Source organism: Neopsephotus bourkii, unplaced genomic scaffold (assembly GCF_033783945.1).
Source record: "Neopsephotus bourkii isolate Nb327-2 ecotype Australia unplaced genomic scaffold, CSIRO-AGI_Nbou_v1 NB_1768, whole genome shotgun sequence".
Lineage (NCBI taxonomy): Eukaryota > Metazoa > Chordata > Aves > Psittaciformes > Psittacidae > Neopsephotus > Neopsephotus bourkii.
The window spans coordinates 5,232,088-5,376,266 of NW_026902242.1; the positions used below are offsets into that span (position 1 = coordinate 5,232,088).

Below are 144,179 nucleotides of genomic sequence, written 5' to 3' on the forward strand. Positions count from 1 at the left end.
GTGCAGTGGAAAACCCTGTGGTTCCAGTTGCAATCCCAGCTGGGGTCATTATCTAATACATGTATTTGGTGTATAAGCTGAGAAGTTTGGAGAAATCTGTAATAACAAGGGAGGAACTTAAAGCTTTTTGATAATTGTGTTAAACTGTGATCTGCAGAATTTGTTGTAAGATTTTTAATTTAAAGCTATGCCTAAAGCTAAATAGTGTTCAGCTAAATTAGCAATGGAATGGCTGATGGAATAAATAAGGAAACTGGTTAAGATTAGAGATGAGGGGAGTCTGGGTGAATGGCAGTTCAGAGATGGGTGTGATGAAGTAGATTGGTAACTTAATGTCTCTAAAGCACTATAGAGTTTGACTGGAGAGCTATTTACATTTTTGGTTCCAGATGAATACTGGAGTAGTTTAATTCTCCTTGAGACTTGGATCACTGTGTATGTGAAGCTTGCAGGGATGGTAGCTCTTCCTAGACTGGACATTTCCAGATGCTTTCTGTCCCAGCAGCCTCTTTAAGCCACTGCTTCTCTGACTGTAGAGGACCAGAGCCAGTGGCATTAGTTTCTGTGCTCCACTGAACTGCTCTCAGCTAATGCAGAGTGTTTTGAATCCAACCTTTATTTGCTCTGGTTTCAAGAAATGGTGATGTGTGTGTTCTGTGTACTTGCAAGGTATAGCATACTTAGGAGTTCGAGTCCAGCAAACCTTGTAAATGTGCCTGTTTGAGTGGGATGGTTTGTACATTGATTATATGTATTTGTAAGGTCTTTTCTGGATGGAATTAAATGTTTTGAAGCGATAATCATTTGGGACAAAAAGTGGATGCGAGCGTGTTATCGTAGCCCACTGTGGCAATGCTGCCAAATGCTGTTTCCATCTAGGTGGTGATTACTGCAGTTGTTTGTCATCCTGTCAATTCTGCAGCAAATATCAGTGTGACAAATATGCTAAATACACTTTGTAAAACCACAGAGTAGGACTGTGAACAATGGTGACAATTATGTCCATCCTTACATGTGTATCAGCAGGGATCAGGTGCTGTGCTGGGAGGAAGAGAGACTTAGACTGGGGAGATGGGAAGGGACAGATTGCATTAGGTTTTGGTTCACAACGAGAGTGTGCTTTCAGCAACAGTAAGGCACTCTGGGACAGTGTGTTCACCTGGTGCCATGGTTCCTACTTAAATCATTAAAAGCAGGAATACTCTGCTGCTGTGGTTTGTCTCCTGTCTGAACTCACGAGGTAGGCAGTTCCAGGATGCGTTTCCTCTTCTCCATCCTTTGTGACAAGTGATGAGGAAAAAGAATTAACTGAAAACATTCTCCATCTCCCCTCTGCTCAGACTTTCTTTAGGGGTGTAGCTGGGAGGGAAGCTGCTGTTCTGAGCCCCAGGCTCCAGTAACACAAGGTAGCAGGGGGCTGTCTGTTGTCTCCTTTGCTATCTTGCCTCTTGGGCTCTACTTAGACATGACAGCAGATTTATTTCAGACTAATTGCATTGGGCCTTAACAATGACCAACTTAAGGAAGCCCACACAAATCCAGAAGACTGTATTTCCTTCAGCTGCTTCAGATATATAATACTATGTTTTTTAGTTTGATGGACCCTTCTTTGTCACACTTCACAAATTTCTACGTCCATTTACTTAGTGTGGCCAAAGCACCCTTTGCAAAGACAGTTTTGTGCTTTTTCTAACATTCCTTACATGCTGCAAGAACCAGGGAATTCTGTTCCTTGCAATGCACTCTTGAAACTCCTGTCAGATTTGAGCCCATTTGCCTGGGTGGGATGTAAGAGAAGGTCTAATGCAGCTCTAAGAATCCAGCTTTCATGCTAGGCCAGTGGGTTTAATTTCATTTCTTTTGGGGCGGAGGCAGAAGGTCTCATCTCCCTGGCTGAAAACTCAGGGTCAAAGAGAAGTTACATTTCTCAGTAGGAGCCCAGGTTTCTGAACCCATGCTTTTTGTGTGCGCACTCTTCATTAAGGTGGCAGGCTGTTCTTGTTCTATGTGATGGACAATAAAACAAAGAGTTGAATAATTACTTTCCTTCCATGATTTTAATGTCTACCTGAAAGGTTCCCTTAGCTCTGAGACAACTTTTTGCCTGCTACAGTAGTTCTGCTCTGGTTCGCATTGGAGGAATCTGTGACTAAGCAGGTACACTGGAAACCTTTCCAAGTGGGCTGTATACTGTGTTTCAAATTCATCTACATAGCTACATACAAAATGGAATGTACAACATTTTTTGTTCTTTTTTTTTTTTAAAGCATTGATCCTCTCCCCTACCAGCTGAGTGGCCTTTTTTACCTTCTAAAATGACAGGAGGAGAGATGGACACTTGATGTTGCAAATCAGCCATGCATGCTTGCTGCTTTTATTCTTCCTTCCATTAACTCTCACAAGATTTGGCACAACAAGAGCATTATATAAGACTAAATAATTCTTACATAAATCTGAATGAATGCCTTTCATCAAGTACTGGGTGCTTATCATGGCTATAAAGTAAAAATGAATCACTTCCTTTTGGAATGGGAGCTTTAAACCTTATATTTTGTGTAGTTAATTTCCACAAGCCAAAATAACCTTTTGAGCTGGATGAATTTTCACAGCTGCAGACAGGAGGGGGAAAAAAACCACACTGATAAACAGAGACTTGGGAATTTCTAAAAGAAATGATTCCCCAACCACCTCTTTTAGCACAAAGCCCAGCTCACTGCCAATTCCACATACTCATCTTGCCTTGTAAGACAAATAGTTATTCCCTTATCTTAAAGGGTACATCCCTGATTTCCCTATATAATACATCAATTGACTGGTCTTCCACAACTCTATGTCTGAGCTGCTAAGCCCAGAACCTACTTGGTCTGTGAGCCTGTATGAAAAGCTAAATTATCTCTGCTTGACCTACTGCCTCTTCTTAAAGTGTCAAATTCACAGTGCCCTTGCATTGTTCTTTCTTATTCTATCCCTTAGATAACACTGAGGTTCTTGGCTCTGTAGACACGTGCTAGGAACATTTAACTATCACGTTAATGAGGAGGAAGGAAATTGAGAGAAGCAGAAACACTTGGTAAATATCAAATGAAGCAAACAATCTCCATTGGGTGGTAATGAGGACCTAAGGCTGGAGAGAAGGATGAGGTGAAAATATTCTGCTAAAGCAGCATGATAAATCATCAACACAGAAACTGAAATCCCCTGTGGGCAAACACAGCAATGAAAAGTATGGGACAGAGTCAGTATATTAAAAGACCAGTGGATGGCAGCATATTTTTACAACCAAAATGCGGGGTTGTATTTTGTGTCACTTGTTTTGGTTGTAGCTCATCTACTGACCAATACATCACATGTCCCAAGAACAAATCCATGTTTCTCTGATAAGTTAGCACAGGCTGTGAAGATTTGTGCATCTTGTGTACTGTTCATATGTCTCTTCAGACAGTGGTGACCACTGTGGTAGCTGTCCCACACTGAGTCAGGAGGGACAGGTGCAGCATGTGTTAAGAGTAGGAGTGAAAGGCACAGAGTAATGAGGAGGCCAACATCCTATGAGTTGTATGCACCTTCTAAAAGTATTTCAGGAGTAACAGCTCCAAAGGCTATGCCTAAAGAATCACCTTAGTGTATCACTTCTGATAACTGAGTGTGGTCCCGTTCCCAACTTTACTGTTATGCTGTGAAGCTGATGATTTCTTCTCAAAAGTTGGGAATAAAATCTGTAAATTGTAGAAAACATTTTTGAGGTATAAAATTATACATAAAGAGAAAAACTGAGCATAAATTCAGGTCATAGTGTAACACACATCCAGCCCAAAACTGGGATGCATGAAGTAGTTAAAGGGAAGACTCGTAATTCAACTTCACAAAACAAACTCCACATTCTTGCTTATCATATTTATTCACCCTATGTAGATAAAACCCAGACAAGTCATAATGGATTTGACTCATTGCTGTATAGAACTGTTTATATTCCATGTTCACCTAAATTTCAACTGAGAAAGAAAAATACACATTTTTAAAAGACAGTTTATAAATTCATTTGATAAACAGACTTCCAATAAACTTGTAGAAGTTAGAAGAAAAGGTATTTAAGACACCTCATGTTTTCTGAAGCAAAACACTTCATGTAAAGCACACCTGACATCAGACTTCCATACACCTCAGAGGTTTTCTATGTAGTCTTCACTAAAGTGTACTTACTAAGTGTTTCACAGTATGAGAGCATGAGTTCCTCCATAAGCTACAAACTCTCTGAACTAGATACTCGCTGTAAACAGTGCTTCTAGAGAAAGGACAGTTCAAAGAAGAAGAGGGGATTAGCAGTCAAGTTTCTTTGGAAGATAGTACATGGCATTTGGTTCTGACTTTCTTACAAACAGCAGCAGACAAAAAACATGGTAATCATTTCAGTTATTTGAGGCTCTTCAGTTTTAAAAAGCATTTGGAAGAACAGGTCCAATTATAACAAACTGATAATTGCATAATTAACTTTGAAACAAAGCATTTTGCTCGTGATAAAAATGCATTCAGAGCTGAAATACATGAAGACAAGCTATTATGTTTGTCAACTTGTCAGATGGGTGCTGAAGCCTCCCCTCTTAATTACAAGATGTTTAGCACAGCTCAACAGATATTTTAAAGTGAATCTAAAGCTGGAATGTGTTTTCAGTGGTAGCACATTTCATCTGAGACAATTACCATGACAAGGCAGGAAAAGGGAAGGGGGCTGAAAGCAGTGATTTATAGACGCTCTAATTTTTCACTTAGAAATTCTTCCACGCTATCTGTATTCCACTTGAGGATGCTTAGTTCTTCTGCGATGTTCCCGCTGTCATCGAGCAGCTTCAGTACAGGGTCAGAACCACGCACATACTCCAAGGGAAGAAACGAGAGTCTGTTACCTTGGGCTGAATTAACATTCTCCCCCCCCCCCGACTGATTTAGATTAAGTAAAAATAGCTCAAAGCAAGAATAGCAACAAGTCGAAAGAGTGACATCATGAACACTTTAGAACAGAGCACTGAATTACATCAGAGTATTCTGGGTAAACGTTGGCAATACACTTTGTGCTAAGAAACCAACCTCAGCTTTGGCTTTTTAAAGTTTAGACTTCTTCAATAAACCCGAACAGACAAGCTTAGTTGCTCCTGACAAAAAAATACAAGTATTCCAGTGCCCCCTCTTTTGTTCTGATTTTATGCATTTCCTTCCTAGGGTTTAACAACAATGGATTCTACTTTTCTGGAGGAAAACAGATCTGTAAGAATCAAATTAAGAAATTAAGCTTAGGAGATGAGTCTTTTAGCTTGTTTTCTCCTCTCCTCCAGTATTTTTTCACCTACTGTGCAGATTCAAAGGAGAAGGTAGATGTTCAAAGCTAGAGCTGGTGTGCATGTGTATATGCAAAGGAAAAACCAGTAAAAGAGGAGACACCAGACAGAAGCTTTAAAGATGGAAAGATGCTGAAGTCTACACTCCACTAGTAGCAGTTGGCCAGTGTTTACAGCTATGGCTTTCTTGCCTAGTCCCAAGGAATGAGGGTGGGAGAAAAGAAGGAACCATTAGAGACAAAGAGGCCTCACTTCACAAGCAATTAAAACACATAAAAGGCAGTAAATGTCTGAGATCCAGAACAGAGTTTTTTGCCTTATGTAAAACAGGCAGAAAACAGCTTCAGTTTAGACTTTTCACTTGCATTTAATGTCAGAGAGAGGAAAGTGGAATAGTAAGTCAAACGAAGGGGTGAGAGGATGTCAAGGGGGTGTGTGTGTGTGTGTATGTTTGTTTGAGTAACACCTACTTCTTGTCCTTGGCCCACTGCACAAGCTAGGGGGGCAATGCTGTAAGCCCAGCTTTGAAAGATGGTTTTCTACTTCAGCTGGTTTAAGTTACTGAAGCTGGATTTCTGAATCAAGCACCTGAATTACTTTTCTCATATAATCAGTGGCCTTTTTAGAAATTTCTGGTCATGTTCACAGCTCTAAGTTACTTCTATCAGTTTCTAATGTAATCCCATTCTTTCCTGCTGCGTTGTATCTGCGCCTACAAGGCTTTGCTGGGAACATAATACTTTAATGCTTCTGAAGACTCACTAAGTCACAAACTCTGTGATGCAAATAAAAACTTCACAGGATCAGAAAGCTCTAACCATTTAAGTTTATGGAAAACTTTCCCCAGGAGTATTGTACCTTTCCCTGCTGAGCTAACCTAGAACCTAGTTGATTTTACTGGGCCAAGCTGGTGGCATCTTTAATCCATTTTCCAAAAGTCTTGTACAATAAACACAGATCCATTTGCACTCATTTTTTTTCTGGCAGTGCTCTACACCAACTGCACTCGAGACTGCTTTGGTGTTCAATACTAAGCTACAAAGCTTAAAATAAAAGTGAAACAGTCAGACATGCAGAAGGAGAGAAAAAAACTGGAGGACACAGAGACATGAACACATGAGACAGAGGGAATCTGTTTGAGATGGAATCTGCTGCTCAGAAGACAAATCACTTATTGCAGCCATGCACAGCTATGAAGTGATTCCAGATGGTGCCATTTGGTGAATGGAGATTGGAGCGCAAGAGGTGAGAATCAAGCTGTGTATGTGTGAAGTATGCAGGAAGTTCACACAGGATTTTAAGAGGAAGGTGAAGTTTTACACCAGATCTTGAAACCAAAGGGCTGTTTCAGTTTAAGGCAGTGCATCTTATGCGGCTTTGTATATATTCAGGTTATAATAAACACCATTCAGCATATGAATTTCTATAAAGCTGTATGTTTGAAGACTATAAAGCAAAACATCATCATAAGAACACAGCAAGGAAATTCTGAGAGGGAGGAGAGAAATCTAAGAATCACTCAATGTATGGAAATGGCAGCTCCAGCTCCACCAGAAAATGAGGGGAAAACAGAATGGGAAGGAAGGAAACTATGGCAGAATAAGCTTGAATAAATCCAAAATATCTGGAGAGTAAGGACAGAATGCAGCTGCTCCTCACATTCTTTTGCCAGTGGGTACCATTTTTTTTTCCCTTGGATTAAAACGAAACAAACACCACCACCACAGACTGGTACCAAGCAGTTACTGAACAATAAACTGGTTAGTATCATCAGCAGGAACTTGTAAAGATTTATACTGGCAATGCCCATGTATGTCCTCTGCTGAGGGACTGCTTGATCAGCAAATAAGGGACAATCCATAGCAGGACTGTCTCCATCAAACTTAATTCTTCCTTACAACCCAAATGAAAAAGCTGGGTTACTACTCACCTTGATTTGCAGTCCCCTAAAGAGTTTTGGCTTGTCACTCCTGACAAAAGCTATGGTTGGAAGAAAAGAAAGAAAGATGATCAAGCTCTTTTCCACTTGCATAAAGTAGAATTACATTCAAGGCAATATTCTCTGAATCATTTCTTTTGGAATGATGTTTTAGAAGATACTTTAATGTTAAAATTCTTAAAATCCTCACAAAATAAGATTCAACCTATCACACCGAAGGCATGCCCTGGTTTTGCTAATATTCCAAACGCATTTTGTATTTGCTAATGTAACTGTGTACCACTGCCAGACTGCAGCAGACTGACCTGTATGCTGCTGTGATATGCAAATGTGATGAAAAGTGTTTGTTAGAGTGACCAAAATCAGGCTGAAGAGAAGCTTTGTGAGGGAGGCTGAAGATGACACACATCCCATCAGCACACTCACACAAGCTGCAGCACTGCAGGTGAAAGGAGCACAGAGGGAACCGGGGGTAGAGGTGTCATTCTTGCGAACCAGAGAGTCTTATCCTGCAGAGATCTCTGAGGTTACATGTTGAAAACAGCAAGAAAACAAGAAGCTGCTATCTCCTCTTGCTTCTCCTAAAGGCAATCAGCTTTAAGATGGACTCTGTTATGTAGCTACATGGAGAGTTAAGGTCTGAGGTGGGCTGCTGCTGAATAATCCCTTCACAGCACAACCCAGGCCTTGTTTTAGTGTTAACTTGGATGATATGAATTATTCCAGGACAAAGTGTAAGCATAATCCCCTACTTCCAGACATTTTAGCCTGATGAATGTCTGAATTCCACAAGTATTTATAATTTGTGTAGAAAATTACAGCCTTCATTCCTCGTTTCTGTACTGACATTAAGCAGACTCGGGTTGTTCCTGTCACACCCCCATGGATGGGGGATATGGCATCCTTAGTATAGACTGACTCTTCCAGAGGTGCCGCCTGCATATTAAAATTGCTTATTCAAGGTTAGACAACGACTCTCACAAACTGCAGTGTATCCAGCTGGTGTGCATGCAGATGAGTGGAACTCAGGACTAATGTTTCATAGTCTCACAACGTGTAGTGCTTTCCTCAGTAATGATCAGGCTGTCCCCTGGCACCTTTATACCTACCTTTATATCACTGTAGAGTTACCTAACACTTTCTTATTATGTATATACCAAGTGGCATTTATTTTCTCCTCTCTCCCACTGTGGTCCCAGGACAGATCAAAATCATATCCTCTGCTGGCTGCACCAACCACTAGAAAGTATAAACCAGTCAAAAAATATCAATGGCCCATGAGCTGCCAGATATACCTGATCCCTGAAGAAAATAGGGTGTTTCCATTCCTTCTATAGATCTATACATTAATGTCATCCTGTAAGCTGCATTTGGCTAACAATTTCAAATAGCACTAAATAACCAGTTCTTGCTCACATAATGCAGTTCGATTCAGATTCAGAGACATAATTCTCAGTGTTTCCCATGTCCTTGTGACCTGTTAGCTGTCTTGGCTGTCACCAACAGTGGAAAAGTGCACAAAAATGGCAGATATTCCTTATTTTTTTTAAATCCACAGAATGTTGAACTGTTTCATGGCGAATTTTCCCACATTTTCCTTTTCAATTTCAATCTAAAGCTGCACTCAGCCTCTAGGGCTCTGTATGAAAAGGAAGTTGTAAAAAGTAGTCAGTACAGTGGCTAACTTGAATTGCAGAACTTAAATGGCAAGAGAGCATAGTGAAATGGGTAAAGTTTCAGAGGCAAATCTGAACTGTGGAATTTAATTGTATTAAAGAATAGCCTTTGGGGGTTACCTCGAGTTACAGCTTGTAAGTGGTGTGAGGATTTGTTACTTGAGTGACAGCTGAAGGCTCATGTGGACGTGCGTGGCTGTTCTCTGGCTTCAGTGTTGGACTTGAACAAGCTCACATGAAATGGGGACAGAATGAGGTGGAAGGCAGCAGTATTGCATTTTGTCACTTTAAAAGTAGCTATTACATACTTTTATCAATATCAGACGTCCAAATTTTCCAAAAGCTGAAGCATTACACAACATTTTCCCTGCAGTTTTAGACAGCTGGAATAAAATCCATCTCTGTTAATGGCATATTTATTTCTAATGCTGATCATAGCCACTTTCTGTATTAGTCACCTGAATTTGCAATGCAACAAAGAGAAACTCTCACTGTGCAAATAACTTCATTTGTATATCCTGACCTTTGGCAGCTGAAGTGAGAAACTAACATGCTGACATGCTTTAAAAGTACAGATTAGCCCATCAAACACTATGGGTTTTCTTTGCAGAAAATCACGTCCTAAGATGAATGAAACTGATGGGGTTAGGAAGTCAGATGTAGCTACAGTGTGCATTTTGGGATATGAGGCTGGTTGCTTACCACGGGATGGGGTGAACATGCTTCAGCTTTAGCACTGCCCCAACGATTTCCCTTCTGTACCCTTTAGTGAACAGTTTGATGTTTAACGCTAAAATCTGAGCTATCTCCTCATTTTCCTCTCCCTGTAGAAGCTGTAGGAATTACACACAGCACAGAAACAAGCATTTCTCTAACTCCTGGGTTACTCATAGCATTTATCTAGCTCATGGGTGAGCAGGGAAGGCATTTTCCACTTTGACTTCTGTAAGATGAAGTCTGAGCTTGGTGCCATGCCACTGTGTTCCAGTGAATTAAACACCAGACTAGAAGTCAGAGCTGTTCTACTGCCAGCTCTGCAACTGTCCTTTCACATAATGTTAAAGAAATCACTTCCCCCTGTACTCTTACATAGCATGTACAATACCAAAGCATATGCCTTCTGTTTGAAGGCCATCCTGAGGTGAGCGTAGAGAGTACACTTGATTGCCATGCAATCAACTGCAACTAAAAGGTCAGAGAAAAGGATGAGGTGTACACGGGCATTTTAAAGCCTGACCAGCACCAAAACTGTTTTGCAAAGAAAGGTAGTACCAAACAGTGCTTTTGAAGACCCAAGAGCATCCTCTGCCCTTTAACAGAGCAGAACGGAGAAACTCATTGCTATTCTTATAATGTCCCTTTGATTTGATATATATGACATCTCTGTTTTGGAAAAGTCTGTGAAAACAGGTTTGTTGTAATTAAAGCCTGGAGTCCTTAGTGCAGATGACTAAGGAATGTAAGCATCACTTGGGCCCAAACACAGGGCAAGCCTGTGCACGTGCACACATTGCACTGTTCTGAGGCACAGTAGGATGCACCAGGAAGAAAACTTCCTGACTCCAAATGGACATGATACCACATCTCTCCATGCACAGCTGCAGATCTATAAGCTAGGCCTAACTTCCTTGTAAACAGAGGTGACTACCTACTGTTATAGATTAAGAGCATGATCCAGCCTTCCAGGGATACCTACATTCAGGAATATTCACATTGTTTAGATTCCTGTTTCAGAAGCAAAGATCTCCTGCTTAATCTGTAACTAAAAATATACAAAGCTACGTTGAGAAAAAAATTAATCTCTTAATACTTGAGAGCCAATATACAATGGCAGTAAAATCTCACATTAGTTTTTCAACAACTATGCACACAGGTAAGTGTTCTTAAGCTTGTCTGTCTCTACATGCATCAGAAGGATTATAATGGCCTCAAATCAGAAAGGCCTGGAGGAGATTAACAAAACCCTGTCTCTATTTTATTAGTTTCAGATTTTAATGGCAGAAAAACAAGTCTGAACTGGTCATATCTTCAGCACAAGGTCCACAATAAATCTTTACTGCACAATTTTTCCTCCTGGTAAGCTACAGCATGTCTTCAAATAAGAATCTAATGTGATTAAGCATCTGCCAGTAATGGAAAAGTCCACTTAATCAAACTTCTGATCTTTCTGGTGTTTAAAAACCTGTGCTTTTAGTTCAGATTTATTCCATTGCTGTAACACTTACAAGGTCTGTGTATCACAGAATCACAGAATAGTTAGGGTTGGAAAGGACCTTAAGATCATCTAGCTCCAACCCCCCTGCCATGGGCAGGGACACCTCACACTAAACCATATCACCCAAGGCCTCGTCCAACCTGGCCTTGAACACTGCCAGGGATGGAGCATTCACAACCTCCCTGGGCAACCCATTCCAGTGCCTCACCACCTTAACAGGAAAGAATTTCCTCCTTATATCCAATCTAAACTTCCCCTGTTTAAGTTTTAACCCATTACCCCTTGTCCTATCACTACAGTCCCTAATGAAGAGTCTATCTCCAGCATCCCTATAGGCCCCCTTCAGATACTGGAAGGCTGCTATGAGGTCTCCACACAGCCTTCTCTTCTCCAGGCTGAACAGCCCCAACTTTCTCAGCCTGTCTTCATATGGGAGGTGCTCCGGTCCCCTGATCATCCTCATGGCCCTCCTCTGGACTTGTTCCAACAGATCCATGTCCTTTTTATGTTGAGGACACCAGAACTGCCCATGGGGATTCATCCTTTTTACACTGGACATACCCTTCTCCAGTTTATGCTATTTTTTTGAGTAAACGGAACCCTTTACCTTCTTCTAACCTCTTGATGCTGTGAACAGATACACAGCTTCATATTACAGGTGAGTCACATTCAAAATGCTGATTATGCACTGGAAAGCAGCACGGCACTTGTCTGATGAAGGTGACTGTCCCTCAGCATTACACTAAAATTGCCCATTATGTGATCAGGGCAAAGAATTGTTAGTGTTTCAAGAGCAACAGTAGAAATGAGTAAGTCAGGAGGAATGGTTCAAAACTGGTATAAAGGATGATCTATATTGAGAGATCTATGCTGAGAGTCTTTTTGTGATGCCCTGAAGTGTTTCACACATGGAATTAACAACAGAAAGCATGTGAGTTATTACGAGCTTTCAAAAGACATCTGATCAAATAATAGCACGGTACTTTGTGCAACTCAATGCAGCATAAACAACTGATTTTTAGAACTCACAAATAAGAAAGACTACATGTATATAAAGTAACTGCAGTGATCTAACAGCAATACAGAAAAGGAAGAGTAAAGTACATCTAAGATTATCTATACATAATTGTTCTGAGTTATTTTCAATGAACAGAAAGCAAATAAAAGAGTACTTTGTTTAATTTGGCCCTGAACTATTAGACACAAACAGCTGGAAAGTAAAAAAAAAAAAAAAAAAAAACATGAAAAATAAATTTGTGCATAATGTCACAATTTCTACATAAAAAACCACAAAGGATTGACCATACGACAAAGTAGACCATTTTGCACCCAAAATGAACTCAAATAAAACAATAGTGTTATTGAGGCATTACTGATTATCATGTGGACTCCTGTGCTAGCAAAGTTAATCTCCTCATGCCCTTGAACTGGGAAAGAGAAAAAAGCTTTGCCCTGGCCTTGCAGTCAAATAACTAAACTGTGTGTGGGTAGAGGTGGCAGGAGAGGGCCTAGTGGGAGGGGGGCTGGAACTAGATGATCTTAAGGTCCTTTCCAACCCAAACCATTCTATGATCTGTGAACTTCCCTGAGTTGTAATCTGCCTTAAAGTCCTTCTTTTACTTGTTTGTCAGTTGGCCTTCAAGCAGGGAGGTATTAATACTGGCTGTGGTAGATGGAGATAATGCTGTTTGTGCAATTTTATGTCTAAAGCTAGGTTAGTCTTTCTTCTCTATGGATGGCCAAAGTACAGCATTAGGATCTTCATTAAAGAAGCCAAAGTACTGCTATCATCTAAGCTCTTCCCTCCATTTGTAAGAAAACTGCATTTTAAACTTCTCACAGATGTTTTTTTCCCCTGCAGCTTCCTCCCACCACACACTGATGGTTCTGATTTTCCTTTCACTACTGTCTTCCATTCACTTCAATTGACTGTCATTATCCACTGACAAAACAATTATACTGCAGGAGCTGTGAAAAGAAGGTAATTCCATACTGCACAATATGATTTCATCTATCAATTACTTGAGACCAGTTCCATGAGTCTCAGGTCAATGCAACTTTCCTGATATATGAAATTTATGACTACTTGTAGTAGTACTTAAAAGCACATTTTGTCATTCAGCTGTGACAGTATTTCACATTTGAAAGAACATTAGTGGCTTTACTTACCCTGGACTTGGGGGAACCTTCCCAGTTTTCATCCACATACCTCTAGGACAGCTCCTGCATAAAGCTGTAATAAGAAATAAGAAGCTGTTAAGGACAGAAAAAAATAATCTAAATTACTTGTGATATGTTTTATCTGTTGTGTTTCTTTGAAGAGACAATACACTATTGTGTTGATGGTAACAAGCAGGATCCTAAATTGAATTCTCTCTGACTTATGCAACAAGCCACTGTTCGTTCAAGATATGTGATAGTTTTCTTTTGTTGTGTTAAATACATAAAACCAGGAAAAAGAATATCATTTGAGATATGCAGTTGCTGGAAACAAACCTTCACATTAAAAAAAAAAAAAAAGCAATCAGAGATGTTACAATGGGAATTATGGACTAGTAAAAGGAAAACTTTATTTTTTCCTCCCCAAAGATGCTAAGAAAATCTCATTAAGTGAAACTTCAGTCTCCATTTTAAACCTACCTTGGACAGTGAAATACTGTTTATAATAAAGATAAGGTGGTGACTTTAGGCTTCTCATTTGGGCTAACTGTTAGTAGTTTATTGTAGTTAACTGTGATTGCAGAAAGAGATCACATTACTAGGCCTTAGCTGGGCTAACTTTGATGCCTGCACATAGATGTCAGTCACTTCTGTCAGCTGTGCAAGATACTGTGAAGTTAGGCATCATAATCTTACACCTAGTTGTCAATACTGCATACCAAGTCACATCCTTCTAACCCTGAAAACGCACTGTTTGTAGCGTAGCTGACAGAAGAAGCTTCAGGTAAAAATTTATAATTCAACTCATTACCTTCTATAAGCACTGAAAACCTCTGCTTTCATTGTCAGTGTTTGTGTACCAAATGTACAAGCTGGGACATAGAAAAAATACAAGCTGACTGCAATGAAGTAAATTCACGTTTCACTTAAAATATGAATTGTGAATATATGTAATGAAAAAGCTTTCGCTGTGAAATTTAATGCGTACTAACCCTCATGAAACAGGAGAGGTGAGTCATGAAAGCAAACCACAGACAATACCAAAGCAATCTCAAAGACAAATTAACTCTATGTAGGCATTATGGGCAGCCAGGAATACCCCTTCACTTCAGAATACGAATCTTCTGAATACCGGTACAACTCAATATTTGCCTAAATACTATGAATCAGAACATAAAATATCACTAGTAATTTGCAGTTATTTGAAAAGTAACTTATTCCCTGACATGAACTCATCAGAAATCATTGCTTCCACAGGAAACAGGACAAAAAACATTGCAATGCATTGCATTGCCTGTCCAGAACAGCATCTCAGCAATTTGCTTCATTGCATTTACATTTTCAGCTAAATGATAGATTTAAGTCAAAAATAGGATTGGACTGTTCAACCCCAGGACTGCTATGATGAAACAATTACACAAAAGATCAAGAACACAGAATTTCTTTAAAGCTTTTTTACATCACCCAAAGAAAGATTTTAATTAAAAAAAAGGCACTAATAAGCAGCTCAGATACTTGCTTGCATAATTAAAGTGCCTCTGGAATTAAAACATGAGAAAAATGACAGAGATAGGGGAAACATGGAATAGGGAGATTACAAATTTCAATTACCTTGTCTCTATTCATTACTCTTTAACAAACATTCATCAACGATTATATCAGCAATCCGGGATAGATTTAGATAATAGCTCACACACTGAACATTTATACTGGTTCTCCGACACTGACAGTTACCTGCATTTTTCCATCCAGTTAGTATAAAGAATTAAACAACTAAAGAACTAAGTACACCCCAATCTAGGACAGGGTAAAACGAGCATTTGTTTCAATTCTCATTACTGCAAATAGTTCTTTATAGTTTATTTCTTCCTTTCAAACAAGGATTTCTATGGAACAAGATCACTCTGGTAATCTAAAACACACCAAGACATCTTGTAATTACAAACTACGTCCAGTTTGTAACTCCCAGCCAATATCTGATAGAAGTGAAGTTTATCAAAGAAAACAGCTCATTTCTTGATGTCTGTATTTTGAGCTTATGACTCTGCCATAATTGAAGCCCAACTGTGCTGGTACAAAGAAGTTCAGATTCATGCTGGCACAAACAGCTGCTCTCTAGATGGCCAGACAAGAAAAAACCAACCCCAAAGCCCCCACAAAAATCAATTGGCTTCATTTATAACTCTAAACAAAGGTGTCTTTTGCAAGAAACACAGGTTTATTTGCATCAGTTAGGTCACAACAAAAGCAGACTTGTTAATATCTAGTGCTACTACCATCTCATCATGTCCAGAGCAGATGTCCTCTGAAGTTCCTTGTGAAGGCATTTACTGTGTTTCAAGTGTTCCTAAGGATGACATGTATCACTCAGTGTGGAGACACACAGACGTCTGGTCAGTCATTACAGAATGCTTAACTCTGAAGTTCATTTTAAGATAATGCTTCATTTGTTGTAGTGCTGATGGAAGCGAGTTTAGTACTACAAGCAATGAAATAAAGACTCTAAACTATTACTAGTGTCCATTCTAAGGTGCCAAACAAGTGCTATTATGAAGGGCAGGCTGATTCATGTCTACATCTATAAAAATAACTTTGTTTATAACATTCTGATGATATGTTTTCTAAGGCTGTGGTGACAAAATCCCTCATCTTTTACAAAGCATCAACTCAAAAAGTTCAATCCAAAGCTTGCTGTAAGCACCTGAACATCTTGCAGGAGTTCATACTGATGTAATGAAGATGTCTCTTCACAGCTGAGAGGAGGAAAACCATACTATCAGTCATGGCTACTTTAGTGATGAAGTGGTAATGATAACAGAATAAACCACCATTTACCTAAGAGCAGTGTTAGATAAAGATGTGTATTGGAAAAATAATTGTTCCAGCAATTGAAAACAATGAACCTGAACTTAGGTGAAAGAATTTAACCTGGTATTAGGAAAGGAAAGGAAGTAATTTATGCAAGACAAAGTTCATTTCTAAATAGACACAGTATTGTTATCACAGTTACTCATGGTGAAAACTCCAGAAGGAAGGTTATGTTCCTGCTATGTAACTGTTAGTATTTACAACCAAACAGGAATTCAGATCAAACTGAACTGAAAAAAACAAAATTGGTCCTGAGCAGAGATTGTTTCTTGATCATAATAAAATGATGTTAGGTCAAGGTGACCAAAAAGGTTTTGTAAAATACAATGAATTATACCTCATTTTACATCTACAGCACCTATACTTTGCATACCGGTTTCTTAAATACTAAGCCAGACCCTGCACAGGTTACAAAGTGTCATTCAAACTGGATTTGTACCCCCGTTTGCAATTAGCTGAGTGAAATTCTAGCACCATCATGTCTTGAAACATGCAATGGAAGAGGCTATTAAGGTGAAGCCATGCAATGGTAAATAGCTATCTTGTGGTATCTGGATTCTCTCTGATACTGCGTATTTTCCTCTCCTACTATCCAACCATTTAAAAACTAAAGTTAGGCTCTGAGAACATGCAGTACAAAGCAATTTATGATTGTTGATAAAACTGGAACTGACTCTTGCCTCAGGTACAGGACAATCCTCCACTAAATATTTACCAACAGCTAATCTCTTCCCAATGCAAACAATATTTGGTTTTACGAAATTCATCACAATTTTGATTTCATACTCCTATACAAGCAGATCTCCCAAAGAGGTCTCATCCCCTATCAACTCATGCTGTTATTTTATTTAAAAGGAAAGTCAGGAAAAATACAGATGATATTATTCTTCTCAGCCAAAGTACCCTGGTATGTGCAAACTGGTATTGTTTTCCAATAGGGTGCCTGATCCCTTGCCTGAAAGTCATGCAATCTCATTTTTAATGTGTTCCACCCAACCATGAAGCAAAGCAAGTTAATAGAATTTGTATTGTTCTTCTGAGAAATGAAGTCACAAGGTAAAGAGATTTTGGTGCAAATTTCTTCTGCTCGTTCCTAAACTCCTATGACTATCAGTTTGTTTGTTACTTTTAATTGAAAGCTGGATTAGGTACAATAAAGGAATACACACATAGATGCAAGGAGAGAATGCAGGGTGTTTGTATGGCCAGCTACAAGTCTTCAGAATCACTCTGGTCTTCCCCTTCCCTGGAAACAGAAAATGAGCAAGAATCTGTGGGTTAACACAGAGCAGTCAGAAAGCCTCACTGCCAGGAACATTATGAATTACCGCTCTGTCATGCGGAAAGCCAGTAAATCATTGCTACACACATACATACCATTCACAACTGATGTCATCAGTAAATTTAGCAACAAAGAACCTACTCCCATTCACAGCTCATTATCCTGTGAAGGGAGATGCCTAACTCTAAATAAGGGTTTGGAAACAGAGAGTCAAACAGTCAAAAAACAGTTAAGTGAATTACTGCTATTCCTGTGGTTAGTGCTAGTATTACAAGCAAATTCCTGTGAACAAAGCTGAAGCAGAATCAGAGCTCTCATCTGTTTGCAGGGAAGAAAATTCCAACTGAATATAAGGGCGGGGGGAAAGTCACAATAAGGGTGTTTAAAAACTGAAATCATTTACTAAGAAAGGTTGTGGAATCTGTGTCCTTGGAGATCCTCAGATCTTTGAGCTCTGCTTTGAGGAGATTCAACTTCTTTATTGTGTATGTCATAGTAGTGCACAACTAGGTTATGTACAATCTTCAGCATACAGAAAATGTGTCATCCATCTAAGTGTTTTATTTTTTATCTCAAACATTATCTCCTCCTTGCAGTATTATATAAACATCTTTGCTCTTTAAATCCAACAACTTCCCCCCCTGGCAAACTGGTTTTTGTTAACTTTGCTCTCTGAAATCATTTGGTGTAGGCTCATGTGAGCAAGAGACCTGCACAAGGGCAAGAGAGAAAAATGCAGAAGCTGAGCAACCAACTTCAAATCTTTGGAGTTGCAGCAGGGATTAGGTGCTGTGAATGCCCAGTTTGAGTGGAAGTGGAGGCCAGAGCAGAATAGAGAAGGGTGGCAGAAAAAGGGCTCCTATGTAGAGGCTCTCACTTGGACTTCATAAACAGAATTACATAAGCTAAAAAGTACAGGCAATGTAAATTCCCATTCTGGAACATATTGTCCAAATTAACTGCTATCTAATCATCTTCTTACCTCTACATTTAGAAACCCTGAGTCTCTTACTCTCAAGAGTATGTGCTTTTATTAAAGAAGAAAACATCTTAGAAGAGTTGCAAAGAAAATGGTAAGAAAAGAAGTCATCAACTATTTGTTTGACCTTGGATAGTTAAGTAATGTGGAGACTTTATACTTTTGGAAGTTGTTTCAACAAGCGTAGGGTCAAATGCCAGTGTTTTATCCAAACGAAGGAGGTCAGACTTAAACAGCTAAACCTGTTCCACTCCCCAGCACAGATGCACATCAACACCTTTAACTCACATTTAGCAAATTCACATTTATAATTTCCCTAGCCTTTTCTTTTTCACAGATAAGACTAGAAAGAAGTCTTCCGTAAGTAAGGCTTACCCTACTACAGGGCAGATAATGTATTTTATCTTAAGTTTATCTGACAGAGATGAACCATTGGTGAATCTGATCCAAACAAAAGATGGTAAATCTCTGTCTTAAGCAATGACTAGCAAGCTGCACCTTCCTTATCTAAGACTACTGTTTGTCAACATTCAATTTAATTGCTGATAACAGCATGTAAGAAGGAAGGGAAATAGTGTACCTGATAAAGTTCTTGAGAAGGAAATGCACTTTAGCACATTTTTATATTAATATTTATATATTTATACTTAATAGTCCCCATAACGTCATTCCACTGTGAACTTTTTCAGACACTTTTTAGTTAAAAGCAAACTTGAAGTATGATCATTTGACATATTAGCCTTAGAGAGTTCTGATTCTTAAAATATACTGTCATTGAATTATGCTATTTTTAAAAGTCACACTTGGTTAAAACAACAAACATGAACCACTTTATGTAGCACGTTAGAAATAAGGAGTACAGCTGGGCAAAAGCACAATTTGATTTTTACAGAGCAGACAAAGGATTTTATAGAACACATCAAAAGGCAGAAAAAGATGGTTTTACGTTTTTTGAGAAATAGCTACAATAATTCTAATTAATTTATTCAAGTCTTGCTATGACTTACACTGACGTTACACCACTGAGATGTCAATGAATTCTAAGCAGTCATCTATTTTTATCCATTGAATTTAAAACTCAAGATATGAGACTGCTTCATTGGCTCTATTCATATGAAGAGCCTCTGGCAGAACAAGCAAGCAGCCAACAGGAATTTCTGAGTGTAGCACTTTAATTAGTGAAATGGAAAGATAAAAAAAAACCCCACAACTGAAAAATGAAACTAAATTGGGTCACACAAGAGCAGCCTAAAGCATAAAAAGCATTTCAAAGTTATTCTGGTTGCAGGAACTGCTGTGAGTTTTGTCAACTATTTAGAGTTTTAAAAAGCCTGAACAAGAATGTCACCTTATTCCTCCTTGCAGTTCCTAAGAGTACACTGAAAAGTTCTGTAGGGTTTTAAGAGAGCTTGCCATATTTTATTATTAAAAGTAGCACACAGGCATAATTGCAGTGACACGTTTATTAGTAATACTACACTAAATATTCAGTTCATTTCCAGGAGGGGTCTAACACTAATTCCACACAAATTACTGCATTTAAGTTATGGTAAAACTACATCATAGAAAATATAAGTATTATCCATTAGGGTTAAAACTCATTCTGAGGAACAGCTTCTGCATACATGCTCATCTCCTACCCTACGATGTTTTAAGGCCTGAGTGACTGTCCTGCTGTGAGTAACAAATACGGTACTCTACAGAAAACTGAATTTGTATATTTTTTACCTTTCAGCGAACTTGAGCCATCTTCAGAATAGGCCAAGCTGAACATTAGCAACTACTTTTACATGGGCTAGGTAGGTATAATTCTCTTTCCTTTTGTGTATCATCCTTCACCTCTGTATTTTTCACCCACAAAACACTCTGGTAAGTTGTGTGATACTATGCAGAAACAGGTAGCTGGTGTGGAAGAAAGGGTCATAGCCCAGGCTTCATTTTCAACAGACTAGAAGGTCTATGGTTTTGCAGCGCAGAAACAGGCTGCATTGTTCATGTCCTGAAGTGACTTTCTGCAATTTCAAATACTGACAACTTGCAAAGATAAGGATCTTAGGTTGATGCAGTGAAAACAGGGTCTGATCTTTCTGCAGATAAGGCAAAGTACCTGGTTAAGCATAGCACCAGTTCCAATGTAACAACTAGGGAATAAACCTGCAACCTATGCCCAGCTGCCATGTGTCTATTAATGAAGACATGCTTACCCACAGTGGAAATCCATTGTAAAACTAGGAGAAGCTCTTCTGCTGTGGTTTGACCTTTTCCCCCATTTTCCAAAGTGTTTTAGGATGTATTCTCAGGATTTTCTTGCCAGTTTGTTCTCCGTTTCCAGCATTTTTCAATGTTGAGAACATGTAACACTTAAAGGTCACTAAATACCAGTTTTCTATATCTCATCCATTCTGTTTGTCTACAGCTAATGGGGTTATGTCCATAGACTTGCATTAACTTTCAAACAGCAGCCAATTACTGACAATCATTGTAGGTTTGGGTAAGATGTAGAATTGGGATCTGAATGTAAAGCAGTGATAGCCAAAGTTGAAGCTGCCCACATTTATTTCAAGTGAGTATTTCACAATACTTTCGTACTGAAATGAAAGGAAGCTTTTATATTTACTGCTGCAGGAAGAACATTAAGTTGGAAGCCTCTCCTCTTGTAGCACAAGAATCCATTTCAGGTTTCTGAAATATTCCAGTTATTTATATTCTCACATCTAGTACAAGTTTGCTGAAAGGTAATCCTAAAGTTCTCATTATCTGAGCAGTGCAGAGCCCAGGTATTCCAATACATTATTAAACCATGCTTTGACAGCTTCCAGATTTTGACAACCCTGAATGTGTGCACAAGAAAGTTGCTAAAAATGTCAGGACCTTAAATTTGTACAGTGCAGCACTTACTGCCCATCTCTATGGAACTTTAAAAGTATGCATAGAGACTTCTGTATCATCATGTTAGTTTATGACTAGTGTAAAACAAAGCCATTTAGAAACAGTGTACGATAGACACATATGATGTTACCCATGACAATGTGTCATCTAAATCATCCATTTTTATGGCTCAAATTTCCTAGCCATCTTTTGCTTACACCTAATGTCCCATTATCTAGTTCACCAAAGACCCCAACATTAGAACATGACAAATACTTGACAACAGAAATTTAAAATGCTGAAGTTTAAAGCATCTTAGTGAGCAAAACGTATTTCGAAGCTCCATTTAGAAATACTGATGACCTTTAAGGGTTGTAGCAATTCTGCACACTGCAACTGTGCCACTTAATGTTTTGCAAATTTCACCACAGAGTTCATTCTTAAAATCAATTTGCATTTTGACACATGTGTATTGTTGCGATAAATCTAAGATTACAATATACAATTAATGGAATATGCTTATAGCAGTGTCTGAAATGATCACGCAGCACAAGTGAAGCTGCAGATGGGGTGCAGCTATTTTCAGCTACTGCAAAATATGGACAATCTCTCCTGCTACTACAATTTCATGCACAGTTAGCTTCACCTCTATTTCATCCTTCTACATTTTACACACCAGCAGTACTCTGCATCTGACAGACTGAGGCTTAAAACTTGCAGCTGTCTGAAGCAATACTGTTTAAGCCAGCTTCCGAATTAGTCTGAAAGTGAATACAAAATCTCTAGAAGAGGAGCAAATAACCAAACTTATTCTTCCATTCTGCCCACACTACAATTCTGAAGCAATTGAAATGTTCACTGGCCTGGTGTCAGCAGAAGTTTAGAGCAAGACAAATTCTGGGTAAAAAGAGCACCTCACAGCTATTTTCCACAATATCAATTCACAGAACACTGAACCAATAACAAGATGAAGATTAATAGACATCTATCAAGGGTGTGAAAACAGTTTAAATCTGTAAACATCTCATTTGAGGTTGCACTGATGCTATGGCACAAGGTATTTTTAGGACTGGGCGTATTTCACAGTTCATCTGTGAAAAGTAGAAATGATCTTTAAATTCTCATTTCAAACTCATAGCTTATAGCAAGTCATGCTATAAACTAACTCTTGCTTTTTCTATTTCTAACACTTTCCACATACAATGAGAATTAACCTACAATCCTGAAGACTGTCCTGGAATTCTAATAATTAGCAAGTCTGCCTGTAGCACAGACTACAAACATGCTGTGTCACATGATGGGAACAAATAGCTACGCACATAAGGAACAAGCTAGGTCCACTGGAATTGTGGTTCAGAAAGGCAGAAAAAAGACCCCTGTACTTTGAGGATGTTCCAGCACGTAGTTACAGCACTAGCAAAACCCACAGCACCACTGCTCTGGATCTCAGCAACATCTAAGGTTTATGATCTGCAAGTCAGGCATCTTACAACTAAATACAGGTTTTAAAAGGAAGACTAAAAAAATTCCTCAAGCAAGAAGGCAGGAAAACACCCAACCCCTAACTACCAACTTTTAAGATATTTAACATCCGTTCATTCTCAACTATCACATTTTCATTAGCAATAAGATTTCTATGGTAACCTTAAAAAAAAAAAAACACAACAAAAGCTAGGGAAAGGGAAAAATATAGCAAAAGACAGTATTCAGAAGCTACTATAAATTATATTGGTAATTTTTATGCAAGAGTAAAATTTTAAGCTCAACTGCAGACAACCTACAACCAGCATGATGTTAAAACACAAGTCAATCCCAAATGTGAGGATTCTGAATACAATCTGGTAAGATAATATTTGCAGTAATCTCTCCCAACACCAGTTTTCTACTGGGTAGTCTTCAAGGGGAGTTACTCAGTACAAGTTCAAATAACCAAAACCAACCCCAATCAGCAAATCCCTTCCGAAGCAGCATTCAAAAAAAAGCTAGAAATGATGCTATAATTTAGCACTCAACCTTATAACCGTCATGTTAGAACAGTCCACTATTTCTACTCACACACACAGTATGGAAAGCTGGCATTCAAGCCAAGATGTGAAAGTGCATGAAAACAGTACCACAATCACTCCTAGAACTCAAGCTAATACTTAACGTGCTGGCTTCTAATCTCAAGTATCATTTGTCTTAAATGTCTTCAAAAAAGTCACAGAAATAAGAGCAGATAAAGTAACGATCAAGATGTACATGGAACTGTGCTATAGCAGCAGATTGCTCATATTTACTGAAAAGCACAAGCAGAAAATGAAACTGGGTAGGCCAACACAAAGGGACTAAAAATCCCAAAACTTATACAATCTCTTGGTTCCTATGAACATACAACAAATTCTGGTTCATTGTGAAGGGATTTATCAAACAATCTTGTGACCCCATCCAGCCCTATAATATTTGTTCTACTGCATTCAGCATGACTAAAACAGAAAAGTTCTGAGACTAAAAATATGCCACAAAATGGCATTTGATTAGTCTTACACAAAAAGTGTGATTACCCACACAATGAAACCTTGTTCTGATTGAGGCACATCAGTGTCAGTATCTTTTGATTTAGATTCTGTTGTTTGATCCAACTTTCATGAATGTAATGTTTACAACACAGTTATACCCTTGAGTGAATTACTGATAAATTCAAAAAGATTTTCTTTTTCCCTTCAGGTTATGTGACAGAAACGCAACACAACTCCTCTAGTTTATTTTCCCACCAAATGACAACAGAAATTATCCTGCTGCACAAAGTCTTGTGCTACATCTTATGCACATTGAGGTAAAACTAAGAATATCACCTGAACAAATAAAAGCATCCACTCCTCACACGAGGTCAAGAAGCCTTGCTGCTGCCACCAAACTGTCACAAGTTGTCATGCACAGCCACAGCACAGCTGGAGACCCTTCCTTGTTTTTTAATTCCCTTTTAGTACATTCCATTAGATTTTATTCTGAAACTTTTCAGCTTTTGTGTGTATGTATATGTATACATATGTACATACATACACACACATATACTGGGGCATTTTCCAGAGACCAACTTTCCTTTCCAAAATTCATGTATCTAGCAAAGGAAAAGTCATAGATACCAAATCCCATAAAGACTGTACTGAAATATTACTGCAAGTATTCTTTTGTCAATATATGAAACAGCACAGTTTACAGTCTTGCCTCTTACCTTAATAGTCTCTTAATATTAATGCACTGATTATTTATTCTCTGCAAGCCTCAAACACTTGCTTCTTGATATTTATTTCATCTAACACTAATCAGTGATTATGTTCAAAATTATAGGCAGACTTTATTAAATATTATGTTGAATTAATTGATGGGAGAAACCTGTTAGATTTCCTCATTCATTTCATGTTGTCAATTATTTAACTACCTCTTAGCCATTACAAATTTCAGCATCTCTTGTTCCTGAAATCCCTACTTTCCTGGTAACTGACTGGTCTTCAGTGTATTCTGGAATAATCTTAAATTACAATATATTTGAAAGCACGTATTCTTTTCAAGAGTTCTGTAAAACTTCTTCCTTCTTGATCTACCTTAAGCTGGGTAGATATTTATTTACTACAGATAAAGGAAAGGTTTTCCATTAGCCTGACTGAAACACAGCATGGGCTCAGCGCAAGATCATTCCCAATATTTTCAGACGTTAGAGCCTAGCTGTTCTCACCACTGCAGAATAGAGTTGAGCACTCCTCCTTCTGTCAAGCTTGTGTCACTTCAGAAGATGACATACAGCTTTGCTCCTTGGGACTGAACTGAATATCCTGGCCATTACACTAGGGTCAATGACCAAGCAATAGCCATGATCAAGAACACCAGTCTATGGTATTTTTTTTTTTTTTTTCACCTCTTCAAATCCCATATATCTTTCAATCTAAAGAAGCTGGACATAGCTCCTATGAGCCACTTCACACTAGAGAGGGGCTGTCACAGAACCAAAGACTTCCCTACTCATACAGTCATGTTATAGCAAGTCTGCACATCTAGACTCCTCTTGAGATTATAATCCAGACTGTCATATATTTTTAAAATGAAAAGCTTCATAGATGTAACAAAATGTGTTAAATTATTTCACAAAGGATTTGTTCCAAAACTTACCTTTCTAGTTTCCAACTGAGCTTCTTCTTGGCAGCACTGCCTGCAGAATGGGTCCAACTGATTCAGATTGAACTGCCCAAGAAGGCTGCAAGAACTGCAGAGCAAGTTACTGGAGAAGCCCAGCTCTCTGCAAGCTTCTGATGACAACTGTGCTCCATAGGTGCTTATCTGAAAATCAATACAATGTTATACTTTAGTATTAATTTAGCTGTTTAGAAAAGGAAGGTTTAAAATGCTTCAATAATTAGGAAGAACAAAGTTCTTCTGTGACTCTTCTACAACAACACCTAATGGCCTGCTCATCAGTGCAAAACAACTTACTTTGAAGAATGGCCTTTAACTAATAGTGAATTCTAGAAACTCATTATATGTATATTTCAAGGTTTCAAACCTGCCAGAATTCATTTACATACATTTCTGACAACTCTATTCTTTTCCTACTGCTAGCTACAAATTAAGAAAAACCCAAATATAATGAAACAGCTGAAATGCACATGGCTACGTGTCTCTAAAGTCTGCTCTTTCAAAGCAATTACAGCAAATTTCATATCACCAAAAACACGCTTGGAAAATAAGTAGAAAAAGCACAACTAGGGAGTCATGAAATGGAACAAACTGCTCAACAAGGCATCCAAGTAGGATTTTCATTTCATGTTTGCATTAATGTTACAGGAAAATTGTGTACTAAAAATGGAAGTATAGATAAAACCCTGCAATTCTGATTTACCAGTAACACATTAAAATAGGTAACTCAATTACATGTAAAACACTGGTTCCTTTTCTGAGCAGCAAAAACAATTTTACCAACTATCCCAGCACTTAAGTGATATTTGGGTTTTGTTTTCCCATTCCCCTACAAAAGGGCTTTGCTTAAACTCTTTCCTTCCATCTGTATGCTTGGGTGGAGTTGGGAGAGGTGAGAGAAGAAATTAATAAAGGGGGAAAAAGAGACAGTTTCCCCTGAGAAGCTTCTCAGTCTGGTTGAAAGACCTTGGACAAAACCCACATCTAAACTGGTAACAAAACAATCAGCAGGCAAATCTGTGCTCGGAAAAGAGTAAGACAATACAAGCAAACAGGACTGGATGTTACCAGACCAACAGAAGAGCTGTGCTGGACCAAACAGAAAAAACACAGAAGAAAAACTAAATTAGTTCTTCAGCAAATCAGACTTCTCTTCACATTCACCCATCATTTAATCTTTATAGCATACTCGAGACAAGCCCCATTTCCTCCCCTGAAGCAGCCAACACACTGCCAAAGGAAAAACATCTGATGTGACAGATAGGAAACGTAATAATTAGGAATTGGCATAAAATATATCAGACGCCTCAGTTAAAGCAGGAGCAGAGAATATACAGAAAATACTATTTTTCTTCTTCCTATAGGACATTGCTAAAGTAATTTCTGTAATTCTGCAAGCATAGAATTCTTTGTTTCTATAAACAAAAATGGGACCCTATCTTACTGGAATAATCTATTATTTAGCCTTTCTGAGGGATACCGGCCATAAGGAATTTAACACCACCACAGCAGTATAGAAAAATCTAATGAGAATGCCAAACACTGCCAAAGCTGCACCTTAGTTTTTATTCACTGGTGTCTTGTATAACCTCGTGTCTCTGGAGCTGAGGTGGGTCAGAACTTTAAGGGCATCGGGTGCCCTAAAATAGAGCTGATCTGTCAGGGAAACACCAAGGTACAGCCTGCACAGGAAAACCTTCAGACAGAAACCAAACCCCACCTACTTTCACTTTCCAAACCTATTCTTATCTTTACTGCTAAGAAAAACCCGGTTCATGGAATTTATGCCAACACACAAATCCCATCAAAAACGGGCGAGGGAGACTGTAGATTAATGCTGCGAGTCGCTGCATCACCCACATCCCTCGCTGTTTCCCAAGCTAACGGAGTAAATCGGAGCCGAAGCGAGGGTTCAGGCTTCAAAATGGGGCTTTCGCTGTCTGGAGGAGGGCTAAGCAGCGAGAGCAGAAGGGAAGAAGCAGCAGCAGAGCACAACTGCTGCCAAACAGAACACAAGGAGCGGCCACGGAGGCAGGAGGCAGACGAAGCACAAACTGATGCCTCAGGGATGGGATGGGCAGGTCAAGGCCCGCTGCCTCCGCCTTCCGCTACAGGACACGTCTCACTCCCGCGCTACCCCCCTGTTACACCCTGTCTCTGCCTGGAAGCCACAGGTGCACTCAGGCCCCGAGCACGAATAGAGCGGAACGGCCTCTCACCGCCTGCAGCCCCACCAGCAGCCAGAACCAGCACCGCCCCAGGGCCGTTTTCTCCGCGGCCGCCGCCATCTTGGTGCCAGATCGCTCCTACCAGCGTCGCCGGGAGGCCGCAGAAGGACCTCACCCACTGGGGATGCCCGACACGCTGCCTGATACGGGAGACCGCAGCCTGCGCCTGGCACCACAGCAGAGGCAGCTAAACCAGAACACCAGTGGAAAGCCTAGAGCAGAACCGATTTAGTCTATCAGAGCAGCGCTTCACAGCGAGCCTAGAGGCGAGGCCGGCCCCCAGCCTTAGTCAGACATTGCAGAAACACCCCTAAACCAGACCTTTTCCCATTCCGGAGAGGTGTTGCCTACCGGCACATAAGCCCCTAACCCCGGAGACTGACAGGCGGCGTGACCAATAGTGTTGTGCCTTTGCGAGTGTCGCCGTGCCTCTGCCCAATGAGCGTGAGGTGATGGGCGGGACTTCAAGAAGTGCCTCCCAATCACGAAGGGTCGCATGTAGGCGGGACATCGCCTCAACCCGGCAGCTCAGGGCTGAGGTGGGGACGCTGAGGAATTAGCGCGTTGTGGGCGGGGCGTCGCCTGAGTGCTGCCAGTGCCGTTTCTGGAGAGGGCGGGGTGGTGATAGCACCGCCCAATGGCGGAGGGCGTGGGGGCGGGTGCCGGCGGCGGGAAGCGGCGGCGGCGAGCGTGTGGTGGGGCGTTCGGTTGCTGAGCAGCGCACGCAGGCGGGGGAGGGCCGCTAGTGGCTGCTGGCGACGGGCGCGGGGACCGGAGAGGCAGGCAGGCAGTCGGTCGGTCCTTCAGTCGTTTGTCTGTCCGCCTGCCTGCGGGGCGATGTGAAGGCGGTGGCTGGCCCCCTTCCTCTCAGCCGCGCTCTCTTCGCTTCCCCTCTCTCGCGCCGTCCCTGTGGTAGCGGCTCCCGCCGGCCTCCGCGGCCGGGTCCCGCGTTATGTCGTGATCCCGGTCGGGCGGCGCTGCGGCGGCGGCTGCTGCTGCTCATGGGGCTGCTCAGGATTATGCTGCCGCCCAAGTTGCAGCTTCTGGCGGTGCTGGTGTTCGGGGTGGCCGTGCTCTTCCTGGAGAACCAGATCCAGAAGCTGGAGGAGTCCCGCGGCAAGCTGGGTGGGTGAGCGAGCTGCGGCCTGGGGCGGGCCGGGGGCCGGGGCAGGGCGCGGGGAAAGCGCGGAGGGCGGCTCATCCTGCTCATACCCCTCTTCATCATCTCATGGCTGTCACCCCCCGCGGTGTGCCGCCGGCCACCGGTCCTGACCACTTCTGTGTGGCTCCTTGTGCTGCCTGCACGCCCGGAATGATAAAGGAGCTGATCGATACGCTCTGGGGAGTCTGCAGAAGGGGCTGCCCGCGGCAGCCTTGGCCTTTGAGTTTGTGTGTGTGTTTTGCGAGATCATGGGACCTGGGAGAGGTCAGCGTAGGGAAGGTAAATATTTCTGTAGTGTGTCTAAACGCGTTTTCCTGAAAGAGCTGGGGTGCTCAGAGCGATCAGGAGCAGTGGCTGGCCTGCGAGTGCCCTCTGACAGGCGCCTGGGAAGAGGGAAGAGCAGCGGTAGTGGTGCCCATAGTGAGTAGCTCTGCTGCAGCGAATTAGCATCTTCTTCACGTTTAATTTCTGCTTCAAACGTTTTACCAACACCCGGCATTCGAAAAGAAACCACAGGGTAAAGTGGAAAAAAAAGTTAAAGGCAGTTCTTAATGGCAAATGGGTAATTTGTTTTACTCAGTTTGAATGTGAGATGCTATGTCCTGAGTGTAATTAGTGATCTCGTAGGCTGTCACTGAGCTGTAGTTAAACAATAACGGTGGACTTGAAAACTCTTGTTTTAGGTTTCTGTGGCTTTTCCTGCAGTAAGAAGGCCTTTTTAGAGTAACATCTGCCTGGCAAGATGTTACTACACCTTACTACTTTGTCTGGTATGCATAAGGCCACAGAACTTGTATAATTTGATTTTACTTAGTAAAGGGTCTCAAGGATGTGAAAAAATGCCATTCTGAACCTAACCTGTGGTGCATAGGAGTTGTAAAAACAGAGCACTGAGACTTCTGGTATATGCAAGTGCAGAGGCTGGTTTACAAACGTTCTTGATTGGTTTTCTAATATTATTTGACTTTACTAAGATATTCAGACTACGAACATTTCGAGTTTGTTGAAGGGAGAGTGCACATATTGTGTTCCTGCTGGTGTTAAAACTGGAAGTGGTCTTTGAGTGACATGGAAAGTTTTAACCGTGAGCTTCTAACAGCCGTGTCAGCATAACTTAATGTTGAGCTGTATTTTACTTCTCAGCATTTCTTTTCCAGTTTGCTGTCTCTGAACTGGATATTAGAGATTAGGACCCTGCAAATGGCAGTGGTTGACTGCGTGAGTTATGAGATGCTCTCACTCTGTGTATTCTTCAACTGAAAGTTTGTATTGCTTATAATCAAGGCATAATTTTTGGGTCTCACTAACTATAAACAAAAATTTAAAGAAGAAAATGAGTGAAATTGGAAGATAATTCAAGCAGATGTTAACATAGCACTCAGGGTTCAGTGGAATTTTGTATCCATCTGTTTTAAACTGGTTGGTACCTGTGGCTTCAGTGCCTCTGTTGCTGACAGCGTTACCTTAGGGAAATCTGCCTCCTGGCATGAAAAGATTAACGTAATGCCTGTGAGAATAAAGGATTTTGCTGGTAAAACTTCCTCTTCCTCCTTAATATATATGCAATGGGCATGATTAAGTTACATATTTAGAGGATTAAAATACACAGCTCATACTGCTTTGGGACGAGAATCTAATTACTGTGTTCTGCTGATTTTATTTGTTAAGGACAAGGGAAAACTACTGTAAAGTTTATTAAAAGGTTTGCTGAGTGGGCAACTTACCAGTGATTCCCTAAAACCCATGTAAGGAGAGGAAAAAGGGCTTTCTGCAAGATTTGAACTCGGGTTCTGTTTTTTTAATGTGAAAGTATTCATTGTTAAAAGCCTCTTGCTGTCTGAATACCTCGCTTTTTACGTGTTTGGTCTATATTTTATAACAGAAAAATCATCACAGGAAATTTTTTTACCATCAATGGTTGGTGACATTTCTGCTGAAGTGTAATTTGGAGAATGTTGTTCTCTGAATCAAAGTAATTAGTTGGCCTAATGCAGTTGAATTCCAATCTTTCTCCTTGCCCCCCAGAAGAATGGGGAAGGGGGATGACTGTGTGTGTGAAGAGGCAGAGATACTGTGATTTGATAACAACACAGTCGTTCTTTTGGTCATTCAGTTGTGTTTCAGTGGGTGCTTTATGTTAGTAGACACATTGCATGTTGTTTGGGTTTTGAACTATGCTATGTGTTTGCACTGATATATATCCCGTGATAAACTGTCATCTTGGAAAGTAATTGTAAGAATTAAGCACTAACTAGGAATGCTAAATGTCTTCAGATTTAATAGTAAATAAATCTGCAGTCTTATCGGCAGTTCTCATAATATTCAGCCATACTTTCTGATAGAAAGGGGTTTATTCAATCTCTTATTGAACATATGAACAACTTTTGATGCTATTGGATGGGGTTAATTTTAGTTTCAGCATCTTGAAATATGTTGCCTGTAACATGAAATCGGGTCATATTTCTGAGTGAAAGAAAGAATGGGAACCTCTTTGTTCCTCAAAGACTTTTTATAAGTAAAACTCAGTCATCCTGACAAACCTTTTATCTTTTTTTAAGTAGAGAGTTGCAGGAGACAGAAGCAAATGACCATCACAAATAGTGATGCTGCTTTTTTTTTCTTGGTGATGAGATTATTGTGATCCTAATATAATTTTAACAGGTATTTGTAAACCTTTGAGTGTCTCCATCATATGAAACGTAACTTCCTAATTAAAAAAAATATATATTCTTTGTAACTTCTTTCCCACTTTTGGACTTCTTAAGCTCTTTACAGATAGTTTGAGTGGTCAGATCACAAGCAGAGCCTAATTGGAACCCAGTTCCAAGTACTTTTTCGTGATATTTGTACATACAGCTATTAATCTTTCATATTATTTTCAAGTTTGCATGTAAGGGCAGCTAAATTAGCATTCTTTCTAGGCTAAGCTGTCCCTAGCTGCTAGTGAAAACTTTAATGTTTTTATTTACGCCTACTGTACTTGCTCATTACCTCCAGGAATGCACAACTGTAATAGAGAAAGGCAAATGTTGAGGTTTGTACTGTCATTCCTGGAACACGTTATATTCCTGAAATATAATGTCTGACCATCCCCTTCGGTTTTTGGAAGCTTAGTAGATGCAGCTCTGCTTCTGTTTTAAGTTGACCATCTCTGCCTCTGGTTTGAATGGGTCTAGCATTAAACTTGTACCATGCCATCTCCTGCATTGCCATTAGTGGTGAGCTGGCTGAAAACACTGATCCAGCTGGAAGTAATCCATCCCTCTCTTCCCTCCCCAAAATTTTGTTGGTGCGGAGAAAGAAGAGAAGAGGGAAGTTTGCATGCGTTCTAGCTTTGATGTTAAATTGATTTGATTCTACAATAGCAAGTGCTGGAGACACTTAAAATTTGAGCAGAGAGGTGGGGGGAAGACTGACTCTTTCAAGGAAGAGTCTGCAGGACTGATCAGAGAAGGTGAGGTTAGTAGATGGAGAAGGATTGCTCTTTGGTGGGGTGGAAGTGAAGCAATACTGCTACTTTCTAGCTTTTTAGTGATACTTAGATGCTGGATTTTGAAAATAGTCCATGCCTGAATAACATAATATACTATAACTGGGAGAGCAAGGATTGAACAACTTTATTACTGTTTCAGGTGATTGCTTCAGAAACACTGGTTAGATGTACTGAGGGAGCATTTCTTCTGCTAAGTGACAAATTTACAGCTCATGTCTGTTAATCCAGCACCTTGAATCCTGCATTTCTTTTTTGGGTGGTTTCCTAGCATGTGTGGCCCTTGTTGGGGTAGTATTCTCCTAAGCATTGTGCAGGTACCTAACAAACCACTGTTCCTTTAAAGTTAAATGATTCAATTTTCCAGTGATTAAATCTTATGCTTTCTAGACATACAAGAGTTTGTACTGTTTTGAAATGTTGAAATAATAGGCATCTTATGTTTCTTTCATTTAGAAAAGGAATAAAAATCTCCTGCCAGTTGCATGTGTTTGGCAAACTCCTCAGAAAACTTCTTAAAATTGTCCCTGTAATATGACATGCATGGTTCCTTAGTATATTATTTATACTGGAACTTCATGTATAAAGATTAGTGCGTGATCATTGCAGTTCTCTCTGCACACAGCTATGCAAATAATTTACTAGCATTTCTTTTAAAATTAGCTCTGTTGCCCAGTAGTTATTATTTTCTGCTGAGTAGCCTGAGGCATTCTTTCAGAAGCTGTTTTCTTGTGTACCGGCTTTCCTGAAATGAGCTTTAATGCTGCTTCCTCAGTGTATCTCCAGCCACTTAAATGTTCTTCCACTTTGCCGTGTTGGTTCTATCATACTTTTTCATTTAGTTCCCCCTTCCCATTCCCCTTCACCATGCCCCAGTCATGCCAGACACTTTCAGAATATATTTGAAATTACTTCCATACTACACTTGTACTTCCCATTGAAAAGTGTGACATAGAGGAAGTGTATGAATTTTATCTTGTGTATTTATTATGTTGATTTTTGTATTTATTTATAACTTTTTTTGGAATAAGTGTTGCAGCTGCTGCTGTTGCATTTTCCATGAAATTGCTAATGTTGGAATTTTGACTAATACAGAACTGTGTATGTTCCCAAGCACATACCAAGCAGTTCAGACTTGCTAATGCATTCTGAGGCTTGATCTCACTCCTTTCCACTAGCACTCCAACATTGGTTTCTAACAGTGGAATTAAAAGGCACAACTTGTTAGAATTTCTTTTCTCTTCTGAAAGGCTACATAGAAATAATATTAGTGTTGTACCTAGTTTGCAGGTCTCATGCTTTTAGTGAAATAGGGTTGAGAATTAGTGATGTGGTGAGAGCTGTTCCTTTGTTTCTAATCACAGATGCTGTTCTTAACAGTTAGCTGGCAAGGGTCCAGTTTTTGTTAGAGGTGTTTCGAGGGCACTTCTGAGATATGAAGTAGGGTTGAGAAATCAGATAAAATGTAGGTCTTCAGTGCCTGCAGCCATGGGCAGCCGTGGATGAGGTAGTTGCCAGGTAAGGCACTGCATCTGTCTAGATTCTCCATAGCAAAAGGTCAGGTTTGGGCCAGTACATATGTATATGTGTTTGTTTTTAACGCAGAGATTTAGGCTGTAACAAAGACTTAAGATACTATCCTTCAAGGAAATCCTGGAAAAAAGCCACAGTTACAATCAGCTGTTTAGGATAGAAAAGTGTTGTTAGACAGCCAAAGAAATGCAAGTGCCTTGTTCTTCTTTGTGAATTAATGCAACATTTCAGATTTGGTAATGGTGGTTGCGAGGCAGGGAATTAATTCAAAGCTGAGAACCTCAGGAGAAAGTGTTTAAAGGTGTCCTAGGGCCTGTTCTTCCATGCTGTTGTTTTTCTATATAGGATTGGAGATTACGTTATTTCAATAATGAAATACCTGGCAGATTTCAGTAATGTGCTTGGCACTGTAAAACAAAAAGTGGTAGCACTTCTGGGAATCAGGAAAAGCTACTTTTAATGCCTTTATTTACTGTGATAAAGCAACTAAACCAGTGACATGATGGCATAATGCCGTGCCAATGCTCCCTGTTTTTCTTGTCTTTTTTTCTACTTCTAAGCATGGTGAAAGTAAAACCTAACAAAACTAGAGATCCCTAGAGATCCCAGATACTGCACTAAATTAAAATTGACTGGTTGTGCATTTTATACATGTACATGTATGTATATCAATACATATAAAATGTATATATATTAAAAAAAAACCCAAACCAAACCCCAAACAGCCCTTCCTAAACTACTTAAACTTTGGAGTTAGCATAACAAGTTAAACCATTGCTTTCCAGTTTATCATGTACATCTGAAGTGAAATATACCATAGGATTTTTTTACCTTCCTCATTTCAGAAAACTGACATGTTTGCAGCTGGGTTCTGGGTTTTTTTTGCACACCTTTGTATTGCCCCAGGCTATTAAAGTTAGGGACATTTGAACGGTTCATGAAGAAGTAATTTCCATATCTACTGACTGCCAACCTTGAGTCACTGTTAGCCTTATTCTGGCCAGACTTGTCTTCTAATAACAAATGCCTTCCCTTAAATTCTTGCTCCTCTTTAGGAAATAGATGGCTTCTGTATATGGAGTCCGCCATGTATTATCACTTAATTGGGTCAAAATACAGCCTTTTTGTGTAACTGTGTGCAATCTGTAGTTTTTGTCACTTGTCTCAAGTGTATTTAGACGTTGTCAAAGCAGTACTGAGATAGTGGTAAGTGCTTTGCTTGAAATGTGGTGCTGTTTATCTGTTTATGTATCTGAAATAGTAGCCTAGCAAGCATAGTGAAAGTGCCATGCTATAGAAAAATTGCTGAACTATTATGTGTATTTGCATTTTTTTTTCAACCAGAAATGAAAGATGGCAGGGGGGTTGGGACTAGATGATCTTAAGGCCCTTTCCAACCCTAACAATTGTATGGTTCTATGAAAGACTAAGTGAAAGAAGTCCAGCGTTGAGAGAGGCATCTGAAATTTGGCCAGCTGGCTGCAGGCTTTCATAAGTATGTACAGGCTCTTAACTGAAATCTGTACTACTTGCTATATAGACAGGGGGCAGGCAGTATCTTAGTAAAACCATAGCTTTGTGTGATGCTCAAACCCATCAGTTCTGTTGGATTTGCTCACTCCCCTAAAAACTTGTGGCCCCATGAAGCTGTTGTGTTCAAAGCTCAGTAGCATCTGTAAAAAGGCAGTATTCAGGTAAGTGTTTGCTTAGAAGAGAAAAGCCAACCTCTTTACTTACTGGAATTGGGACAGTGGTTCTTTATTCATACCCCAACTGCTCTCTACTTGATCTTTTAAGTTTTGGAGAACTAAAGTCCTTCCATTTGGCATTCCTATCAGTAATTGCCTGTATTAAAATTACTGCTAGTGCTGGTTATAGTTGCTATGCCCAGGCCCTTCACTAAAGGTATAAATTCTCAGTACTCGTGGATGCATTTATGTTGCACATATATGTAAGGTTTTGTGTCAGGAATATGCTGACTTTCTGGACATCAGTGTTAACTGCAGGATGTGCCCTTGAGCGTCAGGGTCTGGATTCATACTGAGTGTCTGTATGTTCCCAAGTAATTAATTCATTGCTGTAGTTTAGCTTTTATGGATATAAATTAAGAGCCCATTTTTACTTTAAATGTATTGTTTGCAAGTGTGTCTATATGAAGTCCAGCTACATCTGCATGTCTTTTTATTGTCTCTAGTATTCAGTGTACTATTATTGTCCTTACTTTGCAGTATCTTCGTGACGTCATGTTTCCAATGGCATTACTGCTATAACAATTATGATTCAAGCTTTCTGTTAGTGATAGCAAGGAGCAGCAAGGAGAGTCTAAGGCAGTGAAAGACTTAATAAGATAATTAAATTACAAAAAGTATTTGAAAAGAATCTATCTATCACTTTGGCCCAGTCTTTTTCTGCCTGCCTTTACGTCCGTTCTCTTTCTCTATCCAGTTAGTTTAAAATGACAGCTGACATCCTTATACTTTTTTAATCAACTTGCTGTTTAATTCTGAATACTAATTTGTGTTGAAACATATGTAAAACTTAAGTGCTGTTTTGATAAAACAGCTTTTGATGATTTTGAAGTGTTTATGCAAACCTTGTGCGTAATTGCTATAAAACTGTAAAGAGTGTGGGGATGGGATCTAGGTTCCATAAATTAAAATGCATATCTTCCCCATTTACTTCTTCTCTCCAAAGATCTTATTTACTCTTCAGGGTTTTTTTTTAATATATATACATATATCTAAAAATACATAGGGAGAGTGAGCAGTATGTAAATTTATAATGTATATTGTAATAAATATAAACCTTATATATGTATTTGTTACACTAATTTGCTGTGTGTTCCACTGTTGTAGTATAGGACTGATCTTTCCTGGACAACAGATTGAAAGGCAGTAGCATTTCATTTCACTTCACTTGGAAAAAGGTGCAAAAAGGCTGTTGTTAACATGAAGGAACTTGGAGATATAAGAGCAACTGAAGAGAGATTATGCTTGTTCCTCTTACTTACTGCAAAATGGAGAGGGAAATCCACCTTCATTTTCTTCTCTCCTGAATTTTTCCCCTGCATATCTTGCCATTTTCAGTATTTCTAGTACCTTCTGTTCTGGATATATTGTTGAGCATATTGAGAGCAGTTGCATAAATTGCATAGCTGTATTTGGAATACTTGCATTTCTTTACATTGAATCTTTACATTGAGGGGTTTTGACGACAGTTTTGGAGTAGTAGAAGTCTCTTTTTGCAAAACATGGCATTTGCAATGGGTTTTAATATACAAAACATTAATCAGCAGTTGATTGTGTTATCTTGGATTTGATTTTGATCATTCATTCTGAGCAAAGGTTTTCTGTAATTCTGAGAAGGATTTACATATTTAGAGTAAAAGGGAATGAAATAAAAAAGTAGGATGTGAAAGTGATAGAATCTTATTCTGACACATAAAAGAGACCAAAAAGTGTCTCCAGAACAAAACAAAGCAGTCCTAAGATTTTGACTTCCTTAGCATTTGAATGACAGATGTATATTGAGGAGAAAATAACTTCTTGGAGGATCTAATTTGAACTTTTTGATTACTTCAGAAAATGGGGAATGATTTTTGCAAAAGCTGATATCCTTCCATTGTCTGTGGGAACACTAGGCTCTAACAAGGTTTTATTCCCATGCTGAAGGACAAAAGCAGTCCACCTTGTCTCTTGACAAAAACTCAGTCACAAGTTTATGATCACTTTCTGAAGATGTGGCTTTGTACATGGTACGCAACATGTCCTGTAGGAGCATCCATGGCTTTTGCAGCAAAGTCATAGTGTCAGGTTTTTCGTATCCTGGTGCAGAATGAAGTGTTTCGTTGGTAGAGTCTTATTTCAGTTGCACTCCCGTTGACAGCTTCGGAGCCAAGATTTTTCATTGTTTCATTTGTCATTAAGCCTTCAGCAGTGTGTGCTCTTACAAGTGAGAAAAGATGTTTTCCTAGCAAAATACCTATACTTGTATACTATTATTGGTACATTATCCTATGTGCTGAGATGACCATAGCACTTAAATGCTTTCCCTTAAGCAAGCTACTGCCTTTGGGAATATTGAATGTCTTTATGATGCCTTATAATTTGCCCCTTTTTATTTATTGAAAAAATAAAAATAAGCCAAACAAAAGAAGCTTACAAAGCCCTCCTGCTTATCTGAGAATGATTTAGTGTATTTTAATAGGTTTTTAGGCAATAATTTGTATTAACTTTGGTGATGCTGCCAATAAGGCATGCTTTTGAAGATAAGTACCTAACAAATAGCTTGCTGTCTCATGATGAAGCAGTTAGATCTTGCTGTCCAATTTGATGATTTCAAAGTATGTAAAGTGGGATTGGACTGAGTATGTTTCTGGACTCCATTTTACTTACAAAGGTAGCATTTCAAGAGTATATATATATTTGCTTTTTTGAGAATGTTTTTGCCGACAAAATGACCTTTAGGAGTATGGTAATTCAGTAGGAATTGGAATGTTCTATATTTGTACTGTCTTCCTACTTTTATTAAAAGGAATTTTATGTTTTTAAGTACTTCTGGACTTCCTTCCCTTTGCTCTCTAAGTTATTAATCCTAACGTGCTGCTTGTGCAGCTGCTGTTGGTTTGAGTGAAGACAAAACCTGTAGTAGCTTCTGTGTTTTAGGATGACCTGTTTAAGGTTTAAAGTTATCTTCAGCTGGAGTGTACTTTGTGTTCTTACTTGATCAAGCTGTAAAAAAACAAAAACAACCTAAGACCAACCAACCAAAGAACCCACAAGAAAAATCCTAGCATACTCTTTGATTTATACTTGTAGGTTAAGGTTTAGTCTATTCAATGTGTATGTAGTGTCTAGGCATTTTCTGCTATGAGGAGTACCAGAATGCCTTACTTTCTAATAGGCTAGTAGTATTTATTCTAGTCCTTGAGGTGCCTCACAAGCATGGTTTATGAGCCAAAAGCAAAGGCTGAGTGACCAGAAATACCTGTCTAAGCTTACATTTAAACACAGCAGTGTTCATAACCTGTCATGTCTGGTACAGACTTGAATTTTATCTTTGAAAGTATTCAATGGCCAAAGCAGTTGGGGTTATGTAAAAACTTTTCCATGGAATTCAGTTGGAGCAATGCTTATTCCAAAGTTTTGAAATTTGAGAAGAGATTTTGGAGAGGTTAATGAAGTAAAATTGCTGTCAGTCGTGGAGGTGCATAACAGGGCTTGAGAAGACACAAGACCTGATGGATGAGCTGTCAAAGTTACCAGTGGGAGCATAAAATGCTCCTCTGCCAGCAGAGATCAGAGCATGGAGCATGAAGTTAAAGCACTCTTAATTTCAGTTTAGTTTAATGCTTTGGGCTTTGAGCTGCAGAGGTGGCATGTGTTTGTTTCTGGACAGGAAAGGACAGCCACCCCTTCAACTAACCCAGAAAAAATTGGTTGAGGATATTTGTCTGGCTTCTTAGTTATTCATGAGACATGTTAAATGCATTTGGCCTAAAGGCAAATTTATCTTGTAAACGCATGGTCAGGCTTAGAGGAGACTATTAAAGATGAACTTTTGAAGAGGGGAAATGAGGAGTAGAAAGGATGTGTGTGTGAGGATCGGTGCGACTTTCACATGTGAGCTATCCGCAGTCTCTGATCCCAGCAGAAAGGCAGAGAGTGTTGGGGAATACTCTTATTTTCAAAGCTTGCTTCACTCTTTTCTAAGAGTCTGAAAAGGCACTTGCTTCTGTTCCTCTTGCTTTATTATTTGTCCTCTGTAATGCAGTTATACAATCCTCTCCTTTCAATGTGAAAGACTGATGTAAAGCTGAGGTGATGGTTTAGCAGAAAGAAAGGGTAAATCAAAGAGCAAAACATTTAAATGTATCCTCTTTTGGTTTTCCTGTCTGTGCTTTCCAAACCATACTCTGTAAAACATGGTCTTGCTAACATGTTTGTGGGAGCAGTTTTCTAAATGTTTGTGGTCACTGAGCAACCCAGAGCATTGTTTCTGGTGATTTTTATGTGCCTACTTATGTGTGATTGTGCCTACTTACTTACAGTGCAGATGACAAGGCAGTCTTAATACGAGAATTAGGAAAGAGAAATAGATGCTAAATTATTCACATATCAAGTTTAAAGAAAAAACAATACATGTGAAGGAGGAATGAAGATACTGAAAGTATTTTCTTTATTTTTTAGTTGTTCTAAGCCATAGAAAAAAGTCCTTAGAAACTGCATAACCATTTTTATATTTTCCAGGAGCATTAATGGTGATGATTTGGGAGTTTTAAATGCGTAAACTCTGACTGAAAACTTGTGTCAAGGATGCAGTTAAAAGCACGTATTGTTTTGTGATAAGCAACAGGGTGTAATAAACTTAAATTTCTTAAACTGGTGCTATAAAATTTCCATACGAAATATTTGTTTTGTTGGAGATGAGCAGAAAATGTTTTAAATGTTAAACAGATTGAAACACCAGTTTTCAAGAATTCAGATTGGAAAACAGGGTACTCTTTTGGATTTGCTTCCTCTCATTCTTATGTCATCTTAAACCAATATGTAAATAAAAATAGCGCTTACATAATGGGCTTTTTAAGTCTGAAAAATAACCCCTAAATGTCTCACAACATGACACAAGCAACAAAATCTGTCCAGTGTTCATATAGCAGCAGGAATGTGAAGCAATAGCTGTTCCTGTATCTCTTTTACTTAATATATATTAAGTATGTGCATGTAAATGTAAACATGATATGGAACTCTAGAGATAACTAGTATGCAGGAGACACCTATAAGAAAATCCTCTCAGATATCCAGGAATTTATTTGGATGAGTTTCCTACCCTTGATGGAATTGGGTATCTATAAACATTCTGCAAATTCTGTTAATCCTTAAACCTTTGCTGTATCAGGTTCCACAATTAAATAGTGATATCAATTGGCAATATTTGGCTTCTCATTGGAAAAACGTCTAGACCTCACAACATATGTATCAGGCAGAACTAGCAGGTAGTTTAAAGCTTCACCAACTGATAAACCTTAACCAAGCACACTCATAAAATGGTACAAAGGGATTGTTCTTTTTCAGTTGTTCAGAACCTTTGTTACAAAGAATTTGAGGAGCTAAAACCCCTGTGGTTTTAAGGATTGGAAATGCACTGATTTTGAACCTGACTAAAATTGTTGTCTTGTGTAATTTAGTGGCACCCTTCATAATTTTCCTGTGGTATTTAATATACGTCTTTTTATGTTGACAAGACTTTAAGCCACTGCATACTGTGCAAGATGGGGACATAATGTGTATACCAGTTGGTTGTATATGTCTTGGTTTTGTCCCAGGAAGACCCAGGAAGACAGGCTTGGAGTATTTGGTTTGGTTTCAGAGCAAGAATCCTTGGAAGTGGTTTGTAGACAGAAAGAACTTAAGGATTGAAGGATAATTATTTCCTTCAGTTTATTGCTGCTTCCTGTTTGACCTAAGTGCGAGGTCAAAATTAGCTAAAAATATTCCAACGTTCCATGGAAATTATGGCACTTTCGTTATTTCCAACTGCAGAGGTTTTAGGAGATGTCTCATTCAAGAAGTGTTGGCTTATGTCAAACAACATAGGGATTAGTTGCCAAAAGTATTCTTGGATATCGGTGGCTGTTTTTCCTCAATAAGTTCTTTAGAAAACAAGAAACATTTGGCACTTTTCCAAACTATGACTGAGTTTACTGCAATAATTACACGTTAGTGCTATTGTTTCATTGTACTCTGCTGCCTTGACAGCAGTACTGCTCTTATAAATGTAAAAATTACTTAGGCTTTGATCCCTTTATTTTAACTAAGAGATAGTGTGATCTAAAGCAGACTTCCTCAACTGCACTTTAGTACTTATTAATCACTCTGTGGTTGTACCTTCCAGTAGGCATCACCAAGTAGTCATGTTTCTAAACTGGAATCAGACACAATTATGTGTAGACTAGTAGTTAAAGCCTTAAGTAGATGCTTAGCATTCTAGGTTTGATTTTGGGGTTGTGTGTTTGTTTTAACTGCAGGCTTATTTCAGGTGGATTTAGAGTACTTTAGATTTATTTTCTTTAATACAGGGATCGTTTTGACCAGAAAATTTCAGTGCAACTTGTACTTGAGAATTTGTTTTGCTGGATGCACGCACACATTAACAGCTCTGGTGGCAGTCTTGTGACTAGGATTTTTTGTTTTAGAATACTTGGAATAAAACTATGCAGTGACACTGTCTTTCACAACTGGTTGTTAAAGAGCTGGTGTTTGTTTTGGTGTAGAAGTGACTATTGGGACTGGTGGTGTTCTTGGGGGGGGTGTGGCAGTGGTGCTGTTTTGTTGGTTTTTTTTTAAAGTGAACATCCAAAAAGAACATTTATTAATGCCAGCTTCTGGAGGGGTATTTTCTAATGAACATTTCAGAACTTTTTGCCTTGAGTGCTCTAAGAACCTCTGGGTCAACAAAATGCATGTGGCTTTCCTTGTTTGCAAGGTTTGTGGAAATTCTCCCTTTTATGCTCTGTGAGCTTTGGCTATGATGTTAGAATGAAGGCTATTTCTTATGGAGAGTTTGCCATTTTATGGGTTAATTTGTGAACCACTGACTGAACAGAACAACTTTTGCAGACTATAAAGTGCAGCCTTGTAACATGGAGTAACAATCAAATAAAACAGAGTCTGCTGGGCAAAGTCGTTTTTCCACATCTTTTAAGGAGTCTGTACTTGAAACAGTGGGAAGGTTTGAGCTGTAGAGTCTTGTGATGATTCATATCAATACAAGAGACAGTGGGATGAGAGAAGGTTAGTACTAATGGTGTAGGCCATTATAGGCCATCAAGCATGGAAACATTCATAAGGCTTCTGCCTCTGCTCCCTCTGTCTGTGGAGTCCCAAAGATATAACTGATAGGTTTATGTGAGGGGGGAAATAAATGACAAAGTCTTCATGTGTCAAATAGAAAGTAATTTAAAAAAAATCCACAGAGAGCACCTAGTACAGGAATTATACAGCCTGTCTGTTTGATCCATGTCCTTCAAAGGTATATTGCAGGTATGTGACATTACAAATTTGTATATATACAAAAAGCCACTGTTTATCTTTATAATCATGTTTAAAGTGGGTATTTCTCCATACTAATTGGAGAAATACTGCTATGGGTAGAAAATCTCTGTCAGGTGACACAAGGATACCAATAGGAACTGCTTAGTCTCTCTTATCCTGTTTAAAGCTGCATGAATTAGGTTTGAACGAGCCAGTACATTTACTCAGGCTACATTGGTCTCTTTTGAAGGTACAAACTCAGCTTCTCTAAGCATATTTCTTCTGCCCCACACCTTACTTGCGTGTTTCTGAAGTGCTGCATTTATGATGAGATTTAAGCATCAGTCTGTTCATGAACTATGTTCAGTAGGCGTTGAAATAAAAGCTTTATCAGGTTAGTGACTTTTTAGATTAATTGGAATTAAGCTCATTAAACTAATGTTTCAGAGGAGAGAGTGTATGTTTAGAAGATTGATGATGGTTTCAGGGGCAGTATAATTTCTGTGCAGTACCTCACAATAAAATCATGCTCTTGAAGACTTTCCTATATTTTATATATATATGAACAAATGTATTATGCTTATGATTCTGTTCCTTAAACAAGCAGGAGTCTGTCAGCCTTGGGAACTCACTGGCTATTTCAAGAATTTAACGTGCTTTGACATTTCCATGGTTTCTTCCTGTGAGCAGCTCGAGTACCACTTACTCAGCAGTAAGTTAAATAAAATCAGCTAAGGAGAACAGCATACTGTAAATGATGCTGGTAACAAAAAAGACGTGTAAAATTGCTTGTAAGATTATAACGTTTCATAACATTCTGGAAAACAACCTCTTAGGTATTGATTTCTTTTCTTTTCCCCTTATTTTTTTCCTCTTGTCTGCAAAGATGAAATGTAGTCTTTCAAGGAGTCTTATTCCTTCCTTGAAGACTTGGCTATATTGATCTGAAGCAGAACTGAACTTGGTCATATTTTAGCAGTTCTCTAATGACAATATATGGCCCTACTGTTTCAGTGGAACACTTGCTTCAGTATTTCTGTTACTGTAATTTGTGGAACAGTCAGAGAGGGACTTCTCTAAAACTCCCTTATGAGGTACTGCAAATGGAATAGTTCACTGACATCTGTTTGAATGGATATCAGACCTCTGCATATGTGATTTCCTAGTCATGCTTCGTGGAAGCATACCACCAGCTTGCTCCAGAATAAAGTCATGGGAGAAAAGAGGTGTTGAGTAACCCCTGCATGAATACCAATTTCTGTTTGTTCTTTTTGGCCTGATGCTCCGTTTATTGCAGGCCAGCTAATGTGTAAATTTAGCTTTCTCAGTAATAGATACGAGAAAACTTACATTCTCCCTAGGAACAAAGGACAAGACAATTCCTTCTTCTCTCTGACCCCCTTTGCCAGATGATGAATTTCAAGGCTGCTGCATATGAATTATTCCCCATGACAGCTATGTTAGCTGTTCATGCAACACCTTGCTGTTACTCTAATAATGTGCTAAGTTTAAAGAAGTATAGGACTTACCATTAATGAGAGAGATTTTTCTTCTGTCTGGAAAAAAAAAAAAAGAGGTGAAAATTCATAAGCAAACATACATGAAGGCTTGTGGTGTTGTTTTTTGATGTCTGGTTCTAGAAACAAAGGAAGTACAGAAGGTTAGAAGAGCAATGTAGAATTTTGGTGCTTTCCAGCCTCACATGGTCTCTTACCTCCACTGTCATAAGCCTGATGCTTTAGAACATGGGAATATGTTTGTAACCTCTCAGTGGAACGAAAGAGGAATTAGTAAATTTGAGAGTAACAAATAATATCTTAAGCTTATGGCAGTGTATAAGCAATAACAGCATTACTGTATTTTTAGACATAACAATCTGCAGGGTGAGGATAGACAACTGAATGATGTCAATGTGCAATCTTGGATTTGGGGAAGTAAACCCAGCAGGGCGAAGTAACTGAAACTGCGCCTGTTCAATTTACAGTCTCTGAACAGATTTTTCTATTTTTGGAAACCATGCAATATAAATTTAACATTAAATCAACAGATAATTTTAACTGTAGACATGTCTACAGTTAAACATGAACCATGTTTTTAAATCCTACTGTAGTGAAATTTATGGCAGGGAAATGGGCCTCAATTGAAACAAACAAACAAGCCCATTATAAAACATACAGTCTGAAGTTTTGAAAACTTTCAATATCCAAAGTGTTTGTTCTTCTTCAATGCACAGGAAAACAGTTGGCTAATAGTGTCACTACTGGTTGGGAACAAAATGAATTCAGGATGATGTACTCTTCTGTAATAGAAACTCTTGCAGAAAGTGGTGTTACCAAGAGAACATAAACCACTAAGCAGATGTATTGTTGCATAGAAATTATAAAAGCATGTTAGGCACACAGAGTTACTGAAATGAAATAAGAGCTAGACAGTGAATTTGATATTCCTCCCCTTCGCTATTGCCGTTGAGCTGTTCTCATGTTCATCATACGAGAAAATGTTATTGTATGGTTTCACAGCATTTTAACTGAAGGAGGAGAGTGTTACCTTGACACTGTCTGGAACTGTATGATCTCCTTGCGTTGCATATTAAATAGTAAAAGGTTTTGAAGCTAAAGTTTCAACAGTAAAAAAACCCTATTGCCTTGACAGTCTTTAATAAAGCCACATGGTAAGGCTAGTATCAATAGTAAAATTGATTAATCTGTGGTGTCCTCCTGCAATTAGATTTCTTAAGCTTCTAATATAGTCACATGGATGCAGTAGCACCCAGGGAGTTCTCTTGCAAGTGTGTATGCATATGTATGTATAAACTTAAATGCTGAACAAGTCTGTTTTTTAAATAAATAAATAAAAGCTTTATTGCTTGGAAACTGCTTTAATGTGTTTTGTAATAGTGCAGTTTAAATCCTGGAGTGATGGGGCCTGTGTGGGCTTTTAAAAAACAACCACATGGTGTGACCTCTGCAGGTATCTCCTCCTTTCCATCTGATTCCTGCTCTGTCTAATGGTTTAGAGGGCTGAATAGTAGCTGAAAGAGGTTTGTAATGTTTTCTAAAGCCTTTCTGTGCTCTCAATTAGCTGAAAAAAAAACTCAATCTTTTGAGGATTATGATGAGAATTGTTGTAATTTTTACTGAGCATTAACTCATGGTTTGAACTTGCGGTGCATGCTTTTGTGTTTTAGGGGCTGTGGTGCATTGTGCAATGACAGTTTGATAACAGTGGGCTTTTTAGGGGGAAAAAATCTCTCCGTAACAGCTGACTGGGTAATGGCAAGTGAAACTCAGTATTGTCATATCCAAATGTGTTTGGAGAAGAACAATCCCACATTTACAGATTCTGAATCATCTGTCCTTAATGAGGAAGGAGTTCTTGGAGTTACAGAGTTAGAGATGTTAGCTCTATGAAAAGTTCAGATCAGTACTCAACAGTGGTCAGAAATAGATGGGTCATGCTGAAAGCTGTTAAGGACAAGTTAAGAACCACGTGAGGATTCTTTTTTCCCTTGGATACAGTAGTTCTACTGTGTTGCCTTTTGTTGCCCTTTATCTTGGAAAAGATTATAGAAGAGTTGGAAAAGTTATATGAACGGTGACGATAATGAAAGGAACAAAACATCTCCCACGTAGGGAAAGAATAAGTAGACCAAGGCTCATCTGACTTGGGAAAATATGTTAGGAAATGTAGGAGCCTGTAAAATCATCAGTAGCATGGAAATAGTGAGCAAGGAATGCTTATTGTGGAAGTGTAGGAAATGATCAAAAGTAAACTATTGGTTGATAGCTTCAAAAATACTGAAACAAGCTGTTAAACTGTAGAACACAGTGGCACAGCATACTGTGATTCTGGAAATGCTCAGACAAACTAGGGGTGGAAAAATCACTGATCTGAAAATTTGTTATTCTACTAACTTGCAAGCAGGTGGACAATGATAAATATATCAGGTAGATATGACCATATGCTTGACCTGGTTTTATGTCTTCTCCAGACATCCACTGGCCTTTATCAGAAACAGGACATTGGAGCTTTGGTCTTAAAACAGTCAAGCCTGTTAGGTAATGTATGCACCAGGCCACTTTCCTTAAATGCCTCCTATTTATCCTTTTCATGCAAGGGCTTGCCTGACAGTTCTTCAGTATTGTGTAGATTTGTAGCTGTTGCCTCTCCAGAAGGCAATTGAAGACTTACTTTCCGTTGTCACTAGTCACATTTCAAGTGGTACATAGCAAAATTTCTTCTGGGACGGGATCTAATCTTGCTTTGAAACTAGCATCAAGAAATGGAGCATTTTCTTTGCTCATTTATGAATAACCTTTGGAACCTTTCACTATTTTGAAATAAGGCCTTAATTTCTTAAAATCTGGACATTGTTGGTATCGGGTTACGGCTACTGGCTCTTGCTATAATGTTCTCTATATTCGCTCCTCACCACCCTGCAGTACTTTTTCCTGTGAAAGTACTTCCATCCTGTAATCATCTCACTTCTCAATCTCTTAAAAACTAACCACACTGAACTCCCTAAGCCTGTCATTCTAAGGTAGCTTTCTGGTCCTTGAGTCATTTTTTATGGCACTTCTGCACCCTTTCTAGCTTTCCACCAGGCACTTTAAAATGTGGACAAAAATACTCTGCAGTGTTTCAGTCACAGCCTCCTCCCTGCCATGCAGTCTTGGTTTTCCTCTCTTCTGTCCTCCTGGCCTATCTGAGGATGCTGTTTGTGCGTGTGGTTGAATGGCAGCATTCCAAAACTGCAGATTATGGTAGAAGTGGCTGGTTGTGTTAACCAGATGCCATGCTCTGACATCCCTCAATTTTTACTGAATTGAAATAGTAGATAGACATCAGATAACAGTAGCATTCTATGAAATTGAAAGCAGAGAATTTATTGTATTATCTCCAAACTAAAACCACCAATGAATAGTCAGTTTCCATTTATTTGCTAGATATTAGTGACTTACTTTGTAAATCAAAATAGAGAGCTTTTATAGGATGGAGATGAAAGTGTAGCTAAAACTTCCCCAACAGCTTTAAAGAGTTGTTCCTTGCAGTATTTACTGACTTACTTTAATGATAGGAAAAACCTATCATCTACCATCTATCAAATACTGTGAATATTTTTAATGTGGGATTTCTAGTTCCAGTCCAATACCATGATAGTTGAGCTTGTATGCATATTTGTGTGCATCTTTTATTTCTGAGCTGGTTTCGGTTTTGGCCACATGACACTTAAGGATTCAATAGGACTTCTTTATAGAAGAAAGCAAACCAGACAACCAGATCTTAATTTTAAAGGTCTGAATAGCATTTGGAGAGTATTTAAATGTGTGTGAGTTGAGTATTTATTTGAAACACTGCATAATTTTCAGTGTTATAGCAGTATGAAACATGGTAGGACACGTTTAAGGATGAGTGATGGATAATGTTGAGTAGTGTGTTGGTGGAATAAATAACAGATCTTAAGATAACTTGTTTCTTCTTTATTACTTGTCATAGTACAGTGAAAGAAGCTCACCCTTTTATCTCTCAGGTAGTTTTTTGATTGTATTTCCTTAAGGAAAACAGTTTCCCCAATTTTTCCTTTAAAAGTAGTTAGGCTTTTTGGATTTCATAATTGACAAGTGGTACTTCTGCTGTTTGACTACCTTAAACATTGGAAATGTAATTTCTTCTGCTTGAGAGGAGGGCAACAGTTAACTTTCCTGCCTCAGTGTTCTCATTTCTGTTTGTGATGTGCTTGAGCTGCAGGTAGCTTGTATTTCTGTTCCATAGCTGATACTGTAGCTTGTATTTCTGTTCCATAGCTGATATTGTAGCTTGTATTTCTGTTCCATAGCTGATATTGTAGCTTGTATTTCTGTTCCATAGCTGATATTGTCACACATCAGAGGCTGGAAACCCTTGTGGTAGTAGCTCTACGTTGAGAACAAGTCATTCATTGTAGTATCTGCTTTACACTGCATTTATATTTAAATAGCAAAAAGTGATTTATTTTGAGTTTTAAGAGTAGTTCCCATGGCAAAGCAACTGCTGTCTTGTCTTTTCCTTGCCATTGATTGATCCATTTGCTTACTTATTCCCAGGAGTGGGGAGGAAGAAATCCAGAGTGAAAAAGCCTTCATTTAGGAATATGCTGAATGCTTCCTAATAGCATTTGAGTTCAAAAGACCAGAGTCCTTTGGGTCTGGTTTATTTATACAGTTTTAATTAGAACTGAGCCTCATTAATGAAAATGTGCAAAATAAAACAAGGGCATCCCTTTAAAGTTCATATATACATATTGAGATAGTGGGATTTGTGTTTCATGTAGCTAGTTATGAGTTAGCTGCACTTGTGCTCTTTGCTCAGGCTGAGGTTGGGACTCTGCGTTGAGCACCCTGAGTGATAGAAGAGTGGGCAGTCTTTGTCTCTGTGGTTGCTTATCCAGATTTTTTGGATAATGAAAGAATAGAGCAGCTATAATAGTTCTGTTCATTTTTTTTAAGCTGAAAATATGAAAACACAGGCAATCATGGTTGTAATGACAAGTGTGTGAACAGTTGCATTGCTTTATTTAACTGTTTTTAAAAGCTAAGCAGTATTTTGCTATCTTTGGGTTTTGTGTTTCTGGAATCAAGACCATACCTCAATCTTTGATGTCACTGGATATTGGGGGTATTTTTGTAGAGGAGCATACATATGCTATATATGATGTTTACTGTAGCAGCAGCGTGCCATCAGACTTACTACTGTGCCTCCTAAGGTGCTGTAAAGTACTGTGCTGGTCCCGCTTTGGGGATACAGACAAACCAATCAGGATATTGGAGAGCTTTTCTCCCCAGCAGCACCTCTTGTGTGACTGGTATTGGAACCTCTCTCGGACATTGTTACTGCAGGAGTACTGTGCAACAAGCAGTTTGCTGTGTTAAGATGCAAGATTAAGCCCATCTCATGACTTTATTGGAAAAATAGAGACTTCATTTTTCAAGTGCAGTCTTGTCACAAATGGACCTGTTTGGTACAGAGGAAAAAAAACACTGATCAAGTATGCTCATCGTAGCTTAAATTCGTGATTATTCTGGATTGCAAGCATGTTCTCCATATTGAGAAGTACCTTGTATGCATTTACTTTACTGCTGGAATCATTCAGTTTCTCTTACTTCCCTTAATTTTAAAGGGGACAAATATGTAGAGAACTTAAATGCACGCAACATATGGCTGAAATATCACGTATACTAAAGATCTAAAAATCAAAGTTGCTGTTTCCATGACAACTGTATCTGAGCCAGAGAGTTCCTTTCATAAAGACAGCAGCCATGCACAGCTAAAGTTCAGAGTCTGGGAACCTGATTCCTAGGATGCTTTAGGGTCCACATATAGATCTCCAGGGAGGTGCTATTTATGTTTGTATCCACTTGTAACTTAGAGTGTCACTTGTTCCCAGCTACTGCCTACAAAGCGCACTGGTGGGAGTAGTGTTTTTATGATATCTTATTGATATGTCTGACATGTTGCAGATGGCAATAGCAAACTAAGAAGTAATACCACCTTGGCCAAGAGGGGTTTGAAATAGACGATAGGAGCAATTCTATCTTTACTTTTCAGGGTGGGGAATGATGATGAAGGCTCTGATCTGCATTTTTTGCTAATCTGAATTGTTTATATGAATACCTGTAACTAGATTCTTTCTGTGCGGAGACATTCTGATTTAGATTAGAGGAAAAATCAGGCTATTCGACTTTTCTGCCACAGTCCCACTGTATTTCAGTCATGTCAGTTGGAAATGTAGTTACTCTTCCCTCTGATGCTAATTGTTCATGTCTTCACAAAATAGGAAAATTGAATCTTGGCCACCCACAGTTAGTCAAGATAGTGAAGTGAATGAATCAATACCCTAAGTATTGCCAGTCTTGTGTAACTGTAGGATTGCATTGCTGTATTTATTATGCTTAACTTGAATTTAATTCGGACCTTATATTGATAATGGAACAGAAATTTTATGATATTAGTTACTATTTACCCTTTTTTTGGGTGTCCAGACATACAGATAAATCAAGGGTGGATTAACCAAATCTGTTTGTAAGTCATTTTCCTTCATCTAGGCTACCCAGCAGAGAAGCTTTGTTTTATTCAACTGAAGCAACTATTTCAGGTAATTTTTTTGGCTAGTCTTCAATTCCATCTAAACATCTTTAGTTTAAAATGATAAAATGGGTAATGTAGATGTTTTAATTCTAGTAAACAAACGCACTACTACTTAAAAAGTGATGAAATAATAAATAATAAAAGTTTCTTTCCCAGTTAAGAAGTAACCACTTTAATTCATGAGAACTCTTAAAAATGCAGTTGACCTTTCAGTAACCCCCTTACTGTAACTGGTTGACATTACTTTGATTTGAAGAATTCAAACCTTTTCTACTGGGACAGCCTGTATAATAAATTTTTCTATTTTTTCTGCTCTGGCTCCTCTATATTAACGTATCTCAGTGGCAGTAATCGAGTTAATAATCGTATTTCTGGAATACTAATTGAAGAAAATGTAATCCCCTGATGATAGGAGTTAGCCTTTCCAAATGTGATATTATAAATCCCTGTGAGAAGTGAGCTGGTGATGGTTGGCAGTCAGTGTTAGCACAGTAAATGGAAGCTAAGTGTTTAGAAATCCGGTGCCCCTCCTTCATAAAAGAGCTCTGATTCATATTCCCAGATGGGTTTTACTGTCTTGCTTTAAGTGAGTCTCTGCCTCATGGGCCTGACTTTCCCATCTGCCAGAAGTAGTGCTCCTTGGCAGAGATGGTAGAAGGGGCTTTGCGCCAGCTCATGGTCCCTTTTACGTTGATAGTCCTCAACGCTTGACGTGACCTCTGGGCTAGACCAGAAGCAGAGTCTCTTGGCCGAAGGAACAGCACAGTACGTGCTCATTGTGCTTTGGATTGGCTGCTCAGCTACATTCAGGCAATTTTACTGCTAACTACTTATTTGAGGGGATTGGGGTGAGGGTAGAGAAAAGCTTCACAGTCAGGGTGTGGGCATGTGAAATGTCTGACTAGAGTCACTGGTCAGAAGTTTCCAAATACAATACGAATCGATGAATAAAGGTCTGTTAATAAATAACGGAAAAATCACTTGAAGTATTGGCAAATGTCCAGCAACAGATTCTCTCCTGCTTTCTGCATTTGGAAAGGGTTTGTGGATAATGCTGGATACTCCCATTCTCCTTTATGTTACAAAGGGCCCCTTCTTGATTGACCGTATTACAAATACAGATTGCAGTCAAAGTTTTAAGTTGGCTTTTTACATGACATGGATTTTGGGGGACATACCTAGAAACATAGCTGTATTTATTGACCAATGGTCTTACTGTTAATTTTTGTGTTATTACTTGAAAAACCTCAGCATGCTTTAACTTCCGCCCTTGAAGTCTTGGCTCATGCATGAGGTTTGGAAATGGAGTTTGTAGATGGCATTTGTGGAAAAAGTGCCACCCAAATGAAACGTTTTTTATTCTAGTTCCTGGAGTGTTACAGATGGGTCACACAGACTGAACAGGGTTGTCACTGAACCAAAACTCCTCAACGCTCTTATCAGAACCAGTACACTGGTATATATGACCTTTCCTTTCTGTTTTTCTTTACCTCCAAGCCCAGGTGTTATTCCACTTTTTCTATGAAGTGTGTGAGACAACATCACAGCGAAGTTGCAGATTTCCTGAGCAACATGGCAGGCTCCTTCATCTGTCACAATTCTGCAGATACTCGTATAGAAGAGCGTAACTTCTTTCTGTTCTTTGTTTTCATTTAATGTCAAAAACTCATTTTGCCACATTTCAAAATGGGCCATTTGTGACTGATTTCCCAAGCTTCATTTTGTAGATCAGAAGTCTTTTGGGAATAGCTTCTGATCTTTTGTTTTAGCAGGTATATATAATTGATAAACTTCCCTTGAAAGTAATCTTTAAACACAGAATTCAAGTGTCTCTGTTAAAGTGGTTAAACATTGATTAGCAAGAGACAAATCCTGTCTTACCCAGCCTAATTCACAAGTGAGAAGTGTTGATGAGGGAGAAGTAATTGCCATTGACAGACTGTTACATTATATTTGAGTACTGAAAGTGTAGATGGGTTTCAGTCCCTGTATTGGATTGAGCCTTCTATCCCCGAATTTCTGTACATGCAGCATTTTCCCTTTACTGAGGTCTTTCTTAACAAACTGCTTCTTTGGCATATCAGGTTTTCTTCATGTATCCCCTGCTCTTTGTACCGTTAAGGCTTCTATATGTTCCTGTTATTTTGTTTTGGTTTTTAATTATGGAAATGCAACTGTTTAACAAGCCCAGTGTTCAATTACATTTGCTTTCAGGCATTTCCTGAAGAGCAAGTTTTGCCTGCAGGAGAATGTAAATGAGAATGGCTCTTAAACCTCTCACATCCTCATTTAGGGTGTTACTAAACACAGGAGGAATCATTTTACAATTCAGAATCTGTATCTTTCTAATCAGCATTAGTGAAGTCTGGCCAAAATATTTAAAATCAAGCTGTATTTTTACTCATTAGTGGTTTAAAAGTGCATGATGTCTGCATTCCAAACTTGTCTTATGCATTATAAACTGAAAGATAAGTAGAATACAAAAGCTTCCTCTTCTATAATTTTGAACTATAATACACACAGATTTGTTGGTTAGCTGAGTAGTAGCAACTTAAAGCTTTATTTAGAACTGATACTTACACAGCACATTTTTAGTATTGTCATAGTTCTGCTGACCAGCACATTGTACAGTGGGATCACAATGTTCAGTAGTTTACTACTAGGAACAGAAACTTTTTTTTTGTGGTGTAGGACTTTATATTTACAAGAGTTCCTCCAGTGAAGTCCATCAAGCTTCAGTCCTGAGCAGAAATCTGGTGATAGTGTGATTCATCACTTGGAAAGCAAGTCAAGGTTAGATGAATCATTGAAAAATAAACTACTAAAACACAGACTTAAACAAGTGAATGCTATGTGTTGAGGCAAGCTGGTGGAAAAAATATATGGATGTAATCTTTGTTTTTTGCTAAATGGAATTCTTAGTACAGACGTGTGTGAACTGCTGCATTGTTGTCTGGTGTAATTGGTATAAATTTGCCAGTTGTATTGTGGAATCTGGAAGTCTACGTGGGACAGATGCTTTGAAATATCTTGTAATACCTTTATGGGCTAATGCTGGTTTTTAATAGCAATTTGATCTTGGCAAGATTAACACAGGGCGTCCTCTAGCTAAACTTGAATAATTAAATATTTAATGCAGTGACAAGTTGTGAGGTTTCTAATAATGGTCTGTGTCGATCAAGGTCAACTTTATGCTTTGTGGGTTTTTTTTTAATGGTGATCACCATGTAGATAATGCACTAACTTGACTGTGTACCCTTAGCCCATGTGAGCTTATATTCTACTGGAGGGCATTGAATGAAACTTCCAACTTTCTGGGCAAAGCCTGAGACTCCTAGTTAAACCATTGTAACTAATTGCTCTGTGTGTTACCTTAGGATCGCTTCAGAACACACTGTGCTGTGACTTGAGCTCCTTTATAAAGAAGTTAATGCTTCATAGCTCTGCTATTATGTTGTGTCAGTTCAAATAAGGATTGTCCAAGGGTGAAACAGGAGAAGGGTGTGAAAATGGTCACAGTTCAGCTGAAGAGTGTTTAAGTGTTCCCCAATTGGTCCAGAAAGCTGTTTTAATTAGTACAGTAAAGAAAGATTTGTGAGCTAAGAGCAAATATTTATTAATGGCATTTGGAAAGGGAGATAGTGCAGACCCGTTATCCTGAAAAATCACTGCCAGGTTATTTTCCCCTTTCTTTTAAGAACAGAGGTTGAAAATGTGAAGTGTGCTTTTCAGATCTTTGAAAGGAATATATTTCATACAGTTCCATGGTGAGTGACTTTGTGTCATAGATCTCTCTGATTTCTGTTTTAGAATGTTACAAATACATGCTTTTAGAAAGAAAGAGATGAGGAGAATAGGTGTTTAAGTCTGACTGCAGACTAGATAGACTTGTTAAGTAAACCAATTTTGTGTATTATTAGTAAAAAAGCAAATCAAAATAAAACAAAAAAAAAGCAAAAACAGAAAACCACAAACACACACACAAGCTTTCAGCAAACTTGTGAATTTTGTCTTTTTAAAATATGTACTGTACACATAAGTTAAAACAAACATGACTTTACTAAGATGTAATGATAGGATCCTAGAACAGTTTGGGTTGGAAAGGACCTTGAAGCTCATCCAGTTCCAACTCCCTGCCATGGGCAGGGACACCTTCTACTAGAGCAGGTTGCTCCAAGCCCCATCCAACCTGGCCTTGAACACTGCCAGGGATGGGGCAGCCACAGCTTCTCTAGGCACCCTGTGCCAGCGCCTCAGCACCCTCACAGGGAATAACTTCTGCAGTAGATCCAACCTGAACTTGTCCTGTTTAAGTTTGAATCCATCATCCCTTGTCGTATCGCTACAGTCCCTGATGAAGAGTGCCTCCCCAGCAGTTTCTAGCCCCCTTCAGAGACTGGAAGCTGCTCTGAGGTCTCCATGCAGCTTCTCCAGGCTGAACAGCTCCAACTTGCTCAGCCTGTGTTCATTCATGACTCTTGTTTTTTTGGTGATACTTCCACTAAAGATATTAAAAACTTGCATCACCTGTGGAATACTGCTTAACATTTGCATAAACATACATTTACCAAATTGTACAGAGAGGGAAAATGCAATATAATCATATCATAATTGCATAATCAATTCACTGTGATTATATTTTCTCCCTTGATGCAATTTAGTAAATAGGAGCTCAGGTGAATATGAAAGAGTTTTTTGCTTCCTGTGGCTTGTTCAGTTAGTTTTGGGTGGCTTTTTTACTTTACAAATAGTAAGAAATGTCTTTTTAACTTAATCGAGTTCAGGAGGTATTTCCTTAATGACCATTTTGGATTCTGCAGGTGTTTTCATGGAGGTCAGATATGTTTCTCATGGTTTAAGAGTCTAGATTCCATATAGTTCATATTTAAACAAGAATAATATGGAAAACAATTTCTTAGTTTAGAACTTTTTTCCATTAGTATTAGTTTCATTATTCAACATTTGTAGCAAACATTCCCTTGCAGTAGCTAGGGATGTAGCTAGTCTTTGTAAGCAAAAAAGGTGAGAAGAGAAAGGGAGCTTGAGATCTGGAAATTACTTTTAGAGTGTGAAAGAAGAAACAATTTCCTATTTAATACAGAGTAAATACAAGAAAACAGTTTAAATATTGGGAGTATTGTCAGGTAGGTTTTGTAAGTCTAGTTTAAAGCTTGTAAGTTTCTTAACTTCATGTCATGACTCAATGGTAAGCAGCATGACTGTAATGTTTCATACACACATACTATATTTAGGAGTTCATGGTGTGTTTGCATAGGATAGACCATATATTGTTGCAGTTACTGAAATGGACAGATGTTCTGAAGTGGGCAACAAGTCAAAAGAGCTAAAACCCTGCTGTTAGTGGTTTTTCTATTTCAGTGGGTTGTAATGATGTGGAGGTGGAGGAGAGGAAGCGATAGGAGGTGTATATAGGTATGTGGTCCTCCAAGGGCTTTATGCATATAAATTAACCAGATGCTACTTACTTTAAATTGTATTGCTCTTTTAAATGTCCAGTGTTTTCACACAGGGTAAGAGTTCAGGGCTTTGTATATGTCTGTAGGTATCACTGAGAAGCTCTACCATTGAAAGTAAAATAAAAAGGCTGCTGGAATATATAGTAAATCACAAAGCAGATATAGCTTTATAGCTCTGATTTAGAAAAAGGGGAATGAATGTGAGCTCTTCCCTGGGAAAGGTAGTGGCTAAACACTCATGATCAATAGTGGTGCTCAGGAGGAATGGATGACTAGTGAAAAGATGCAGTCTTTAAGCAAGGACATGCATTGCTTCTCTTCATGCACTTTGACAAACTTTTATACTCCCAGCCAGGACTTTTTGTGCTATAAAACCAGTCTGGGATGCTTTTGTAGCTAATGGAGAAGATGCCTCAAGCCTGGGACAAAGGTCTTTCTCTGGATCCAGCTGTGCTTGCAGATGAGACTGCTGCTTCCCAGCTGGAGATTGCTGCCCTCAGTGTTTTGCTGAGGAAAAAAAAAAAATAAAAAAATTATATGCATACTTTCGTGTCTGCTTTAGGCTGGTAGTTTAAATAGATGATAAAGGCTAACGTTATTCTTAAACACGATTTTTCCAGAGGAAAGGAATTGGTAGAGGCCAGCAGTCAAGAATTGGAAGGTACAGGGCTTTTAGGTCAACATCAGTCTATGATCTGAGGAGAACAACCCTAAGAAATTCCTCAGGAAAGAAGTCCTTGGATATTAGATTTGTGCAGATATAACTTGGTTTCCTTCAGTAGGTAGGAGTTAAGTTACACGATTTCTCAAGTCTAGAACAGTTTTGATTTAAGTGAGTCAGTAGTTGCTGACCTACATGTTTAATAGGCAGAGGCATAGCACTTCTGAGCTTTAGGCTTCTGAAGTTTGCCCTTGCTCTTTACATAAGCACTATTTATGACAGCAAATTGATGAGTTTGTTGGTTTTGAACAAACACATCAAACATCAGTCTCTGCTTTGGTAGTGATGGACAAAATGATACTGATTTTACAAGCAGATTGTTTATCATACAGTGTATTCACAGAGGTGTCTTAAAACATTTTTGGTGTTACTGTGAACCTTCTTTGATGCACAGGGTATGTGAATATCTCCATCATACAAGAATGAGGAAAAAAAGTGCCACCCTAAAATAAATGAAGAAGAAAGCCCCAGAAGCTTAAGATTTCTGATAACAAATAATTTTAAATGTGACTAGTCCTATGAAAGTGAGTGGAAATACTCACTTACGTGCTTGATTGTCTTGTTGAACTGGAAAACTGAGCTATTAGCAGTATCTTCAACCAGTACAGGATTAGATACTTATCTCACCTTCATTCGGAGGGCCAAGAATTAAACTCCTGGGGCATATTGTTGGTGAATGTGCTGTCTAACTGTGCTCTCCTCCCTTTCTGGAACATTGAGCAGAGCTTTTTTTCCTATTAGGATAAGTAAGTGTAGCTTGCAAAATTGCTTTAACTATACACTACTGGTTTATAATTTCTAATTTTAGGAACTAATGCCACAAATAACTTGCAATACACAACTTAAATTCGCTTACTTTTCCATCAGAATGTTTGCCACTTATGTCATGAAATAGTTGTAAGTTTTTGGTAAGGCTTGTTCCTGAAAGCTAAGTCACATTACATTGAAATGTAGAGGATCTTGCTGGAAATATTGTGGGGTTTTGGCTTGTTGTGATTTATTGTTTGTCTTAGATCTTTTAAGATATATGAAATGCCCTTATATTATGTTTTCAGGTATCCCATAGGTTGTATTCAGTATTACACTGAGGGCAAAGAGACTTTGAGTAGAATGTTGCTTTTCTGAAAGGCAGGCTAGAATCCAGACATATTATTTATTCATTCCTCAATGTTCTAGATGTCTTAGGGATGTACTTTGACATGCATTATTTCTGGCAGCAATGCTGACTTAGACATACCCCACTCCTCCTCCTCTTGCTGCTTGTTCCAAATTCTGTATAATCATTGTGGGCTACAGTGGTAAACTAAATTAGAGACTTGGTTTGTCATATAGCAACAGTGGAGCTGGGAGGCATAAAGACAGAAAGGGCAGTGGAGAATGTGGATATTGCTTAAATATCTGAATATTGGTGGGGGTTCTTTTTCTGTGTGTCTTTCTTATTTCTCTGGAAATAGACACTTTGACATAGAGGGAAGCTAGCTTCTGAAGTATTGCTGCCAGACATTGGAACAGGAAGTTGCAAAGTTGGTATCACAGTAGGGGTAGCAGGAAGAAGATGAAAAACTATACTCTGAAATAAAGTATTTGTGCTCTATAAGATTAAATTCCCTCTTGCCACTGCGTACAATTAAGCTATTAATGAAAGCATGGTTGAAAGTGTGTTTTATCCCATTGTATAGGAGCTTTGATGAAGAGTAAAGAATGGTAGGTTATGGGCACAGAGAAGTAACAGGGATTGATACTTATTTCTAGTTTTCCTTTGTCTTAAGTTGGCATGTTGGAAGTCACTGGGATGAAGACATCATAAAAGGTGGAAGATTGCAGCTCAGGACTCAGCAGAGAGTCTCAATTGTTCTACTTGTTTTCACTTCAGCATTAGATGTATGTTATTCCATAGTCTCTGTTTCATCATGTATGGAATGGTTTCATACATTTTCTCTGCATTAGCACAGACATCTGCACCTTCCATGGTAACTGTTCCTTGAGAAGTCAAGTAGAGATGTTCTGCTAATACTTTCTTCTCCACCTATTTGTTGAGCACTCTTTGTTTTTCCAGTATCAAAACAAGAGAGGGAGCCAGAAAGCTAGCTGACATGCAGTTTAGTTTTCCTTAAGACAATGATTGGTTTTGGGCAGAAGGTGCAGTGGATTTAGAAATTAGCTGGATTTGTAAATGCAATTTAATTTGAAGGCATAAGGCCTTCAGTTGTGAACTGCAGTCTGAGTTGCAAGAGATTTACTGCTTGTTCTTTGGATAGCCTGGGTAGCCAGGAAAATATATTTGTCTCCAGCTGGCCAAGTGATTGCAGCTTTTCTTTGAGGATTTGAACAAAACTGCAGGCATCCATCTTTGTCATCTTTATACTTGATTACTATAGCACACGTTTTCTTTATGCCTGACATTCTGCTCTAATCAGCATTTCCAAGTGAAACTGCTTGCAGTTGGGCTTGCTAACCTAGTATGCTCTGTATTTACAAATTTATTCTTGGCACTGCTTAGTATTTGATTATCTGATATTTCATATACCCAAAAAATGACTTTATGGGGCATATATTGTTATATATATATATATGGACATTCTGCTCAATTAAGACCATTCCTGTTTTCATGAGAGCCTTACTGCTTCCACATCTTGCTACATTGATCCGAGCTATGTGGATTAGTAATTTTTTTAGCCTCCTTGCTTGCTCTTTCCATCTGACATTTTCCTAGCTTGAACAGATTTTCCTCAGTTCTTGTGTTTTGCATCATGCATCTGGTAGTGTCTCTTGCAGTTACTTATGGTTAGAATAGAACTATTTTTAAGATTCTGAAAATATTTGACATTCTGCACTTGCTAATAAATAAGATTTCTGGTTTACAGCAGTAAAAATAGAAGAGTATAGGGCTTGTATCTGGAATTTGCATCTGCTGAAAATGGTACTTGTGGATTCTTCATGCAGTCTTTATATCGCACCCCTCAAACCAAACATCAGTCTTTTTTCAGGCTTTGAAACTTCATAAGGGCTAAGAATACTGTGGCTGCCATGAAAGAAGAAAAGAGCCAGGTTAACCATTGATTCTTTCTATAATACTTGCTAACATACATAACCTGAAACACCTTTATAAATATAGCACTTTAAAAGAAAATGCAACAGTATAAGCAGTGTCTGAGGAGATAGATAAATAGCTTGCCAAATAGTCTGCTTTATTTATGGCCTGAGAGCTTACTCGTACAGTTGGACATACAGACTTAGACAAGCGTATTTGAGAAGGTACTTTAGCAATATTTCTCAGCACTAGCTTTATAGAAAACCCATTGACCTGTAAAAGGATGCTGCTGAGTGCTGTATGCTCATCTCGATAGTAAATGTATTTTGTTATTCATTACTGGTGCTAGCGATCCCAACAATGTTCTAATACATACTTTACTTAACTCAGGTTTTCCTCTGTGCTTGCAATCAGACGTTACTCTTTTCATCTGATTTAGTGTAATGACAGCAAAGAATGGCCTCAACATTTGGTTACAAGAAGGAAAAAATTCTTGACATAGCCTAATGCACATAATGTCTACATTTGTGGGCCAATATTTTTGTTTTAATCTTAATCTTTAATATAAAAGTAATTGAAACGTCCCTGACCTCAGGGCACTTAACCTCCCTTGCTGGATTCTTTACTTACTTCTCTGCATTTCTTTTAGATATCACATTACTATTGTTCTTAATATCATACATACAAACCCATTCCCTTGCTCTCCACGGAAGGTGTTTTCTAACCAGTCCCCCATCCCATCTTGCAACGCAGTGTTGGGGTTTAAGCCCAACTGGCAACTAAATTATCACACAGTCCATCACTCAGTCCCCTTGCACACCTAGTGGGATGGGGAGGACAACAGGGAAATAGATAAAACCTGTGGGCTGAGAAAAGAACAGTTTTATAATGGAAATAAAATAAAATCGTAATAACAATACGAAATAGAGAGGAATAAACCAAAAATAAGCAAACTTTCCCTTTCCCCCCCCAAAAACACCAACCAACCAACCAACCGAAACCCCACAACAACCAAGAGATGCACTGTACCAGCCTGACCCGAGCAGCGATCAGCAGCTTCCAGTTTCTGTACTGGGCATGATGGTTTATGGTATGGGATATTCCTTTGGCTAGGTTGGGTCATCTCTCCTGCCTGTGCTCCCTCTCAGGTTCTTGTGCCTCTCCTTACTGGCAGAGCATGAGAGACTGAAAAGTCCGTGACTTAGGGTAAGCAATAACTAGAACATCAGTGTGTTACTAATATTACTCTTGTACTAAATCCAAAGTACAGCACTACTAAGAAGAAAATTAACTCTATCCCAGTCAAAATCAGGACATGTGGGAACATCTCTGATGCATCTCTTGGTAAAAACCAATATGATACAATGGAAACAAAACGACTCTTTAAAGAAATCACTGAAATTATCTCTTAAAAAAAGCCACACAAACAACCAACATAATGGAAAATAAAGAAGAGATAAACAACTCCAGTATCTGGCTGTAACTCCTGTTTTATTGTAGTGGTGAACAGGAAATCCCTTGTAGGGAGCTGCTTGGTCAGTGACTAAGTGCTTGTGTTTGAACATATTTATGAAACAGATACTCTGAATATTTTCTGCAGATAGAGGAGTAGCCTATTACCCCTGACTTCTATTGCAGCTTTCTCTCATGGTTTTCTGTGATTTATATGAATTCTACATTTCCTTTCAATTTAAGAGTTAGAAAGTCAGCTTTTCCTGCTGACACATTCACAGTTGATTTGCTCAAGACAAGCGCAACAAATTAAAGTTCTTCTTAAAATGCATTGTAGAATATAAATGCAAATATTTATCCCTGTTTCCATCCACGTGAGGGAAGAAGAGATGAGTAAGAACACTCAGATCATATTTGGTATGGAGTAACGCTTCAATCCTTATGAGAGTTTTGAATTGTAAAGTTAAATTAGGTGGCTATTTTTCTTGCACGAACGGAGATGAGAGACCTTTTGTTTTGCTATAGATTTTAATGACATTCTGGAATACATTGACAGGCCTTTCGGTGCGTCAATAGGGCTGCAGTAAAATGCTTCCTGTTTCCTTTGGGGTATCTTCTGTTACTTTAAAATGTACAGCAAACTAGTCATAACAATATTTTCTCATGAGAATAGTGACGAATTGAGGCCTGGTCTTTATATTGACTTTACCAGCTCAACTTCTTTTTGCTGCCAGAAAAAATCAGTACAGTTTATAGTGGTACTTCCAACTATATTAGTTGTACTGGTTTGTTGTATAGTGCATTATAAATACCATTAAGTCCTTAATTAAAATATTAATGTAAATAATGTCTCTATAATATTTAGACTCCAACTGGGGCTGTTTTCCATAGAGAGAGGCTGTGTGCTGATTGATGGCATCCATTACAGTAAGGCTGTGTTTGTTTTAAACAGCAATTATGTAATTATGTGCAGACTGCCAGGTAGAGAAGACAGTTCTCAGGTAGGTAAATTATAGTTCTTGATCTCATTGATTAGGCCTCTGTGGGACTGTTGATCCCTTCTTGTAAATGTTTCTTATCAGGATTGTAGAAAAACCTGAAAATAGGGAAACCTGTCATAAGCTTCTACATTCCTCTAAATATTAGCATATTAGGAGAAAAAATTCCACTTTGGGGGCATGTAGTTTCAAAACAGTGATTTAGATCATCAAGTTGTTAGAGCAGTACAAGGATGCTATATGATTTATACAGCTCTTCAGGCATTGAAGCACATGTGGAAGCTGGGATCAGGCGAAGTGGGAGTTCTATCACCAGAGTTTAGAGTATCTTGGATGACAAAATATATAGTTTGAGAGAGAGCATGTATTTCCAGAACCTTAAGCTTCTATGGTTTCATCTACTAAAATTCTGATTACTTCATGTTGTATAAATTGTTGGATAGATTAGATTATGCATTGATGGTTTCTTATTCTAGCCAGCAAGTGAAACCTACTGATTGATGATAAACTGTGGTCAGTATTAGGGATGTTCTAAAACTTTTATTAAAGCTCTTAATTCAGTTATTAATTCTGTGAATGGTGAATGTAAGTTTGCTTGTTTTTAATGAATGTGATGCTTAATGGTTAGAATCTGAGTTTACCTCCAAGGAAAAGAATCAAAATGTGTATGTGCTAGAAAGGACAGATACCAGTTGTGAAAACTGCAAGATGCAAAGGATTGTTTTCATCCTCAAAAGCATGAAGAAATGACTGAGGTAGTTTTAAGATCATTTTGAACATTTGAGTATCAAAGTGGAAAATCAAAACAGTAATGAGCTCAGTCTAACAAGTGAGGTGCTTACAAAGGCCAGCAAACCTACCTCTGCAAAACTGGCTGCCATCCACAAAACAATATAGGTGGGATCTTATGGGGAATATAGCCGGGATCTTATGTACCACTGCATCTATTTTTGAGGCTAGTGCTGCTGACATTCCCCTCAATTTTGGCGTGACTTTTACTTCACAAGGACTTATTTTAGGGAAATGAAGCTTCCTTTTTCTAACAAGCTGAATAAATGTTGTGTTCAAATTTACCATCACAGAGAAATACGACATTTTCCTAAATACTCATTTCTAATGGTCATATACTGCCTAACTATTAATCTCTTCAAAAAATCATTACACAATTAGTATTTCTGTCTGGGGGGGGGACGGGACAGGGGAACACTTACCTTGAATGAATCTGCCACACAGTCTCAACTGTATATTTTATTTAGTCTGTTACTCTGTCCACATGGAAACTGGTGGTGGAACTAAAATGCAAGGACAAATACTCAAGTAATCAATGGATAAACATCTAATTGCAATGTACTACTGTATCACTCACTGATCTCTTGGGCCTTATTCTCAGGGAAAACTTCAAGATATCTAGGTAAGATAAGTCTGGTAACTAAAATGATAAATTTGGTTGAATGAACCATGTACTTGATAGAGACACTGATTTCATCACTTCTTTTTTGTGTTTCCCCCCCCCGCTAACCCTTCACTAGCAGGTATAAAGCAATCATTCTTTATACAGGTACTAGCAACTTGGTCCCATGCTAATAAACTTTATAGAAAGCCAGATATCCTTTTTCTCTCAAGGGGCCTAATTAGTATAGTTAAGTTTAACTAAGCATAATTCTCTAAAACTGTAATTAATTTAGAAGATGTCACTGCTTGTCAGACCTGACACTTCAGGGACTGAACACTTGCTCAGTTGTTGGGTTTTTTCTCAAGTATATAATTCTGTGTAATTTGAAGGGCACCAGAGAAATGAGTAGGGAAAAGTAAGCTTTTGTTTCTGATAGTTGTGTGATATCTGTTGTCATCCTCAAAGGACAGCAGTGACTTAACTGATTTTTATAAGATACTGCACTTCATGCAATAATGTAACTGAATTATCTGCACTGAGTGTCAGCCTCATTGCTGTCTTGACTCTGCAGTATGCAAGATTCAAACCTAGCATAATATGCCCTTTTAATCCAGCTACTTCAGTGTCAAGTGTCCAAACAGGTTATTTTGTGCATATTCGAGAACTGCATTAGTAGCAAAATAGGCCATTAGGTGATGCTGCAGTTAATAAATCTTATCTAGCTATTTGAGAAAACATTCAGGTGAAGAAGTAGAACATACAGTGTGCCTTCTGGTGTGCAGCAGAAGTTTTTCTTCAGAGACATGAATAAGATTTCAGGACACCCTTCTTGAAGTATCAGGTGCTAATACTGGACAGTCAGGGATACAGAGAATTGTGGTAAGTCAAACTGATACCATGGTTAAGGTCTGAGCCCAGGGCTGTTGCAGTCAAGCTTTCCATTCCAAGGGGTGTGCGTACGCATGCACAAGTGGCTTCTTTGTGCTATCCCTCCTTGTTTATAAAACGGAAAGGTACATCTTCCAATCTCAAAGGAGTTGTGGGAAATTAAATCCATAAATTCTGGGGGCATGCATGTATCATGGCAGATGTGTCCATTGTGGTCTTTCCAGAAACTCCTAAGATAAAAGAAAGCACCACCCTGCACTAAAATGCTCTAGCCACAGTGATCAAAATAAGGACCATTGTATTATACTAGTTAGGTTCTTCTAAGAAATATTTCCTTTATTATTTCCTCTCTACTTTTAAAAATCTTTTATACCAAAGATCCTTCAGTTTAGGTGTATACCAGCTTGGAATCAAACAGCTGTAGATAAAATCAATTAAATTTTCTTGGCATCAGCTGTGTTATTCTTTCTCACTACTTCTATGAAACAGTCCCTGTTCAACATTAGAAACAATCTCCTTGCTAAGAATTTAAGCTTTGAGGCCAATATTCATTTAGTAAATAGTTGCACTCATTTCTAAATTTGGTAATTACACTGTGGTGGGTTTTTTTTCCCTCACAGCAGAAGTGAAAGAGAAGAAACAAGAGCAGATTCCAGGGAGGAAAGAGCAGCTCTGCTGCAACATTCCGGCCATTCATGGTACTCCAAAGTGGGGGGGGAAAAACAACCACTGTAGATTTGGAGAGATGTTTTTAGGAACAGGGTTGGGCAATGAAGCACTCTGAGCTATCAGAAACTCAGATGGGAATTAGTTTTCAAGGAGTGAAGTTCTTGCCAGGTATGTTCCCTCTGACTACTCTCCTGGCTGTGGAATCTGGGTGGGTAGCTGGAGGAAGGAGCAGAGAAAGACTCACTTCTGTACATTGAGTCGACATTAGGCTTGGCCAAGTATGAAAGCATAGTGCCATCCTTGTGGAGCTGCTTTTAAAAGCATATGTGTAGAATGCTTTGACATAGTAAATGGCTTCTCTGATCACACTTGTGAAGATTTTTACATGAGAAAATTTCAAGTCAGGAGCTGTATTAATTTTGCTGTTACTTTGCCAGTTCCATGACTGGCATTTAGTATCTTCTTCTCATGTTCATTCAAATCTGTGAAAAAGCACATTGTCTATTTCATCTTTATGAGCTTAATCACTGATTTTAATTTCTACTTTTCAGTGCGTTGTAAGCATCAGGCTAAAACGAACTGTAGCTGTAGAAACATCAGACTAAAACGAACTGTAGCAGTAGTAGTTTTAGTGTTTATTGTATAAAAATGGTAAATATGCAGCAGTTTTTCTCAAAATACATACAAATTTTTGATTAAAGTAACAGCAGTCCTGGGGAAGACCCAACAAATTCTGTCTCAGATGCTGTGGCACAAAATGGAAATCAGACCATCACCAGCCGTGAAACTTTATGTAGCAGTATATTAAAAGTCGGTCTCGAAATGCAAGTGTTCCCATTGTTCCAACCCGCACTAAGCTTCAGATCTATGTGTATTTATTGTCATAGAAATTTGTGCTAATGTAGTGCCTGCCTATCCTAATGAGTAACTTTCAAAAGAAGTGGACTGACACTTTCTCAGCATATTGTGTTTGCATCTTAATGAACATTTTCTGCTTGGTCATGATGGAAAGAGGAATACATTTACATAATGTTAATCAAGCACTTTTTCTTAGCATTTGGAAAAGGGCAAGACTTAAATTTAATTTTTAGTGTGTGCATGTCTCTAACAAATTTAACAAATAGTTTAAACTACAAATTGCTGTCACAGTGAAAACTGATCTGAACTCTCCCTTCTACAAGTTCTATATTAAATGTTCTTTTAAGATGTTTTATAGATCGATATTTTATAACTCATTCCTATTGCTTGCTCTCAAGATATAAATCCTGGCTGAACTTCCCCTCATCTTTCTCAACCTTTTTAATTTAGATGAACACTTTCCATTTTTAGCTATTCATGGAGTGATAATTCTTTTCTGGTAGTTTGGTACCACTTCATCTTTGGACCAGAGAAGTAACAAGTGCTTATAAACATCTTTGAAGGTATTTGTCTCAGAGCCCAAAGGAAGCAGTCTTTTTCTTCTTTTTTTTTTCCTTTCTCCAATATTAAAGTAGAAATCTAATCAGCTTAAAGTTAAGAGAAACCGAGAAATATAGAGAGAGTTAGAAATAGTTACTTTTAGACAAAGTATTGCCTGTTCTCATTTGTTTGCTTCTTCTGTTCTTGGTAAAAGTGTTTTTTATTTAACAATGATGAAGGATAAGAAAATAATTTGTGATACTTTAATTAAAAAGAAAAGTGGCAGTTCCAGGCAATGTGGATTGACTGTGTAATTGTCCATTTATTTTTTGATTGATTTGGGTTTTTTTTTTAATGGCGTGGGGTTTTGGGGTTTCTTTAGGGAATGTGTGTGTTAGTGTTTGTGGGTTTTTTCTTTTTTACTTCCTATTCCAAGAGTGTCATGTATGTCATCGTTTTCTTAAATTGACAACCAAAAAGTTAGCTTTTAGCGTGTAATCAGAATCATAGAATCACAGAATCAGCTAACTTGGAAAAGACCTTTCAGATCATCAAGTCCAACCATTACCCCAGGACTGTCAAGGCCACCACTAAACCATATCAGGGGAAAAGAAGCTTCTGCTGGAGGGAGATTTTGAAGTAAGTGAAATGTGTGTTGGCTCCCTTTGTGAGAAGGAAATCCTTTGGCCAGAAGATGATGTGGCAGTGCACAGGGAAGTAGAACGCAAAGGTAGAAAACACAAAGGATGAGAATATAGGGAAAAAGAAATGAAAAAATCAAAACCAAACCAACCAAACAAAAAGGCCCAAACCGCCAATTAGAAAACCAACCAGAAACCTCCACTTTGCTGTTTTGCTTTCTGCAGTACTGTTGTTTGTTTGAAAAAGAGCAAAGCATACTATTCATCTCTATATATACACACCCCCTCTATCTTTCAGAAACAGCTAAAATGGGCTTTTTATCATGTTTCAATGGCAAACAGAGCAAGACCATAGGAACATGGGTACTTTCAGGCGTATTGTAAGAATGGGATTATAAGGGAAATGATCAATAGTACAAAAAGAATCTGCTGGATTCCTGAATGGTGTTTAGCAAGTCATTTGAAGCACAAACTTAGGTTGTTAGTGCTTCTGTGACAGCATCTTTCATCTGTTAGCCCTAATTGTGGCCATAATGGCTCTTCTGGGCTGGTTTTGAAATTTCACTGGAGTTCCAATATGACTAGAACCAGGTATCAGTGAATGTAGTAGTCCAGCTGTGTCGCAGTGTTTAGTTGTCATAAAACTTTAAGGCAGAGTGTATGGAGCAATTCTGCCCCTGATCTTGGTTCTCACAGGTAGAAACCGCGGTTTCTATCAGCATCTCACTGAGAGAAATCATCTGTTATCGTAGAGCTTTGGGCTGCAGCTTTTACTCTTCAGTAAACACACAGTAACTTGGAAAATAGCGTGCCTTTGTGTACAGCTGTAGGACAACAGCAAGAAAAAGCGGAACTAATACTGGTAATAGGAAAATAATGGTTATTTACTTTCTCTTGCTAATACCAATCTATATATGGGGACTTTACTCTTGTGAATTGTTTGGTTAGAGTCCCTGGATTTGCTGATAAAACTTCAAATTTTCTCTTTATCACCTTTATGCAAAGCATATAGTGATCTGGCTTTTGCCATCCCAAGCCTTTTGGTTTGGCTGTGACCTTTCTGTAATGCCAGGCAGTTTTGACAAAATAGCTATTCTCTCAGAACTTCCTCTTCAGCCTGAGCATTGCTTCCCAGATGGGGCAGTAATCAGAAGAGGGTCAAACTGGAAACTGTTCTTTGGTCCTGGTAGATGAATTACCGTGTATTTCAATGCAGCTGTTAAAAAAGTACATCTGTCCTCAGTTTGCTTCAGCTCTTTGTTGTGTTTTCATTGAAAGTTATGTCTCTTGTTTATGGCTTACCATACTGGCTTAAGGCACTGATGGAGAGAGGTAAGAGGTAGGATGAGAGGTAGGACTGAGGAGGAGCCGATACGTGACTCCTCCTTATACCTGGTATGGAATGGTACTTCCAGGTCTTTATTGTATCTGTCTGAGCTCTTGTGTACCACAGTTCAGAGTCCAAAGGAGATGACAGGTATTGCACTGACACCTGGAATTTTAGGAAAGCCAAACATGACACCTGCTATCAGCTTTATTACAAATACTTTGATAGAAGCAGATGTGCTGGTGAAGAAGTACAAGTTCAGTGACCAGCCTTGTAAAGGTGATTACTGCTTTTGATTTACAGAGGGTTTGACTCTTTTTTTTTTTTGTAATCATTGTTTTACAAAGTTTGCACACAGCTGAAGCTATATAATAAGAATATGATGGTGTATAAAGGGAAGATTTTGCTTTTAAGAAGGAACTGCAGTGTTTTGCTAATCCAGGTTCCTTATGAAAGGATATGAGTTAGCAGTTTACTGTTGTGAACCTTCGAAGGTTCTGAGTGATTTTTAAATTCATTCATTGCTGGGAAGAGCATTGCAAGTTGATGTGCAATAGCTGCTTCCAAAATAAGTATTGACAATGGACTCTCCTTGTGAGAGAAGGAAGAGTGAGTGCTTTCACTTTGAAATCAGAAGTCTGGTGTCTCCAACTGATTCTTTCAAATATCCATGAGCACTCTTTAGTTTTTTTACTGGCAAAATTTTTTCCACTCAGAGGAAGTTCAGATTTTGGTTTCATTAGATATCCCACTGGGTCTCTGCACTTTAAGGATGGAGATATTGATCTCTTAGCATAGGTTTCATTTGCATTAGTATGCTATATCTGTGTTGCACAACTGTAGACCACCAGTATGAGCAGCAGAATATTACATGTCTGGAACTTGAAAAATACTTTTCATTTGACATTTTTGTATTTTTTGGCTTTCCAGGGTTCATTTCATTTTATAGACTAGTTGAAGAGTGAAACTATGATTAACACACCTGTTTCAAGCATCTAGTCTGTGTCATAGAATCATGGAATGGTTTGGCTTGGAAAGGACCTTGAGATCATCCAGTTTCAAACCCCCTGCCATGGGTAGGGATCTCACACTAAACCATGTCACCCAAGGCTCTGTCCAACCTGGCCTTGAGCACCGCCAGGGATGGAGCATTTACCACTTCTCTGGGCACCCTCTGCCAGCACCTCACCATCTTCACAGAAAAGAACTTCTTAGCTCTAACCTGAATCTCCTTGTTTCAGTTTGAACCCATCACCCCTTGTCCTATCACTACAGTTCCTGATGGGGAGTCTGTATTAGCAGCATTGGTATGCTTGTTATATCAGTGTGGTTTATTCTGTAGAAGAATTTTGCATTTCTATTCTCCCACTTTTAAGCAAAATATAGGCATAAAAATGCACATGGCTAACGTGGATTAGGAGATCAATCTCAAATAATATAGCATGGAGCATTAAACAAAAACCCAAATCTGAAAAAAAACCAAATAGTTAATTTGTCACAGTATAGTGATTATCCAGTTCTTCATAAGTTAAGCTCTTATGAGCTTAACAATAAATATTTCCAAGTGATTTTTGTTTGTCTGGTGTTCACAGCTTCTTTGGAGTGACGTGAAATCTTTCCAGGAAGCATCTTTGTATTCCCAAAGATATGAAACATTTAAAAATGAAAGTTGTGGAAGCAAATGTTTTGGCATGGGATAGAATCTGTGAAATGTGAAGGAAACCGAAACTCTTATTTTAACCACAGAAAAGCATTGTTTTTGTTGATTTTCTGTAGGTGCGTTTGTCCAGTGGGAGCTATCTTGCAACTGCCGTTATCTTAATGTGAGGACTGCTTCTGCATCAGTAAAGTGTGGGTATTCTTAGATGAGAAGAATAGTGTTTCTGTCCATAAGTGTTCAGCTTCTTTATTGCGACTGCTTTGCTTTTGATTATGAATGGAAATTAGGCAACAGCAACTTGGATGCGGGCTTGTTAACATTTGGGAGTACTTAAAGACAGAAGAGTAGGAGTTTCAATGTGCTCAATAAAAAGCTCCGTAAGAAGCAGGAGAGTTTAGGAATGCTGTGGAGATTTGCCACTGGAATTAGAAGAGCAAGAAGCTTGGTGCTTAAAATGAGGCCAGTCATGGGGGGCAAGGTGTGTTTGAGAAGACATTAGTAACTGGGAGCACAAATAGGGTAATTATAGCTGAAAACTCACAACAGTGGACTTTATTACAAGGTACTTGGCATAACTGTGTACTGGTAAGCAGGTTTTGATGTTGGTGGCAGTGAATCATTTTGTGTGGTATTTTTTGGTTGCTTTTCGGGAGTTTCTATTAGGAGTCACTATAATTGAGTATTAAATCTTATTTCTGCCAAATGAAGTAAATGCTCTTCTCTTTTCATTGGCAGAGCTTTGAGAAGAAAGGAGTTGGATGATACATTCCTCCCCTTTAGTTTATGGGTCTGCAACCAGAAAACTTGTTTACTTTGGTCTGCCAGCACAAATACCAAGTGTATTGAAAAATCCTCAGTTTCCTGACTTTGATATATTGCTGAATGCCAGTATACTTTCTCTGAACAGATCAGTGGTTCTGTGTTCTTGGTTCTTTTTTCAGTCTCTAATAAATGGGCAAAGAAAAGTCTTGATTATTTTTATAGAAATAGCTACATTCTCTAGAGCAGAAGTTTGTGCTTGGACGGAGTTTAAGGGGAGCTAAAGCAATGTCCTCAGTGTTTTCAGCCTGCTTCACAAGCCTTTTGTATGTCATATTCTGTTACCTCTGAGTTGGAAGATACTAAAACAAAATCCATTAAGACAAGACCTAATGTTATCGCAACTGCCTTACATATAAAAAGGTAGATGAAGACTCTCATTCTTCTGCACAGAGAAAGCTGAATGCCTGTTCCTCCTCAAATTCCTGAGGCCTTATAAACAAGCATTTGTGTTCATTCTTTGATAAAGCAAGCATGGAAAAAAGGCTGAGGCAATTGATTGCATAAGCCTGATGGTTGGAAGATGAGATCCTCTGGCCTCAGATTGTCCTCATTCAAGTCTATTAAAAGCTACCTGAAAAACTTTAAAAGCTTCTGAAACTGCTGTTTCGTTTTGGGTTTGGTTTGGGTTTTTTTTTTTATGGAAGTAGCACTGTTTCTTTACCTCCATTGTAAAGAAATGTATTCTTTTGTTGTACTCTACAGGGGTATATTTTTGTGCTGTCTATTTTTCCAGGTTCTTTAGTGGGTTTCTGGATGTTTTTTCTTTAACTTAACTGGCTAGAACTACATTTGTGTTTTATTGGTGATTTTTCAATAAAGCCTAAGACTCCTTCTCTCCGGTTTGGGTTAGCAGCAGAGCTGTTATTCAGCTTCATAATGTAAAATAAAGGGAGAACATTGTTAATTATAAATGACTAGGCTTATTAACTGTGTCCAGACATATATTGCAGGACTTTGATGCCCTTGCCAAGGGTAAGTTTGAGATAGCTGTGAGCTGCCAGGTTTATTTTCTATATAGACTGTGTTCCCAGTTCTCACCAAAATAACCTAGACTTTTTGAACTTTTGTACAACTGCATGTGTCTGGGTGTAAATTCTGGGTACAAAGTTTGCTTTTTAATAGAGGTGTGGAATAGTACAGCATATTCTAATTGATAACCAATGTGTACATCACTTTTTCTTTCCAGTTCCTTCCTCCCTATGTATAATATAATTTGACCTCCTGAATTCATCACATTGATTGAGAAATTAAGAATATTGTTTTGGGTGTGCTTGAAGCCCTAACTGTTGTTTAACTTGGAATAATTAATAGTAAGGCCTTCTGTTACTTAACTCCTTTTGGAGGTCATCAGTGGTCTTGAAGGTTGGTTTGTATTTAAGACCACTGAGAAAAAGAGAAGTCTTCATGTTCCCTTGCTTGTATTGCAGTTGTGCAGGAAGAGAAATAAAATGAAAGAAGCTGAATGCATAGAAAGATAGAAATCTTTCATAGGTGAGTTGAGGAAGAGAACATCAAATTCAGTCTGTGTACAGCCTAAACATTTGGGCTGCTGTTGGCTTAAATGCAAAAGGAAACATTCCAATAGTACTTAATGTGTCGTGAGGTCTTGATGAAATAATATTTGGGAGATTTTTTTCAGGTAGCATTATATATCAACTTATCAGTTGTGAAATACAGCTCTGATCACTGATATAGATTGAACAGTAAACTGAATACAATCTATTTAATAAGGTATGCTAAGTACTTCAAGGAGTACCTCACCCTTTGCATCTGTATCTTATCTCCCTTACCCCCACGTTCCTCTTGAATGACATGTTCATCAACTGTTATTCTGACATTGGTTTTTACTATAACCTTTCTATAATGATCTCTGTATTCTGCTTTAATAGCACTAAGATTTGCTTTTTTCTGAAGTCCTGCCAATGAAGCAAAAGGTTCTGATTAAGTATAATTTAAGACAAGGCTGTATTTCAAACTGATTGTATTGACTGCAACAGCTGATAATGCTTTGCTCTTAAACTAAGGGAACAGTTTATTTTCATACGAAGTTCATGTTATGCACCTTGATCTTTGCTACCCAAGTAACTTTCATATCTGAATGAAATAAACAATGCATTTACTATTTTAGCCAAGACAGTTCATTGCAACTTATAATGGGTAAGTTTAATACGTTTCTGGGTCATGATCAGCTCTTGTGACAAATCTGAAGCTCTGTGGAGCTTCATTGACTTCTACTAATGTTCAGTCAAAAGTAAGAATTCAAACCTAAGAAGTCTTAATTTTTAACTGTAACTGAAATGCATTTTTTGTGTGTTCTTTGGTGGACAGTTGATTAGGTTTGATCTTATGTTGTGTGCTTAAGGGTGAAAACATCATCTTACTTATGCCTATCTCATATGCAAGGGACTTGAAAAAATATGCATTAAAAATAGGTTGCTATGTCATAGGCATTTTGATGTTGGCTAATGGAAAATGTTGAGCATATTTCCCCCCCTTCTTTTTTTATATAAGTTTCTGATAGGAAATCTGTAGCTAAATATCATTTTGCGATTTCCATCTGTTCGTGTATAATAGTGTTCTATAATGCAGTCCAGATTGCTGCCCGATAGAAATGTCCTATAGCAGGAGATAGGCTTTCAAGCGATTGTTGTACATACTAATTATTTTTTTAATGAGTGCTTCATTTAATTCTGAAGCAAAGTAACTAATTTTAAAGCCAGCTTCCTCCATGCAAAAATTCCCACTAATTAGCTAAGATAGTGCCTCACTTTTCCAGTGCCAACATACTTTAAAAGATGGGTTTGAATAGTTGTACTCTCATGATAAAATAAGAGAACAAAATGCATCCTTAAATTCAGAGGGAAAGAAAAAGGCAGCAGGAAGAGAAAACTGTTACTGAAATGGTTCTTCATAGCTATCTTCAGTGATCTCTGCAGTGTTTCCCAGATAGTGAGGAGTAGATTGAAGAGCATTGATGGTAAGAGGTATCACTTTAATTCTGACAACTCAGGTCATTTCCTCAGGTATTAAGAGTAATTGATAAAACTGTTAAAACACACTAGCTTCTTGAAAGATGTATGTCAGCATGTGTTCTCAAATGAAAGTTTCCATGCTTCACAGCTGGGAAGAAAGGCTTGGTAATGGGAACCAGGTGTATCCACATGGTGGGAAAACAAGACAGCAAATAAAACAGCTTACCTGTGTTATTCATGCTCTTCATCATATGTCAGTCTTGATTCTTGGGTGACTGACTGTAAATTACTGCAGGGGGATTGGACTAGATGTCATTTAAGGTCCTTTCTAACCCAACATGTTCTATGATCCTGTGATAAATAGTACATTACTAGTTTTCTTTATAACCTTTGCCTTTATATATCTTTACTGTCTAGGAATTCTCATTGATCACTTTTAATTATAATCTGAATAATAAAATTAACATGATAATCATTTAAAGATTTGCCAGTTTAGGACTAGCTTAGGGACAACTGTATTGTGTGGTGGATGGGCCAGCCTGCAGTCTGTGGTGTCCAATTGGGCTGCAAGTGCCCATGAGTGGGAGAGCTGTGCTTCCCCCGTGGAGATATGTTTTGGAATAGCTGAAATAATTCTTATCAAGGGTTCTGGCTGCCCCAAAGGAAATGTGTTTTGTATCCATGTTGAATTTCCTTTCACCAGGATGGTTTGTTGTGGATATTTTAATGGCCTGAACATGAATTTTTGTGTAGGGTTTGTAGCTCAGTTGTAATCAATTAAAAAATGTTCTCTATGGGTAAGCTAATTTCCTACAGTTTGTTTCCTGTGGCTGCAGGCTTTGCACAGGGTGACCGTTTGCAGAGGAGGAGGGAATAATCCATCTGAAGTTCAGAAGTGGGAACTATTCATGAATATGTGGTCATAAGGATGTATGGATCTATCATTTTGTCAAATGAAAGCCATTGGACTCAGCTGCTTTTTTGATGAATCTACTGAATGAGTTAGTATCTGGGCTGAAAGCAGGGATTATTCTCAACTGCATATATCCACAACAGATGTGCAGAGACAGCGAGTCTGACTCCCACGGCTCTGCTGGGCTAGACAGCGCCATTAAACTGCTGTCAGTTACCCCATTGTCAGGCACATCACAGCGGCTTGCGACAGCTTTCCTCTGATGTAAGGGAGATGTCTGTTGTGTTCTGATGCAAAGTCATGTTTGCCTTCTTGGACAGAAGCAGCATGAAACTCCTTTGCTTTAAAGATGTTGAGAGCCATGATTTAAAACCAAAACCAAACCCCACAACACTTAAACCAGCCTTTTTCCCCCCTCTCTTAGCAGTTGTAAGGCACAAAAGTAGAACAGAGCTGTGGCAGCTCAGCTTTTTTTTGATCTGGAAACATGTTATATTTTGAAATAAATCTTACTATGTACATTTGTATTTGTAGTTTCTAGAAGTTAATCGATTGATGAAATTTTAGCTCAGCTGGAGAGCAGGTTAGAAACAGTTCATGGGGCATACAAAAGCTACTAAGTTCCAGCTATTTTGCATTTCAGTTACAATTAAAATGGCTTATGTGGCACATGAAAAGTCAAGTTAAATTTCTGCTACCTGTTGAATTTGCAGACTTGTAACATTGACTAGAGAGAGAGGCCTTTTCTGTAGCCTCTGGAAGAAATGGCTACTGTTTTAACAGCATCCTAATTATCGTTAGGCTAATTTGTCCACATATGGGAACGTACAAGGGTGGCCACTTGGACAGAATAAACTCTTTTAAATGTAACATAATTTTGCTGAATGAAATAGACATATGTACTGAAGTAGAGCTCTGTGTCCTGCTTGAGAGTTCTCTTCTTAGTTGGCCATGGGCTAGTAGCATACCAAGATGTGAAGTCTGGATCTATAACAATTTCAATACAGGATTTCCTTTTGATGAATCGTGACCCATTTTCTCATTGGTATGGTGGTGTTCAAAACATAGTGAGAATTTTTCCCCTGAGTCAGTTCTGATCCTGCAAATTGATGTCAGCCCATGATATCCTCTTCTTCCTGAGAAGAAGATGGCATGGTATGAACTAGGTGTCAAAAGAGGTGTGAAAATACTTTGTGGTGGCTGTTCAGAAACTAAGAAAAGTTACTTTTATCTGGGAGCGTAAAAGTAAGAAGTCTTCAGAAGTGATTTTAGTATGAGCAAGAGAGGTATGTGTTTACAACTTACACATAGCCAAAGTGTTTCCTCCTTTTGAAGGATAAATTTGTGTTGAATCAAAAGGCCAAGTGACATTGCACTTGAAAATGTGCAGAAGCAATGTGGCTTTTATGTATGTCTTTAAAAAGGGTTTGTTGGTGCCAGGATTTGGAAGAAGTGCATTAACACTAGCCTGCCAAGCAGGCAGTAGAAATGTGATCCTTGCCCTGTCTGAGCAGGTGATTATAAACCTCAATGATTTATGGGAAACTGTGAGCAGAGGTGGATGATTATTATTAGCAGGGTGCCAAGAGTGTGTGAGGAGAGGCTATAGCTATCTGAAAGATATAGAGGGAGAAGATGTGTCAAAACCCTGAAATAGTTAGGAAGGCATGAGATAATGCAATTGAAGGAGACTGGCATGCAGATGCTATTCTGTAATGGGCACATTGTACTGCTAAATTATTTGTTACCAAACATGGTAAGTTTGTGTATTATTTATTTCCAAGTACCAATTTATTGAACTGTTTGTATGGGAGCTTTCATTCTTTTTCCCCTACACAGATGCTTGGTTCCTTCATAGAGAAGGGACTTTTGAGAAGGGACTTTTGAGAAGGAACGTTGTTGCTTCCTTTAAGAAATGTCCAGTGAAAAGGGCACAAAGACCTGAGAATAACCTTAAAACTTAACATGCATTCTTGTTGGGGTGGATCTAGGGTGGTGACTGTGGATATTAAGGGTGGGAGTATGCACATTCTCATTATTACTTATCCTGGAGCTTCCCTTGAACCAAATGGTACTATAAAGGGCTATTGCCTCTTGGCTTTTCTTCTGCCTTTTCTGCCCAAACTTATGTCTGAATTATTCTTGCCATGATACGATGTCTTTGGAGCTCTATTAGTACATGGGTGGTTCCCTGTCTGATCGCTGCAACTAAGTTCGCAGAGGATCATGAGTCAAAATTCATTTGTATTTTATTTATTTTATATATTTTGTATTTATATTATATATTTGTATTGTATTTCCTTATGTAACATGTTTCTAGGCAGTGTATCTCCTAGCAAAGAAATCTTCATGTTTTCCTCTGCTCACTCAGTCTGAAGAGTAACTTCAGTGTGTGACATGTTTCTGGAAGGTATTATATCATCTCCCTGGAAACAGAGTTCACCAGTGGTCTTTTTTGCTTTGAAGTGTCCCAGATAAATAAACTATTTCTTACAAAAAAACCTGTATCAATTAGTATGTCCTCCCACAGAATCTAATAGTGTCATCGTGTGTGTCCCCTTCCCAAATAATTGCTTGGATTTAAATATCTCCAAAGAAGCAACTTCTACTTCATATAGCAAAAACGAAGACTTGAGTGTGGTTTTCCATACATGCTTTATTTGAGTTACCAACAGATATTAAAATATGCATATATCCTTACATGGTTAAAACTTGTGAACATAAAAATGAACTTTTCAACCTTACTATTCATAGGCACAAAAATAGTAATTGAGGCTAATGGAATTTGAGGATGGTGACTTAATGCAACAGCAAGGCAAATTTAAATAGATGTATGGAAACCATCTGTGGTCCCTGGAGACTTAAAGCAACTCAGGAGATTTGGGGTTCATATATGGAGATATGGAGAACAGAGAGTAAAAGTTGGTTTAGACATCCTCAGTAGCTTTAATACTGGTACTGAAAGGAAATGTTACAGCTGTACATCTGCTTATGGGCTGTATAATACCAATACCAATACCTGCATCTTTGTCAAGAGCACTTACTTCCCAGCGTCAGGCACCTTCTATGTCTGGGAACACAGGCCATGAAGTTTCAAAAAGTCTTTGCTTCAAAACATGGTTTTAGCATTGCTACTCCTATCAGTGCTGACCATGTATTATATTCTTTACAATCAAGTTGAAATCTCTTAAGTGGCTTGATTTTGACAGTTCCGAACACTTTCTCTCTGAATGGCACAAAAAAGATTATTCCTTTACAGAGCTCTACAGGTTTCAGCCATATTAGAAATGGGTTAATGCTAGATTTTAGGCTATTGACTATTGTTAGAAGCAGTTTATTTTGCTTGTATAAAATAAAATCAGACAATTTAAAGTCTTAATATCTGCAAAAGATAATCTGAGCAAATATGGGGATGTTCCTGGTGGTTGGTTTGGGTGGTTGGGTTATTCTTTTCCAAGACCAGTCAGCATTTTATATCCTGTGCAGTTCCACATCAACTGCCAACAAAATGATATGCAAAGCTAAATTAACTTTCTAGGTCCAAGGGCCTTCATAAAATGAATATTTTAATTAATTTGAAATACTGAAAGTGAACCTTGATTCCATTTTTCTCTGGTCTTACTGTAGGAATTCTTTTGGAGTTAATTTCACTGGCATTGCATTATCCAGAATAACTTCCTGAAGTTCTGACTTTTACAAGGTTCAGTGGTGGTGTACCTCCTGAGAATGAAGAATTGTGATCTGTTTTAGTCAGGAAGCATTGTTAGAGATTGAAGAATACAAGCCTATTGCATCCCTTACTGCCATGGGACCAGAGGCCTGACCAAGTGGTTAGAATGGATTTTACCTTTTTGCAACAGCTACCTAAGATGCAGTGAGGGAATTGCTTGTTTTGTTTGTTCTGGTCAAATTTCAGCATGGAATCCTTTTTCAACAAAGAACTGACTTGGGGAAAGAACAAAACATTTCTCATGCGTGTAGGAAAAGAATTATTTTTAATTAAAAAGCCTTATCCAGTCTGAATCATGATTAACAGCCAGAGGCTTTCAGCAAGCAGCTGGAAGTGGGAAGTTTTTTCTACAAAGCCACTTTCCTGCACACCTCACCAATCCTGGGCTGTTTCTGTTTTTACCAAGGACAAGGAGCTCCATCTCAAACTGACATGAAACTAGATAAAGCTTCTGCTTGTATAATTTTGATTTTGCTAATCAATATCTGCTGCAAAGAGGTTTTATAATAGTGCTGTTGGTATGAATCTATATTTGAACTGAGTATGACTGCCACTAGTTCTTAGCATGGAGATGGACATTGAAGGTTTGCATAAACCAGCTAGTTTTGTCACAAGTGTTTTCTAATGCATGGTTTCAAACTAATCCTGGGGATTTCATCTGGGCTTCTCTCATGAGAGCCCAACTAAGCTTACAGAGTAGGGCTGGGGAGGGTACGTGTTGTGAGGACCGGAAAGCTTTCCTTTGTAATATTGCCTCTGTTGACTCCAGGAGTCCACTGGGCCACTGCTCCTTTTCATCCTCTGGAAGTCTGAGGGGAAGGGCTACCTTTATAGAAGGTAAACATTTCATTCAGAGCTAGGTAGAAACTGAGTGTGTTTGTTTTCCTAGTTCAGCTTCAGTATATGTTAAACCCCAGGTGTGAAGAGGTGCAGGATGTAGCAAGAAGAGTTTTCCAGAGTAGTTTAAAACCTAATTAATTTAGTGTTTGCAGTATTTCTAGCCTTTAATAATTAAAAAAAAAAAGAGTGTGTCTGGTACTTTCATTTACTTAAAATGGTTTTGAGGTCCCTGAAATGTGATTTTTGAGCGATGTGTTTGTTGTTAGAGCTTGTGTTTATTCATGCTTATCTTTCTCATCTCCTTCTCAGATGAGGTCTTTAGGCTGCAAACCTAAGATTGGAATAAAACAATAAAGCAGTATTTTGTAATGTATGTTGAGATGTGGTGAGTTACCAGGTTTCTTCATTAGCAATTCGCTAAGAAAAAAAAAAGGTTTTTTGGGGAAAAAAGACATAATCTTTTGATTTGTTCATGCAGCAGCCAAAGTACAGAATGCAATTGAAGTTCTTAAAATGAAGCTAAGAGCAAGATAAATGGTTTTCCAGAGAAAACAGAAAAATAGAATCAAGAGCTTATCAAGTCAGTATTAAGAAGTGTAATTAAAATGAATTCTGTTATGCCAGTGGTGAGGCTCATTCAGCATGCAGACATCTCTTGTTTCTTTCCACTGACTTTACACAAACTCCTAGAACTGCATTAAGGTTGGAAATCATGTTTATCACTGTAAATGCTTAGTCTGTACACAGCCAATGTTAATTAAGCAAATATGCTGTTGGTACTACGTAAAGTTATCATAAGGTTATTCTTCGTTCTCTAATGTCCTGAGATTCCTAACAAAATATTTAGATCTTCTACATTAACCACATCAGCTGCCGTTCTGACCAGAAAATGCTCTCTCCTCATTTGGCTGCTAGACCAGTTGGATAGTTTGTTTCAAGATGAGGGCAGTTTAACCAAGAAGTGTGAAGACAAGCAGGGGGATAAGTGTAAGGTGTTGGAAATAACAGTAGAACTTGCCACTTAGTTTTACTAAATGTGATGGTGACTTATTGCAATACAGCACTGTCTGTACACAGAGGTCTTTCAATGATGTTAACAGTTAGTTTGGTATCCTTTTTGCTTTGATACTAACCAGTACCCGTTTAGGAAAAGTAAATAATTGTATGTCTGGAGAAAACTTGTATAAAATAACAAAGCAGTCTTCAGGCTACCTTACTAAATGGAGTCAGATGATATATATTGATCTTGCTTTCCTTCATTATTTGAATTGGATTTTGCTTGAAGGAGTGACATGCACATTTGTATAGTGGAATGCTTGTGACAACTGTATCCCTGTAGAAAACAGTTCCATTAACTTTTCCTTCTAACACTGAATACCTACGTTATGATATTAAGGCACTATAAATAAGAGCAAGCCCTGCTGTTACATACTCAGCTGTAGTTTATTGTTTGGAGAATAAGTCCCTGATTTCCAAGTATTTTTCATTGCTGTTACTGTAGTCAGAGCACTTCATAGCAATTTACTGACAGTTTTGGGGGTTTTGAAAAGCCATAAACCTTTTCCTTATGTGATCCTTCTCTTTACAGCTGTCTGTTATTCAAGTTTCCTTGTGCTAAAGAAACCTGAAATTGAAGTGACTGGGAGGAAAAAGCCACTGAACGCTGTCTATTGCGTTTGCTCTTGTGCTAATGAATTAACTTGAATTCAACACTTGTGTCAAGATGACAATTCAGCCCAAAGTTGGAGAGTTTATGGAGCTGTTTGTCTTGTGGTTATTTTTAAATCTCACTGCTACACTGCGTTACCTAAATTGTTTCTTACATACAAGTTTCTATGTAACTTTGTAATTAGTATCATTTGCAGTACCGGGGAGTCACAGTAGAAATGCTATGGTTACAGCTGAAGATGTGGTTTTAGTGTGCACCTTTTCAACTACCTATGAATTTTTCAAGATTTCATAGTTGGTGGAATGAAACCTTTTTTTTTTTTTTCCTGTTTTATTAGATGTTATTGCACAAAAATACCTGCTATAAGCTATATTTTTCTTCAGGGACTAACCGTGCTTGTTAGGGTAGCTAAGCTTTAATCTATAAATGCAGTCTGGTGCCATCAACATAAAAAGGACATGGAGCTGTTGGAGCAAGTCCAGAGGAGGCCACGAGGATGATCAGGGGACTGGAGCACCTCCTGTATGGAGACAGGCTGAGAACATTGGGGCTGTTCAGCCTGGAGAAGAGAAGCTGCGTGGAGACCTCAGAGCAGCCTTCCAGTATCTGAACGGGGCCTATAGGGGTGCTGGGGAGGGACTCTCCATCAGGGACTGTAGCGACAGGACAAGGGGTGATGGGTTCACACTGAAACAGGGGCAGTTCAGGTTAGATCTAAGGCAGAAGCTCTTCCCTGTGAGGGTGCTGAGGCGCTGGCACAGGGTGCCCACAGAAGTGGTAATTGTTCCTCCCCTGGCAGTGAAGGCCAGGTTGGAGCCTTGGGCAACATGTTCTAGCATGAGGCATCCCTACCTATGGCAGGAGGGTTGGAACTAGATGATCTTAAGGTTCTTTCCAACCCAAACCATTCTATGATTCATCTGATCTGTGACTTTTCATGGGTTTTTGTTTAGCTTTGCTGTTCCTGGGGCAACTTGAGATGTAGGCCCTTACCTGCTGCATGTATTCTATAACTAAAATACAGATTGACTTCATAGTATATGTGTGGTACGTCTGGTCTTGTATCAAAAAAGGGCCACAACTTACATAGTTTTTCATTAAAATATTCTTCCCAACAGAATGCTGAAAGAAAAAACGTGGAAGGCTGTATGCTAACTGTAATAAACAAATATGGGTCAGAGCTTAATCTTTAAATACCCTCTTCGTTACAAAATGCAGGTGATCAACTAAATAAGTTTGCAGGAAAATGAGAAGTGGAAGCTCTGATGTTAAAAGCAGCTTGGATGTATATGTGGGATAGAGATTTCACTGTTGGGTGAACTTTAGTTTAATATCACACCCTGAACAATACTGCACACTAATCAATATGCTTCTGCTTTTATTATGTGCTCAAAATGAAGCCCTGGCAAAAATGCTGTCTTGAAATTAAACGGCAGGTATCCTGTGCTCATGGGACTATATATAACAGGCTTTTTAGCATCACTACTTCTAACGTTCAGGCAGCTACTGCATTAGATTTTAGTTAAGGATCTCAGTACCTAGCTGGAGGTGCCTCCTTGCTGGTCTTTGAATTGTCTGGAGGGGTTATTTTTGCTTTTAACTAGTTCCAGTGTGCATTTGTTGGAGTTTAAAGTTTGGCATTTGAATACAGTCCTCTTCTGTTTGGACTGTTCTTTTTGCTTCTGTTCTATTAACCAGTCAAACACTAGTAAAGAAAATGTTTTGGCAATGTTGGTGACTTTAATTGTTCACTGAACTGCTGGGCCTTATTACAGAGCATTTTTTATACCTGTATCTTTTCATGCCTTACTGGCGAAAAAACCCAAGCTGGAATAAGATTTCTACAGTTAGTTACTAGAATCTCTTGACACTGAAGCAATTGAATTCTTAAGAAGGGAAAGGAGGATAATAGGGGTTTTGAACTGACTTTAAAAACCTCTTCTGGCATGATTTGTGCTCTGTTTCCCTCCTTGTATGTGCTATGCACATGATTTTCACTTGCTGTAGATCAGAGTATGTATATGCTCAGGCTGTCCTGGAATTTGAGGACTTTTTAAAGACAAACCTTAAAGGTTTTAATGGATCTTTAATAAGTTGCTTTAAGATAGCTGGATTTGCAAGGGAGACCAACAGTCTCTTTTGTCTGAAATGCAAATAGCTAAAATATCTTAAGGGTTAAGATATTTTTAAGTAGGCAATTTGTTCTGAGCTGCACCCAAAAATACTTAAGAAAAGAAAGCGAAACGTCAGAGTTATTCTTTTCAACTAGAACAATTTATGGGTGTTCGTATGGCATTAGCAGTGATTTCCACAGGTGTGGTTCCCGGGGGTATCTGTTAACCAGAATATCTGAAGATGTGAAGTGATTGGCAGTGGTGTGTGTGTGCGTGGGGCAGGAACGCAATGGGACCATCTCGCCTCTGTCTAGAAGCAGTTGCCTGCTGCTTGAGTACCAGTGTTCTCACCAGCATCAGATTTCACTGGTGACTGAAAGAACTGAATTGAAATTGCACTTTTGTTTCTTAGCAATCCTTTTGTTATTTGGCTTAATAACAATTTGGTACGATGGGGGTAAACGAGCCTGTGTTGTATTGTTTCACACTCAAATTGTGTTTGCTTTACCAGCAGAAAATCACTCAGCTCTGATAAACAGACATAGTGCAAGACTGGCAGTTTGTATTTCTATCAAATAGCCAGCATTTTGCTTTCCTTGTATTTTAATGTTGATTGTAATTTATGTGTTTACACATGCTAATGAAAAAATTAATAGTTAATGACAGTTTTAAGCATGGTCACTTAGAGATAGCTGTAAGGAGTTGCACTTGAGGAAATCTGGAGTCCCCTGGACTGGTTTTAAGAGCACTTCAATTACTGGAGCAGGAAGGTAGGGTTTGCTGTGCTTTACTGTCCTCCCCGCCCCAGTGGCTAACCCAGAATTGCCTTTGAGAGTAATAAATGTTCGTTCATCAGCAATAAAGAGACAGCAAGCTTCATGGAATATTTTTACTAGGGAAAAAGAAGTAGGGGAAACCAAAAGCTTGCCCAAAATATGTGTTGGTCTTTTAAAGTCATGAAGTTGCTAAAGAACCAATGTACTGGTTCTGCTGTTAGTATCTAGAGTAGGATAGAGTTGTTATTCTTAAAGGTCTTTGAAAGAGTTAGTATGTTAATACTGATGCCTTGAACAAATTTATCTTCAGGCATTTTTTATTAATTCGAGCTATATTTTTCCTGCAGTTTTAATTGGGCATAGTGACATAAATCCTCCACGGCCATAAATTGTCACAGCACCATTGATTCTTTCTCTCCTCCTCTGCATCCCCAAAGTGTTGATATCCACATATATCAGCACTGCACTGGTTTATAAGTAGTATGCTGCTAAACAGCTCCCAGAGGAGGCAGCGTTTCAGTGAAGGATGAAGGCTACGTGTGTATGGTGGGTGTATGTAATTCCAAAATGAATCGCGACATTAACTTTGCTATGTAATTATGGCTCAATTTTAAGCTGCTGTTTAGTTTTCATTCTTCATCAGAGGAGAAAGGAGTCAATAGTGAGTAGGTTTTTGGTCCTGCTTGGGTTCAGTATTTAGGCCAGTCATGTGTTTAATGCAGCTTTTGGGCAGGGAAACAGCTTGAGAGCTGCTCAGTGCCTCAGGCTACCAGCTGCTTGCCTAATTGGCCTGGGAGCACAGTGGAAAGAAAGCTGAGACACTAAGTCAGCTGGCTTTCAATATTATTCCCAACTGGAAGAAAACCTGCTTATTGGGTTGAAGTGGCATCCACTCTTATAGGTACATAGTAACTGTTCGCTCAGGGATGGTGCCATCCATTGTAGCTGTCCAGTTCCTTTGCATCAGGTCAGCGTGAGTGAAGTTTGAATCCACATCTTTTTCTTCTGTTGGGCAACACTTGAAGGTTATGAGGTAAAAATTATTTTAGGACTGAACTGCTTCTTATCCGAGTGAGAGGTTTCAGAAGGAAGCATGGCAGGCGCATAAGACACATTGTGGAGAGAGCCTAAATAATATCCATAGATGCATACAGAAGAAAATAGAGGACAAAGAGCGTAGCTTGGGGAAGTAGAGCTGTATGCTCTGAATGATTCTTCCACATACTCAGCTAGCTTGACTTTGACAGCCAGTGAGGCTCAAAATGTATCCTTTATTAAAAGTGGTAAGTGCTAAGCTACAGGGGAAAGAAGAGTTTCTAGTTTTGATAGATTTTCTTGTTAAAAAAACCCAGGAGGTTCTTGCAGTCTTGTGGAAAATGTAAGGAATTTGAATGGTTTGGGCTTTTTAACCTTTTAAGTTGTTAAAATCCATGCCACTCTCTTTTCTTTGAGAAGATAATATTTTGTACGTAGTAAACACTTGGATTTGAAGTAAATGCTAATAAACTTGTTTTACCTAAGACATTCATCTCTTTGAATGTGCAAGGAATGTAGACTGCTTATGAACACAGTGATTTGTTTCTATAATTATGTAAATACTGTTTAGTTGGGTTTTTAAGTATATAAATAGGTATGTATGGGTCTGGTGCATTTTTACAGGTGATTTTTATTAGCTGAGATCCTAACAAAGGAGGGCCAAGCAATCATAGAGTCCCAGACTGGTTTGGGTTGGAAAGGACCATAAGATCATTCAGTTCCAACCCCTGCCATGGGCAGGGACACACCACGTCAGAGCAGGTTGCTCCAAGCCCTGTCCAGCCTGGCTTTGAACACTGCCAGGGATGGGGCAGCCACAGCTTGTCTGGGCACCCTGTGACAGTACCTCAGCACCCTCACAGCGAAGAACTTCCTTTTATCCAACCTTAATCTCCCATTTTTAAGTTTGAACCCATTACCCCTTGTCCTATCACTACAGTCCCTGATAAAGAGTTAATCAAACTTGGTCTCTCTGTTTCTCTCCAATTAATAAATTTAAAACCTGTTGACAAACTGTTTTGACTTGAAAGGGCAGCAGTCTTGATAAATAATTGTGCAGTTTTCCATACTCAGTGTTGTCATACAGGTTGTATGTGGTTATCGGTGCTTGTTCTGAAGGAGAAAACAAAAGTTGCACATTAGATGTTTTTTTCTGGTAGCATCTGACTGGCAAGTCAACTTGTTGCTAGCGATGGTACTTGCTGGTTTATTGCTACAAGAGGATGGCTTAAGAAATGTAAGATGCTGTCAGTTACACAAATGTGATAAAGGAAGATTTCAAAGAACATGTAGACAAATAGCTGAGGAAACAAGCTGCCTTTGCAGCTTATAAACAGCTACTTCTGCCAAGTGAAGGCTTTTTGCAAGTAATTCATCTGCTGGTAAATAACCAATGTAGCAGCCTTTCTTATGCTGATCATATCTGATACTGCCTGTGTGTAAACCATCCTCACAGTTGATGGAAGTTGGCATGCAGGACAACTGCAGATGACAGAACAGCATTTCCCCCAACTGTACAGTAATTGTATTATTTGTTACAGTGAAACTAAACAGGCAGGAATAAAAAAGTAGGAGACAAAATATTTTATGCCTTAAAATTACCCTGTATTATATTACTACGAAAATCTGCCTGGTAGTCAGAGTACCACTTGCTTAAGTGTTGCTTATCTTTTTAAATCAATGGAGTTAATCACTATCAAACTTGGTGCGGACAGTCTTAACCCTGTTTAGACATTTGGTTCCTGTTCATTTTGCCTAGATGTTTTCCTTACAAAATCAAGTTTAAATCGAGTGCAATGAAAGCAATAAGACTGTAGGACTTAATTTTATCCAGAGGATGTCTGATAGGAAAGAAATGACCTAAAGTGATTATTTATTTATTTCAGTGAAGCTATTCCAACCTTATATAGATAAGTTCTCCTAATCAAAGTTAATAAGGAGATTTTTGGTGAATAAAATGTATTTAATAAATAGCTAGCATCATCTTCCTCTGTATCTTCCACCTGTAAAGTCATTAAAGCATACCTTGCATTTTCTACCATACTTCTAAAAACATAAGCAATGATATAAGCCAGGTTAGACACTTTGACTTTGCTTCTCACTAGCTTTAGCTTCCCTTGCTCTTCAGCAATTTACATCGGGCACATCATCTCAGCTTTTGGTTTCTAACTGTTGCAGTTATTTCAAAAAGGTTCTTACCATAAGGATTAGTTTTCATTTTAATTTTAAATTGAAAGCCTCCTTGTCTTCGATAATAGAATTGTCTGTGTACTTCACACTTGGGAAGGTTCTCTCCTCGCATGGGTTTTTGCTTTCCGCTCTCACAAAGTTGCAGGTGATTGTATGCCATAGCCTTTCTGTTAGTTGCATCTAATTATGCATTTTTATATCTTATGTATAGCCTTTAAAGTGCACTTATCACACTAATTCTTGGATCATCATGGTTTCAAATACCTCATTAGAGGAACACTTCTCATCACTTCTCTTGCAAGTCATGCCTGTTTGTCACAAATGTTTACTTCTCAGTAGAAAAGGGGAAGCTTCTCTCCACACCAGCCAGCCTCATCAACCCTGGAGTTCCGCTCAGTTATTCAAGTCTAGCTGAGATCTACTACTACTCTGGCATAGAAAATACAAATTTAATTTGTTTCATTTTAGCCTCTCTAGGTGGTATTCCATATCCATGTAGCCCTGGGCAGCCATGTGGCTAACTATGTCCCCTACCAAATGCTTGCTCTAATTGCGTACTGGCAGGAAGGGGAGAGTTGCCTGTCCTTTCTTGTTGTAACTGTCTTCACATAGATGAAACCTGAGTCTGTTGCCTCATCTCTTTCCAGAATAGGACGTTTGCCAGCAGTGATGGGAGAGGTAGCAAACGGGAAAGAAAGGAGCAAAAACTGTGACTGATGTAGTGGGGAGCAACAGATGTCATGTGGAAAATTGAGATATACTCAATAAGCATTTTCTACAAACATTTTCATACTGATATAAGTTAGTTATGGGGTGTGAGATACGAGCATATGAGAGAGTGAGTAAGTTTAAGCTTTGAAGCATTTCAGACAGATGGAAGTTTGTGGCTGAAGACAGTTTTTGTGGAATTACAGGCTACTGGTGTTCACAGCTTAATGATTCTGCTTTAAGAGTGATTTTACGTTATGATTAAAAAGATGTGGTGAAAGAGAATAAAAGGAGCTGGGTTACAGGAAGCAAGGGAAGTAAAGGCCAAGAGCTGCTGCTGTTAAAAGCTTGTCATCCAGAAAGAGCTATAGCCTGTGTAAGAACATGATACAAAGAATTACAGTTTACTCTTGTGGTACTGACTCCAACTTGCACTGTTAGCCAACACAGGTTTCTGTGAATACATTATTGAAGGCAGTATCACAATAAATGAATGAGAAAAGATGCTTTGACATCTGTATTACAAATTGTGGTAAAGTATATACTTACCCAGAACAAAATAAAGCTATGTCTGAATCAGCACAAAGAAACTGATATTCAGCAGCAGCAAAAAAAAACCCAAATGGTGTAATACTGTGGATTTTATTTTCCAAATAGGCTTTTAGCACTTGAAGCAGAGCTCAATTACTTAGGGTATTGCCCTTTGTATAAAAGAAAGAATGGTTTATTTGCAATGTACTCACCTTGCCAAAATGACTTGTTCATAGCTTTCTTTTCCATGATTCTTTCTTTTTGATGTATTTGATGTATTTCAGTACTTGGAGATCACTGTTCACCTTGATGTTAACTGATTTGTAAGTGCCTCTTGCTTCTGTGCTTGTCAAACTTGAAATTAATAAATCTAATTGAATTTTCGCAAACCCATTTGTTGTAATGCTTTACACTTGGGGCTTGTATCAGTTGAAATAACAAAACAGTGTTTTCAGCTGAATTCTGGTGCCTTTACACAGTTAACTGACTAAATTTGTAGTGTTGTTATTTCTCCTGTTTTCAGCAAATGCATCTTCTCCAAATTGCTTGAGTTATTCCTTCTATTATAATTTTTAAATAGGTGTTTTATAGAAATTATTTTGGACATTTTGGGTATGTCACCATTTTGATAGTGCGTTATAGGCATTTTTTGTTAGAGACGATGGCTTTCAGTAACGTTAGCGTGAGTCATAGAATATGGTATGTGTTCTCTAAGCATATTATTTTCTACTCTGTGTGTTCTGCTTCAGACTAACCTTGTATCATTCATACAGTTTATAGGTTGTTTTGCTTCAGATGTGTGATATAATGGTAGCGTTTCCTTTATTGCTGAGGAGTTACTGCTTTTCACCAGGTTATTTGCATTCTATCCTTTGAACTTCAAAACTGGTGATATTTACATTGAAATGTTGTATTTGCCGTCCTTTAACAGAAAGAGCGATTGCAAGACATGAAGTCAGAGAAATAGAACAACGTCATACAGTAGATGGCCCCCGACAAGATGTGGCATTGGATGAAGACGACGATGTGGTGATTATTTACAACCGAGTACCTAAGACTGCCAGCACTTCCTTCACAAATATTGCCTATGATCTTTGTGCGAAGAACAAATATCATGTTCTACATATCAATACAACCAAAAATAATCCTGTTATGTCTCTGCAAGATCAGGTAAGCTGCTGCATCTGGGAGGGGTGTCTTTGTTAAACAAGGGAGAAGTACAGAAAATGTTTTCCTATTGCAAACTTATATGGAATTGGCTTTTATGTCACGTTTTCCAGTATAAGTGAATTCTAATGCATTTATGTTTTCTTTGTAAAGAATGGATTTTTTTATTAAATAATAGGTTTAGTTTTTTGTTGGGCTACTGGAGGAGGTAAGTATCTGTTTATCAGCTGAAAACAAAGCCAAAAGGGGCACAGCTAGGGCACAAATGACCTTTGTTATTACAGCTGTAAAAGTTTACTGTATTGTCGAATGTCTGCCTTTTGGCTGTGTAATAGTATTTGCCTGTCCTCTCCATCTGCAGTGAATGCAGTCCTATGTGATTTCCTCTGAGTAGTGCAGGCACTGTTCCCTGCTGTCAGGGTTATGTTTCCATTTTTGATACTAGGTCTGGTCAGCTCTCACAGGTGACAATAACAGGTAGAAGGAAGCGATTGTAAATAACTTAAAGGATGGGGCACTTTGCATTCATTTAAATCTCTCACTAAAATCAGTGTTGTCCCAGGCTAGAAATGATCATGGCTACCACTGCTTCAGATGATGAGTATTAAAAAACATGATGAAGGATCAGGGCTCTGTTTTTCTTGGGGCGGGGTATGCTGAGGGAGGAGGGTCTTTTTAAGTAGTCTGGTTTTGCTCATGGTGAGTGCACATTCAGGGAACGCAGGTCAGATGTTTGACACATCACTATGTCATCAGCCCTGTCTGTAAAACAGAGGTTTCCACACTTGGGAATGTGGTACTGGTTGTATGCCGATGATCTTAAGTTGATATGCAGCAGAGGCAGGAGCTGTTCTGCATTGCAGCACATCAGCACTGAGGCTTCCAGCTCCTTTAAGTGTATGCCTACAGGCAGAAGCAGCTCAGCACAGCTGCTGGAGCAGTGCAGGGGGAAGCAGATGGTAACAAGCCTTCCACTTCTAGTTCTCTGTATTGGAAAAAGGTTGAGGTAGGGATCATCTATGTGCAGGGGACATTGAATGTACTTGAGGCAGGACTGGGAACCTCTTTTGTGATAGTGGGGTTGTGTTATTGTTGGGTTTTTGATGGTGTGAAATCTTTCCCTAAACACAAAGGTGATATAGTCATATGGGGTTATTGAGACTACCAAGAGTCAACCTGGTAGCCAGCCCCATAGTCTTGTCTGCTACATAGAACAAGAAAGACTTGTGCACTAACAGCAGAGTGAGTTTTCAAAAGGAGATTTATCAAGGCTGTATCTGTTAGTTAAAAATCATACTCAAGTCAGTCACACTTACAGCTGCACTTCCACGCACAAGTTCTGTTGCTGTCAAGGTGTCTCTTTGAAATGTAGGGGTCTGTCCTGAATGATAGGAAAGCTACAAAAATACAAATGTGTTCTTTACTGGCTTAGTTTTGTCTAACAGAAACTCTCTTCCTCGTTTTCCCTCTAATATTAGAGGGAATATTATAATACTACCTATTGAAAGAGAAAATCCATCAGTGCTGGCCGTGTATACAATACTGGCAGTCCTACCTTCATTCGACACCATGCCATTGTCCAAGGTGGTAAGTTATGTTGGTTATTTAGGCAGTTGTTACTCCTCTTCTTTGGTAGCCGTTAACTGGGAAATGCTGCCAATGAAAACCTTTACATAGTTGTTCAAACAAGAATATTTGTTTATCTGTAGTATATCGAGATAGCAACTTGCCATTATAAGTGATAAAGCAGAATTCTGGAGATGACAAGTAGCTGGTGAGGTTTATTCTTTGTGGGCTTAGATTTGCATGAAATACATGCCACCTTTATCAGTATAGCTCACTTGAGTGCATTAGGTGTATATGCACCAGTAGTAAAATACATAGACATACAGAGACAAAATCGATTAGTGATACTGTTTGTTAAAGCAAATCTCCCTAAGCAAGGTGAAGGTTGCCTTGGGCCTGACATAGATTTGTAAAACAGTGAGCCCTCCATTGTGCAGTACTTGTGCTGTTCTTCTTCTAAACTGCTCTAAATCTCTAACAGATTTTAAGTTCTCTGTCCATAGGTGAAACCTTTACTTGTTAAATGCAATCTGCAAAAACCCCTGTTTAAAATCCACTCCACATACAATCAGTATCTGATTTGAGATAATCCAGTAAGAGTCCCTAACACATCCATTTTAGTTTCAGATGGAACTTGTCCCAGCAGCCCTCATTTCTTTTGCAGCTTCTCTGACAGCAGGATCCTGAGAACTACCCCTCTTTCCACAGGTTGGGCCTTTTCTTTGCAGTAACCTGAGTGCCATGCTGCCCATGTTGCATTTCTGACCTGTGTGGTCTGTAACAAAAACACTCAGCTTTCATTAAATGAGAGTAGGTTTTTGTGGGACTTTATTTGTTGCTTGCATGTTTCAGTACTGGTACTTTTTGTGGCTATAAGGATGCCTGTGTTATGGCTTGCTGGATGGCATACCAGCCACACAAACTTCAGCTTTGTTGTTACATGGTGAGATTGTCATCTAAAACATGTAAAATGAAATTACTGTTCTGTCTTGCAGCGTAAATCCTTGATATAGTGTTAGAAAAGGGGATGTAAGAACATGTTCTCTGTACTGCTGTTGTGAACATAGAAAAGCCATGGTACAGTTATCAGCTTGCTATTTTCTGTTCCTCATTCTTTTTTCCCCTGCAGTTTCTCTCTCCATTTTTCTCAAAGAAGCACCTGAAAATGTATAATCTTGCTTCCAAATGTATTCTAAAGCAGTAGCCTCTCAGAGGATAGAACACTCATACTGACTTCAGTTCCACTTCTGACAATGGCTGGCTGAGGTGGACCAAGTAAAAGGTTGGAGCAACTGTTAGAAGTACTCTAATGTGCTCCTGAACAGATAAGAGTTTTTCTCTTGAAGTTGGATGGCCTAGTGAGCACTGGTGTCCACTGCTGTACTTGTGTCAGTTGCAGAATCACACAATGATTTGGGTTGGAAGGGACCTTGGAAGATTATCTAGTCCAGCCTCCAAGGTTGCAAGGGGTTTCCACCATCTATGTGCCCCATACCCGTGGACTTTGACAGAGATTGTGAAAATAGGGAGTTTAAAGCCTAATCTATTCAGCCTTTCTTGCACCCCCTGAGCCTCCTCATGACCCTTCCATATTTCAGTACTTTCAGCTGAGAAAGAACTGTTCATGCAAGGCTGGAACATGTTCTTGCCTGGCTGCACCACAGCTGAACTGGTAAACTCTGTCTTTTCACCATCTCACAATATTGCTTCTCAGATGCCTTTTCCTTGAGCTTGCTGTGGTTTCGTATGGCATGCCAACAAAGGTGTGCTGCTAGCGTGTTTCCATTGTTCCTAAACTTCTGATTTAGAGCTACCTTATTTGACAGTTAGGATAACTAAGCTACCAGTGCCTTCTTGCAGAGGGATTTGCATTCAGTCATCCCATTATGCTTGGTCTTGAAATCTGAACTGAGATCTCTTTTAATGAGGACACTGTGTCGGTTGGTCTTAAGTCATACTTGAGTGGAAAATCCTCATGTGTCCTCACCAGGCTGTGCTGGTAATACCCATCCCCCAGTTATTAGTAATTTTGAGTCAGTTATTCAGCAGTTGACAAACAAAACTAGAATGTAATGACAGGAAAAGCTGGGGCCTTTTTGGTATCCAAAATCCATGTGATACCAAGCCACCAACTTTGGTGGCAGAGGGTGTGGATGTTCTCTTCAGACTGTAGAGAAGAGGGACTGATGGAAGCAGTGGACAGAGATGGAGGCTTCCCACATCACTTTGGTCTGCACATACCCATTTCCCAGGGATTTTTTTGCTCAGACCAAGTATGCTTGTTGATTTTACATTTTCCCTTTTGGCTCACTGGGACTCGTTATAAATTCTTACCGCCCTAGAAACTGCATGTATTTAACTTACCTTTCAGGACATCTTATGCCCCCAGAGTACGTTTGATCTGGCTTTTTAATTCAATAAAGCTCAGCTGATTTCTCTCTTACTAAAGGCTGCAAAGCAACTTTGGAGCCGATTATATAAAAGCACCATGAAACAACTTCCCAGGAATTCCATTCACGTCTATCTGCACTTTTAAAATAACCTCACATTTTATTCAGTTGGGTTCAGATGGAGAAGCTTGCTCAGTCTCTTGAAAGCTCCACTGTCTGTTAAGCCCTGAAAAGAAAGGTAAAATAGATCATATTTAACAGTATGAAGCAGCAAGCAATATTCATCTCTGCCCTAAAATGTGTGAATCCAGACTTACTAGGCTATCTGTGACCTGGAACAATTCTGATTGTTGAAATACTGCAAACGGTGGTGGGGAGAATCTTTTGCCTGCAGGCTGGTTATAGGTGTTAAAAACTGGTATTCTCAGGACACAATGTGGGGTTGGTCCATCTCAAGGCAGACGAAAATGTCACAGCTGTCTCATAAAGCCTTCCTAGCTGCCTCTTAGCTTGTCTGGTGTTGAAGTTAATAAAAGGCCAATAAAACACCCATCCTGTGTTCATAAAAATGCCTTCACTTAGCAGACAACAACATTATATGACAAAGACAATAAAGGATTTTTTTAACTATTACTGGAAGATCTAAGGTTTGATGCCAGATGGTGGCACAAGGATCTGAGACAGAACTGACCCTTGGGACTTTGCACTTAACATTTCCCTGTGCCTAGTCCTAGTCTATTAGACACTGTGACTCTTTGGGGCTTGGAGGTGATGGAAGGGAGGATAATGTATACTTTGCATTTAGGAAACTTCTTTCTCAAATATAGAAGTATTCATAGCTGAGGGTCTCCACTGAAAATATCCTGCCATTAATCTTTAAAAGGTACAGTCGATGAAGTGTGGTTTGTTTCAGTAGCAGTAAAGGTAGATTCAGTGAATTCAAAGTCTCATAGATATGTATCAGTTTGTGCTATGGACAAAATAAGGCAGAAAAGCCAGTGTAGTTTATGAAACACAATTGTATAACACTGTGCAGTGCTAGGTCTGCCACAATTTTCATGTGCAGTATATGGTTTAAATTGTGAAATGCCACAGACTGTGAAACTCATACATTGAAAAAATGAATGCTGCCTGTTACTATAAAGTAATGTACATTTCTTTCACCTGAGAGCCCAGGAACCAGTGTTTGAGGAAATAGGTAAATTTTATCAACCTCTTAAGTCTTAGACTGTGAGTTTTGCACATTTGAAGAAACAGAAGCAGGCCAGTCTTGCCTTTTAAAATCCTCAATTGGTTGGTGATAGTAAATAATAAGTATGTTCCAGGACTCTCCATCCATTAGACCTTACAGAATGTTAGTGCATTGACTTGAACTCTCCAGCTTTCCCTTTTTGACTCTCTTGTTTCACCTCAGTATCTTCATGGTTATCTCTGTCACTGTGTAACAGAAAAGGTACTGTAGATGTTCAGGGAATGCTATCATCTCATTTGCGGCTTCACAAGTGGCCTATCATTGTCAGACAGGCCAGGCAGCACAAGTTTATCATCTTTTCTTTATTATCCAGTTGACTAGTTTTGACATAGCTTTCCAAGTTAGGTGCTTTGATGTTAAAATACTCTGTTCATCTAATAAAGCTGAGCTATTTCAGGGCTTCCATATCCCACTTAATGTGATAATCCTTTCTAGTTTGGGATGTGTACCTTAATTTGCTCTTTGAAGGGGAAAGCTATTCCTGTTTTCATGAAGTTTGCCCGCAACTGCGTTATCAGCCCTTGCTGAAGGGCTGCTTCATGCTTTAACATGGAAGCTTCACTGAAATGTTAGACTTAAGGTAACAATTCAAAATGGTAAGCTATAAATCTAGTTTGCACTGTATACCTTTATGCAATTTTTGGATTACTCATGCTTTGCATTTTGAGATGGGGGAGCAAATGAACCATGAGATTTGTTTCTTGTTCCAGTAAAATCGGTCAAAGAACTTGCTTGTAAATCAAGTTTGCTTTTATTTAAGGGACTAACTACAGATCAGACAATTCCATCAAAGGTGTATGTGCATTTCTACTTCTTGCTGATGGAATTCCCCATTCCTTTCCAATGACAGATAAAATGGACTGAAACAAAATGAAATGTTTGTCTTGCTAATGCTTTTGTGGAAGCTTTTCTTGAATTGCCTTTCTGATTGCTGTCTTCCGCTTTGGTTTACTTTCTGATCGTTGAATTGTGATGATATAAGCAGAGTCCTCTGTATGCTTGAAAAAAAGTCTGGTTTTGGTGGCACAAATTCTTTGCTAATATTCAAAATAGAATGTTGTTTTATAATGCATGATAATTTTATAAACCAGAGGGTACCATGTGTGGGAAAACTCAATGTGTTCCAACTGTACAGAAACATTTTCTGCTGTCTACTTTTACAGGTCCGATTTGTGAAGAATGTGACTTCCTGGAAGGAAATGAAACCAGGATTTTACCATGGCCATATATCTTATTTGGACTTTGCCAAGTATGTTACCCTTGGATTTATCTGTTGAGTACCACAGTAGTTGAGGTTGCTTGGATGCAGCTGGGGCATTAGTGCCCTCTAGTGATGACAGTGTGACAGCTGAGGTTTGAAATATTCGCACGCTGAAATTCGTGTGCTGAACAATATTTGGGTTTGATTTTCACAGTTTTCTCTTTCCTTTTTGCATGTTAACGTGTAGCCGAGTCTCATTTCAAAGCTATTTATATGCTGCGTTTAGTATTCCTTGTGTGAATTACAGTCTTGTTTTACTGAAAATCCTGGCTTTTCTCTAAAACACTGAGAGTTTTTCCTTAGGATTGCTTCCCGTTCAGGGAAGTTTAAGATACTTGTTCTCAAGTGTGTTTCATATAACAGGTAATACCACCTGCCTCTTAAGCTATGAGTATCCCTATATACTGTATCAAAATACTAAAAGTTATATTTTAAAGCAGTTTTTTGGCCTATAGTATTTTGACTTGCCATAGAAAGCATTGAAATAATTATTCTGGAGTTAAATCCTGCTGCTTCCAAAATTAATCTAAAAGAAAATGGGATAAAAATCCTCCCAAAGACTTCAGATGTTCAGGATCATATCTGTATTCACACTTTCATGTGTTTCTTCCCTTGTCTCTTTTTTGCTAATGGATCTAAAGCAATGATCCTCAGTAGCTCAGTCTTGTGAAGCCTCTCCTTGAACTGGCAAGTCAGTTTTGCTTAAGATGCTTAGTAGACAGTTCTTCATTTTGCACTTGCAGCATGCTGAAAAGCATTGAAAGTTGAAAGTGGAATTTTCAGATCTCAGCATATTTGACTGCACAACCAATAGTAACCAGTACTTTCACCTCCTGCTGGTGGTCAAGCCTCAGTCGTGTTATGTTTCTGTGTATTAGAACATTTATGTAGGAGGGCAGGCTGCTGGGGCTGGTTCAGCCTGGAGAAGAGAAGCTGTGGGAGGCCTTCCAATACCTGAAGGGAGAATACGAGGATGCTGGAGAGGGACTCTTCATCAGGGCCTGTAGCAATAGGACAAGGGGTGATGGGTTCACACTGAAGCAGGGGAAGTTCAGGTTAGATCTAAGGCAGAAGTTCTTCCCTGTGAGGGTGCTGAGGCACTGGCACAGGATGCCCGCAGAAGTGATAAATGCTCCACCCCTGGCAGTGCTCAAGGCCAAGTTGGAAGGAGTCTTGGGTGACATGGTTTAGTGTGGGGCATCCCTGCCCATGGCAGGGAGGTTGGAACTGCATTATCTCAAGGTCCTTTCCAACCCTAACTATTCTATGATTCCATGATTTATTTAATGAAATGAGATTTTTAGTGTGTAAGAGCCTCTTTTGTTTAGTCATTGCTTTTAGTTATTCTCTTTATTCTAGCTTTTGATTACAAGGAATGAGAAGGGGAAGCGAGAGCTTCAGAGATTCCCAGTACAGCATATTATATAATAGAAAATGCTAAAAGCTACAGTAGCAGCTGGATAATACCAATGGCACCAAGTAAAACCTTGAAGTTTACAGAAAGTAGCAGGCAAGAAGTCTTAATTGCACATCATTCAATAAAACAAAATGTACCAACTTTCATTAGTGGCTTTTCTGCCTTCTAAAGTTAAAATGCTGCAACATTAATGCACCTTTGAACTGAGTAACAGCTTTCTAGAATGAATGAATGTTATTTAATTTCAAGGCCAGGTTGACCAGAGCCTTGGGTGACATGGTTTAGTGTGGGGCATCCCTGCCCATGGCAGGGGGGATGGAACTGGATGATCTTAAGGTCCTTTCCAAGCCAGACCATTCTATGATTCTATACATTGCTCGCTTCATAAAGCTGAAAACATCCTCAAATACTCCAATGTTTAAAATAATTACTTTACATCTGGAGAGCATCTAAGCAATTTCACAGATGTCTTTCATCTGCATCTTCCCTCTAGAACTGTGTTATCCTTGTGCTTGCTGTTTGTTATCCTTTCCCCTAAATGATTTATTTCCCAGCCCCCTTTCCCCAACATAGCTTGCTTTCTCATACGTCGGGTTTTCATTATTAAAATAATACCTTGAATACTTTGGCTGTGCTTGGCATGGCCCGCACTTTTCAGGCTATGAGGTGTGTTCTTGTAATGAACATTCTTGTAGTTGAGAAATGTAAAGTATTTCCAACAAGTCAGTGCTTGCTTATACGCAAATACCAGGCTTGGGTCCACAGTGAGGTATCGGAAGAACCTCTTAAAATACTCTGAAGCTTAAAGTACTGCATTCATTCAATGACTGATGATATTGAGGACAGGTTATCGAAACCCATCCATGTAAAAATTTCAGTAATACGAGTTTAAATTTGTTTTCCTCTTTTTCTTAATTTCTGATCCCTTCCCTTTCCCCCCTTATCCCCTTTTTTCTCTGGTAAACTATGGTAAAGTTCTTTGACAGTGCAGTTACAAAATCATTATAATTACTAATAAAGCTACAGTAGTAAGAACCTTATGGTATTCTAACTGATGCGAGTTTTGCCAGGTCATGTGCAAATCCACTTAAGCGTACAATCCAGCACAAACATTTCCAAGGGCTCTGACACCTCCATTTAACACACAGAAACATATTACTGGTTGAGGCTGCTGCTTGATCTGAATGGTTTGTTCCAGCCTTCACCAACACTTGCAGTAGAGTCTGTAGAAGGGGATGCCTGTGCATGTCTCTCACACTTCAGTGGACCTGAAAGAGGTGCAGTTCAAAGTCTGGACTTTGAATCATTTTGATGCACACACTCCTGTTTTGCACACTTTGGGAAGTAAGAGCTAGCATACAGACAAATGTCAGCAATGTCACCTTTACCTGCTACGGTCTAATGCATTGGTACTCTGCTGGTAACATCAGAAGAATCAATTGCTGTTCTATAGCCTTTAACAATTTCCGTATCTGCATTGCTGGCCTTTTGCCACAGTAATGCCTTTTAATTGTGGGGTTTTTTTAACTTATTCTCTGCTGCTTATTCTGTGTTTCTGTTCTTCACCTTTTGCAACTTAAGATTGCTCACATGAGCAGTATCTGGTACTATAATTTACAGAGTACCACTTGAACCATAATGGTACTGCATCTGACACACATTCCCATTGTAATATAACCTCTTTAATGTTTGGATACCATATTTATTTGCCACAGTGATGTCTCAAATGGAAAAGAAAATAAAACTGAGAAATGTGTCGTAAAAGCTGCCTTGAATATAGGTCATTGAAAGGCAGCATTTGCACAAAACCATTTTGGTGGTTTAAATCTTTCTCACGTGTCCTACGAGCTTACCACCTAATTTCATCAGGGTTCCTGTTTGTACCATAGTAAATCAAAAGTTGCTTAAGGTAAATGTCTAAGGAAAAATGTTATATTTTCAGATAGAGAAGTTAATATGGTTACAGATACTATCTTAGGCTTCTATTTAATAAAGATAGACATATGGATGCAACCCAGGTAATGGATGGGCTCTGTGCTCTTCCTGCCTTCTGTTAGAAATCATGTCTCTGACAACTGGAGACCTGCCAAGAAAACCACTTGCAGCATTGCATAGCACAGTTCAGGAGGGCAGGAAATCAGTGTCAAACTTCCTTATGCTTATTATAAACACGTAGGTGGCTGCTAGACTCATTAAGGCATTTCTAGAGCCAGGATGGTTGTATAAACATTTTGGTACCTGTTGTGTGAGGATGTTTAAGGTTTGTTTGCTTCTCCTAAAAAAATAAATAAATCACAGTCCCAAGAAAGCTGAAATGGAACTGACAATCACATCCACATAACACACAGGATAATGAAGGTGAGAGGAAGCAATCATTAAACTTCCTTTCACCATCATCTTCGCTGTCTGTAGATTTCAGTTGTGTCAGTAGAGTCAGGCTTTTAAGTATTAAATGGGAAGCTCTGATTTGGCCTTTAAAAGACTTTTTTTTTCCTCTTTTACTTTAGATTTGGTGTCAAAAAGAAACCAATTTACATAAATGTCATAAGAGATCCTATAGAACGACTAGTTTCTTATTATTACTTCCTGCGCTTTGGAGATGATTACAGACCAGGGCTACGGAGGCGAAAACAGGGGGATAAAAAGGTAAAATACACTTCATTATATATAGTTTCTTACCAAAATTAGTGTATAAACCATTTAAAAATGTCCTGATAAAAGCTGAGTATTTCTTGTATCAGTCTTGGCGATGGTGGCTTTGCAAGTTGTATTCTCCCCTTCTGTCTGTACTAGACCAGAGTGGAACATGAAGTATGTTAAGTGTGACATTTTGTGTAACCTTATAAATTAACTTTATGATACAATTCGTTATACAAATTAAATACAATTGTAAATGTTTTCAGGTACCTGGAGTTGTAAGTATGGCGTTAAGCTTATCTTCTTGTATGAGAATTCTGCATCTCTTCTTGTTGAAGATCGAAAGACATTTTTCACTACTATTTTTTAATAATTAACAGCCTTAAAACAAACAGTAAATGTTGCAGTGGAATTGTGTGAAGAGTCTTCTTGCAAACTATGGAGTTTTAATGATAGATTTCTAGACTTCCTCCATCTGTCTTAGGTGACTACAGGAATGTTCAGGTTTGTATATTCAAACCTTGTTTACTAACGCAGTTTCAGAATGACAACATGATTCAGACTTCATAATACATTTATTGCAAAAAGAACTTACACATCCACTGTCATGGTTTACAGAAAGACATTTTTGGATCTTGTTGCTTTATACTGCTTGTAAATCAAGAAGAAAAGTGAATTATTAAGCATATGAATATAGTTTATAAAACTATAATCAGAACAGGGTGGAAGTTTTTAGTAAATGGAAAGGGCTTTTGTACGTTACAGAGCCAAACACTTTAAAATGTCAGTGGCAATATTTTAGTAAACTGATTAATTTTTTTTTTCTGTAATGTTACCATTTAGCGTAGAATGTGCGAATACCAAAATAACTCATCAAAAATCATACTGAATACAGCTTAATATATATACACAGCATAACTAAGAAATGTGACTACTAATTTTGTGTGCCACCTCCCGCCCCCATCCAAACAGTGTATTTAGACTGTCTGGAACAGAGCATTCCTCTTGTCTTTCCATTTGATGACTAGCTGCTCCTCTGTTATTTAGGGTTTGGCGCCATCTTCAGCTACTGCTGTTCAGTTTGTCCTGACATCCTACAGCACAGGTAGAGGAAAGCTTCAAGCAAACCAAATTGAAATGAAACTTAAAATCTATCTTCATAGCACTGGCTACGGAAATGATTTGGCAATACAGTGTCATAAAGGCATTTCTAAAAAGAGAGAGAATCTCATCTCTTGTGACCTACTCTCTTCCTGTTCAGGAAGAGCATCATTTGGTCAGTGGAATTCCTTGCTGGTAGAGATCAATGAGTTGGAAAGCTGACCATGCTACCAAGTCCAAGCTGCTTATAGGACTTAAACTTCATGCTTTTTATTAAGTACTAATAGCATTGTTTTAGTTTTGAATTAGAGTCCAAACAGCCTTGTTAGGTGGTCACTGGGAAACATTAAGGCAAAATCCCTAATGCTGCTGCTTGGTAGACTGCACTGTAAGCTCTGATTTGCTGGAACAAGTTGAAATGCATTCCTATTTATAATGTTTGCAATTCACTGCAGTAATAATTTTATGGTTTTCTATTAAAGATGCTTTTTCTTTTCATTTTGTCACTATCATGCCACTTTATTTAGGTCTGAAACTTAGTTGTTGCCATACAGATTTAACTTGTCCTGTAAGCCGCTCTAGTTTGTATGAAGTGAAATTGATTAGCTATGCCAAGTTTTAGGGATCCTGTTTTTTCCCAGTGTTTCCGAGAAAATTGTACATATATAGATTGTGTCAGTTTTACATACATTAACCTCAAAACTGGATTGGCCCAATCGCAATGTCTGTAACACTGATATCTATCCCAGTCTGTGTTATAGGAGATTCACTAGGAGCTCTTCATATGAAAAGTAGAGAAGATCAAAACTTTTTTCATAATGGAAGTCAATTTATTCCTTTATTAAATGGGAGGGAATCTTAATGGATTTTACACCCTCACCCCCTGCCGGTCCATATCACATTTATATGGAAGAGTTCTTCATTCATTTTCTTCCTATACCCCATGCTTTCAAAGTTACAGATAGCTTGGCTTCAAGAACAGGGTCTATAAAGACAAGTATTTCATATAATAAAATCTCTGGGTGGAGTAGCTGAGGTAAGTACATAAGAGGAAGTGGGGAAGGAGGTGTGTCCTGTTTAATCTTACTTAGAATATCACTTACTTGCTTTTGTGTATTAACTGTAAGATAACCTGCAGATATAAGCAAAGGAGTCTTCCTTTTGACAGATGCTAGTTCATACTTAGTATATACACTCGTAAGTTAGGAGGTGCATTTAAACAATTCAGTTCTTAAGTAATGTTGATGTTATAAAATACCCATCATAGATCAGTGCAGAATTTCTCTTAGAGAGCTATGCTAAAGAAAGCATACCAATGTCTTGTTTTCCTAGCGAAGCTGAGTTTTTATCTATGTGACATGTATGAGCTATTCTAAACTCCAAGTGCAATATGGACCTAGGCACCACAGGTTAATCCCTGCTTTGCCCTGGTATCAGTATATTTTTCAGATTATCTCAGGATCTTCACCTCAGAACAGAAGCAAAGGGCATTGTCCTTGTTCTAACACTGAATAATTAGGCAAATATATTTGTTAATAGTTGTTTTGAACAGAAACTGGACAGAAGAAAGAGTCTAAAAAGTTGTCTAAGTGGTCACTTATTTGTTACTAAATAATTTCTTAAAAAGCTTTCCTAGATACATGGCTTACACCTTGCTTAGAAATAGGAATATTGTGAATACTTTATGGTGACTGGGCAAAGTATTTACCAATTCTTTCCAATGCTGATGGAGTTCTTATTGTAACTGTGTTTCTGCAGTTGAATCTCTGTGTTGCTACAGCTGTCTATCCATGTAGAGCAGTGCTGTATTTGCCAAAAAATAAATTGCCTCCCGAAATGGCAGTTATTTGTCATATTTAAAATGGAATAGAACATTGTTTAATCTACAGCACGAAATGCACAGCGTTCTATCTATAAAGATCCAGCTGTTTCCAGTATCACATAAATCCTGATGGCAATTGGTGCTGTATCTTTAGTGACTTATTTTGTAAGGGAAAACAAATGATGTTAACACTTACTGACTGGTTTTGCTTGTTTTGACATTCATCCTTCATCAAGGTTATATTAAAGATGTACCAAATGAACCAGGTAAGATCAAATTGTTCATTAGCTCTAACTGTAGAGTATCCAAATACTGTTTTAATTGAGATGAGTAAGTCCTCATAGCACCCTGAAAGCAAAGCTTGGAAATGTACTGGTTTTCCTTCGTTTACATCATCTCTTGTGTTTTTCTGTCCCCACTACATTTAGCCACTAACCAGGTTGAGATGTGGGACACGCATAAAAGATTTTAAAGCTCAGCTCAATTTTGTCTTTGTTCCAGACCTTTGATGAATGTGTGGCAGCTGGAGGTTCAGACTGTGCTCCAGAGAAACTTTGGCTTCAAATTCCCTTCTTCTGTGGCCACAGCTCCGAATGCTGGTAGGGAGAGAAATGTAGCTTACATTGTTAGTCAGGTATATCAGTGCTAAAAGCTAAGTTTAACAAACCTGAATATGTAACATAGTTGAAGAAAGTGTGTGGCACTGGACAGAGTGAAGCAGCAGGTACTTCAGTCATGTATTTTCTTTCGAAGATGCATTTTAATGTAACAGTCTTGCAGCTCTTGAAACCAGCAGTATGTTAGTGTACTGTGTCAGCAGTGCTAGGAGGGAAAACAGATGTTTCCCATTTTAACAATAATTTTTTGTAGATTTGGAGTCTTGACATTTTTCTTTTCTGTCAGGCTACAATATCCATCTTTCTGAAAGGAGATATTTTGTTCAAGCTCATAGAGTTTCTGGGGAGAGCAAAATAATTGGGATCAGGATAAATTTATCTTCTTAAACCCTTACCAGACATCTAGTAGTCAATGTTATGTAGAAGAAACCAAACCAAAGGCAAATAGTGTCCATCTGTCAATGTAGCAATGTTTATAATAATGGCACAGGCTTTAAAACATTGAACTAAAGGCAAGGGCGGGGGGGGCCCCCCCCCAGAAAGCAATTTGAAGGATTCTGAGTGAAATCAAGGGCAATTATTTGTCAATGCCACTCTTCATCCAAACATAATTGAGCATCCAAACATTTAGAGCTCCTCTTTCAGTGTCTGTCAGTCAGAGCTATCTACGCGTGGGCCAGGTGAAGCAGCAGAAAAGGAAAGAGCTCTGAACCTATCTTTTCATCCTGTCTAGAGCTATAAAAGGAGGAAAACCATGTCAGTTTAATTTCTGTCTGTTGTTCAGTATGGAAGTCCCCCCCCATTAAGTGCAGTGACTTTCTAGTTCAGAATTATGCTTCTAGGATGCAAAAGGGAAAGACGTGTTCTTACCAGAACCATTTCTGGTGGCTAATGGGAAAGTGGAGACTGAATATTGACATGAGAAAATGTAGATCTTCCAAATATTGCATTAATAGAGACAGGAACCCTATACACATGTGGTTTGTTTTGTAAATGAGTTATTAATCAAAATAACTAGAGGAGTCAAATTTCTAGGTAGGAACTCAGATGAGATAAACTGCAAAGGGAAATGAAGTTAGGAATGGTTACAAATTGAAGTAAGCCTTCCCTTTCCTATGCAAATGTCCTGTTACAAAATAATCTCCATCTAGGGACCAAGGATTGTTGGCTGACGTCAGAACTTGCTGTAATTGTTCTCTGTCATTTTAGGAATGTGGGAAGCAGATGGGCTTTGGAACAAGCCAAATATAATCTGATTAATGAATACTTCCTAGTAGGAGTTACTGAAGAGCTTGAAGACTTCATCATGTTATTGGAGGCAGCTTTGCCCCGGTTCTTCAGGGGTGCCACAGAACTGTACCGGACAGGTATTTACATTATTTAAAAGGTTGATTTTCAAGGATTCCATGGATTTTTTCATCCTCTTATCCCTTTTTTTCATGTGAATTCTTTAGACTTAGATGAATAGTTTTGAATCTCTGCCAGGTTTGCCTCTCAGTTGGCTGATGTTCCTACATATTTAAAAGGCTCCCACTACAAATGTTTGAGGGCAGCCCAGGTATCTTCTTGCCTTACACAAGCCTGTGCTTGATGCAGCCTGGTTGGCTGTGCAGAAAGGCCCAAGGGATAAAAAGGCCCAAGTACATGTTGCCTTCCTGGGGTCATAGTAAGCCATTTGTCATATAGCTAGTACCTTGGTTTCTCGGAGCTGCCCATGCAGCTTAGGATGAGGAAAAGGTCCATCTTAGGCAGGTCTTCTACCTGCAAATAGGAGAAAAGGATCTGATGTGTAGGGTCTACATGTGTAGTATTAACAAATTTATTACAAAGCAGCAGATAGCAGTTCTTGGGGAAAACGCTACCATCATTTTGGTCGTCTTTGTCTCATGTAAGAAGTCTTTTGCTCTGCAGCCTTTAAAATTCTTAACAGTTGATATCAGATTAACATCTAAATAATTAATTTTGAAAGACCAATCTTGCTCCAAGTACATTATGTGGAGTAATCTTGTTCCTTAAATGAAGTGTTCATTCCCTGGGTTTATTAAAGTAAGGAGGAAGAACTGAAAGAACTGATGCAAAATTCATTAACATTTAGTACGAGAGACTGCAATTTTCCAACCCTGCATGTTACGTTAATAAATTCTGGATGAAGTTCTGTCGCTTCTAATGCAGTTTATCAACATGCTGAGAGGATAAAACTCTGTGAGTAAAAGGACTGTAAGCATCTTTTAATCCATGAACTTTAAAGTGAAGTTCCTGCTTTTGTTTTTGCATTTAGGAAAGAAGTCTCATCTTAGGAAAACAACTGAGAAAAAACTTCCCACAAAAGAAACTATTGCCAAGCTACAACAGTCTGAAATCTGGAAAATGGAGAATGAGTTCTATGAGTTTGCACTGGAGCAGTTTCAGTTTGTCAGAGCACATGCAGTTCGGGAAAAAGATGGAGAATTATATATTCTGGCTCAGAACTTTTTCTATGAAAAGATATACCCAAAATCAAACTAAGAACAACACTGTACGGTGAGATTGATGGACCTGAATCTTTGGTCACATTGTCATCTTAGTCCTCAGCCATGGAAACTAGATTGCTTGTAGACCTTCAAGACGTTTCCTGATAGATCTGAGAAAAGTAGGCTGTGGATCACCTCCAGGGCATTGGATACTGGCTAACTATGTTGGTAATCCAGAAGAAAGGCTTCATTTCTTTTATCTAATACTTTCAGTGGGAGTTAATATCCTTTACCTGAAGAAATCTACACTTTTAATTTGGAGCAATTAATACACAGCAGTTCTATTTGAAAATATATCCAAACAAAAGAATGCTTCTGTTGATGCTCTTTTTAAGTTTCAGAGCAATTTCTTTTCATTTATACTTCTGTGAAGAGGAAATAATTTTTCCCAGCTTTCAACATGGAAAATTGGTTGCATCCAATAGTGTTAATAACTGGTTGACATCTGTGCTTTGTTTTTGTGAATCATGTCACATGATATTAATTGGGATGGTGAATCATGTTCTGCTGAGAAACGCTGCTACAATTGCCCATATTTATCTATGTGGTTTTCTTTACAAATGACAATTGATCATGAGTGTTCAAACATCATTTCCACATTAATACTGTAAAAAGTTAAAGAATCAGAGCAGTTTTGGTTTTGGTTTCTTTATCCCCACCACCACTGGCTGAGGTTGGAAAAACTGTGAAGAAAGCTGGTATTGTCTGCAGTCCTAGTTAATCCTTACACAGTGGTATAAAAAAACATAAACTCAGTATTAAGTTTCTCCATGGATTCTTTGTAATAACTGTAAACTGAGGTATTGGTGAATCCATATTATGACTCCATTAGTGAGCTGTGGTATGGTTAGGGTTTTCCTACTACTTCGATACTTTTATCTGTAGAATATTTTTACTAAGGTGCTTTATAATGTGTTTTAAAGCATTGCATATACAAAAGGAGTAAAATGCTGTAAATACTGCTTATTTTATGTATTTGGACCAAAAGGTTTAAAGTAACTAGTTTAAAGTGGGGGTTTTGCACCCATTCTGTTATGTGTGAAGTGAAAAACATCACATCTACTTCGTGGTTGAGTTACAACTGTTGGACATTGCTGAAATGCACCTCAGTGACCTCTCTGACTTCAATACTAGAATGTTGTCCAGGGATTCTCTTTGCAGAAATGTAGTCTTCATCCTTTTATTATGGTAAGAAGACGAGAAGAAAAATGTCATGTGTAGTCTGGTTGGGAAAGATGCAGTGAACTTGATTGACATAACTGTATTTATGTAACTGCCTTATGTGACTATTGTAAATCTGTGAGTTGCCATTATTAACAGTGTGAAACACCTGGTAGATGAAGTAAATTGCAATTGGTGAACAGATGTTTGGGGCCACTGCATTAGAGAAAATGGCAGTGGAGAACTGTAAGAATTTGTTTCCTATTGAATTTTCTTAATGATCTGAGCTTTTACACATCTTACACCTGCCTTTTCTTGAAGTGCTTTCCACAGAGTTTGATGGCGGAAGGCACCAAGGAGACAAAGTAAGGAATGGTGGTAAAGGTTTAAATTCCCAAGGGACGATGCTGAAGGCTTAGTTTAAGATTACCAAGTAGAGTTTATTTAACCAGCTTGTTCTTGTAATGAAAGCAAAGGAAATGGAAAATGTTCTGTGAACCGAATGTCTGCAGCCAAAAGCAACAGCCTGATGACAGAGAGGATAGGGAGAGAGTATCAGGTACATCTTGCATTTTCTTTGTTTTCTTGGATTTTTCCCTTTGATTTTTAAAAATAGATCTCTTTTTGTTCTTCCCAAATAATCAGGGAAGTTCCTTCTGATAGCTTACCATTTATATAGCATGAACCATGCATAAGGTTTCCTGTTCCAGGTCTTGTCTGTTGATGTCATTAATAATGCCAGTGTGCTTGGGAATAGGATGTGTTAGTTCACAAATGAAGGCATTTTTCCTAGATAAAGAAAGGAACTGAGGAGTCATACACAAGAAGTAGCTAATGGAGATCTAAAAATTTCCATAGTAAAGCAGTAACTTTTTGGAAATAAAATGAATATTTATAATCCCAGGAAAGATTATTCATTCACTGTTAGTTTTACGATAGATTTTCTTTTGACTATCTCTTTTCTCTGTCAGAGTAATTTGGATCAGTTTACCTTCTTGAGTCTCCTTCAGAATATTCAGAAGAGCACCTCTAAGAGAGCAGAAGAGTTTATTAAGTGAAAATATAAAATATTCATCTAAGTAATGAAATAGATATGTAGACAAATGTGTCTCTATTGACAAGAAAACCGATAGGCAAACCTACTGATTTCAGTAGGCTTTACATAAACCCCTTCTATTCTGTAAGACATCTAAAAAGTTGTCTAATTTCTGTTTGCTTCCAGGATTTAGATTTTCTTCATTCTGAGTCTTCAGTAAGAACAATAATAGAAAACAATAGAACAATGCAACTTTTATTACTTTTAAGTAATATATTGAGCAATATATTTTTCATAGGTCATGTCAGAAAGCACATTTTATTTAATCAGATATCGCTTCCCGTCCTTTGCTGTGAACTGGCAGGGTTGAGACAAGCAAGAATTCTAGGTACAACTGGGAGGTTTCATTCCAGATGTACTGACAGTGTTACTGTCTGTGGAACACAGAAGGAATCAAGACTGTCTACTTTTATATCTAGAGCAACTGTTAAGTCAACTGTGAACTTTTTAGAATCCTTTCAATTGAAAACTATCAAACTTAGATCTCCTAAAAGACAGTTTAGGAGAAGGAGCTTTACACATTTTTAATAACCTGGTTTATTCCTCTTCTATTTGGAAATGGAAACAATCCAAGTTGTTGGAATGAAAAATGTTTTACGGTATATAAACAGAATTTATCTTGTGAATTTGCCCTTAATGACTTGGAGTGAAAAGCAGCAATACGTGGATTTTTGTTGTTGCAGGTTGTACGATCAGTAAACTTACTATGCAGCCTCCTAAACATGGATCTTTTAATTGAAGTCACTGTAGTCTCTGCACAGGAGCTTGGCTTTCTGCAGGGCTGAGTTCGTTTGAAAGGTGCTGAAACGCTCATCTCACTATAGAGTAGGTTTTGTTACACTGTTCTGTACTTTTGTACAAGATTAACACCCAGATTTTGTGCTAAACTTTAGCCCTGTTGGAACTCTTGATGTCAGCATAATGGCATGAGGTCCAGCTGCACTGGCAGCTGCATAGCCATACCCACAGCATGCCCGGAGCACTGGGCAGTGCTGACAGGAGAGCAACAGTGGTTTTAGCTCCTTCCCATAATAATTCTGCAGCCATGCAGCAAGAACTTCACTCTTATTAGTGTGTCTATAGACAGCCACAAGGCTAGGGTGCAGAGTATCCTGTGTGCACATTCCTGCTTGCTCTGAGTTGATTTTCAAGCAGTCTCTCTATTAGTGGTATGCTGATCATGGCCTCGTATTCAAACAGGCATGAAAATTTATAGCTATACAATACGGGAGAGGAAGAAGCAGCCCACCCTGGTCATTTGAAATGCCTTTTCTGGACACTTAGTTTTTCTGAAGATACGTAGCTATTTTTACTTTCCAGGAATAAATATTTGCTTATTTATGGTCTCAGAACTATTCAGTTTTATATTGGGGAAAATTCAGTTCTTTTATAATTCTGTTTAAATCTTTTATTGAGCTTCCCTGGTGTTGCTGAACACGTATATGACAAAAAGGGGTATGGATGATGCTGTCTGAACTGTGCTGCTTAAGCAGTCAGTGGAACAGCATGGTTCAAATGCACTGCCAATTTAGCTCTTCAGAATTAGAGCATATTTTATGACTACTAGAGATTAAACTTAAGGAAACTGTAAGGCTGCTTAGTTGGATGGATGCTTCCTTTACTGTAAGCCTATGCAACTACGTAACCTTTGCAGCAGTATTTATAGAAAGAGTCCTCTTCCTGAGACTTTTCTGGAGCATAATTATAAATGTTCATACACTTGTACTGTCTGATATTTACATCAGCAGCTTTCTGTAGCTTTGGTAAAGAGAGACAGGTTTGTGAGCATTTCTAAAGCAGTACTGAATGTAACTTTGAGAAACATGGATTGTGCGTCATGACTTGTTTCTTTTTGAACACACACACAGACACACACACAGCTGAATAGTGCCTTTTTTCCTCACAATCCATGTTGAAGATGCTTGCTCCCACTCACCCTCCGTAAACTGATTCGTTTGTGCAATACTATTCCAACTTGAAACCATTTTGTCACAGCTGTTTGAGAAATAACCTCCATTTTTTCCTCACTATGATGCCAGCTTTCTGTTGTTGAAGTGTTTCAATTGATTACCTAATGCAAATGCTATAAAATAAAACACCCAATGGGAAGGGGAAAGAAGTCTGGTGTCCTGTCTTCATATTTGCATGTCACATTCACATTAACTGCTTTCCTTTTTCCCCCCTAGGAAATGTTGTTATGCAGTACTGTGAACTTTGTCTGCAGCTATTGTGATTCTGGGGTGAGCTGGAAGGTAGCTTGTCTGTAATGATGTCACATAGCTATAACCAAATATATTTATAGGTTTGTAGAATGTGCTTTGTGCTTTCTGGCTAGAAATGTAATAGATTTGCAGAAGGTCACTGTGCTGAAAGCATCAGTAAAAAGTTCTTCATGTTAAACTCAAGATGTGTAAGAATAGAAAAGTGGCATTAAACCAGTGAATTGGTACATACATGATTCCCTGCCTGAGGGAGCAAATGACCACTTATGGTGGTACTGGAAGATGCTCAGTTACAGTGATGAATGTGATGTAAGAACTTGAAGGTAAACTTCATTTGCATTTGTAAGCAAGCACTTAAACCAAGAAAATACAGTGAGCATGGGATACATTGCACTGTTGAAGTGCATACAGCAACCATTGCCCAGCGTTCCTAGCTTCATGCACGATGGAGCTGGAAAGTCATCTGACCCAGCCAAGCTTCTTAATGCAATAGTTCCTAAATACTCAGTTGTCAGCCTTGATTAAGAACCATCATGCGGCTACTTAGGAACTTCCAGTTGAGGATTTTGATGGCGCTCAAATCCCCCTTTTGTTGAAAGTAGACTTTTCCTTCCTTCCATCAGTGGAAGGGGTAGGTGTAATTGTGCACAGGAAAAAAAGCTTCTCTGCTTTAATCAGCCAGGAGGAAGTGGAGATAAAAATTGCCTATATAAAGGTACAGGACTTCCGAAGGTTGCTGCACCTCTTTACAAAATGATATAGCAAACAAAAAGGGGGGCAGGGGGGAAGGCCAAAAGAAGTTCTAATACAGAAAGAATTTAAGATGACACTAGCTTCTCCTGGGAAAGGCAAAATGATAGTAGTGTTACACATCTGTGTTAAATACTGGTTGAACAGCTTTTTAACTGATGCTGCCATTTGCACTGGGTATTAATCTCATCAACCAGAGTTCATGGGAGGGGAGTGAAAGAAGGGAAAGGGGTTTTTTGTTCAAAGCTAGACTTTTTTTTCAGGTCCTGTATTTTCATTTTATTTCTTGTTTGAATCTTGCATTTGATTTCAGTATAATTTCCTTACTTCTTAATAAAATACAAGAAGTTGCTAGTGAATGTCAAAGCAATGTCCAGATGTTTTCTTCAAGCACAAGTCTCCTGCTATGACCTCCCCCTGGCTTCATTACCACATAACGCAGATGTGGTAACTTTCAATAAGAGCTAATTTAAAGGACTAATAATACTCTTTATTAAAAAAAACCCTCTACAAAGAACACCTGTGGCCTAAAAATGAAGCTTTGAGACCTTTCACCTTGTCATAATAACCAACTGCATCCTCATAAAAGTGGAAAACACTGTGATAAACATTCTCTGCCCAATTTCTGCACGTTTACAAGGCTGGTCCCGAATCCACTCTCAGATTTGCTGTGCACAGACATTAACTTCTCATAATAAACATGACTGTCAAAATAATTGCACAAAGAACAACTACCCATCATCTTCCTGGGAAAAGAAATAAATCTCGGAATAAAATAGATTAAAATAGTGATTCATGGGAATTGTGCTTATAGTTCGATTTATGCAGGTATCGCATTCCTGTGATGCTTTAACGAATGCTCCCTACTTTGCTGTACACATGCATCTGTTGTTTCACCCTCCTATTGAGATGAACTCCTCTGTGCTTTCCAACTAAGAAAGCATTGTATTTCAAACAGAAATGCAATATTAATAAGGAAAAGCAGTGTTCTATTTTGAGAAACATGCCTAATTTGGTACGATAATTTAAATGCTGTAACTCACCCAGAGCTCTGGGTTTGATGCAGTGGTTACTGGAAAATATGATGAACTGTCTCTTTACCAAAGAAAGAAAAAAACTTAGTCTAGAGAATAGTGGTATTCTGGCCCTAAAGACATTATTGTCTTGACAAATATTGATTGCCATTTTTAGCACAGAATAGCATTTGGCATCCTTAATCTCTTTTATTTAGAATTTAATAACTTTTAAAACATTGCGTGACTTGGAGAATTGGCAAGGGGAAGAGGAACGCTTAACTGCTAGAGACTTGTGCAGTTACAGGCTGGCTCTGTCAGGACTGCCTCACTGCAGTCTGTAATGAGTGAATATACAGGCAAATACATAACAGTAGATACAGTAAGAAATCATATGTATGCGTCTGTGTAAAGAACACAGGGGACAGTGTAGGAAGGAATATCTCACTGTATGAGACTGCAGTAATTCCTTAAATCAACAGCTGTGACTGCTACCTTCAGCCTTATCATCTGCTTTGGATCTTCAGTGCCTTCCCTTGACTGAATTAAGAAACTCAAAATTGCAGCCATCAAGGCCACTGTACTATAAGCAGGGCCTGTACACCAATAAATGAAATGTCTCCTGCTTCTAACCCCAGCCCAAATCCATGCTTCCAGTGCTTTGCTCCAGTACTATTTATAGTTGAGCTATAGATCTGGAAAAGCAGGTTATATTGACAGGAAGGCTTGTCTGCTCTGCATTTGAGGTTCTTCTTGAAGATAAAATAGTCAGTAATTACCTGATAGAAGGCTGGGAGAAAGCACCTTATGCTCAGATTATGTGAAGCAAACACTGTGTGCCTTTGTTTGGTGTCCATTCAGAATGAGTTCACTGGCTCAGGCAGATTCAACCATCTGTTAATATTAAAGGCTACTTCGGAGAGCTGGGTAGAAACCTGAGATTTACTTCTAGTAGTAATTGCTATAAACATTGTTTTTCCACAGAAGTTTGTTTTTCTTAAGAGAAACAGGGAATTTTTCCCTTAAATACAGAGCAAAACAGGAAAGTATCAGTGCCCCTACATCCCAGCAAATATTCTTTGTCAGTACTTTTGGTTTCCCCCTCCCCAAGTGTACGGAAAAAATGTGTGAGAGTGTGACATCTGTGTTCAGCCTCTCCCTTCTCTCAGCTGGCTCTGTGAGATAGTGCAATAGGCTTCATTCCTTCACAAGCCTTCCAAAGGACAAGTCTTATCTTGCAGGTATTGTTGTAGGACATGAGATCATGCTCCAATATGGAGTTTATCAAAGTTGGTGTTTACTCAGGATCACCTTTGAGCCTCTGGTGGCAACAGAGGTCCCTATCCTGCACGTCAGAGGTAGTGCTCACGTGTTGTACTGAGTTAGCTTGTGCATGCTAGTGGCTGTGCATGCAGTGGTTTGGATACCTGATGTATCTGACAGTCACTTCATCTAGCAAGGTTATGTAACTTGTGGGCCTGGGTTTTTTACAGCTTTGTGCAGGACAAGATGAGAATCAGGCTGCAATCAACAGGTTTTATTAATTACAGCTTTGCAGCAGGCCTATGTGTAACTTTAGTTCCATACTCCCTCCTCCCCAGCTCACCCATCCAGGAATGTCCTCTTACCTATATATGTGCGGATGTGTCTACACATATATAGTCATAGCTCTCATCACTTGATCATATTGAGATAAATGGAGAGTGAATTACAAAGCCAAAAAGATTGGCAGACAGCTTTGTAAGCCAAGTTCAAAAACCTTGTCAGTAGTCAGAGGGAGCAAAGCATGCCCAGGCAGACACTTGAATGCGCTTTCAGAACCCATCTTCCTTGTGTAGCTGAAATGGCCTCTCAGCATCTGTTGAGCAGTCCAGTTTTGGTTTTACTCTGGTTGAGTACAAAGGAAAACAATTTAAAAGAGAAAGCAATTTTCTGCAATGAAAGATCCTGATATTAAAGCTTAATTTCTCCTTTAAGAACAGTGACAATCCAAGGCACATGCCTTGTGACTGGGAGGAGGGAAAAGCCCTGATGTCCTGCTTTATCACAGATACTGAGATGGTTGTTCAAACTTCTTTCTTTATTTTATCTCTGCTTTATGTGTGCTGATTTCAACCCATTTCTTGTGTTCTCTCAAGTGAGTGAAGATGTGTTCAAAATCCCAAAGCATATGCTTTTCTCTACAGCTGCATTGATAAACTCTCCCCCATGCCAACCTCCTTTTGTTTATCCAAGTTCAAATAATTATTGATAACCGGAAGTCTTACTGTCTAGTTCCAAAGATAGTGCAGAAGACAAGGAAATGGGGACCTGTGTATCGTGGCCATATGGGATATTCCAAAATCTCTTGGTGTCTGTCATATTCCATAACTAAAAGCAATGCAAACTAAGGGTTGTGATAACAGTATTTGTCAGGTTTTCAAATGTGGAGCCTGAATGTAGGTATTTATGTTAATTTGTAGCTATCTAATGACTTGTTCATGTGTTGTTTTGTTCAGGTTGAGCAAGTATCAATAACTTTCTAGGAAAGCAGAGTATCGAGTTCTGGTGCCAAGGCATTAACATCCATCAGCAGTTTGGCATCTGAGTTTGTAATTGTTTTCTGTTGTTCCTTGTTATGAAAATACATTTGTAACAGTATTCTTTTAAAGTCATTTCCTCTTTGTATTCTCTTCTGTAAATCACATCTGCAAGAAAAATGTGAGTTAGGACGTTAATCATTTGGGAGCCCTGTGTCTAAGGCTTTGAAGACAAAGTGCTGCTTCTGCTGACTTTAGACTTTTTGCCCAGGGTGGTTTCCTCTTTCCATATAAATCATAAAAACCCCCATACTGCTGTTCTTCCCAAATCAGGTGGGGGCAGGGGGAACCCCCAAGGAATAAATAGCTGCTTTTCATGGGATGTTGCTGCCATAAAACACAGGCCAGCAACAGAGTCTTACAAGATTTTTGGGAAACAGTGTTTAAGCAATATGAATGAAAAACAAAGCCAAATTCTTCACCTGCCCAAAGCTGCGGCAAAACCCCAGCTGCATTACCTCAGTAACTGGTAGGATTCTGTTCTTGAACACCCCATTCAGATTTGGAGTGTTTCTTGGTGTTCTGCAGATTGGTTTCTAGGCTTCAACTGCCGATATATCAGCTCTCTGTTAAGGCATCAAATAGTAAGATTTATTAACATTTGTTCATGTCTCAAATTTCTGTGAAGAAGATGCAGGTGATGGACAAAGCTGGCTGCTGCATGAAGACTTGCCTATCAAAAGGCAGGAGCAAGGTTAGTTGTGGAATACTGGTGTCCGGTTTTAGGAATGATGATTTTCCAGTCTGTCAGAGGACACAAAGCGTAACTGAGAAGTTTAAGTAATTTCCCCACAGTTACTCATCAGAGACAGATGTTTTACCCTGCACGTGTGAAACGAGTAGACTAACATAGGAGGAGGAGGTGAATTCCTGCATCTTGCACTTCTCATCTTTCTACTTGTCTCTGGACATCTGTCATCGTCATCATCTATCCAGTAGAGAATAGTGTCTCTATCAGGTAAGAGCTTTCTTTTCCTACCTGGGAGCAATATAGATGCTTGTTCTTTGTATATAACTTGGTGTAAGAACTGTGTTACTATTATTACACATAAATATTTTTATTGGCAAATAAACCAATAGTGCTGCAGATCAAAAGGAAGTCTGTGTTGGTAAGCAGTTTTGGCATGTGGCTGCCATAATATCTGATTGTTACCAGATAGTATTGCATAGAGGCCTCTTATCCTTTGCAATGTGTTTGTTAAGAAGTCTGGTACTGATGTGCTGTATCAGATATAAGGCATTGAAACACAGGTGGGATTTATCTGTCTTAAGACAGTGCATCTCCTGATCCTTCCTGCTGCCTGTGTGGCTGCTCCCCCCTTGCCCAGCTACACTGTAGGCCTGCAGGCACTTCAGCAGGGGTGCCCCATGAAGGGCAGGGAATGGCCCAGCTGGATTCCCGTTCTGTTCCTGCCAGCAGCAAGAATGTTGCTGCCAGCCTTTGGGTACAGCAAACAGGAACAGGTTTGAGGAACAGGGCCTTGACCTGGTGTGTATTGATACTGATTCACGTTAGGGTAACAGCAAGATTGGGTTTATTGTTGCACTCCTAAGCCAGGAGTGCAGTGTCTGCAAATACAGCAAGGATGCTGGTATAGGTGGATTGCCCACAGCTATGCAAGAATATTGTGGAGGAGCCAGCAATCCAGCTGAGATCTCTTGAGCCCTGCAAGGGCTGCTCCTATGTTTCCTTGCTAATCTTCTTCGCATATAACTTCCTACCTTGGCATGACTAATGCTCCGAATTAATGTGTCCTAACCTCAAGCATTTTAATGTAATAAAATAGTAATTTATGTCTTAATATGGAATTTAATTTCTGTGCTTGCCTGTCATGTTTCAGGCACCAGGAGGGGTCAAAGAACACGTGTGGGTGTCTAGGGAGTCATGAATCCCTCCAGCTTGCTGTTGTTGGCTGAAGAGACATACCAGGGTACAAGATGCTGTTCGTTGGGACTCCAAAATGAATGCTAGCCCCTGAAATGGGAAATACAGCAACATCTGAGAGTTGGAACTAACTCCTTTGACTCATTTGGAAAAGGGTCAGAACAGGAACAGCTGTATGTGCTGGCAGCATTAGGGAATTAGAGTGCAGCAGTTGTGCCTGCTTCTGAAGTTCTGTGTTATTGGAGGACAGAAATGCCATGATTACCTTCTTTGTTCATCTGCTGCACCAACCACTTAGAAAAAAAAAAGGGAGAAAAAGGTCAGAGAAGGTGATCTGATCCTTTTAGGCATCTGTAGCCATTGAGAGCAGTGGTGTTTGGGTCCTTTCTAGTGAAGAGTTCAGATAGCCTTGTGGTGAAGTGAGCGGCTGGCAGGAAGAACTGGGGAGACATAGAGAACATAGCATTACATAGAACCTGCCCACTTGTGTTCCCAGACTAGCATCCCTCTTGCCCAAAGTCTACTAATGTTTGACAGGGTAAAGATGGGTTACTTTTGCTATATTTTGAAAAAGAAAGCATCCTCCCCTGCCCCAGCAAGGACTAGGCATACAACATGAAAGCATGAGGATATTGGACTGAGATCATGCCAAAACCCCCTTTCATTTTATGCCATACATTCAGGCCTACATTTAACTAAAAACATGCTCAAGAGCACCTGTGCCCTTGCCATGCAGTAATGCTGTCAAAAGGAATATTACCTTCCCCTGCACTCTAAAGAAATACTGCTGGACAAAAAACCATGTGCCTGAGCAAGCTGAGGGCATCACATCTGCTTTAGAGAGCAATGCCCACAGGACCTTTCTGGGACTCTGGGCAAGAAACACATTTAAACTGTGTCCAACCATGGTTGCAGAGGCCATTGTTCTGCCCTCCTCCTCCCTGATCATCCACTGTGTGATCTGAATTTTGAAGGGAAGACTTGCTCTCTTGGCTTCTGAAAGCTCTCCCCACCTCCAGAGGGGCTGGGGGTAGGTGCCCTTCACGGGACAGAAACTTGCTTTAGGGTTAACATGCATCTCTTCCTACTTGCTGCAATTATTGCATGTCAAATGACCCACGTTAAGCATATTACTAGGGGTGTGCTAACAGCACCAGTGCACTAAACCACAATTGACAGCCTGACCCAGCATTGTGCTTTAAAAGGGCAGGGACGCAGCCAGCGTTGGGAGTTGGAATTCTGCTTTAATTAGGCCATTACCTGACCTTCAAAGCTGTATTTTCTTCCTCCTCTGCATGCTATGCTGGAGGAAGGGCTGCTGGAGAAGACAGGAAGAGCCCTATCTGATCGTTATCACAGGGGACAAAAGCCATGTGTTGCTTTTCCTTTTTGACTGGTGCAATTAGTTAGGCTTGTGTGGAAGAAACATGTCAAGGTAAATGGCCATCTCTGCCTTTTCCCTTGCTCATCCCTGGCAAGGTCTGTCATTTGCTCCTTAAGTGAAAGGCTCGTCAATCACCTGTTGACAGCGGTATCCCTCTCACAAGACTTGCAGCATATCCTGATTATGCACCACCACGAGGTACCTTTTCCCAGGCAGGGCATCACGGAGGCCTGCCTCTGTACTTAGGCTGCTTTACAGACTGAGTGCACTCTAACTCTCCTCATAAAACTTTATATGAACCCGGGTGTTTCTACATATCTTTGTGTCCCGTCCCCCGTCCCCATGTATGTGTGTGTGTGTGTCCCTTCAAAACAAGCTTTTCCACTTCTATGGGTATATAAGGATCTTCCTGTTCAGGGCATGTGACATCTGTGGTGCTTTACCAGGAGCACGCTGCCATTGTCCCCACTTCTGAGCAATCCCCCCTGCTTTGGCCTCCTTGTTGGAGCTCTCGCATGTCTCCTGTGCTTGCTCTTATTTCTTGGTCTTCTCAGGCAGGGCCCATCTGTGCTAGTGCATTTATCTTTGGAAAACCAGTTAAATCAGTTCCTGCCTGGAGCTGCTGCTGGCTGCACCCAGGACAGCCTCCACAGCTGTGTGCTGCAGGTGACTGTCGTGGAAAGCAAAAGACCTGTTTTGTGGTGGGTTTTAGCAGTAGACAGAAGAATTTGTTTTATTTTTAAAGTTAAATTCACCAGATTTCAGTGATGCTCTCCTCATGAGAAAGTCAAAAGCAAAGAACTCCGATGCAAATGCTGAGAGAGAATTCACTTTTAATTCACCCTTAGGCCAATTGCAACTGCATTGCTGCTAGGTTATGGCAGAGAAAGGCATTAAGCTCACTCTTTATTCATATCTCAGAAGCCCTTCCTCCCAGAGTGAGCCATGGTCACAAGCCTCTGGTCATACCCTCCATCTCACTGCAGATTTCCTGTGTGGCCACGAGAAAGCTGCTTTGAACGGGTGCTATCTCCTTCACTTTGGCCAGCGGTGCTGCTAGTCCTTTTCCTCCTGCGGAAGTTGAACGTGTATGAATACCACGGGGGCTTTGTCTGTCCCAGGACTGTGTAGATGGTTTGTGTTTGCCCCTGTTTGGGTGCTGAACTTCAGCAGATGGTGATGCCTGTGTCACTGATGGGAGGGAAAGGTTTGCAAAACCCTTCTTTCTTTGTTTAATCACAGACATTCTGTTTATTCTCTGAGCAGCCTTTGAAGGGTGATGGAGTAGCAATTGGGCCCATCAGGGGACAGAAATCAGATAATGTGTTAGAAAAGGAGGAATAGTCAGCGATGAGGATAATGGAAAGAGCACTGGATTTTCACGGTGCTGTTATGCAGTTACAATAAGTATTTACCTCTGTTTTCTAACGGGAAAATTTAGGCATGGCAAGATCCAGTGGCTTCCTCAAGGGCATAGAGGCAGGCGGCTTTGTTGGCGCTATTGTATGGAGTGATTCGACCAACAAATAACGTGTCCTGTGCTGCCAGGGAGCCTTGGGCGTGTGGTGCTGGGGGCCCGCTCCTCACCAAGCCCCTGTTCTGCAAACAGGGACCTATGCGTGGCTGCCCAGCTCCAGGGGCAGTGCCATGCTCGGTGGTGTGCGGGGAGGGTGGCTGCAGATAACCCTGTGTGTGTGTGTGCGCGCATCCCTTTTTACGAGGTGGCAATTGTACAGTTACAGTTAATCAGAGAGACAATTTGTGCTTTTTATCGATCTAACTGTTGCCCGAGGGCTTGGTCTTTTAATCTGATGGCTTTCAGCGCTGAGCCTGGGGACAGACAAACCATTAACTGCTAAATTCAGTCTCTGTCAGGCTCTAGACAGCTGCGGAGAGGCAGCGGCGGGGCTGCAAGCTCGGCGGCCACAGACTCGCTGCCTTCGCCCCGTGATGCTGCCCTCTGCCCTTGGCTTCCGACAGCGGGCACGGCCCCATCCGATTCGTTTCATTCCCTTTAGAGGCTCCTGTACAGCGAAAGAGGCACAAACCGCGGCGGGGACAGGAATCATGTTCCTTGGTCGGGAATCACTTCCCTGCGTTAGGAACCACCTCCCTGCGGAGCCCCCGCACGGCCACTAGATGGCGCACAAGGAGCAGCACCGCGGGACCGCAGTCTGGGCCCGCCTCTCCCCTCCAAGCCCCGCCCCTTCCCGCCGGGTCCCGCCGTCCGCCCCCCCCCCCCCCCTCCCGTTACGGGTGCCTCCACCGTGCGGGCTGGGAAGCAGTGGAAGTGCTGCTCGGTGCTGCTCGGTGCTGAGCGCTCGCAGCGGGGGACGGGCGGGATCTCCCGCTGGGATAAACACGGCCGCTGTTTTCCCTTGGCCCCTTATTCCAAGTAAAGTGTCTTTTTTGGTGGGTAATTCTAGTGCTAAATCGAGCCTAATTATTATAATACCCCGAAGGGCTGCTTTAAGTTACATAACGATCCTTGCATTGTATTTATATGAATGAGGAATTAAGCTTAAAAGGTTGCCCTTCTCAGAAAATGGATTGCCCGCTCGGTTCTCTCCATCGATTAGTTTAGGTATTTAAAGTGCTGCATTTTATCTCACCAGCCACCCAGTAAATTTGTCATCATGATACTTAAAGGAGCAAATTCACATTGTTTATTTTCCCCAGCCTTTTTGGCATATTTCTTGGCTTCTTATTGCACCTTGAAGCTATATTATATTGTATGACAGAAGAACAGTGATAACCCTTCTGCTTAAATAAGCACGACAGCATAACATCTCTGTTCAGCTGAATCGCGAGTGAAGGGGATGCTGCAGTGCGAAATGCATGCTACATTGCGGTGGATGAAGTGAGGTTAGCAATCCTGAAGAGGTTTTCACGAGGACTACAGGCTTCCTGGAGGAGGGTTTGTCAGAATTCCTGTTTGCTCCAGAAACTGGAGTTCATTTCTCCTTGGAGCTGCCAGATAACAGGAACCATCCTCATAATTGCCCAGAACTTCAAGACTGGGTAGCGTTAGGGATTTTGAATGTGACATGTGCAACTAAGCAAAAAGAGACAGGACGCACGCATGCGTTTCTGTATCATAGATTTCTGAGGAAATAATAGGATGAGTTAAAGTCGCTGTGTTAAATAAGAGCATCTGGTTTTCCTACTGAAGTTTTAACCCTTTTTCAATTGCCTCCAAAAGGCATTGGGGAATGGGGGGGTGGGGGGGGGTTCTGTGCTGTGATGCTCAGGACAGTTGAAAATCATACAGGAAGCACTACTTAGCCATGGTTGTGCCCCCTGAGATGGGGTGTTTGCCCTGGTGGTACCCAGGGAGCAGCCTTAGCACACACTGGGTCAGGGTCCAGACACCCCTGTGATGCTGCACTGTGCAAGGGGCAGCGAGCCTCCACCAAGACAGCCACTTCAACCACTGCCAGTCTCCAGTATGCTCCTTCAGTTCCCCTCTCTGGTTTCTCAGGTTTACAGATCTGCCTTTGGTCTCTGAGTGAGTGATTACCACCCATTTCCTCACCCCATGTCCCAGCTGGCAGTAGGAGTATGCACACCACTTGAATTCCCCAAACAAAATGGAAGTGGAAAGTCTTGGGCTTAGTTGAAAAGAACAGCGAATTCTGCTTGCAATCTGTAATGCAATTAGCCTTATTTGACTTGGCAGCCTTCGGAGGGCCTGCGTGGGCTGCAGGCTGCGAGGGCCTGGAGTCAGCCTCTGTCTAGGAAGCAGGACTTGGGAGGAACTCTTCACATCTGAGCTCTCTCGGTGGTTTTCCTCCCCCATCTCCATTTCCCTCCACCCTCAGCATTCAGATGCCACAGCCGTTCGGATGCCACAACTGGTCCTTCTTCCCAGCTGGGAAGGGGCGGAGTGGGTTGCTTCTGCAGCCACTTGCCCTGCTCCACGGCCCCTCTCCAGCCCTGTGGGTGTCTGCATCCCCCTTCCTGGCCAAAGGGAAATAGTTCTGGGTCAGAACTCACTGAGCCATCTGTATTTCTGAGGCTAAATTATCCCTTGCAAGGGAAATAGCATTAGGCCGGCATATCTGGCTGCTAATTGCTTTAACTGGCTGAAAAGATTTCAGTCTGTTCTTGAACTGTTTGTGCAAACTGAACAGAAAAGTGTAACCTTCAGATCGTGCCCCGTCTGCAGCCAGAACATATAAACAAGTCTTTGGGTAAGAAAAGCAGCACAAAGTTTCAGGCTATGCTGTGAGAGACAGGAAGTTATGGGCAAATTGATTTCACCACTGGGAAAGCAGGGATCTTTTTTTTTCCCCCTCCCCAAGTAATGATTGTAAAGCATGCTAATGCAATTCAACATTAGTGCATTAAAGTGTGGCCTTATTAATTCAAGACATAAAGGCAACAAAATAAGCTGTTAAATTTAAAATATAATACATATATAATGAGAAAAAATGTGTGAAAGCTTTATTCAAATGAAAATGCGGAATTGTCTGAGCTAGTGAAGTATTTTTTGTGCTGAGTTACGAGCATATGTAATAGATTTAATTATTAATTTCTCCATTGTTCTATGCACACAGACAGGGTTCAAGGCACAGTCATTCTCTGGCTTTCAGGGATCTAATTTGTATAATTATTGCCTGAATAAAGAATTGCTCCGATTCCTAGCTCACTTTTTTCCTCTCCTAAGGACTACCTCACTGCTGCGTTCCAAAAGGAGAGCACCTGCCAGTTCTTCAGGAATCAGCTGATCACTTCCTGTGATGAGGCACACTCCTGGTGACGTTCCTTTTCAAGCCTTTTTGCCTAAATGAATTATTGTGCATCCTTTTTAATTTTATTGAGCAAATTACATTTATCAAGGTCTGGCTTTGTAAACAAATAGCTAGAGACACATGGATGCATATTGCTGCTGTTCAAGGTCTCCTGTTCTGTTTATGGAAGCCAGATGAATGTGAAACAAAAGAGAAAGTTTTCTCTAAAAGCAATTATCTTCCTGCATTCCCATCAGTATAATTATATTGCAGGGATTTTTAAGGACTCATATGGATAGAACTGAATGCTTAAAATCATGGCTGAATCCGTATGCAAAAGCTGAGCAGAGCATCTTACTTCATGCTAGCAAAACACACTATGGTTCTGTTACACCTTTACACCTGAAATGTGTGTATTCATCATAAAATAAGAACCTGAGATCCATGCTATACATATGAAAAGTATTTGTGGGAATAACTACTGAATTCCTCTCCATTTCGAAGTGCTAATATTAATGGGTTGAAGTATTTTATCACTCAGGCATTTGAAAAGCCATGGCCCTGCTCTGTGAGTATCTTTAATCTTGACTCTTTTCTTTGACTTTGGAGACACGTTGTGTTGTTAAAACAACCTCTTCTCTGTTTATGAAAAGGTCTTCCCAGACAGTAAAAGGAATAAGGCCCAAGAGCACATCGCAAGGTCCAAACTGAGGAGTCTGGTAAAAATCATTACGTTGACTGTGCTTAGAGAAAAATCATTATGACTTTTAGGAAGCTGCAGCACCAGCATGGTTTGTAAGAAGTCACATCATTCTGGGGGGAGTAGAGAAAGTCTGCCAGGAGAGTAATTTTATCCTTTCCATTGTCCCATTAAGTGCTGAGAGCTCTTATTGAATATATGGTTGTCTTTTCCCTTTAGTTTGTTGAGAAGATACTGTCAGACCACCAAAATAACAATTATAGGGATGGTCTAAGGGTGTTTTTACACTCTATCAGAGCAGAAAGCTCAGCAAAAGCAGCTTCAGGGGTGCTTCTTGAAGAGAAGCAAGACCAGGCCTGGCTGAAAGCCTTCTTGCAAAGCAAAGGAAATGGAGGTCCTGCAGCAGGGATCTGCTACACCACAATTACTCCCTCAGCTATCACCTTCCTTTGCAGGGAGGTGCTATGGAAAGGTGAGATTATGGTAGTGCAATTAAAAAACCTTTAACAGCCCTTCTATGAGGAAGGGAAATAAAAGTGTCATGGGATAAATACATGCAGTTTCCAGGTTTGAATTTGTAGACTCTATGTTTAAGTGTATATTTGCACTTAATACTAGAAGTAGACAGATGTATTCTTTCCAGCTAGATTTTTCCCTCTCACTCCCACCACTCCTGTTGTATCCAGGGTTGCTGTCTTTTCCCTTTGCTTTACTGCCCTTTTTTTCCTTTTCCATCCTTTCTCATGTCAAACAGAACCATGTAAATTGAACATTTAAAACCCAGCTATGAAGAAACGAGGCGTTTAGCCTGACCTTGGCAAACATCTTTTTCAAGTCAGGAAATGTTTATACCTCTCCGTGCCATGGCAGAGGGCTACACAGGGCTGTGTGCTGAGAGGTGCCTGTCCCACATGGGACTGACTCTGTGCTGCACACCTACAGCAGCTCCAGCCCAGTGTTTTCTTTTCTGTGTGAGCCATTCTGACTGCCATGTGTTTGCATTTATTTCCTTTCCGGCTCTGTCTATGACTCATCTGCAGCAGGATGGAGTAGCCAGGGCAGAGCTGGGCCGCCCAGGAGCTCCTTTCCTCACTTCCCAGCCCTGTTTTGGGCACCTCTCTGGAAGGCAGCCCCATGGTGAGGAGCTACACAGCAGGCTGTGGGAATGAACTCACTGTGGTCATGGCAGGTGGGCTCAGCATTGCATTGCAGGGCAGGAAAACCCCCTTCCCATGCCTTGGTACAAGAGACTAAGATGATTCTCCCTCTGTAAAGTAATAGAGGCAGCTTTTCTTCACTGTGGCTTTGAACCTTGCCTTTCCCTGTAGGTTACCCACAAAGCATACTGCCACAGGTCTGACGCTCCTAGGTTTTAGTTGAATCCAAACCTAATCTTTTCTTCTTTTTCCAGAAGTCCCATTGGCGCCAGAGTTTTCTTGCGTTCAGCCATGGGCAGGGTTACAGCAAATGCTTTCCTCTCGCTTCCTTCTGGGATCCTGTGCCAGGGCAGGAGGTACATTACCATCTGAGGATCCCTTGTAGGAAAGGTTCTTGTTTCACAGGGGGTTATGCCTGAGCCATAATGGTGTTTTAACTGACTTTTGTTTTTCAGTAAAGTCTCCTCCCCCCTCCAATAATCTGCAAATCTGTTACCAATCAGAATATGATACGTATCCTCAGCCAGTTTCAGTGGGGCTTATTTCTATTACATCTGGCAGTGTGTCCAGTGGTGGAGAAAAAAAACCTCAACCAGAATTAGCTGCACTGAAATCAGCTAAATCTTGGATGTGTTCAACCTTTTTGGCCTGACTCATTCCGGTTCATGAGAAGTAATTATCTCTTGAGCATCACATTAAAGATCCATAGGCATTAGAGTTTAGGCAATATACCTTCTTCCCAGCTCCAAAAAAAAAAAAGTGGGATAATTGATCTGAATGTGCTCCAAATGTGCATATGTCTTTATTTATGAATTCCAATGTGGATTGTTTGGGAGGATAAGGCGGAATAAGGAAAAGCAGGCAAAAACATTGGGGCGTCTCATCTCCCTGGCCATTTCTGTTAGGAATAGTTATAATCCTCTGAAAATGGGTTGTGAAAGCCAACAGCACTTTAATAGCACATGTTACAAGCACTAAATCCCTTCAACTGGTATTTCTGATTTACACCTTTCCCTCTTTCTTAGATCAGGGAAACTGCGGCTGCCCATGGCCAGGCCAGTTGCTGGAGAGCCAGGTTTGGGCACTGATAGCTCCACTTTCTAAGGTCATTGTGAAATGGAACCCCAGCTTCTGCCTGCTGGAGGAAGAACTGCCCTTGGAGCATCAAAAAAGCTGTCTCCTGCAGGCATTCATAAACTGGGATGCTGAGGTGACCTGTCCCAGATGCCAAGGTGAGGGTGGTTGTGCTGTGTCCCAGGACATGGTGGTTGTGCACATGGGAAACCACAGCCTCAAGTGTTTGGGTACTGCTTGCAGACAGTGTGGCAGGACCCTGCAAAGGTGGCAGCACTGCTGGCTGAGTGCTGGGCTCAAGCCATCGAGCACCCCTTCACTGACACACTCCCATACCTTCCATCATCGCTGTGACAGTTGAATCTGTGCTTGGGTATCTTACGGGTATGTAGATGGTATTCCGTTGCTCATCCTTCCACCAGCAGAAAATTCCATTACTCCACACTAGCAATGTCATTGCATTAAATAAAGGGCAGCTTTTTCCTTACTGAATGTTTTACTGTGTTCAGCTTCACCCGGTAGGGGAAAACAAGTCCATAAAAGTGCCGCTAGCTTGTTTCAACTCCTGCACGTGCACCCACCTCATTTTCATGTCCTGCCGAGGGGTGTCAGGCACAGCCCGGCTGCCGGAGCAGTCCTGAACTGGCCCAATTTCCTGCAGAGTGCAGTGAGGGCTGTAGATATCAACTTCAAAGGTAAACAATTACCTTTTATTATCACACATGGCTTTAGCTCTACCAGTTTCAAATAGCATGTAATCACAAGTCTGTGATAACATTTACTCCTGATGAGAGAAAATTCACCAAGTACTAAATTGCTGCTGAGATGACGGGAACATGAGCCAGGCAGGAATTAACTCCGATGATGAGTCAGCAGACGTTAATGTCTTGCACCATGCTGGAGACATCTGCTGAGCAGTCCACTGTTGAATCATCTTCAATATTTCTGTGTTATTACCCCTCTAGGAACAAGCATCGGAGAATTTTTGTGTCCCTGTGTTACAAATGCATAAGCTATTTTAAAGTAAATATATGCAGGCACATAACAAGTGTATGCACTTAGGTATGTAGGTAATTTTCAGCGACGGGAAGGATGAGCAACCAGCAACTATTTAAAGTAAAACATGCATGGAAATGCTAATAGCAATTGCCTACATTTGGTGTTTGGAAAGCGATAACTTTGCTCAGTCATGGCTCTGATAAGCCTGGATGGTGCCCTCATGCCTACGCCATACGCCCTGAACCTTCACACAGACCAGCCTGGCCAAGGTCTCAAAGTAGGAGCTACAAGTTCACTAAGAGCTCCCTGTGTTTTGGAAATGAATCCCTCTGGAGCAGCTGCAGGGTGCTGTGTTCAAGTGTATCATCACTTTGGCTTTTCCCACTTTTTTCCCCCATAAACCCAGAATGTCAATATGTATGTGGTTAGATAAATGTAGTACCTAGGTGCAATCAAGAGCATGACAAGAATTCACTAAAGAGGGACAAATGCCTTCTTATATGAGATCTTTTTTCACTGGAGGCCCTGCAACCGTGCCATCCTACACTGTCCTTCTTCAGCAACCGTGCCATCCTACACTGTCCTCCTTCAGCAGTTGTTCTTCAGCTAAGGGCAGTGTTGTGTAAATGGGGGTGCTGGAGAACTGTACTCTGGGCAATGTAATCATTGCACAAAGGAAGAGGCAGAGCTTTATTTGGGACGTTGGTTTTTGTTGCATTCAGCTTAACTCACTGTGTGAAAACGACTCAGGTTTTTTCAAGTCCATTGTTTCGGCCTTAATGAATTTAAACTTTTGCATAACATCATTACCCAATTGTGTGCACATGAGAACTGCAGCAATTCAGTGTCAAGCTGCACTTTTTGAAGCCCTGACTCTGTGAGGTCTGGAGGTCAAAAGTTAATTCCAGTGAGATGTGAGATCTGCCCATGTTTGCCAGAAAGGAGCTTGTTATTTCAGGCACTGCAGTCTGTGTGTCACTGCTCCAACTCGTGGTCTTAAGGTTTACCCACCCTCAGTTCTCAGACACGACTTAATAAAGCCACCCAACCCATTGAATGTTCTGGAAAGCAGGGTGAGGGTAGGCATGGCTGTTCCCAGAAGGGATGTGGGAAGCACAAACTGGCAGTGGAGCTGATGCCCACTGTGGGGCAGTGGGACTGGACAGCCTCGTGGTGCCCATCCTGTCTGTCCTGTTCTCCTCCTCACTGCCACGGATCCCTGGCTTAGCCTCTGATCATGGCTACCTAGCATCTGATGGAGATGCTCTGAGCTTGTGTCCCCCTCCCAGGGCCTGGGTGGGTGCAGTGACCTGCTGGTCCCCACTCATGGGCCTGAGGACCTCAGGGCTCTGAATGGGTTTGGTGCTGGATGCTCAAAATAGCTCTAAGGAAATGACGTGAGCGTCCCCTACATGCTGGGGATTTCACTCAAGCGCTGCTTTTCTCAAAGATCAGCTCTAGCAAACTCATCTCGAGGTGCCCTAAAATAACAACTTAGTATTTAATGAATGTTATGGGGGAATTAAATGAATCCAAACAGTAGCTTGGTTTCAGACTTCTCAGTAGTAGCTGCACAAAAGTGAGGCAGTGTTTTTAGACCAAATAGGAAATCCATCCTTTGAGGGTTGGTTTACAGTCCTCCAGAATTTTCCACTAGGTTAATAACCGAGTGAAGCGTCTTGGCAGGAAAGTGATCGTTCCCACTCCTGCCCAGTCATTACAGTGGTGGGTCAGAAGGTTTTGAGTGAGTCTCCTACCATGGAAGATGCACCTCCATATTTGTTTGCAAAGCTTTCTCCCATTTTCCTTTGCACTCTGAGCTCTTTGGGCACGGTGCGTTTTTCTTCAAGTACAAAATGGAGAATAAAGTGCCAGAACATTTTTGTCAATGGTTTCCAAAACTATGGAATTTCCTGCCCAGCTCCATCAGATCAGCCAACAACTTGGTAATTGCTAAAAACAGCCTGTTGATTTTCCTCCCAAGTGTTTCAGCTGGCCTGGCTGAGCTTTCTCTTTTCCACTGTCTTGAGATGTTTCTCTCATTGTGCACTATGCTGTATTTTTATGGTCAGCGTATCCTATAGCAAACAATTTCAGGCTGATGGTGGAAGGGAGATTGGATTCAAGTTAGAGATTTGAGCCTGGGACAGGGAGCCAGGAGTGTCTCAGTTCCTGGACCAGATCTGCCACTAAATCAGGAATCCACATAAAGCAAAACCACGTGATGAGCTATTGTACAGTGATTTGATTTTCTGTGCAGAGGAGGAAGTGAGCGTTTGAATGCGGTTCTCTGTTGGCATGCCTGCTGCAAGCAGAGCTGCGACTACAGGTGGGCAGGGAGCAGGTTCCCTCGAAGGGCAGGCTGATATTCAGGGGCTGCTGTCTAAATGGGGACCTGGGGTTTTCACCAGAGCGGTACTTGGACTGATATCTCGGTGGTGAATGCAAACAAATTAGTTAAAGTGTGCTTGTATGAAGTTTTCCTGCAGAAAAATTCATTCTATAAAAGCATTTATACTGTATTCTTTATTGTCAGCTAATCCAGCCCAAACTCATTAAATGGCAGTGTGTGGGTTGCTCACTGTCAGTGAAATTATCAAAGGCATTTTTCAGCTGGTGCACCGGGAAAGCATGTGCTCCAATGCCAACTAAAACAATAACGAGGAAATGTTATGATCAGACTTGACCAAATGACCTTTCCCATTTTAGATTAGCTCTTAATTTCAGCGCAAGGGTCATCCTGTGAGAACACTTACAATAAGTCACTGCTCACCTCTCACATGAAAAAGAAGTGACTTATTAGAAATCTCACTGTACTCATTGCAGTTAATGAGATGTGGAAAGCTTTATAATTTGATTTGCTGGACCATATGCTGTAAAGGGATACTGCTGATTTCATTCCTCCACATTTAATTTAACCAGTATGCAATGGCTTCTTCGTATGGCTACTTATATAATAAAAATTAACTCGACGTATAAAAAAAATACACTATTGTGGGGTTTATTACTTGGTGTGGTTGAGTTTCAAGTGTTTTTCATTGAAACATCTGTAAGTAATGTGTAGGTCTAATTTTAAATCCTGGCAAATATTTCCCATGTAACATTTGGTTTTAGTGACAGGCTTGGAGCGGTGGTTTTCTGAGCTTGTCAGTAACAGAGATGTGTTTTCAAAGATAAACATTTCTTTAATTGAAGATAACTGTGATTCAATGCCAGCTTTTCCTGCCCCTCTTCTGTTTTCAGGCAGTAACGCAGACACTCGTCCCCTCTCTCTGTGCACCCCGGCCATGGCAGTAGCACTGTGGTGGTGCCGGCTGTCCCTCATGCTTGTCCCCCACAGGGAGAAAAGAAGGAGATGGCAAACTCCTGGAGGATGTCTCCTTCAGAGATCATAGAATCCCTGAATAGGGTTGTAAAGGACCTTAAGATCATCCAGTTCCACCTCCCTGCTGAAGCAGGCTGTCCTGCATACCCCATAAAGTGCAAACCAGGCTGACTTGTCCATGTGCATCGCACTGCCCGGTAAGGGCATCTTTGTGTGAAAGCCGGAGCTGCAGCCAGGCTAGGGCAGTGCTGGAATACCTGGTGTGAGGCAAAGAAAGGTCAGTTTGGAAGCCAAATATTGAGATAATTTTCAAAAAGAAGCCCTAGAAAGCTAGAAATGTTGGAGAGGCACTGACAGAAATGCTCCAGCATTATTTGCAGTTAATGCCACGGTGTGCACAAGCTCTAAATGGAAGGACTGTGTGTGTTTCAATGTAACCCACTGGTTAAATTTGAGGTCAACCTGGCGAAGTTGCTGCCCATGGGGGAGCGTTGAGGGAGGCTGTGGCCCTGTGGCACAGCAAAGCTGCCTCAGGTACACAGGTGCCATTTTGTGAGGGGCATGGCAAATGGCGGCTCTGGTCTGTGGCCTTGCTCCATCTCTCCTTCCCTTCATTCCTTACTGCTTTAGAAACAAGTTTAATCCTGCTTTCAGTGATAAATAATGATGGGACATTATTATCTTCAGACCCAGGCTGTCTTCTTGTTGAACCCTGAACTGCAGCAGCAGAAAAGTGTGTTTTGGTGTGGGGGGGTTGGCTGTGGTGAGGATCTGTGGAGCTAGGGTGCCTGAGGGAGGGCAGCTGGAGCACAGAGGCCTCCGAGCTCCCAGGTAAGTGTGTTGGCATTACCTGAATTTAATGGCTTTATATTTAGAGAGACAAAAATGTTTCTTTCTCATTTGAAACCACCTTTAACACTTGTGTGATGTGGGTTGAGTGGCTTCTGTGTGTCTTTGGTCTGAGTCTCCTTGGCAGGAATCCCACCAGGGATCAAATCGCAGGCCCTTCACGCGCAGGCCTCTGGATTGAAAACATAGTACCAGAATCAGGTTTTGATTTTAATACAGCCCTGTTTTCTTTCATCAAGAGTTTTGAAATGCTTCTGAGGAGGTTGGTGATAGTCATAATCTCAGCCACAGTGATTTCTCATAAACATTGAAAGTGGAGCTTTACTGAGTATAGCGTCTGTTTTAAATGGCTGGTGGCTCACTTGTTTTTAATATGAGCACAAGCACAGAGGCAAGTAAAATCTAATGAAAGTGCTCAGAAGATTTTGTTTTGATACCCCACAGTAGCCCTGGTTTATACTGAAGGGGGGGAAAGTTTTCTTTATAGGCAGGCCTGTAGAACCTAGAAATTTAATCTTTCTCCAGAACTTATTTTATTGCATTTTTAATTTTCTCTTGCGTAGCCCTGACCCTTTTCTATAGCTTTTGACGCCTGGTGCTTAATTACTTATCATTAGCAATGTACATGGGGGCCTTCCTGCATATTTATAAATGTGATCATTAGTACATGGGAAGACAAAGACTTCTTTAAGACCATCATTAGTTATTCTGTTTTCATAGAAATGTTCATTATAGAAACTACCCACCTGGTTAGATAATTATAATTAAGAATTGGTAATCTCCTTTGCATTTTTAACTTGATCTTCAGGACGTGTGTGCGTAGCTAAAGGAGCCTTGTTTGGACATCTCACTATCTTTCCTTTTTGATTTGAATTGTCAAGCAGATTTAACTGCTGTGTTTTGGATGTGTATACCCTAAGAATGATTTATGGAAAGATAGGTTATTAAGAAAAAGGAAAAAAAAAAAAAGAAGGAAATCAACCCAGCAATTATCTCTGAATTCATTAACTGCACACTGGCAGCGAGAGGTTAGATAAGCCATTTACTGTAATGCACAGTATGAAGTTAAAACAAAATGTCACTGGAGCCTGCTTTCTCTGCCCTGTCTGTGGTACTCACTGCAGATACCCAGGCTGCAGGAGAACACTTGCAGAAAGGTGTCATTTCCATGTCATGCTATGGTCTTACTTGGGAATGCTAACAATAAACGTGATGGTGTCAGTACTCCTGCTCCCAGCCATGGTGGGGAGCTGGTGGGAAACCCATCCTAAATGCATGCATGTGCCCATGTGCTGTGATGCTGTAGGGAAGGGAGAGCATCACCCCTCTGTGCCCACGGTGGTGGGCACAGAGAGCGCTCACCTCTGATAAACCACAGCGATGGGAAGAGTTTGTCAGTGGCATAAATATCATCTGTAAACAATTAAGCAGCTACTGCTCATTCAGGGCAGTTTTGAGAAGCAAAGGAAGTCTGCAATCAGTTATATCTCCAATTACCATAAAAATATATTAGCCATTCATTCATTTATTAATGATTCATCAGTTAACCACACATAATGAGCAAATAATTAGCAATGCTGTACGGTTGCCAAAATTGAAGAAGTGTTGGCATTTTAAAGATGAAAGGTTGCGTTTATGTAAAAAGTCGGGTGGTGATAAAGTTAATACAGGAGATAATTATGAAAGTGGCTGTCCTATTTTAGAGGCTGAGGTCCCACAAAACTTGCCTAATTGAAGTGAAATTAATATTCTTCAAAAGCATGCGTGTTACTGCATACTAGCTGCTGCATTTACTCAGGGATCTCCCTTCAGTAAGGTACGTCGCACAATGCAAGTTAATAAAATGCCAGACAGCAAGACTGTGTTCTTTGTTTGCTCGGTTCAGGGCCTTGTGGAAAACAATAAATTGCATTCATGTCAGCCGAGGCCCATCCCTTTGCTAATTACCGTTTGGTGCTGAAATGACTTCTGTGAAATTGGGAGCATGAAGAAACACACAGCCATACAAGGGAGGCTTTTCAGACTACAGCAGTAAATGTGAGATAGGCCTTAGGCACACAGATGTTAAAACAGTGAATTCCCCTACAGATTACACTAATGGAAACCCTGTCAGGGTAAGTCAAATCCAGGGTCTGTGGTCAAAATCTAATTAATGTTTCTGTACTTAAAAGAATATGAATGCCTGGAGGTGATGAGGAACGTATGAGAAACTCGCTTGTTTGTGAAATTGCTCATGTGGATGGCAAGCGCCACTGAGCCCTTCCTTATGAGGTAGCACCTGCTGGAGGAGCTTCTGATGCCGCTCCGTGCAGTGATGCTGGCACTGGGCTCTGCCCCTCTTGGAAGTCCTGCCTGAAAATGCTGCTGAGGCCTGGGCTGCCTCCCCAGTGAACAGCCATTGCCATCATTAAATGTCCCCTCTTCCTTCTGTGTGACTGAGTGGTGTCAGCATCATTGTTAGGAAGTACTTGTAGATGAAGACCTAAGCAAAGGCCATCTCCACTTTGTGTGAATACAAAGGCTTGCCCGTCTAGGCTGAGCTTAAGGACACTGCTGGGGCTCTTATGGCACTTTCACAGCTGCAGTGCGTGGCCTGTGCAATAGCAGAGGAAATAAATTTATAATGCAACAATCTCTTCATTTTCACAGGCACAAAAATTCCCCTAAATACTTAAAATAACACTCAGAGTGGGACAGACCTTAAATTTTGAATAAATGAAGCCCTAATCCAGTGTGTTGCTGAAACAAGCTTGTTATTAAAGAAATAAATTTGAAACAGCAAGTGGTTGGAGAATTTTGGATTTAATTATTTAAATCTACTTAAGATAACTCTCTAACACAGTGTTTGGCTTTCCTGTTGAGAGCATGTTTTCCAGGAAGGGTATCCCACCCAGTGCCTTGGAAAAATTAACTTTCTCATGCAACAGTGGTTTAAGCAGTAGAGACAAATAATTATTATTGTAATAAGGCCAGATACTGTATGGCAACTTGGTATGTCCTGGATGCATCCTGTCATGAAAACTGCAGTTATTCAGGTGGGCGGAGGGACTACTGCTCTCCTTGGCTAAATGAAGAATGTGATGCAGATCAAAATGCTCTTCAGGTAACAGAGTTCCCTTAGTAATGTTACAGAACCAGCCATGACTAACAGTACCCAAATCAGCAGGTTTGTGATTGTAAGCTAATTTGAGGTATTATGTTTAATAGACAAATATTGGGACTCAGACTTTGTTCATTGCTGATTGCTATATTTCAGTTAAAATCTACTATTTCATCTTTAGGATGTAATACTGTCTTCTTACGTGGCATAGATCAACAAAGCAATAAATCTGTCTTTCCTTTTGTAGGGCCATAACAGGAGCTTCCTGGATTCATGGTCTGTATTTAAGGTAAGAATCAGACAAATGTCTTCAAGATGCTTCTGAGCTGCACAAAACCCTGCAGAGGGACAAGAAGTGGGGAGGCATTCCTTGTCTCCAGCCATGACCCAGGCACAGGGGAAGTTGACTTCCCCTGAAGCCAGGAGTGAGCAGGGGAGAAAACTCTGGCTCTGAGTCATGTTTCCTTCTCCTGGGCCTGTGCTGGGACAGAGGGATGTGGCCACACTCTGTGCTGGCTTGGCTCCAGCAGGGTAAGCATGCTTTATGTGTGCCATGGAAAATAGGGATGGGGTTTTTTGTGTTCGAGTTTCCTCACAAGTGATCATTTGTGTCTTCAAGGCATGATGTTTGTCTTCACCATTTCTTTCAGTATTTTCTCTGCAATACAGCTCTTGCAGGGGGGTTACATGCTAGTTTAGGGGTCAGACTCTGTTGCTGAGTATTGCCAGGACTCAATCTGTTGTGTTGACCACTGTGGCTCAAGTGCCAACCTCTGTCACAGGGATGAAGACTTTCACCTTTCCTGATGCTACTGAGGTTGCATTGCTGTAACTGAATTTGTGCGTTTAGTCATGCATAAGGGTGGGATCTTAGGGAGTGATCAGCTTTCTAGTCAAAATTCATGGGGACAAAAAAAGTCAAATCCAAACTTCTGACTAATCTAGTTAAGTGGTTAGATTACTACTCACAGGTCTAATGGTCAACACAGCTGTGTCATCCAGAATCCACCAGTGTCAACCAACTCAAAAGCTGGTTGAGCACTGAGTTCTATAAAGTTGACAATATGTGTAAGGGTGGTCTTCAAGCAGAACCCAGAAGATTTGCCTGGTTGTCCTCATGCAAGCATGCTCAGTGACTTACCTTGTGAGTATTAGCAATATTTTCTTTTAGATTTTTTTTTTTTTCAGGAAAAGGTAGTCCTACATATACCCTTTTCTGAAGAAATAATGTCTGTCTTTATGTGTTACATGAGGCAGGTGTTGGTTTAAACCTTAGCTCCTGCTTAAGATACCTCAGTCAACTGAAAAGGGTAGACTAGCTCCCTAGATGAGCCACTTTTTCCCTCCTTTGCTTTGACCCACTGATTCATTAAGGTCCAATAAAGAACGGGCTGAAGGATTGATAAAAATCCTTTGTTTTTTGTTTTTCCCCCAACAGATCTTCTGACCTATGCTGGTTTGTCAGTGTATTTTTCACTCGCACAAGTTACATATAAGCACACTGATACAGATGTTGTCTTCCTTAAAGCCACTTGTGTTTTTTTCCCTCAGTAGTAGATCAGGTTTAATTTTGGTTTTAACCAAAGCAAATGCTTTTCTGGAGATCTTTTATATTAGTGAAAATAAATAATGAAAAAATAACCACAGCAAGTCACAGTATCAAAAGGAAAAACCTTAGAAAGCTTAGTGGTGACCCTCCCTTTGTTTCCTTTTCCATTCTCCTCTTGCTGGCAGAGGAGGAGAAATGAAAACTTTGGCTTTGCTTTCCAGTTAAGCACCAAGAATGACTGGAAGTTTTTGAAACATGGAGGGGTTTTCATTGAAAATGCTTACTACTTTTCAACTCTGTGTCTTGCCTAGGTCAGTGTTAATGCTTCTCATATCTCCAGCCTCCCCTTTTTCTTTCCCTTCTCCTCCCACCAGCTCTGCAGTTTGCTACTCTAGGGTGAGAATAGCTGTTCTCAGTATGCTAATTTTGCTGCTTATCAGGCTCACCTGTATCTTGAAAAAAGGTGATTACCATGAATGTGCACCCTTTCCACACTCTGCTTCTGTGGTAGGAGAGGACTTCTGGGTGCCGGGGCTTCTGATGTGCCAGGACAGCAATGATGGCCTTCAGAAGAACCAAGATAAAAAAAAGCCCCAGTTGCAACTTCAAAGAATGGCTCTAATTTGCTGTTTGTGGCCTGAAAGAATAGCATTGCTATTCACAGTGGCAGTTTGTGACTGTGAACCTTCTTAGGTGGCTCTCAGATTTGTGTGCTGCAGCAGGCTTGCAGTACAGCAGGATGTGCCCTGAAACAAGAACCTGGTTAGTGGTGGTGTGATCCCAGTGCTGGCTGGGCACTGGCAGCTAAATGTGGATGAGAAAAAGCCATCTGAACTTTGGGACTCCTGGAATGTGGCATACTACTTGCCTAGGGCCATCCCTGCCCAGGAAAGCACTAAAACAGGTGTATAAATCCTACTGCGTTCAGTGGGATTTAGGCACCTGCTTAAAGTTAAGAGCTTGTTTAGAGAGTTTCCTGAATGAAAGCCTGACAATTATGCCCAAGAGATACTTTGACATAAGTTTTAATTTGCTCATCATAACCAGCTGTCATGAGTCTGTGTAAAAAGGGTTTGATTTTGTGAAGATGAAAGACTTCCTAGGCCCTTGGCTTTTGTGTAAGTGCTCTTCCCAGATGCCCAGCACCCTGCTGAGTTGAAGCAGCCCTTCTCAGCCCTACTTTTATTGCAGGTTACTCTGTGGTCCCACTTGGGCTGCAGTGCCAGCCCGGCACCCTATAAAGCAAACTGCCCTGCCAGCAACTGAAATCACCTAAGTGCACCTCTCCAGCCATACCCTAGCTAAGGCAATCTCTGCAGGCTACAATAGAGGAGAGAGTCCATGCTGTCTTTAGTAGGTGAGTGCAAAGGGAAGTTAGGGGAGAAAGAGAGAGGAGATTTGAGTCCCAGCTGAAGAGTCTGCTGGACCTCCCACTCAGAAACATAGCAGCCATCAAGTCCTTTTGTGTCACAGGAGTCAGAAAGATTCAAGAGCTTTTTCCTTTAGGATTCTTCCCTCCCCCCCCATAGCCCCTTCTTTCTTCCAAGAGAGTTTGAGGTTAAACTTAAAAAGAAATCTAACATTAAACTTACAACAACCAGTCTCAAAGGAATAACAAAATCCAACAAACTCAAATTAGTACTTTATTCTGTATGTGCACTTGTTTACATGCATCACCTACTTAAGGCAAACAGGACTGTGTCCATGTAGCTGCGAGTTAGTTTTGTGGGTTTTTTTGCTCAAATACGTTGTTAATTAGTCAGTGGATGATACAGTGTTGTATAGCTCTTGGAAAGACTAAATTTGCCATTAAAACATTTAAAAGGCTTTCTTTTGTAGAGTCCTTAGGTAATTAAGCTGAAGTGCATGTACATTTCCATATATAAATGTACTGGAGCAATCGTAGCTAATGTAGTAGTTAAGGTCAGGTAGAAACCAGCCTTGCATTTAGAGTCTTTTTTTCAGTACCTCACTCAAACCATCTCTAAATCTAAATTAATCTTCCAGAAATGTACTGGAAATTTGGTTTATGAGGGGAAAAACAAGGTCTTGCATTATTACCATAGTCTATCAGTCTTCCCTCAGCATGATTCCATTCATTTTGCAATGCGTGGCTGTTCGTCATTGCCACAACTGAACTTCAGAAGACTTTTGCTAGAATAAAGTATATCACAGAAATGGTCACATCGGTGTACCCCCACCAGGGCAGAATCTGGGATGCAACCCTGCGTGGCTGCAGCTCAGGGTCTGGGAGCAGATAAAGGGGAAAGCCTTTCCCTAGTCCACAAGAAGAGACTTGGACAGCATGGTGCTGAAGGCAGCTGTGACAAACTGGCTTTGCTGCTGTGTCCTGCTGTAGCATTGCTGTGGCCCACTCCCCTCCTTGAATACCCCTGCTGGGGCTGCAGCTTCCCTCTCTGCCTCCTGAAGCTGTTCCCTCCCTTGCAGACTTGGTTCTTCTCCTCATTGCCAAGTACACTGACTCCAGCCTGATCTGAAAGTTAATTTTAACAAATAACATCTTGGGCCGAGCCAAGTTAGGATCTGGAGATAGGACACGCTGTGGGAAGGAAGCAGGGTGGGAGGGTGTAAGAGAGCATGAACGCTCAGCCTTGTAATATGTGTGAGAGCTGATGCTCTCTGAGCAATCGAGTGCTTATTATTATTTCTCTTGGATAGGTCACCTGGGAGTGGAGGAATTTTTCATTTTAAATTAAAAAGAAATCTTTCATAATGCTCATTTCTGTAAGGAAAAAAAAAAGCCCTCACCTCATCATGGAAGCAATTAGATGGAGGACACACTGAAAGGAGTGATTAGTTGTTAATTTTTGAGCTGTTGGCCCTGACACAGGGTTTTTTGTCAAGGATTCTTTTTTTTTTTTTTTAAAGGTGTCTTTCATATGCCTATAGTCCAAGGTTACTTTTCATTCAATAGCAATTACCATATGTCCATTACATGCTAGAGATTGCTTGAGGTGGATGCAGTGGTCCCCATCAGAGTGTATGCCAAGTTGAAACACCAGCAGCTGTGTGAGCCACAGCAGAATTGTTCCTATCTGCTGCTTCTCTTTTCCAAGTCCTAGTAAATGTTCTAGGGAGTAACTTCCCCCTTCCTTGATGTGGCCTGAAAATACAGCCCTCCAGTTTGCATTGCAGGTTCCAAGTCAGCCGTGTCAAGATTTGAACAGGAATAAAGGGGGATAATGGGTCAGATGTAATTAAGAGGTAAAACTACTGCACATTTCAGTTTTCTTTCTGCCCATCAGATTGCAAACCACAGTCCCACCGCCACTTCAAAAACCTTATCTGTAACTGCGAACCCTCTATAAATGCTCTGTTGTATTAGATGGAAACCAGCTAACCAGATACCACAATACAAAAAATAAGTGCATTGTACCTCAGAAAAATATGGAGCTGAAAACACAGAAAATAATGCAGTCTTATTAAAATATGGACATGGTCCAGTAATGGAATGAGTAGGGAAAATTGAATGGATCAGAGTCAAGAAACACTCTGCTTGATACTTGGGGTTTTTTATTCGGCATTCAGCTTACATCAGTGTTAACATCTACAGAGAAATGCAGCCATTTACAATTTGCAGTTCAATGTGTTACTTTAATTAGTATGAAAATTAAAGGGCAACTATAGGCCAATGTGAATGATTATGGAAATACATGTGCATCACATGCAATGCTCTCATTTAATTAATCGTCTTGTAAACTATATCGAGCACTTTAAGTCAGTTGCTGAGTATAACTCTATTTTAAATAACCACTTAATACTTAACAGGATGTGGAGCAAACACTAGCGCACACGACTGCTTCTCAAGTTTCAGTGTCTGAGATTTTTTAAAGCTGACCCAAGTCAACCTAAAGAATGTTTAACACCCTGTGTCTGAACACAAGAAACTCTGTGATGTACAGACATTCAATTACATTGAGAAAAAAGTGAGAAACATTTTGTAAAACAGTGACTTCAGAAAACTAATTGGCAGCAGCAAACTCAAGAGTGAAGGCCAAAGCTAGAGGGGACCTTTTACTACAGTAACTCTAGTCAAGGAAAAGGAAAATAAAGGCATCTTTGTTTCTCAGACAAATTATCTGATTAAGAAATAAAACATTTTAACATGCTTTAAATGCGGCATTAATTATTTATATGAAAAAAAATTAAAGCCAGGTTCCATGAATTACACTTTGTGTGTGTGAATTGAACATTACAGGAATAGTAATCCTTTTACATTCATGCCTTACTTCATTAGGAAAAACCAAGTATTAAGGGCTCTATTCATTCAAAAAATTCTTATGCATTCAGATCACAACTTTGCTGTGGCCATTTTTTTTAAAGAGTACAATTTCCAGCACTGATTTTTAACAATGATTCAGAAAAAGCCATCTAATTCTACAGGATGGGCTCTAGGAAACGGAAGTGCTTAGAAAAGGACAGAGATACAGTGATGGGTCTTGCTTGTCATCAGTGAAAAGGCCCAGAGTAGGTCATATTGAGTGGTCTCAAAACTAGCATAATAACATAGAAAATCAGACACATTACTGGTGGGGAAGCTTTGAACTCTGTGAAGGCTTTTTCCTATAGATTGATTGGTAAATAATTCCCCCCCCCATTGATAGTTTCCAATGACTAGGCAGTTCTTTATTCAGGTGAATGAAAACCAGGTGTATTTAGGGATGTACTCTTCTATTTTCCATAGCAATGGTGTGTCTCATGCTTGGCTCCCTGGGAGGAGAGTCCATTCACTGGAGCTGCACTGATCTGTGAGATGTGGTTAAACATCTGCTGGGACTGAGGCTGGGACCATCAGTCACTTGTCTGCTCTTCTTTGAATGCAGACTCATGAGGTAAGGAGCTGGTAAACTCATTGTTTTGCTAAGATATATGAAAACAAATAATTGAATTTAGGTTTGTTTCAGCTTCTTTCCTTGAGTGTTTTGTTGTTGTTTTTTACTGACTGAAGAGAGGAACAGCTAGAACTGTGCCATAATGATAATCTTTTAACTTTCAAAATAATTAGAAGATTCATTTAACATTTAACTATTAACCTTGAGAGAGAGAGAGAAAAACCCAAACCCAATCCAGAAATCACCCAGAAGCTTGCAAGTTGTCAGCTGGCTGAATTTAAATCAACTTTTGGGAAACAAAATATTGGGAAATGGGGAAAGGCGTCAGATGGTTGGGTAAGAGTGATCTATTTTCAACATCTGCCTTTAGTTACATCTGCACAACCCCCTGAGTTCAGCAGAGTTTTACTTTTGCGACCGAGTTTGGACCAATGTTTTTAAATAGGCCCCAGTGCAGAATCTCTGAAGTGAAGACTGTGCTGCTCAGTGCCAGTGTAACCAGGCAGCTCTGGAGAGAACGGGTAATACAATATGTGATTGTTTCTCATGTAATTTTTAAAATACATGGAGGAGGAATACATTTTTTTATAATAGGGTGCTCCCTGTCTCTTTAAGTAACTGTCAGATGTAGGATGTCCTTGTGCCAAAATGCTACGGTCTGCTCCCTCTGTGCAATTGTTAATTAAATCCATCCCTTATTTTAGAGCCTGCCTATTCTCTTTACCCATTCTGCTTATCTGTGATACCAGATGATGCTCAGTAATTCATGGCAAACCTGCTCCCGCCTTCAGTTAGGGCCTCCTGTGCGCTGACCTTAACCAGCTTCACCTTTTCCTTATTCCCAAGGAGAATGGAGCCCTGGAGGCAACAGTTTTATCAACTTTTCCTGTTGACCAGATGATGGTTCAGTGATAAATAAATGAAGTGTGCTTGAGCTAGAGGCCTCCCATATGCTGCCGCTCCCTGCCCCTCTCCAGCTCCTGCTGCCTGTCTGAACACAGAGCTATGCAGGGAAAGGGGACTGTCCTCAATGGACAGCCTCAATAGGCACTGCAGGCTGCACCTCTGCTGGCAGGCAAGAACCACTTTTGCTTATCCAGGTTATGTTACTCTGCCAGTCATCACATCAGCTGAAAGCTTAGTCTGCTTGGTACTGAGCTGTGCCACCTGCAAGCCTCTTTACCCCACCAGTAAGGCTGATATACAGGAGCGGGTAGGAATATTTTCATAGCTGACAAGCTGTTTGCCATGAACAGTGTCAAAGATTTAAAAGCCACTTCTGCAAATGGGACTTTCTGGCAAATATAGGCTAAACAAATCTTTTATTATTACCATATGGCTAGAAATACTCCCGGAATTCTCCTGGAAATGGGTACTGTACCAGCAGAAAGCAATATTCTGTTGGCCTGTGCATTGCCTCAAGGGTATTTACTATGGTAATAAGATCAGTAATTCATCTCCTAAAATCACTGGGAGTACAAATGCTTATTTAAGTAGATGGTATCTTGATTGCAACTGAGTCGGGAGAGCTCTTAAAGCTGCCTGTTTAGGCTACAGATCTTCTGTTAAAGGCAAAGGGCTGGTGGTTCTTTGTAAACACAAGAACATCATGTTTCACGGCCACCTTACCTTTTCAGCAGTTCATGGCAGATGCATAGCACATCCCTTGGCAAAAATGGGTGTGTACAAATACCTCAGAAAATTATTCCATTTGGTCGGGGGCTTTTTTCCCACTTTTTTCTTCCCATAGCAATGTAATTGAAAGAAATATAAATCTCTCTTCACCTCCAAATGGTTGGTTAGAACAAAAGAGACAGGGTTAAAGCCATCCAGATCTTGTTGTGCTGAGGGATGCAGTGGCAGCAGAAATTAAGAGACAGCTTTGACCCAGAAAGATCTTGGGATAAATTATTTGCTTCATCACAGAGTAGGCCAGTGTCAGAGAAGTGTCTTGTATTTTTGAGACTCTTGCAGCCTCTCATCTGCTAGCTCAGAAACACAGCAGGCCTCTTCTCTGGAAGTCCTGGAGGCAGAAGCCTCCAGTCTTGCTCGGCTGCTCCTTTTTTTATTGACTAAGCTGATTAAGAGAAATCATGGTTTCAAAGACATATGAATGAGTGTTTAAGGACCTAGTTTCTAATCCCCAAGTTCTGCCACAGGAAGTCTTCAAAGGAAGGATGATACAATCTAGAAATACAGAGATTGATCATACAGTTTTATTTGAGGAAAACCATAGTTTGACCTCTGAGAATTCAAGATCAGTGCTCGTAGTCCTGTGTCAGGGAAGTCTCAGGTGGTCCATAGTGGTTCATGTTGGTGATGTGGCATCAAAGGTGAATCACAGCAAAACTGAGTTAGAAATGCTTAAAACAGATGTTCTCTAGTTTGCCAAGAAGCCTGAGCCCTTAATGAGGACATGTGGCTGAAGCGGAAAGCATTAGCAGTTTTCTTGCAGAATGTTGTTCTGTACTTTAACTTCGTCAATACTGTTCCTTCTTTGCATAGTTATTAAGCTAAATATCATTGAGGCATGAGCAAATTTGATGAGAGGAATATTTGTTTGTGCTCCCTGTATATTTCAGAAATTAAAGGTTTTTCAGCAGGCACAATCCTGCCTTGTGAGCCAGATTTTTCAGTCTAATTCTTTTCTGCAGTCATGGAGCAGAACAAACATTTGAAATAACTTTCCCCAGCTTCATCACCGTTGTCAGACAGAGTATATATGCAAATGAAACTAATAAATTTTGCTGGAGTTCTCTGGATTCCACCAGAATGTATGGAATTGTCTTCTGTTAGTTAACAGCGCTTAACACTTATGTAGCAATTTCCATCCTTGGTGACAAGCTTATTAATCAATGCAACACCTCTGAAAGGAGCATTGCTATGTATTCCTATTAGAGTGTGAAATTTGAAACGTATGGATGTGCTCTGAAGTGTTGGTTAAATAGCCCAAGTAACCTGGGTTTTGAATTTGGGAGTTTGTGGTTTCTGTCCCATGA

General features: G+C 39.7%; 2 protein-coding genes and 1 long non-coding RNA gene across 4 annotated transcripts; 2 read left to right on the plus strand and 1 right to left on the minus strand.

Annotated features, from left to right (window-relative positions):
• Window positions 1–3,879: 3,879 nt before the first annotated feature.
• On the minus strand, window positions 3,880–27,850 carry SELENOF (selenoprotein F). The gene is made up of 5 exons (XM_061379233.1): window positions 27,707–27,850; window positions 25,464–25,631; window positions 13,330–13,393; window positions 7,261–7,310; window positions 3,880–4,872 (listed from the first exon to the last, which is right to left on the minus strand). Exons 1-5 carry the CDS (start codon window positions 27,773–27,775, stop codon window positions 4,741–4,743), a joined length of 483 nt encoding a protein of 160 aa, XP_061235217.1. The 5' UTR covers window positions 27,776–27,850; the 3' UTR covers window positions 3,880–4,740.
• A 684-nt stretch (window positions 27,851–28,534) lies between these two features.
• On the plus strand, window positions 28,535–111,127 carry HS2ST1 (heparan sulfate 2-O-sulfotransferase 1). Of its 2 annotated transcripts, XM_061379284.1 has the most exons (7): window positions 28,535–28,840; window positions 89,943–90,181; window positions 96,550–96,635; window positions 100,572–100,710; window positions 104,126–104,223; window positions 105,451–105,608; window positions 106,520–111,127. In XM_061379284.1, the coding sequence occupies exons 1-7, from the start codon at window positions 28,717–28,719 to the stop codon at window positions 106,744–106,746; spliced, it is 1,071 nt and encodes a 356-aa protein (XP_061235268.1). In that variant the 5' UTR covers window positions 28,535–28,716; the 3' UTR covers window positions 106,747–111,127. The 2 variants fall into 2 exon arrangements, 1 of the variants encoding a protein (XP_061235268.1); XR_009729411.1 differs by lacking the exon at window positions 106,520–111,127 and having other exon boundaries at window positions 104,126–104,348; window positions 105,451–105,609.
• A 24,626-nt stretch (window positions 111,128–135,753) lies between these two features.
• LOC133226032 (uncharacterized) lies at window positions 135,754–141,251 on the plus strand. Its single transcript, XR_009729366.1, has 3 exons — window positions 135,754–135,922; window positions 139,484–139,552; window positions 141,033–141,251. It is a non-coding gene; the product is annotated as an uncharacterized LOC133226032 (long non-coding RNA).
• Window positions 141,252–144,179: the final 2,928 nt, after the last annotated feature.

Coding starts and splice junctions, on each gene's coding strand:
- HS2ST1 (XM_061379284.1), top strand. CDS start 28,717: ATGGGGCTGCTCAGGATTATGCTGCCGCCCAAGTTGCAGCTTCTGGCG. Junction 100,711..104,125: donor GAAAACAGGGGGATAAAAAG/GTAAAATACACT, acceptor TCTTTGTTCCAG/ACCTTTGATGAATGTGTGGC. Junction 104,224..105,450: donor GGCCACAGCTCCGAATGCTG/GTAGGGAGAGAA, acceptor CTGTCATTTTAG/GAATGTGGGAAGCAGATGGG.